This window comes from Hyperolius riggenbachi, chromosome 2 (genome assembly GCF_040937935.1).
Source record: "Hyperolius riggenbachi isolate aHypRig1 chromosome 2, aHypRig1.pri, whole genome shotgun sequence".
Lineage (NCBI taxonomy): Eukaryota > Metazoa > Chordata > Amphibia > Anura > Hyperoliidae > Hyperolius > Hyperolius riggenbachi.
The window spans coordinates 449,839,136-449,983,314 of NC_090647.1; the positions used below are offsets into that span (position 1 = coordinate 449,839,136).

General features: G+C 43.9%; 1 protein-coding gene across 1 annotated transcript; it reads left to right on the forward strand.

Moving 5' to 3' along the window:
- The first annotated feature begins 8,576 nt into the window (after positions 1 to 8,576).
- On the forward strand, positions 8,577 to 118,070 carry RNF43 (ring finger protein 43). Its single transcript, XM_068270045.1, has 10 exons — positions 8,577 to 9,154; positions 89,503 to 89,625; positions 92,298 to 92,372; positions 93,931 to 94,062; positions 94,217 to 94,318; positions 97,410 to 97,589; positions 98,145 to 98,247; positions 106,481 to 107,545; positions 114,139 to 114,375; positions 117,275 to 118,070. The coding sequence occupies exons 1-9, from the start codon at positions 8,846 to 8,848 to the stop codon at positions 114,183 to 114,185; spliced, it is 2,136 nt and encodes a 711-aa protein (XP_068126146.1). The 5' UTR covers positions 8,577 to 8,845; the 3' UTR covers positions 114,186 to 114,375; positions 117,275 to 118,070.
- Positions 118,071 to 144,179: the final 26,109 nt, after the last annotated feature.

A 144,179-nucleotide genomic window follows, 5' to 3' on the forward strand; every position in this document is an offset into this window, starting at 1 on the left:
AGTAGGGATCCCCCCGTTTATACATTACCCCCCCCCCCCCCCCGGATCCAGCGATCGCACAGCCCCGGTCTCTCTATGGGGAGGATCGGGTTTGCGCATGACGTCATGAGGAGCGGGCACAAAATAGCAAAACCTCCTGAGCGGCGTAATGCTCAGGAGGTTAAGGTCTTGGCAACAGTCTGTTGAACACATTTTAAATCTTCGATTGGAGAACATGGGCGTAAGAACTTTGGCCATTACTCTGACCTGACAGTCTCAACTGCCGTACTCCAGTCTGACAGTCTCACCTGCTGCACTCTGATCTGACAATCTTACCTGACGCACTCCGATCTGACAGTCTCACCTGCCGCACTCCGATCAGATAGTCTCACCTGCCGCACTCTGATCTGACAAGCTCACCTGCCGCAGTCTGATCTGACAGTCTCACCTGCCGCATTCCGATCTGACAGTCTCACCTGCCGCGCTCCGATCTGACAGTCTCACCTGCCGCGCTTCGATCTGACAGTCTCACCTGCCACGCTCCAATCTGACAGTCTCACCTACCGCGCTCCGATCTGACAGTCTCACCTGCCGCGCTCCGATCTGACAGTCTCACCTGCCGCGCTCCGATCTGACAGTCTCACCTGCCGCGCTCCGATCTGACAGTCTCACCTGCCGCTCTCCAATCTGACAGTCTCACCTGCCGCGCTCCGATCTGACAGTCTCACCTGCCGCACTCCGATTTGACAGTCTCACCTGCCGCGCTCTGATCTGACAGTCTCAACTGCAGCGCTCTGACCTGACAGTGTCACCTGCCGCACTCCGATCTGACAGTCTCACCTGCCCAACTTCAATCTGACAGTCTCACCTGCCGCACTCCAATCTGACAGTCTCACCTGCCACACTCCGATCTGACAGTCTCACCTGCCACACTCCGATCTGACAGTCCCACCTGCCACGCTCTGATCTGACAGTCCCACCTGTCGTGCTCCGATCTGACAGTCTCACCTGCCGCACTCCAATCTGACAGTCTCACCTGCCGCACTCCAATCTGACAGTCTCACCTGCCGCACTCCAATCCGACAGTCTCACCTGCCGCACTCCGATTTGACAGTCTCACCTGCCGCGCTCTGATCTGACAGTCTCAACTGCAGCGCTCTGACCTGACAGTGTCACCTGCCGCACTCTGATCTGACAGTCTCACCTGCCGCACTCTGATCTGACAGTCTCACCTGCCGCACTCTGATCTGACAGTCTCACCTGCCGCACTCCGATTTGACAGTCTCACCTGCCGAACTCTGATCTGACAGTGTCACCTGCCGCGCTCTGAAATGACAGTCTCACCTGCCGTACTCTGATCTGACAGTCTCACCTGCCGCACTCTGATCTGACAGTCTTACCTGCCGCACTCAGATCTGACAGTCTCACATGCCGCACTCTGATCTGACAGTCTCACCTGCCGCACTCTGATCTGACAGACTCACCTGCCGCACTTTGATCTGACAGTCTCACCTACCATGCTCTTATCTGACAATCTCACCTGATGCGCTCTGATCTCACAGTCTCACGTGCCACGCTCTGATTTTGTGAGATAAACTTCAGCTATACCCATGGTAAGTGGTAAATGATGTGGTGGGAAGAGTATTCTCCAGGAATATATTCGCTGGAGGGCTCCCTTGCTTGTAATTATGCCTGATCCGTGCATTAAGATCTCTTTTTATCTTATACCTTACTACAGGTAATTTCTATCCTCCCTCAAAAAGGTAGTAATTAAAACCTTCTCTAGATTCCACAGCCCTCTCCATCTACCATATTGTTTAATTTCACCCTTCACACAGACTACTGGAACGACATGTCCATGCAAAATGTTTGCTTGCCTGAAGTCTGGCTTTCACCTCAGCCATGCTACAGAAACAGCTCTTACCAAAGTGACAGCTAAACCAAAAGTCACTTATGCCATATCCATCCTTCATAGACAGTGCTCTGTATTTGACATGCTCTGCTCCTCCAGACTCTCCTCTCATCTTTAAAGGAATACTGTAGGGGGGTCAGAGGAAAATGAGTTGAACTTACCCGGGGCTTCTAATGATCCCCCGCAGACCTCCTGTGCCCGTGCAGCTAGTGTTGGGCGAACAGTGTTCGCCACTGTTCGGGTTCTGCAGAACATCACCCTTTTCGGGTGATGTTCGAGTTCGGCCGAACACCTGGTGGTGTTCGGCCAAACTGTTCGGGGTTCACCCGAACTGCGGAATGACTAGCCGAACAGGGCCGAACAGGGCCCCTGTTCGGCCGAACAGGGCCCTGTTTGGCCGAATACTGCCCCACTATGGGGTCGCAGGCATAAGGGGGGAGCATGCCCCGATCGCGGGGGGGGGCGGAAATTCCCCCCACCCCCTCCGCTAGCGCTCCCCCCTCTGCCCGCTTCCCCATACAAAAGTTTCAGGAAGTAGAACAGTACCGGTGGTACTAGTGGGTGGCTGGCAGTGGGCGGCACTGTGAAGTGAGTGATTGAGGAGGAGGAGTCCGGAGAGTGACGCGTTGAGGGAGGCCGGGCAGCGGGCGGTTCAGCAGTAGTACATAAGGGGGCATAAGGGAGGAGCGCTAGCGGAGGGGGGAATTTCCGACCCCCCCCCGCGATCGGGGCATGCTCCCCCCTTATGCCTGCGACCCCATAGGGCCCCCAAAAGCGGGATGTTCGGGGAGTTCGGGGTTCGGCCCGAACATGCCGAACATCGCGGCCATGTTCGGCGAACTTTCCCGAACCCGAACATCCAGGTGTTCGCCCAACACTACGTGCAGCCACTCACCGATGCTCCGGCCCCGCCTCCAATTCACTTCTGGAATTTCAGACTTTAAAGTCTGAAAACCACTGCGCCTGCGTTGCCATGTCCTCGCACCCACTGACGTCACCAGAGGTGTATAGCACAACCCCAGTATGGTCTGTGCCTGCGCAGTACGCTCCTGGTGACATCAGCGGGAGCAAGGACACAGCAACGCAGGCACAGTGGTTTTCAGACTTTAAAGTCTGAAATCCCAGACGTGAACTGGAGGCGGGGCCGGAGCATCGGTGAGTGGCTGCGCTGGCACAGGATGTTTGCGGGGGCCATTAGAAGCCCTGGTTAAGTTCAACTCATTTTCTCCCGACCCCCCTACAGTATTCCTTTAACCACTTGCCGACCGCACGCTTATACCGTGCGTCGGCAAAGTGGCAGCTGCAGGACCAGCGACGCAGTATTGCGTCGCCAGCTGCAGGCTGATTAATCAGGAAGCAGCCGCTCGTGCGAGTGGCTGCTTCCTGTCAATTCACGGCGGGGGGCTCCGTGAATAGCCTGCGGGCCGCCGATGGCGGCTCGCAGGCTAAATGTAAACACAAGCGGAAATAATCCGCTTTGTTTACATTGTACGGCGCTGCTGCGCAGCAGCGCCGTAAGGCAGATCGGCGATCCCCGGCCAATCAGCGGCCGGGGATCGCCGCCATGTGACAGGAGACAGCCTGTCACAGGCTGCACAGGACGGATAGCGTCCTGTGCAGCCCGGATCTCCAGGGGGGGCCATGTAGGAGAGGGAGGGGGAGGATTTTGCCGCGGAGGGGGGCTTTGAGGTGCCCCCCCCCCGCAACACCCGGCAGGCAGGAGCGATCAGACCCCCCCAGCACATCATCCCCCTAGTGGGGAAAAAAGGGGGCGATCTGGTCGCTCTGCCTGCACGCTGATCTGTGCTGGGGGCTGCAGAGCCCACCCAGCACAGATCAGCTAAAACAGCGCTGGTCCTTAAGGGGGGGTAAAGGGTGGGTCCTCAAGTGGTTAAATTGTACCTTAGATGACAAAAGCAAAAGGATTTATACCTACTTGGGACTTCTATCCTTTTGTACTTTGTCAGCTTGATCTGTGTCCATCCTGTCCCCTCAGTTTGCCCGCAGTCAGCTCTGGTAACTAATTTGCATGCACAGCCCTGGCGGTGCACATCCTTTGTCGATTTCCTGTGTCTGAGAGCGTTCTGTGCCTGCATGGTTATAAACCTTGGCTAACTGGGCAAGCACAGAATGCTTCTGGCTAAGGAAGTACAGCCAAGGAGGTGCATGTCTAGGGCTGTGCATGTGCAGTTGTCAGCCACTACCGGGGGTGACAGTGGGAGAACATAGGGGATTAGATGGACACCGATTGAGCTGACAGTGTACAGGGGCAATACAAACATGACCACTCGGCTGCCCTAGATCTTGTTGCAACCCTCAGCTCTCGTATCATCTATTCTATTGCCCTAAACCCAACCTTGGCAGACCACCCTCACAGGGGCAGGTTTAAGGAGCACCGGAGCCCTGGGACAAACCAAAGCGGGGGTCCCCTGCCCGAACACCTTAACCCCCCCCCCCCCCCATGGCCATTACCACTGTGCTCTCCGGGGCTCTTGCGTGTGAAGCTGCAGCAGTAATTACTCACCTGTCCCGGTGGGCGGGGGCTGCACAGTCCGAGCAGTCTAGCCACGCTGTCCTTCTCTATGACCTGACACGTGTTTACACATAACATGCGCTGGGTCATAGAGGAGGAGGACATCGTGGCTAGTCTGCCCGGACTGTGCAGCCCCCGCCCATCGTGACAGATGAGTAATTACTGCTGCAGCTTCACATGCAAGGGCCTCGGAGAGCGTTAATAGCCATGGGGGGAGGGGGGGTGTAAGTTGTTTGGGCAGGGGGCCACCAGGGAGCAGTGTAAGCAAGGGAAGCAGCATTTGTTAGGGTTGGTGGCATGGGGCCCCTAGGACAATTGCCCCCTTTGCCTCTATGGTAGCGCTGTCCCTGGTCCTCACTAGAGTCCTCCAAAAAGAGACTTTAGAATGCAAATGGAGGAAATCCTGCCTAAACCCTGACTATGTGGAATACAAGACCAAGTTGCTGACATTCCATACTGTCCTAGCTGTCAGCAAACAAAAATACTTTACTGGTCTGATTGGTGCCCAAGCCTCCGACCCACGTCACCTCTTTGCCACATTCAACTCGCTACTTAACCCCACCCCTCCCCCCAACCTCCACCCTCTCACCTGCTGATCTTTCAAACTCATCCAACTCCAATATTCGAAGGGAAATCTCTCTACTCTACTTCCCCTTCCCCTTCCCCCAACCTTCTCCACTCCACTACTAAAATTCTATTTCTGGCCTACAAATTCATGCACAGGACCTGCCCGACCTACATCATTGATCTTGTCCACAGGCACATAGTGGCCCACCCATCTCCAATCCATCAACAACATGCGCCTGTTTTCACTTCTCACTCCCACATTTTATTGCAAGATTTCATCAGGGCTGCCCCCACACTCTGGAACTCACTCTCACCAGCAATCAGACTCACCGCCACCTTTAACTTATTCAAACGAGCCCTCAAGACTCACCTTTTCATGCTCGCCTATTTCCCCGCATCAGTACCATAATAAGTTCTGCTGAGTACCATAATACCGTATGTTCTGTCTCAACAGATGCACCTAATGTGTCTCTACCCCTACCCTTAAGAGTGTAAGCCTCTGGTAGGGCCCTTTATCTTTGTGTTACAAATTGATCATGCATCCCCACTGTTGGGAACCCTGTCACAGACTAAAATCATCTTGATCTATTATAATACAATACAATAACATTTCTATAGCGCTTTTCTCCCATAGGACTCAAAGCGCTTAGGCTCTCTCTCATATTCAGTAGTTGGTAGTAGGATGAAGTATTCACACAACAAAAGTTATATTTCTGCAAATGCCAAACTGAACAGGTGGATTTTCAGTCTGGATTTAAACACGTCCAGGGATGGAGCTGTCCTGATCTGCTGAGGTAAGGAGTCCCAAAACATAGGAGCATCGTGACAGAAGGCTCTGGGACCAAACGTTTCCAAGTGGACTCTGGGTATAACTAGATTATTAGAACCTGTGGATCTGAGATTGCAGGGATTACTACGCAGCTGTAACATTTCTTTCGTGTATCCAGGGCCCAGATTATTTAGTGATTTGAATGTCAGTAGGCCAATCTTGAATAGGACCCTCCATTTTATAGTTAGCCAGTGAAGGGAGTGCAGGACTGGCGTTATGTGGCAGTGACGGGGTTGGTTGGTTAACAGTCTGGCAGCAGTATTCTGTATCAGCTCTAGGCGGTACAAGTCCTTTTTTGGAAGGCCAGTGTAGAGAACATTGCAGTAGTCCAGTTGGGAGGTAATGAAGGCATGAACTAAGGTTGGTAGATCTTCTGGGGGGATGAGGTGCTTGATTTTTGCAATGTTCTTCACGTGAAAATAGGATGATTTCACTACAGCAGAGTTGTAAGTTCTGAAGTTTAAATCCCCATTAATTAGAACTCCCAGGCTACGCTCATGATCAGAGCTGTGTAGATCCGTGCCTCCTATTCCCAGGGGTGAAGACTGCAAGTTGAGGTGTTTTATTGCCATGCGCTGCCCTCTGATCATAAGGACTTCAGTTTTGTCTGCATTTTGTTTCTAAAAGACATTTAGCCTGATTCATTAAAGTGAACCCGAGCCGATACTTCACATCTTGTGAAACATGCAAGGAGCAGCCGCAGGTAATTTAGGAGCACATGCAGAACTATTACACGTAGCGTGCAGCCCTGTATTTAGCTTGAGCTGGTGTCATTTAGGTTGCACTGCTATAGCAGCTCAGCTTAATGAATCAGGCTCATTGAACCCACATGATCCTGTTTTTTGTTCTTGTTCTGTGCTCCTTTTATGTCATACCTTGTATATTAACCCCATCTATCTATTGTACAGCGCTGTGTAATATGTTGGCGCTTAAACTGTAAATACAATAAATAATAATAAAAAGCTGGCCTCAGTTGACGAGTTGAAAAAGTACCTCCTTGGCTCCTCTATAAAAAGAAAAGCTAAAGTAGGGGTCAATATAATAAGGAACACAGTAACGGAAAAGGATTAAGGTGAAGTGGGTCCCTAGGCAAGCTAGCACTTTTTGCCCAGTGCTGATGGTCACCTGGCTTCTTTAGTTAGATTTGGTAAGTGACAGCATCCACCAGGCCCCTAGACTCTTTCCAGGCTCTAGACAGCTGCCTAGGATTGCCTTGTGGATGATCCGGCTCTGCACAGTAATGAAAAACAGTATGTTAGTGAGGGAGTATATAAAGAGCCCCATTATAGGGAGCACTATAATTGTGGGAGCTATAGAGACACTAACACTGGTTACTGTAGTAGGGAGTAATAAAGAGGAGGAACATGCTAAACAAGGAGATTGTTACATTACAAAAAGTTTTTAGCCACATCTTCTTTTACAGAGGAACTTTAGCGAAACGGAGGAAAAAAATAAATCAATGCATTGCAAAGTGAGAAATTAAAAAATACAGGAGAGATCAAAAAATGATTGATATTTGCCATGTAATTTGTTCATAGTTACTATGTAACTATGTTTGATCCACAATGAGCCCACACATCATCACCTTTACCACACCAGCTGCCATTATTTATAACCATACCCACTAACATTGCGATAGGCTAAATGGTTGTTGTGTTATAGACAGGGCCGCCATCAGAATTTTCTGGGCCCCATACTTGGCAAAACTACAGGGCCCCACTCACGCCAAATAACAATCTGATAGGCAGATTGTGTGGGTGCAGAGCCACGGTATGTGGGGTAGAGTCATTAGCAACTTGCCTGTCGCCCATAACTCCCTCCCACCTGCATTGTTGCGTGTTCACCAATCACGCAGCAGGGAAGAGGGAGATGACCACACAACTCCTGTTATGCCACAGTAGAATAATTGCCAGCAGAAGCTCAAGTGGCACTGCCACTGTTTGGGCCCCAGACCTTTCCTGGGCCCCATACTACTGTCCCTCTTGTACCCTCCTGATGGCTGCCCTGGTTATAGATATACATATGCACAGTGGGAGATACTGGTTGCTTGGCAGTTAGTAACAGCTGTTATTTCCCACAATGCAACAAGGTTCACAGACAGGAAACAGCCAGGACCTGGGTCCTAACATCACACTGTGGGAGGGTTTTCACAACAATATCAGCCATACATATCATTATCCCCCGCCCCTTGCTCTATTTGAGAAAACGTAAAGATTTTCATGGGAAAGGGGTATGATTATCAGCTACTGATTGGGATGAAGTACAATCACTGGTTACAGTTCTGTGTCACTTGTCAAAGAAGTACCCACTCCCTCCACTAATTCCCTGAGAATTATTTGAAGGTATTCTCCAGGGTGAAAAAGGTTAAGAGATACACAGAACTCATATTACACGCAAACAGAAAAAAAATATAAGTATATAAGTAGCTATCATGACATGAGAAATGAAATCACATTTCCAAAGTGACCATTCTATGACCTTAGCTAACTCCACTAAAGGGCAACGGCTTCACTGTGTCTGCAGAGCGGCATTCATTGTAAAGCTATACATAAGAAAAAATGATCCGTGTATTATGTGCTGGCTGACAAGCCCAGGCTCCCTGTACGAGCCACATGCAGAGATCAAACAGGAGCAGCGCGCAGGGTAGCTGCCATCTGTGGGCCGGGCTGCAGGGGGAGTCTGGGAGCCAGCAGGACCGCATTCTCTGACTGGGGAGGGGGAGGGGATTGCCTGCAGCTGCTCCACCCTCACTTTGTGTCAGCAGCAGGTAGAAGGCAGCACGGCAGCAGCAGTCAGTCCCGGGGGAAGGAGGGCTCAGTGTCCCGGGTAGGAAGCTGGCAGAGAGAGCAGAGTGTGCGCCGACGCTTCTCACGCTGGGATGATGGTATTGCTCGCCGTCTACAGAGGAGAGGCTGAGCCGCCCTGGATCTACTAGGCGAGGATAAGTGAATGAGAGGAGTCCCCGGGCAGCCTCTATAGCAGGAGCCGTGCATTGCCGAGTGTAGAGGGCCCGCCGCTGTGATGGATGGGGCTGCATGCGGTCCCCTGCCCTGGGGGTAGCGGCTGGGACTGGCAGGCTGCGCTATGGATGCTGCCTGCTGCTGGCTGCAGTATGAGTAGAGCCCGGCCGCAGCTGGCATCCCTCTGGCTGCTGCTCGTGGTCACTCTGCAGGCGAGGCCAGCGCTCACCGAGCCGCAGCGCCACCAGCGAGCCCTCATCAAGGTCTACCCACTGAAGACGGAGCTCTCGAAGATGGAGCCCTCAAACTTCACTGTGGAAGGGGACTTCGCTAAAGTGGCGGACGTAAGCCCCGCCGACGGCAGGTTGTTCCAGGTGAGTGTGACGAGGCCTGGCACTGCCCACATGTTCTTGCTTGTGACAGACGCAGAAGGGGCCCAGCTTGTACCTACCTGGTCAGGATGTCCTACTTGAGGTGCTAAGACGTGCCTGGTGCCTAGCCTCATGCTCTCTAGTGTGCCTAGCCTCATGCTCTCTAGTGTGCCTAGCCTCATGCTCTCTAGTGTAGCTAGCCTCCTGCTCTCTAGTGTAGCTAGCCTCCTGCTCTCTAGTGTAGCTAGCCTCCTGCTCTCTAGTGTGGCTAGCCTCCTGCTCTCTAGTGTGGCTAGCCTCCTGCTCTCTAGTGTGGCTAGCCTCCTGCTCTCTAGTGTGGCTAGCCTCCTGCTCTCTAGTGTGGCTAGCCTCCTGCTCTCTAGTGTGGCTAGCCTCCTGCTCTCTAGTGTGGCTAGCCTCCTGCTCTCTAGTGTGGCTAGCCTCCTGCTCTCTAGTGTGGCTAGCCTCCTGCTCTCTAGTGTGGCTCTCTAGTGTGGCTAGCCTCCTGCTCTCTAGTGTGGCTAGCCTCCCGCTCTCTAGTGTGGCTAGCCTCCCGCTCTCTAGTGTGGCTAGCCTCCCGCTCCCCACTGTGCCTGGTACAACCCCCCAAAAAAAGAAACACGCTCACATCATGCCCAGTGCCTAACCTTATCCCCCCCAATCTCCACTTTGTGCTGGTGCCTAATCTTACTCCCCAAAATCCTCATGGTGTCTAACCTTAACCTCCCCCTTCCTTGATGCCTAGTGCCAAATCTAACCTCCGCATTTCCTGCTAGTCAGTTACCTACACTTAACCTCTGGCCTTTCTTGCTGGGTGTCTAACATTAGCCACCCATCCACTCCTAATGCCAAACTTTTAAGCTGTGAACTCTTCTGCCACCCCAGGATCCTGACCTTAACTTCTTACCTGGTGCCTAACCTTAACCCCCACCTGATTTGCTTGCCTGGTGCCAAACAGTACATCAACACTCCTAGCTCCTAACCTAACTACCCCATTCTTGTCCCAGCCTGACATAATTTTTTTTCCCTGCTTGGTGCCTATATTCCTTCCTGTGGCCTAACTAACCTACGCACATCATCACCTGAAACCTCGCAGGTTACTCGATTTAGGACACCAAGGCACTATACTGCATGGGCTGCTCATCCTAGCTTTGTGTAGCCTACAAGTATCACCTTTTTCATGCAGATAATAGACAAGACTTGATAGTAAGCTAAAGTATTTAAAACACTTTTCAAAATCTTGGTTTTTCTCAAATATTGCATACTGTACGCAATAGACAAGCATTACTATAATGGGTAATAACTTTATTATGATACAGTTTGCCACTTTCTTTACTGGATAAAAATGAAAATACATCTTCAAAAGTTTTCCACCTAGTTGGGATAGAAATGATCAGTGCTGTGCAGCTTCTATCATCGTTTAAAAGATGCATTAAAATACATTGGTATTTGTACCCATTTGTTCTACTGATGGCATGATCATTCTAGCAAACTGTGATGAAGTGCAAAACATTTCTGTTTGAATTCTGTACTGAGGCTTGGAATACTGAATTATGCAGATCAGATGAATTAAATAGAATGGTAAATACTCTTACAAAGCATGGTTTTGTACCTTTTTTGGGGGGGGGGGATTTTATACTTAATGGATATGTGTTCCTTTTCAAGTTTTCATCACAAGAGGAACCACATTAATTGCATATATCACATGATGAAAGGTCATGCTAGGGGTAGGCTGTGTACATGATATATACGGTACCTATTCTTATAAATGCATGTATATATTTGAGGCTTCCTATAATTGAGAAAATAGAAAAAAAAAAAATATATATATATATATATATATATATATATATATATATATATATATATATATATATATATATATATATATATATATATATATATATATATATATATATATATATATATATATATATATATATATATATATATAATTTTTTTTTTTTTTTTTTTTTTTTTTTTTTTTTTAAGCATTGGTGTTTTGTAAAAGGAATTGTTGCATTGAACTTCGTAGTCTTGCTCGAGCTGTGTAGTCTCTCTCAGTTCAGTTGTTGGCGCCCTAGTTAACCATTATCTACGGTAATAATTTAGCGTGAGTGCACCAGACCTGCTGTACTAGGCAGTACACATCCAGGTGAGGTCGGTCACATGGCTGTAAATAGGTGCCGCTCAGTATAGCACACATTTATATGCTAATCCTTTTATGCATGGCAAATACTTCTCTTCTGAGAAATGTATTTGTAAATGCCAAATGTTTTCTTGAATACTACCAATCACAGCAGTGATTTTTGACCTCCTTTTCCTTGCAGGTTAGCTCGGTTTTGGTGTTCAGGCAACTGTTTTATATTTAGGAGTCATGGTGTGTATTCATAAACTGTTTTATAAAGCACAACTACATCCACCTAGCCACCAAGCTAACCTGCTCTGAAGTCTGTATGCAAGAACATCATTAGAAATGCCTTGTTGTCTTAATGCATGGTGATCCTGGGTCCCTGGTTTGAATCCCAGCCAGGGCACTATCTGTATGGAGTTTGTATGTCCACCCCATGTCTGTGTGGGTTTCCCCCAGGCACTCCAGTTTCCTACCACATTCCAAAAACATACAGATACATTGGCTTCCCCCTAAATTGGCCCTAGACTACAGTACATACACTACATGATACATATATAGGAATACGACTATGGTAAACATTAGATTGTGAGCCCCTTTGAAGGGACAGTAAAGTGACAAGACAATATATACTCTGTACAGCCCTGTGGAAGATGTTGGCGCTATATAAATACTAATAATAATCATGTGGACAGGAACTACAGTAACTGGCATAATTCATAATGCTAGTCCCTATCAGATGTATTTACTGGAATTTGTAGTGCAGAAAGGTTAAGCTTTTCCCTAGTTTTCCCACAGCCAGCCAGGCGCTAATGTAAAAGGTAGAGCAAGTCTATTGTTTACTTGAAGTCAAGATAGTGCAGCTATGTCCAGAGTAGTTACATAGCCCTATCTTGAACATTTATGAGAAGAAATCGATTAATACAACATGTAATCAAATGTACATAGATCTGAGGCATTGGTTGTTAATATTGTGAAAGTATGCATTGTATGGTTGTATGTACATGAAAAGACACCGCGCTTCTGCTGCTGGCAATTGTTAAACGCATTCGACAAATTCCAGTAATCTTTCACTCTGAGGTTTGTGGGTACCTTTTTAATTGCATGTAAAATGTTATGTAGTGTGCACACGTGGTAGAGTTCCTGGCACGCACTGCTAGTTGGAATTTGTTGCAGTAGTGGGCGATTATTTACGGTATGTCATGGGAAGTTGGCTGTGGTATGAGGAACAGGTAGGTTGCCTAGAATATAGATGTATTTTTATTATGTCATAAATATGCCTGCATACAAGAGCTGGGTAACTGCTCGTTAACCAGGTTGGCATCTTGCAGGTCTCAATGCCAAGGAAAATAGATTTACTTGCAGAGTAAGTCTTTCAAACGTGCATGTCCTACGTAGTTTCCAAAGCCATCATTATGAAAAGGTTTGTGTCATCCGAACATGTTTTAATTGTGTTTCAGAAATTGTCTTGGGTATTCCAGCTGTTGTAGCATATTTCCAGAAATCTGTGTAAGGGGAGGCTTTTAATGGATTTTTGTGGGGGCATTGTTTTCCATTATGGACTTTAAAGTGAAGGCGTTTCCACATTGTGGTGCAAGGAGTAATGGACTGTGGTGGACTGTAGCAACCAATTCAGTACTGTATAAGGTTTCCTGACTAAACCACAGATTTGAGTAGAGCATGTGTAATATAAGGTCCTGAGATGGCACTTGGAGTGGAGAAGACATTAGTTGGCACTGACAATAACAATGGATAATGGAGACAAACAAGATTGGCAAATTCTGAAGAAGGAACTTGAATGTCCACTTTCAATCTGAGCTCTAGCCTACAGTGGGATGCAAAAGTGTGGGCAACCTTTTTAATCGTCATGCTTTTCCTGTATAAATTTTTGGTTGTTACGATAAAAAAATGTAACTTAAATATATCATATAGGAGACACACACACACACACACAGTGATATTTTGCAATAAGAGAAGTCCTGGAGGGCACACCATCAAAACATCGGTCGGGTGCTTGACACTGGGACATAGGCTATGTCTCGAGCAAAACTGTAGTCAAATGTATCAGCACACCGGTTTTCCATAAATTCACGCTCTTTATTGAGCCATGCGTTACCACAAAAGGTATAAAGCCGACAATTGTTTCGGGGGCCACGCAGGGTCCCCCTTCTTCAAGGCGTGTAGTTACAGTGGTATTTGAGAAGTGAAATGAAGTTTATTGCATTTATAGACAGTGCAATAATAGTTTAAATAAAATTAGGCAGGTGCATAAATTTAGGCACCGTTGTCATTTTATTGATTCCAAAACCTTTAGAACTAATTATTGGAACTCAAATTGGCTTGGTATGCTCAGTGACCCCTGACCTACAGGTGAATCCAATTATGAGAGAGTATTTGAGGGTCAATTGTAAGGTTCCCTCCTATTTTAATTTTCTCTGAAGAGTAGCATCATGGGGGTCTCAAAACAACTCTCAAATTACCTGAAGACAAAGATTGTTCACCATCATGGTTTAGGGGAAGGATACAGAAAGCTGTCTCAGATATTTCAGCTGTCTGTTTCTACAGTTAGGAACAAGTTAAGGTTTAAAGTAGCACACCGAGAAAAATCTCGGATAGACAGAAGCGACGAATGGTTAGAACAGTCAGTCAACCCACAGACCAGCACCAAAGACCTACAACATCATCTTGCTGCAGACAGTCACTGTGCATCGTTCAACAATTCGGCGCACTTTACACAAGAAGATGCTGTATGTGAGAATGATGCAGAGGAAGCATTTTCTCTGCCCACAGCACAAACAGAGCTGCTTGAGGTATGCTAAAGCACATTTGGACAAGCCAGCTTCATTTTGGAATAAAAGTGCTGTGGACTGATGAAAATAAAATAAAGTTATTTGAGCATAACAAGGGGAGCTATGCATGGAGGAAAAAGAACACCGTATTCCAAGAAACACCTGCTACCTACAGTAAAATATGATGGTGGTTCCATCATGCTGTGGCGCTGTGTGTCCAGTGCAGGGACTTGACACATGTATTCCACTCAGTATTAGCAGATTCTGGAGACCAATGTCTTGGAATCAGAGACAAAGCTGAAACCCTAAACACTGCTCAAAATCCACTAAGGCATTCATGCAGAGGAACAAGTGCAATGTTCTGAAATGGCCATCTCAGTCCCCAGACCTTAATATAATTGAAAATCTGTGGTGTGAGTTAGAGAGCTGTCCATGCTCGGAAGCCATCACACATGAATGAACTAGTGATGTTTTGTAAAGAGGAATGATCCAAAATACCTTCAACCAGAATCCAGACTTTCATTGGAACCTACAGGAAGCATTTAAAGGCTGTACTTTTTACAAAAGGAGGATCTACTAAATATTGATTGCATTTCTTTTTTGTGGTGCCCAAATTTATGCACCTGCCTAATTTTGTTTAAATAATTATTGCACACGTTCTGTAAAGCCAATAAACTTAATTTCACTTCTCAAATCTCACTGTGTGTGTGTCCTATATGATTTATTTAACTGACTTTTTATCATAACCAACTATTTATACAGGAAAATCATAACAATTAACAAGGTTGCCCAAACTTTCGCATCCCACTGTAAGTAACAGCAATGCACTCAATCAATATTGTAAAGGATGAGGGTGGGAACTCAATGGTGGATGACCAAGGTAAGGCAGAGTTATTAAATGCTTTCTTTGCTTCTGTCTTCACAAAAGAAATTGCACTGTTGCAAACTACAGAGGCGGAAGAGTCTCAATCTTCTAACTGTAATATTAAATACTTAACGCAGGAAGAAGTGAAGGCAAGACTAAATACATTAAAAATAGACAAGGCACCTGGCCCGGATGGCATGCATCCTCGGGTCCTAAAGGAATTAAGTTCAGTTATAGATAAACCCCTTTATCTTATCTTTTGTGACTCTCTTGCAACTGGCAGAGTCCCAGTGGATTGGTGTACAGCCCACGTTTCCCATTATTTAAGAAGGGCAAAAAATCAGATCCAGGAAATTATAGACCTGTAAGCTTAACATCAGTTGTATGCAAACTATTTTGAGGGGTTACTAAGAGATACTATACATGACTTCATAGTAGAAAATAATCTTATTTCTCAGCATCAACATGGGTTTACTAAAGACAGGTCCTGTTTGACTAACATGCTCAGCTTTTATGAGGTAGTGAATGCTAATATGGATATTGGGAATGCTGTAGATGTGATATACTTGGACTTTGCAAAGGCCTTCGACACTGTTCCCCACAAAAGTCTGGTGCAAAAGTTGAGGATGCAAGGACTGGGAAAGAGTCTGTGTTCATGGATAGGGAACTGGCTAATGGACAGAAAACAGAGTTGTGGTCAATGGATCGTACTCAAAATGGGAGACTGTTAGTAGTGGGGTCCCACAGGGGTCTGTTCTGGGTCCAGTGTTCTTCAATTTATTTATTAATGACCTAGTAGATGCAGTAGTGAGCAATATTGCAATTTTTGCAGATGATACAAAATTGTGCAGAATCATCAACTCTCAGGAAGATAGTGTCATATTGCAACAGGATCTGGATAGGGTGGCTATATGGGCACATACATGGCAGATGAAATTCAATGTTGACAAATGTAAAGTCATGCATTTTGGACGTACTAATGGTCTAGCACCATACAAAATGGGATACAGTTGGGGACATAAAACTTGGAGAAGGACTTAGGAGTACTCATTGACAACAAGTTAAATAATCGTACTCAATGCCAAGCAGCTGCAGCTAAAGCTAACAAAATTTTGGGATGCACTAAAAGGGAAATAAAAACTCGAGATGCTAGCATAATATTGCCCCTGTTTAACTCTCTAGTAAGGCCACATCTGGAATATGGAATTCAGTTCTGGGCACCACATTACAAAAAAAGATATTGCAGTTTTAGAGCAGGTGCAGAGACGAGCAACAAAATTGATACGTGGGATGGAAGGTCTCACTTATCAAGAAAGGTTAGATAAACTGGGTTTATTTAGTCTAGAGAAAAGACACCTTAGAGGGGATCTAACATGTATAAATACATCAGAGGGCAATATAATAGCTTGGCGGATGAGCTTTTTGTCCCTAGGCCTTCTCAAAGGACTAGAGGACATGATCTGCGCATGGAGGAAAAACGTTTTAGCCATTTATTTAGGAAAGGGTTCTTTACAGTTAGAGTGATTAAGATGTGGAATGCATTGCCACAGGAAGTCGTTATGGTAAACTCTATACCTGCATTTAAAGGGGGCTTAGATGCTTTCCTTGCGTTGAAAGCCATCCATGGCTACAATTACTAGGTAATGCCTAATGATGTTGATCCATGGATTTTATCTGATTGCCATCTGGAGTCGGGAAGGAATTTTTTTCCCTTTAGGGGCTAATTGGACCATGCCTTGTAAGGGTTTTTTTGCCTTCCTCTGGATCAACAGGGATATGTGAGGGAGCAGGCTGGTGTTGTACTTTATACTGGTTGAACTCGATGGACGTATGTCTTTTTTCAACCAAAATAACTATGTAACTATGTAACTATGTAAAGTAGCCTATCAAACAAAACATGATTTTTGAAACCCCTGTCCAGTCCCCATCTTTATGAACACCCTTTTATCCTCCCCCCTTCCCAGCACTATTGAAATATATAAGAATAGAAGTGTTAAAAAGCAGGGTTGTGGAGTCAGTACAAAAATCATCCGACTCCCCATGATTCCACACGCTGACTCCTCTGTCAGGATTTTCTATCGGATTTAGGTCTGGAGACTGGCTTGGCCACTCCAGAACCTTGGTATGCTTCTAACCCAGCCACTCCTTGGTTATCCTAGCTGTGTGCTTTGTGTCATTGTCATGTTGGACGACCCAGCCATGACCCATCTTTAAAGGGAACCTTAAACGTGGGCCCAAAAAAACAATTCTTTCCCAAGCCTCCTGCAGCCGTCCTGTGCCCGCACGGTCCTTTGGTGCCCTCCGGTCTCCCTCCGCGGCTAAGTTTCGTTTTCGGCCGACTGCCAGTCGTCGTCCTGCAAAGCGTCCTCTTCTTCCGCATTCCCCGTCGTAAAGAGCCGTAAAGCACGTCCGCATGACGACTGGCAGTCGGACGAAAACAAAACTTATCCGCGGAGGGCACCGAAGGACCGGCGCGGGCATAGGACGGCTGCAGGAGACTTGGGAAAGCCCCAGGTAAGTGAATTGTTTTTTTGGGCCCACAGTCAAGGTTCCCTTTAATGCTCTGACTGACGGAAGAAAGTTGTTGCTCAAAATCTCATAATACATGGCCCCATTCATCCTTCCTTAATACAGTGCAGTCGCCCTTTCCCCTTTGCAGAAAAGCACCCTCAAAACATGGTTACCAACCCCATGTTTCACAGTAGGGATGGTGTTCTTAGGAGTGAAGTTTAGAACAAAATTATTTGGTCTCATCTGACCAGATGACTTTCTCCCATGCCTCCTCTGGATCATCCAGATGGTCATTGGAAGGGGAACCTTCCGTGCAATGCATGATGTGAAACCATGAAAGCGTAGTGCTCTATCGACAGTGACCTTTGAAAGTGTGGTCTCAGCTCTCTTCATATCATTGACCAGCTCCCCCCTTGTAGGTCTGGGCTGATTCCTCACTTTTCTTATCAGTGATACCCCACGAGGTGAGATCTTGCATGGAGCCGCAGTCCGAGGGATACTGACAGTCGCCTTTAGCCTCTTCCGTTTTCTAACGGTTGCTCCAACAGTTGATCTATTTTCACCAAGCTGCTTGGCAGTTGCCCTGTAGCCCTTTCCAGCCTTGTGGAGGTCCACAATTTTGTCCCTGGTGTCTTTTGACAGCTCTTTGGTCTTGCCCATGGTAGTAGTTGGGGTCTGACTGATTGTGGGGTGGACAGGTATCTTTAACCACTCTGCGACCGCCTAAAGCAGGATGGCGGCCGCAGAGTGACTCTCTCGTTCCTCAGTCATGTCATATAGCGTGACTAGAGCGAGATATGCAAGGAAAGTTCCCTGCACTGCACACAATGGGGCTCCATGTATTTAACAAAAAAACAAACAAATGTGTACAGCGTTGCGATCTATGAGCAGCGCTGTACAGGAGACAGCCTTGTCACTTAACTGTCCCTCCTAACGGCTCACAATCTATTCCGTATCATAGGCATATGCCGATGTATGTGTAATGTTGTGTATGGATCAGAGGCTAGGGCTAATTTGGGGGTGGGGAAATAAAAGTTTTGAAGTTTTTTGTTTTTTTTTGTTTTATCACATCAATTAAAAAAAAGAATAAAAAAAAAAAAAATATTGCAGCAGCAGTCAGAGACCACCAAAAGAAAGCTCTATTGGTAGGAAGAAAAGAAGGTCAAATTAATTTGGGTACTACGTTGTAAGACTTAGAGCCCATTTACACTTAATCAGTTGGTGTGCTTTAGTACGCGTTGGTACGAGTTTTTTTCCATAGCACTGCATTGTGAAAATTTTTCGGCTAAACGTTGTGTGAAAGCACATAGGAAAACATGGGCATTACTTTGAAAATCAGTTTTCTTTCAGTTTTAACTGAGAGCAACTGATTAAGTGTAAATGGGCCCTTAGGGTCCGTTTCCACTAGCCGCCATGCGCGGTGGCACTTCCTGGTATTCGGGTAAGCAGACGAATCCCAGAAGCCATGCCATGCACAGCTATGGGATTCGCTGCCTCCCACATGGAACGAATGGCAATGTCGAATCGCTAGAGCAAGCGATTCGACCGGCAGGACGCCATTATTTCCTTTGGCAGAGTTTCCCTGCGCTATTTGCCTGCGGGAAAACTGCGGATTTGGCCCAGTTTCCGCGCTAGTGGAAACAGGCCCTGAGCAATAAACCATTAAAGCTGTTAAGTACTGAATTGTAAAAGAAAATGGCCTGGTCACTAGGGGGGTATAAACATGTGGTCCTCAAGAGGTTAAAGACCTCAAACAGGTGCTACTAATTTAGATTAATGAGTGGAGTAAAGGACTTTTTAAAAGCCCTGACACACCGGAAAATGTTTTGTGGGTCGTTTTTTGTTTTTTAAAAAACCACCTTCATTGACTTACATTAAAGGGATGCTTAATTCAAAAATAAAAAATGATTTTTACTCACCTGGGGCATCCCTCAGCCCCCTGAAGCTGTATGGTGCCCTTGCAGCCTCGCTCCGATGCTCCTGTCCCCGCCGGCGGCTACTTCCGGGTTCGGCGTCAGCAGCCGACAGGCTGGGAACGTGAGTGATTCTCCGCGTTCCCAGCCGCTATATCGTATACGTTATAGCAGCATAAAGGGTGATATAGCGGCTGGGAACGCGGAGAATCACTCGCGTTCCCAGCCTGTCGGCTGCTGTCGCCGATCCCGGAAGTAGCCGCCGGCGGGGACAGGAGGATCGGAGCGGGGCTGCGAGGGCACCATACAGCTTCAGGGGGCTGAGGGATGCCCCAGGTGAGTAAAAATCCTTTTTTTATTTTTGACTTAAGTATCCCTTTAAAATCTCTGTAAAATAGCCACAATCACAATTTTATGAAAAATCGCAAATGCAATGATTTTGCCGCAATTGTACCACAATTTCAATGTACACCAATTGAGGCGTTTAAAAAAAAAAAAAATGAAAACTACCTGCAAAATGCATTTTGGTATGTCAGGGCCCTAACATGTCTTTGAGAGCCAGAATTCTTGCTGATTTCCAGGTGTTTAAATACTTATGTGCAGCAGTGCAATACAAATACATTCTTTAACAACCATACAATGCGATTTCCTGAATTTGTTAAATGCTGCCACTCACAGTGGGAATGCACCTACAATGTGAATTTCAGACCCCCTCCATGATCTCTAAGTGGGAGAACTTTCAAAATCACAGGGTGTTCAAATACTATGTTCCTCACTGTATATAACATAAAAGGCATTTCATCACTGCCAAAGCTTAGGACTTTTAACTTCCCTGGCGGTAAGCCTGTGCTGAGCACGGGCTATGCCGCCGGAAGGCACCACTCAGGCCCCGCTGGGCCGATTTGCATAATTTTTATTTTTTATTTTTTTTTGCTACACGCAGCTAGAACTTTGCTAGCTGCGTGTGCATGATGATCGCCGCCGCTATCCGTCGCGCAGCAGCCGCCCCCCCAGACCCCGTGCGCTGCCTGGCCAATCAGTGCCAGGCAGCGCTATGGGGTGGATCGGAGTCCCCTTTGGAGGGAAACGGGGGAAGCCCTCCAGGAACGGGCTGGGGGGATGCCGCTGAGTAGCGGCTATCATGTAGTGAGACCTTGAAGAATTTTTTTTTTTTTTTTAAATAGCTCTGCTGCCCCCTGGCGGATTTTGATAAACCGCCAGGAGGGTTAAAGCTCTATCAACCTCTTCACCCCACAGGTCACTTTACCCTTACGCTGGGTACACACTGAGATTTTCTGGCCGATTTACTGTCAGATCGATTATTTCCAACATGTCAGATTTGCTTTCTGAGCATTTTTCGATCGACTTCCTATTAAACTGAATGGGAATCGATCGGAAAATGCTCGGAAATCGATCGGAAAGCAAATCGGACATGTTGGAAATTGATCTGACAGTAAATATCTATCTCATAGTGTGTACCCAGCATTAGAGCCATTTTCACCTGTCATCGCGCCTTCCATTAATTTGGCCATAACTTTATCACTGCATATTTTTTTTTTTCTGACGCAAATCAGGCTTTTGTGGGCGATACTTGTTTTTGCCTATGAAATGCAAAGAAAATAAATTACTGAAAACAAGTAGATAAAATGAAAATACACACTCGGGGCCCTTTCCCACTAGCAATTGATAGCGTTTATGCTAAACGCTAGTGATTGCGATTCAGCAAAGTCCTAAATTTTCCCGGCGATTGCGATCGCAATTTTGCTATTCAATGCACTGAATAGCAAAATTGCGGCAAAAATCGCTCCGTGCTTTAGTAAAAAACGAATTGCAGTAATGGAAATAACCTACCACGATTCCTATGTTAATATGCAATCCGTAGCGATTTGCGATTCAGCATCGCAATCGCCGCTAGTGGAAAAGGGCCCTTTCTCCAATTCCATCCCCTATAGTTTTTAAATAAACAATGCTACTATAGATAAAACCCACACATTTTATTTGGCCATTTGTCCTGGCTATCACAACATTTAAATTCTGTTCCTAGTACAATGTATGGTGACAATATATTATTTGGAAAGAATGGTGTATTTTTTCTTTTACTAAAAAAGTGGAGTCCAAAGTGCTGGGCATACACAGCTCGTTTTATATTATCAATCGAGCCGCTGATGGCTCGATTGATAATATTCAACCTGTCCGATCACCGCGGCAGGTCGATACTGCGCTCGATCCCCGTGGGCGGTCAATGGCAGAAACAAAGTGCAGATAAGGAAGTGCCCGCTGGGATGAGCGGCAATCGATCCGCGCGGACGAGCGGTGACACGCCGGCATCGACCCGCTGGCTCGATACCGGTGCATAAACGTACCGTGTATTCCCACCATAAGGCAACACTATTATTATTTATTTATATAGCGCCGACCTATTACGCAGCGCTGTACAGAGTAGATTGTCTTGTCACTAACTGTCCCCCAGAGGGGCTCACAATCTAGTCCCTATCATAGTGATATGTCTAGGTATGTATCGTGTAGTGAATGTATCGTAGTCTAGGGCCAATTTAGGGGGAAGCCAATTAACTAATCTATGTTTTTGGGATGTGGGAGGAAACCGGAGTGCCTGGAGGAAACACACGGGGGAGAACATACAAACTCCTTGCAGATGATGACGTGGCATGGGATTCGGACTGGGGACCCAGCGCTGCAAGGCGAGATCGCTAACCACTACGCTGCCATGCTGCCCAATATTTATGGGAAGCGTTCAATCCTTTTTATTATTATTATTATTATTATTATTATTATTATTAATAATTAACATAGCTCCTGATTGGAGTCATGTTCATTCATTCCCAGGCACTTTGATTGGCTCAGGGAACATGATCCTGGGTAGGTGAGATGTTGGGGGTGCAGACAGTCCCCCTGAACACGTCAGACTCTAGGCAGGTGCTTCTTTACAAATGTTATTAATAGGATGATCAATAAGATGCAACTGTTTCATTGCATTCAAAATTCATTTAAATTATATGCAGCTTGAAATTGGACCAAATCAGAGTAGCATCCTATGTATATATTTTTTTTTTTGTTCTAGCTGCATAACATTTACATGACATGAGTGAAAGTAGAAATGATTTCCATCTCATTAATCATCCCTACTGCAACGTGTATACCTTGTGCCTGAGGTAGGGATTTGAGGTACTGGGAGTCGTTATTTGCAGAAAACAAATTTTGAAGGAACGTATGCTGAGCATACACTGCTCGCTTTTGCCGCTCAATTCTCCTGTTCGACTGTTTCGCTGCTCGATTCTGCAGTCAATTCTCTTATCTTCCGCTTGTTTTTCTTATCTTTTTCCATTCACTGCTATCAGGAATCGGGTGGCAAAACGATCAAGCGGGAGATCGGACATGTCAGAAATTATCTATCGAGCCATCTACAGTAAATGGCTCAAAAAGGAGCCATGTATGCCCAGCATTTTGCTGCAATAAGGGGAAGAGCAAGGATACATTACCACTATGAAAATGCAGATTGTCTGGCTATTGTAATAATAAGCAGCTGCTTTTTAATTACTGACCCACAGATGGAGATGAGATCTGCTAACTACCACTGGTTGCATGCTTGTTCTACCCATGTATCCTAGACACTGCTGAAGCAAGAAAAATATAAAGGTGGCAGCTTCTATACTTTACATCACTTGTTTCCTAACCACAAAGTTAGGTATGCAGTTCTGTTCTGTCTTCCTTTCTGTCCTGGAACATTGTGATAAATCATACCTACTGTACTTTCTTCTGAGAGGTGGTATGACTGAGGTGCCACTCCCTTTTTCTCCTGTGTGGTTTACAGGGTGGGTGGCCTTTGACCAATAGGCAGATTCACAAGTAGTGTGGGCGGGGTCCTGGCTGTTGGCCAACATTAGTTATTTGACTTGTATTGAAAAAGATCAAAGTTTCAGTATTTATGCACAACATGTGACACACTTATTGACTATATATGAACGGACGGGGTAGACCAGGAGAAAGGCTGTATGAAGGAGCCCTACATTAGCATTTACTGTATGTATGGATTACGTGACTAGGGGAGGTTTGCAAGCTTTGTATCAGGGGATAAATTAAAATCTGAGCATGATAAGTTATATTTAAATTTGAGCAAGACAACTAGATCTTTGTGAGCTGGATGCAGTGGAAGTTTGTCATGTGATTATTTCATAGATGCAGATTCCAATGTCTCTACACATGTTTACGCATGTGCACCGTTCTTCTTTTCTATTATTGACTACTAGGGATGATCAATGCGATGCAAATATTTCCAAGTTCATGCAAACTTGTAAATTCTGAAAACTGACAAATCAAATAATTTTAAACCTTGCTGAGACTTAATCGGACCATTTTCATGAACTTGGAAATATTTGCATCTCATTGGTCATGCCTATTTTGGCTACATTGATATCTTAATAAGGGCTGGTGCACACCGAGCGGCTTTTTCAGCGTTTCTGCAGCCGCTTGCGGCTGCGGATCCGCTTGGTCAATGTATCTCAATGGGGTGGTTCACACCAGAGCGGGAGGCGTTTTGCAGAAACTAATCCTCCCTGGGTGAGGCATTTTTTGGATTGCGGATGCGTTTCTGCCTCAATGTTAAGTATAGGAAAAAGGCAAACCTCTCTGAAAAACGCCTGTTCAGAGCGGTTTGCCAGGCGGTTTTGTTACAGAAGCTGTTCAGTAACAGCTTTACTGTAACAATATATGAAATCTACTACACCAAAACCGCTACACAAAACGCTAGCTGAAACGCTACAGAAAAAGAAGAAAAAGCGTTTCAAAATCTAACATTTTGCGGATCTGCTAGCGGGTTTTGGTGTGCACCAGGCCTAAAATGGTGATTTATAACTAGGGCTTGGGGTGTGTGTGTGTGTGTGTGTGTGTGTGTGTGTGTGTCCCAATACTATATTATTAGACCCTTGGATGTAAGATTTATGGACAATTTTGCATCCTACAATTCTACACATTTGAGGATTTGGACGTTTCATAAACTGAGGAAACACAGCCCGGTTTAAAACTGAGGTGGACAAATTAATATGGAATTCAGGAGTCAGTTGAATTGTCAGCCAGCTCCATTGTCAGACAGTTGTTTTGGTCTTCACACTCTGTATGGGCATTAAGATTGGGTAATATCGAGAAGTGTCTGTAGGCTGCTCCTTGCACTTCCTATATAGTAGTACTACTTGTTTTTAATCTATCAGGATAAGTTAAGTGCTTTGAATGGAATGTTTACTTTTTTTTCCCCCCGGTTTGTTTTATTAGCTTTAGTACTAAAAAGCCATTGTAAAGGAACTTAAAGAGAACCCGAGGTGGGAATTACTAATACTATTGGGGCACAGAGGCTGGTTGCGCACACTAAGACCAGCCTCTGTTGCCCCATCGTATGCCTCCATGTCCCCCCTGCTCGCCGCTATAGACCCCGCAGTGCTGGCGACACGCAGCGTGTCGCCAGCACAATGTTTACCTTAGCGCTGTCTGTCAGCGCCGCTCCCCCGCCTCCTCCGCATCGGCGCACCCGCCCGTGTCCCTTCCCTCCCGCTGATAGGAGGGAAGTGACGCGGGCGGGTAGCGGCGATGCGGAGGAGGCGGGGGAGCGGCGCTGACAGACAGCGCTAAGGTAAACATTGTGCTGGCGACACGCTGCGTGTCGCCAGCACTGCGGGGTCTATAGCGGCGAGCAGGGGGGACATGGAGGCATACGATGGGGCAACAGAGGCTGGTCTTAGTGTGCGCAACCAGCCTCTGTGCCCCAATAGTATTAGTAATTCCCACCTCGGGTTCTCTTTAAAAAAAATCAATAAAGTAATTTCACTAAGAAAGATCTGATATTGGTTAGAGCTTGATCTGTTTTGAATGGCAAGGTTTGTTAGTAAAAGAGCTTTGTTTTTGCTGCAATGTAGTAAAGATGGGGTACAGCAAGAGGTTTACATGTGTGCTCAGGCTGGCAGACTATCAATATTGCACTGCCAGAACAATCCAGTGGGGAATGTGTTGTGGTGTGTTACAGACTCCTACCACTCAATTTCAGTCCATTGTAGTAGAAATCCAGTTAAAAAAATGTTTGGTACACCTCTACCTTCTAGCAGTGTAATAAAAGGCCATATGGCAAGGTAAAAGATAATAAATATATATTTATTTATTTTGGCTAAGGTGCATTTTCAGTGTCCTGACACTCTATGTATAGTGTTTAAATCAGGGCTGTGGAGTCGGTCCAAAAATCCACCGACTCCGACTCCTCAGTTTAGGATTCCACCGACTCCGACTCCACGACTCCGACTCCTCTAATTTGCATATTACAATTTTGTTGATTAAAAGTATGTAACATGAAATTCGTCTCTTAACTGCCAACGCTTAGGAATTTTACAAGACAACTGAAGTGAGAAGGATATGTAGACTACTATATTTATTCCCTTTAGACTAAAACTAGTCCTTGGTAAGAGTACTTGTAAAAGGTACAAACCGGAACAAAGAACATCTATCAGGCCCTAGGCAATGTAACTGTGGGTACATGTAAGAATGATGTGCAGGTACTCTGCAGGGGAATGAGGAGATTGTAAACAGACAACACCTCTGTGTTCAATGTGTACAGCATTCTCAGTGGATTCCCTGCAGCTCTGTGGGGAGTGCAAATGTAGAGTATAGTACTACTGTGTAACAAAGTAAACCTGAGACAGATGAAATTAAAGTTTTATACATACCTGGGGCTTCCTCCAGCCGCCTTCAGGATAATCAGTCCCTCGTTGTCCTCCTCCACCACCTGGATCTTCTGCTATGAGTCCAGGTACTTGAGCCAGTCAGGCGTAGTGCGCATGCACACACTCCGCCGCCAGGAGCATACTACACCTGTGCAGCACTATTGCGCAGGTGCAGAATGTTCCTGGCTGTGGGAGCGGCATGCGGCCGGATAGCGCTGACTGGCTGAATTACCAGGACTCATAGCAGAAGATCCGGGTGGTGGAGGACAGCGAGGGACTGATTAGCCTGAAGGGGGCTGGAGGAAGCCCCAGGTATGTATAAAACTTTACTTTTCATCCGTCTCAGTTACCCTTTAATTTGTAGACACCTAACCAACATATCACATTATTTGATTTCATCAGGAAAGGGAGTGCATACATTTGCATAAATCATCATCAATGCAGAATTATTTCCATCTCGTTGACCATCTCTATTAGTGACACAGCTACACATCAGGCTTTATTCTTACAGCATAGATGTTATTTAGTATATATAAGAGATTCCTGTGTACACATCATATACAGTCACAATCAGATATGCATATCTGACCTTAAAAATACGAGGACTGCTTTATTGAAGCAGCACAAGTAACTAATTTTGATTGGTTTATTTCATTTTTGTGGACTAAGCACAGCTATTACTGTATATATACTGTATATATACATTATTTTTAATGACTATTATCTGAGAAATAGAACATTTTATCATATTTTCTATTTTAATTACAGTTACAAATTCATTAGGAGTCGGTGCATTTTTTCCCGACTCCGACTCCAGGCACCCAAAATTGCCCGACTCCACGACTCCGACTCCACAGCCCTGGTTTAAATTTACGGCCTTTTCCGAATGTGTATTGAGTCCATGAGAGAAAATCACTTTACAAATGTTTCATGTTTTGATGATGCTATATATGGTCCAGCTGAGTGGTTGATTTGTATTTTGGCCTGGTATGATTGCATGTCATTTGTATAGGCTTTTTTTTTATATTTGGGTTTGGTAATACTGAATGATGTATTTTGTGCTTTTATTAAAGCGGTATAAAACCCTGACATAATATTCAATATAAACATGTTTTCCTACTCTTTATATGCCATACGTTTATCATATTTGCTTTTGTGCATAAGTATTATTATTCACTTTGAAATGACAAGTTTCCTAAGTACACTTTTTTGCTCTGAGAGCTGCCTTTGCATTTTATTCATAACTGCTTTATTCATCTTCTAATGCAAGCAGAATGTTTTTTGATTGACTGTGTTCAGGAGAGTCTGCAGTGTCAGAAGTATTTACATTTTTCACTTGATACAATTAAGTAAACACAAGATAACATTATCTCCAGTTTGGATGCGTCCAGCTTTCTCTGCACTGAGCTTCTAAGTCCTGTGTTTAACCCTTTGAATGCTGGTCTTAGTACATAATATGCTGTAAATAATGTATTAGAGCAAAGAAGAAATGCTGGGTTTCATTCCGCTTTAAGTATTTTTTAGAGATAAGATTTTTAGAGGGCCTTGATACAAGAGCCACTGCGAACAGTAGAACCCTTTTATCATTCACCAAGTCTGGAGACTTTGCTTTTTGTAATGATAGACCTCTGTACTGCAGCAGCAAAATGTGCCATACTGCTTTATTTTCTGTTCTTGTCATTGTTTGTAAAATAATTTGCACAGTGTCAGAGTTTGACTTTAAAGGAAAATCTGATAGAACCAGTTAGGGTCCTTTCACACTGAATCCATTGCATTCTGTAGCAATGGACAGTATTGTGGTGTCACAATGGGATGCGATTATATTTCTCTCGTATGTTCACATTGGGTGTGGCGGGGCCCATTGGAATAAAGCAGACCGCGCTATGCTTTTATTGCACAAAGTGCGCATTTGCAGTGGCAGTGAAGCATACTTGCATTTTACTGTATGCTGCTTCACTGTATGGTTGTACTTTTCTGCACCATTTTGATGGCAACGCAAAGTGCAGTGTGAAAGGACTCTTTAAGGTGTGTATCGTTACAGAACACAACACAAGCATTGTACAAACACTTCTCACTGTAGCCAAGAAGTGAGTACTAATCAGTGGAGAGGTGTGGAGGGGCAGTGGGCAGTGCATGACTATCCAATGGACAGGGCAAGCAAAAAGACAATCCACTCATTGGTCCCTTTCTTTCAGAGATCCGGTATGCTAATGGCTAAATGACATTGGGAGCCAGTGCTGTCTTTGCCAAAAAATCTACTGTGTATACAATTGTCTGGCTACCTCAGTTAAGTTCCCTCTATCTTGTTTATTCTCGTACTTGAAAGTTGCATGATCGTTTTAAAGCTGTGAGACTGAACCTTTTCTAGTAAAAGGAGAATTAAACAGAATGTCTATGGATCTTACCAGCACAAGTTCCCAGTATTGCATTCCTTTCTGTGCCACATGTTTCCCAGTGCTGTGTGTTCCATCTGGTGAGCACCATCTTGTAAATGATAGTTAAAGCAACTCACACTTTTTCCTGCCTCTGTCTTGCTTCCCTTTGTGACATAAAGCACACTCAAAGTATGTATATATCAATTTGACCAGCCGGCCGAAGACAGATCTCACTTTTGGGGTGTGCGCGTAATACCTTTATGAATATTCCAACTGTAGCACTTCTGTCCCTTTGAGCCAGTGGCCAGGCTTGTCAATAAGTGTCCTTTCTGTAGTAGAATCTCGCTGCTCCTCCGTTCACCCCTGCCTCTATCAGTCATGAGCTAGCCACACTCTGTAGCTGCTCTGTGAAGGAGGCTGGGGCTGTGCTGGTGTAGTCTCCCCTGTGTAGCAAGCAGGGCTGTGGAGTTGGAGTCGGGACAATTTTGGGCACCCGGAGTCAGAGTTGGAGTCGGAGTCGTGGTTTCAGAAATTGAGGAGTGGGAGTCGGAGTCACATGATTTTTGTACAAAATCCACAGCCTTGTTAAGTATTAGACTAAAGAGTCGGAGTCTGAGCAATTTTGGGTACCCGGAGTCGGAGTCGTGGTTTCAGAAACTGAGGAGTCGGAAGATTTTTGTACCGACTCCACAGCCCTAGTAGCAAGGGCGTCTGTGATAGCACTGTGGCTAGATCAGCGGTGAGTGGAGCCTGCACTTTGTGGGCGCTCGTTTGCTGACTAGTGATGCTGGGAGGGAAGGATAGTTAGTAGTAGTTAGGGACACAGTCTGTGCGTGTAAGTTAGGTTATTGTAGCTAGTCGTTGAGATAGTGCCCTGAATTTTTCAATTAGAGGTACAAATAAAAATATATATATTAGAAATACAAAAATAACATGTAGAAGCTGAGTGATTAATACAGAAAATATTAGTGTGTGTACATATCATATTTATCTTCCAAAATTTAAAAAATGCAGTTGTATCCTTATTTGTTCTTGGTTAATGCCAATATGTGTAACTTTCAAATTGTGAAAAAACGTCAAAAAAGTGATACTTTAAGTCTGCCGACTATTTTGCAATAGTGTGTTTTTTTTGTTTTTTTTTTTGTTCGTTTTATTTTTTTTAAGTTTGCGTTTTTGTTTTTTGTATCGTCAAATATAGATGGGTACTTTTTCAAAGCATATTGCTGCAAAGCCAGGGGTTAAACCATCTTTCATTTCACTTTTCTTTTTGAAAGGAAACCCCTAGTGTAGACAGGCGAGAGACACATTTATGTGTAACTATGCAGTGGTTAAGCTGCAGACAGTTGTCTTGAGATAGGACAAGCAAATGATCACCCACTGATACTGGTTTTCTAAAAATCTTGCCATGTATCATTATGATTCAGACTATAGGATGAGGTCACCCCTTCCATTTTTAACATCTGGCTGGAAATGCTGCTGTGCCTAATTTGCAAAAGTGTTTGCAAACTGCACACGAGTGTTTGGCTTTTGTGTGCTATATAATCAGGCACCCCATTATATTTCATGTATGAAGTGCCATAGTAGAACCTATTTTACAAAAGCTGGATGACTTTATGATGTGTGTCAGTAATCTTTTATGCTGTCACAGACCGCAAGGCCGGTCTGGGGGCGGGTCAATCGATCAGCGTCAGAAATTCTCTCACACTGCCATTTTGCTCATCACGAAGCGTAAACCTGACTTCGCAATTTGATGAACTGACTAGCGGAGATGCATTCGGATGCCAAAGGATTCACCACACACAAACAATTCAAAGATCTGCCACCAAGCGGGTTACACAGCCCGCTACTGTAATTATGCTAATACTTCGAGAACGCTCTGTTAACCCTTTGCAGTATGCAGGAATCTGGGTCAGCTCTGACTATCTGATTCACGCATACGGGTTATAAATGTACACTTCTATTAAACACAGGGTAGCGGTTTCAGGAGAATGGGTACGATTGTGTATGTTCAGCAACAGGTCATAACCGCTAAACGATTTTTAAAACGTTTAACAAAAATGCATGACATACAGTTATATACACCAATTAACATATACACACAAAGCTTAAAAATAAAAGGGGTAAAATCAGAAAGTTCTTACTTTGGTTACGGCTGAGCAGTCCATTTGGAGGATGAAGAAAAAGAATCCATGAGCATTAAGAGTCTTTGGAAAAATGCATGCGTCGGTCCTTCTGTGGAACGCATGCTCAAAGCTTTTCTTTAGCAGATGAAATGATGAAAGACAAGGCGGGCTCTGCTGGCCCCAGATTTATACAATCTTAGAATTGGGGCTGGGTTACCTCCAAACTAGGTGGAGGGAAGGCGGGGTTATCACCTGGCAGCAAGGTTGCCACCCCCAGACTCAGAGCAAGAAAATGTAACATTTATTAATAATCTGTATGACTCCGCCCCAGAGTGGCGCATCGCAAATCCGAGGCTATATTCATAAGCGGCCTGCAACCCTGTATCAAGTGAGGCTACACATGCCTATTCCATCGCATTCGCTTATGCAGGTTGAATAAAGCAGTTTTCCTACTGATTCCTGACAGTTGGAAAATTGTAATTCGGTGAAATTACAGAACTGGTTTATGGGGTATCCGAAAATGTAATTTTTGCCTTTCTGTGACAAGCCTATTTTGAAAAACAAATACATTAAAGTTTCCTTTGTTTGATTGTATGATTTTGGTGGGGATTTCTTATCTGGCCAGTTCGATCTGGCTTGTGGGAGAGGTGTTGAGGTAGCGAATGGCTCTCCCCGGGAGGTCGAGCTACGTGTGAAATTCCTTGCTGACCTAACACAGGACATGGGGGAAGTTACTGTACTCTGCCTTTAACCACCCTGGCGGTATTGACGAGCTCAGCTCGTCCAGGAAAAACTTGCTGAAAGCGGTATTGACGAGCTGAGCTCGTCAATACCGCCAGGGAGATTTCTTGTTTCTCTTCCCCGCCGGCTGCACTTTTCCCTCATCAGAGGGATTCCCCAGGATGGCTGGATGCCTGCCAGCACGCTGTGGGTAGCGATCTGTGCTACACACAGCATACAGAACTAGCATCCAGCCACCCTGGGAATCCCTGTGCAGCCGGCGGGGCAGAGAATGTGTGGGGCTGTGCAGGGATTCCCCTTCTTTGTCGGCGGGTGGCTGGTGCGGGGATCCTCTCTGTGGGGGGGCCGGGGATCCCCGTACTGTGCATGCGGGGTGACCCTTTTGTGTGTGCGGGGGGGCGGGTATCCCCTTCTATGGGGCTGGTCTTGGCCGGTCGGGGACACCCCCTTCTGTGGTGGGGGGAAGGTGGGTGTCCCCATCTATGTGGGCTGTGGGTGGCCTCTCCCTCCTCTTCCCCATCCCTCCCTCTCTGTCCCCCGTCCCCCCCCCCCCCCCCCCGATCCCGTGTCTCCCCCCTGTAAGAAGCCCTGATCTACTCACCTGAGGGCTTTCTCCTGCGGCGGCCACGATGGACACCCTCCTCCTCCATCGCCGAAGTCCCGGTCTGTGTAATTACAGTACGCGGCTTGGTGACGTCACCAAGCTGCGTACTGTAATTACAGAGAACACGAGACTTCGCGATGGAGGAGGAGGGTGTCCATCGTGGCCGCCGCAGGAGAAAGCCCTCAGGTGAGTAGATCAGGGCTTCTTACAGGGGGGAGACACGGGATCGGGGGGGGGGGGACACGGGGGACAGAGAGGGAGGGATGGGGAAGAGGAGGGAGAGGCCACCCACAGCCCACATAGATGGGGACACCCACCTTCCCCCCACCACAGAAGGGGGTGTCCCCGACCGGCCAAGACCAGCCCCATAGAAGGGGATACCCGCCCCCCCCGCACACACAAAAGGGTCACCCCGCATGCACAGTACGGGGATCCCCGGCCCCCCGCACAGAGAGGATCCCCGCACCAGCCACCCGCCGGCAAAGAAGGGGAATCCCTGCACAGCCCCACACATTCTCTGCCCCGCCGGCTGCACAGGGATTCCCAGGGTGGCTGGATGCTAGTTCTGTATGCTGTGTGTAGTGGGGGGGACACAGGATCAGGGGTGAGAGGGGGGGCATGGAGGACAGAGAGGGAGGGATGGGGGAAGAGGAGGGAGAGGCCACCCACAGCCCGCATAGATGGGGACCCCCACCTCCCACCCACCACAGAAGGGGGTGTCCCCGACCCACCACGACTAGCCCCCATAGAAGGATGATACCTGCCCCCCCCCCCCCAATGCACACACAGAAGGGCCACCCACACGCACAGTATGGGGATTCCCCCCCCCCCCCCCACAGAGGGGATCCCCGCCGGCCACTACCAGCCAGCACAGAAGGGGAGCCCCCCCCCACAGAAGGGACACCCGGCCACAGTTAGGGGGCATCGGGGGCAATGGGGTTGGGGGGGGCAGAGGCACCCGCAAACCTAGCTCCCTATACATATGACTCCCTAGACCTGGCTGCACATCTGTCTCCTATACACCTGGCTGCACATCTGTCTCCTATACACCAGCAAACATCTTGCTCCCTATATACCTGGCAAAACATCTAGCTAACTACACCTGGCTGCACATCTGGCTAATACATCTGGCTATACATCTGGGTCTTATACTCACCATTGGCATGCTGATCCCTCGCCGCGTACCTCTGATAGCTTCTCCAGTGCCTTCTTCCATGTCCCTTGGCGGATTTTGCTTCTCCCTTGGCGATCACATGTCCCCCGTCGATCGGCGTTGATGGCACCAATGTCACACAGCATCATCAAAATCTCGCAGCAAACACTTTTTTTTTATTGAATTCAATACAATAACCTGTATTGAATTCAATATAAAAAAAATGATTGCAAAAAAAATTGGTTGAAAATTATTGGAAATTAATTGAACCACTTTTTGCACGGAAATCCTGGGGAAATAGAACGCCAGGGTGGTTAAGAGGAGAGGGAAAAGACATTTGCTTGTCATTTTTGAGTGAGAATGTCACGTCTACTGATGGCGCAATCGATGTGCGTCATCAGTGGGCGCGGTATGCAATTTTGTTCACCACATATACCACTGGGAAATTTATCAGAAGCGTTGGTTTTGACAGCAAGGGCTTGTTTGAGTGAAGATTGGGGCCGCGCACATCTTCAGGCACGAGTGTGTCCCTACTGCACCGGAACGTGTACAGGCAGGGCTGTGGAGTTGGTACAAAAATCATCTGACTCCTCAGTTTATGAATCCATGGACTCCCGACTCCAGGTACCCAAAATTACTCCGACTCTACAGTCTTGAATACAGCCATGCCTCCTCGGTTAACTGGAGTCACTCATGCACAGGCAGTACTGCTGCGTAGGCACGGCCATGACCACCAAGGTGCAGCACTATCTGCGCTCGTTCCAGAAGAGTATCGTGGGTGTGATGTTCCAGAGCATCGTGGCAAGTAGGACATGGGAAGCCTCTACAGGATCCAGGGTTGCAGTGCTTGCAAAGATCCATTGTTTCTAGTTCACTTTACTTGCTACAGTCAGGATTAGGTTAGCTACATTGGAGACTTTTGGTGGATGTTTTGTCTCTTGTGTGGTTTCATTATTGTGAGATTCAAAGTATTTGGACAAGTATAGCACTTGCATATTCAATTTATACTATCGATTGCATACCCTCTCACTTGAATCCAAAACCATTCTACAAGTCCACAATTAATATGCCAGCATTCTGTTCTCTGCAGATAGTGTTCAGAAACTGTGACCTTGACTTGTTTATAAATATGTTTGAAGCTGGGAATAAAACTGTTGTCTGGGTATATTAAATTCTCTCATTATTCCTACAAAAGCCTTCTGACAAGTCTAGCTTGTTCCCCAATCTCCTCATCCCTTTATCCTTCCTTCCATGTCAGGAACTTTTGGTGTTCTAGGCTTTGTGGAAACCCTGGACCATTCCACAATGGCTTGTACTGTGACAGGCAGCATGACAGTTGGCCATTTTTCAGAGTCTACCTCAACACAAACGGTGATCCTGATTATTCTTCTGGTGTGTGGATTGGATGCATAGATGTGTAGAGTCTCCAATGAAGACACTCTGCTGGGTGCTAATTTCAGATTATGATTAGAAAAAATGATGGACCCACTCTTCCAGTCTCTCATGTGTACCTCGCCTTCCCCAATATCCCTTAATATTATTATTATTATTATTATTATTAGAGGAAGAACATACTTTAATTTTGAAGGCACATTGACTGTCTCAATCCAGGGTTACGGCTATTATCAGATATTAGTAATGTAGGAAGAATGGTGATTCAGGCTTGTCACTAACCTGTTGTGCTGAAGGGTAATGCGATCCTGCTGCCCACATTTATGTGCTGCCTACTTCAAAGTGATGGGGTCTACACCACAAAAGACAGCAATGCTGGTGCCCGAACATCACTGGATTCCACTAATGAGAAGAAGTCCTAAAGCTATGTACGGGAGATCTGATCCCTGAAACAACTGTTCCTAAAATGCCATAAAGAAAAAAAATTAGGAGCAGAAGCTGTAGAGACATGTTGCGTGATTCCTAGTTGATTCGATTCCATAGAGATGAGGGGAAAGGACAAGCGAATGACACCCCAAAGGCAGGATCTACAAAAGGAGTTCCCACAGGAACAACAGTGGTCTCGGGACAGCGAACTGTCCTACTGGATTTCTGACAAGGAGCCCAGCGCCATTGGGATATACCTGTATACACTATAGATTTTGAGTAAAATCTGAAGTTTGTACTTGGCTTTTAGTCTGTATGGATAGGTGCACAGGTAATGCTTTTTAATTCACATAGATTGCTTTGAGGAATTTTGCTTTGTGGGTTTCATTAGCTTTAGAGCAGAACTACAATCAAAATGTGTCCTCCGCTACGAAAAGATCAGGTACACTATATATATATGTCCTAAGAAAAAATTATTTGAGTGCCTGAAAGGGTTAATGTGTTTAGTTTCAATTTCTGCAGGTAGCCTTATCAGTGTGCCAACTGAACCATGCAGATTATTTGCCATGTTATCCATGACTCATTTACAACCCAGGGAAATGGCCGTGCAGCTCTTAGAGATTGAACTGGATATTTTGTTGTACTGAATGTGACCAGAAGGGGAATGGTAATTTTTTTTTTTCTCACTGATGACATTATTTTGGGTCAAAGGCAGGTGGTGGTATAACTATATCCAGTTCGGCCTATCTGGACGAGCTTCCTCGTCCAGATAGGCACTGGTGCTACCGCCGGCTCGTGCGCACGATCGGGCGCGCTTCCGCTGCCCGCCGCTAGCCCCCCGATCAGTGAATGGGAATATAATTCCCATTCACCGATCTAACTTCCCCGCAGAAATACCGACGCTTTCTCTCCAGAGAGCGCGGTATTTCTGCCCCCAGGAAACAACTCCTCAGCATTTTAGTTCCTAGATGCGAGCTGGTTCGCATCTAGGACTTTTTTCACTGTGGCCATCTTGTGGCCAAATAGTAAACTGCACCCACATACATTTTTGATTAAAAAAAAACATTATTTTACATTTAAAATTAGCAGTTTCCCTCCCACACCAAAAATTACCCACATACACTTTTTTTATTAAAAAAAAAACAAAAATTAAAAAAAAAACAAAAAAAAACATAAATAGTTACCCAAGGGTCTGAACTTTTTAAATATGCATGTCAAGAGAATATGTTATTATATTATTTAAAATTATAAGCTTATAAATAGTGATGGACGCAAATTGAAAAAATGCACCTTTATTTCTAAATGAAATATCGGCACCATAAATTGTGATAGGGACATCGTTTAAATGGTGTAATAACCGGGACAGATGGGCCAATAAAATACATGCGTTTTAATTACGGTAGCGTATATTAATTTCAAACTATAATGGCCAAAAACTGAGAAATAATGAATTTTTTCCGTTTTTTTCTTATTCTTCCTGTTAAAATGCATTTACAGTAAAGTGGCTCTTAGCAAAATGTATCACCCACAGAAAGCCTAATTGGTGGCGGAAAAAACAAGCTATAGATCAATTCATTGTGATAAGTAGCAATAAAGTTATAGGCGAATGAATGGGAGGTGAACGTTGCTCGGATGCATGAGATTTTCGGCACTGCAGCGCTGAACCGGATATAGTCAATAAGGACCTGGTAGACAGGTTTTAATTGCATGTTATACCGGATTGTAGTAGTTGTAAAATGCCAGACTATTTTAAATTGACACAGAGTAAACTGAATCATTCACATTAGCCCCTGATCCAGTGAAGTTTAAAATTAGAATATTTTTTAAAGACTTAATGTTAGCAGTATATACGGTAAGCTTAGAAAAGCAGTTAGTGGAGGGAGGGGGGCATTGTAGCCCCAGTCGAGCTTCAACCATCAAGGCAGCAGTGCAACCACCAGGCACTAAAATGTTTTTATACATTCCTTTTAGTATTACTAAATTGGATAATATTGGTAGTAAAACATCTCTGTAAAATGTTTATGGTTTACATAAAAAGCTGCAGACTGCTTGATTTAGAAGTCTCGGGAATGGTGTGGTGTAAAATGGTTGCTTAACCATTACAGAGCTTTAGAAGTGAGAGTAAGTTCAGTAGAGACCACAACCCCCCCCCCCCCCCCCCCCCCCCCCTGTAACACAGCTGCATTGTAAGAGCCAAGTGCCAATGGGGTTAAAGTAAGGGCAGAACATTAGTAACTTATAAAACAGTTTAAAGTAAATAAAAATGTCACTACATGCCTAATAGGATTAATATTAGGCAACTCTTTGTAAAAAGTCCAAAGCATTTCTGGATCCCTGTACTCACCCCATCATAGAAAAACAACATTGTATTTTCTGAACCAGGAGTAAACATAGTCTTTGGAGGGCTCATTACTTTATTGCTGGAAGACTCAGGACTCTATGAATACATGGTTTAGAATATGTAACCGGTCGGTGTTCTGCGTGCAGCATCTGTGTTCACCTACACAGCATTGCAGGCTGTCCCTTTTTCATTTTCTGTTTTTAGGACAACACAAGAACTTTGTTCGCAACAAGTGTGACTGACTTCATCTTAAAGGACAGCTGAAGTGAGAGGGATATGGAGGCTGCCATATGTATTCCTTTTTAAACAATGCAGATTGCCTGACTGTCCTGCTGATCCTCTCCCTTTAATACTTTTAGCCATAGACCCTGAAAAGCATGCTGATCAGATGTTTGACTGGATTTGCCTCATGCTTGTTTCAGTTGTGTTATTCAGAATGATGCATGAAAGATCAGCAGGATGCCAAACAACTGGTATTGTTTAACCTTTTGAGGACCAGAGGTTTATACCAGGCCATTTTATTCAATTCGGCACTTCACAACTTTAACAGTCATACAACCCAAATTAATTTTACCTCCTTTTTTCTCACTAATAGGACTTTCTTTTCGTGGTATGTGATTGCTGCTATTTATCGTTTTTTTTTTTTTTCTTTTGTTTGTTTTTAATTAAAAAATTAAAAAAAATAAAACATACAGATAAGTTAATTGGCTTCCCCTTAAAGAAAATCTGTAACTAAAAAAAAGTTCCCCTGGGGGGTCCTCACCTCGGGTGGGGGAAGCCTCCGGATCCCATCGAGGCTTCCCCTGTCCTCCTGTGTCCCACGGCAGCATTAAAGCTCCCCAAACAGCGGGGATGTAAATATTTACCTTCCTGGATCCAGTATCTGCTCTCCACTCGGAGATAGGCAGAAATAGCCGATCGCTGTTGGTCCACTCTACTGCACAGGTGCAAGCCTTCTGCGCCTGCGTAGTAGAGCGGACCCGACAGAGATCGGCTACTTCCGAGCAGGTAGCCGCAACAGAGCCCCTGCTGCATCCAGAAAAAGTAAACATTGCAGCGAGACCGCCGTGGGACATAGGAGGATGGGGGATGCCTCGATAGGATCCAGAGGCTTCCTCCTCTCGAGGTGAGTAACCCCTGGGGGAACTTCTTTTTTCGTTAAGCCCATCTACACGATACGATTCTTTATACAATTCAATTATGATTCTATTTACGATCAAATAGTAGGTGAGAAAGTACTATCAAAATTTTTGTTGTTGTTTTTTTTTGTTTGTTTTTTTGGTTGGTGGTGATTTTAACCACTTCACCACTGAGGGGTTTTACCCCTTGAACACCAGAGCAATTTTCACCTTTCAACGCTCCTTCCATTAGTTCGTCTATAACTTTATTATTACTTATCACAATGAAATGAACTATCTTGTTTTTTTCGCCACCAATTAGGCTTCCTTTAGGTGGGACATTATGCCAAGAATTATTTTATTCTAAATGTGTTTTAATGGGAAAATAGGAAAAAATGTGGGAAAAAATTATTATTTTTCAGTTTTTGGCCATTATAGTTTTTAAATAATGCATGCTACTGTAATTAAAACCCATGAAATGTATTTGCCTATTTGTCCCGGTTATAAAACCGTTTAAATTATGTCCCTATCACAATGTTTGGCGCCAATATTTTATTTGGAAATAAAGGTGCATTTTTTTCAGTTTTGCATCCATCCCTAATTACAAGCCCGTAGTTTATAAAGTAACAGTGTTGTTTTTTTATTGTATTTTTTTTTTTTTTTTTTTTTTAAATTACCCAAAAAAAAATGGGGAGTGCGGGAGGTAATGAGTTAATTTATTGTGTAAAAGTAATGTAGTTGTATATGTAAAATGCTTTAGGGTGTAGTTTTACTATTTGGCCACAAGATGGCCACAGTGAGTTTCTTTACATGCGACCTGTAAGCGCCTGGAAGGACGCTTACAGGAAGCAGTACGAGGCTGGGAAAATCACAATGATCGCGCTGTTTCTCAAAGAAGCAGCAGATCATTGTGGGGGCTTAGATCAACGAACGGGGATGGATTTTCCCGTTCATTGATCTCCGGGCGAGCGGGCGGCAGTGTGCACGAGCGGCGGGAGCGCGGAAGGTACGGATTTCTCCTTCCCTTGTTTTTTTAGGGGGGGGGAGAAGGGACGGAGAAATTCGTACCGCGGGGGTAAAGTGGTTAAAGGGCATTTTATTGACAATTTTGAAAATATCACCTAAGGAAAAACTCAGGAGAAAAACTTAACTGTGTATGGTCCCAGGTGCACTTTTCGTAGTGGATTGGCTACCTGGCTCCTGAGATTTTTCCAATTCTGGCATGTATAACATGCTTTACTGACTACAATAAAGCTACGCACATATGCTAGCTTCAACTTGGCCAGGGCAGCCGACAGACTTAGGTAAAAATCATTAGCGAGGCCTGAGGAACCCCCAAGTACGTTCTGCCGCACGACTCACCCGTCGGGAACCACTTTGCTGTGTCGAGCCTCAGCCCTCCTTTAGATCAATAGCACTTTGCTAGCCTCTTTATAGTCTTAGGAGAAAACTTTTTGCCCAAGGGATTGCATGCAGTACCTGTGTATGAAGTTTAAAGCGGACCCAAACCAAACATTTTTTTTTAATTCAAAATATTTAGTTGCACCACTCTGACACATACACAGATAAACACTCCTTCAAGCCTATGAGCATTTCAGTGCATGCTTTTCACCCTTCTCTTTTCATAACTAGGGTTATACAGGTGGCAGCCATTACTTCTGAGCTTAGTAGGAGGTTTTAGATCATGGGTGTGTTTGTCATCATGTGTTTGAAATTTCACACAGGCTGAGATCACCTCCTCTGTGACATCATCAGTAGCAGGCTGTGTTTTGTTTATCTCCTCCACCAGTTTGCTGGAAAAATCCCGGCAATATGAAAGGAAGGGAGGGGTTCCTCCAATAAATGTAAAATATTTTATATTTGTCATCATGCAGCTGAAAAAAGGCTGCTATTTATTATAAGTTAGAAAATAGATTTTATTTCTGAAATCTTGTATTTTTAATTTGAGTCCACTTTAAGGCCACTGATGCCTTGCTAGAGCATGCTTTCTTCAAGTTGGCTAAATACTGTAAGTGCCAGCTCCGGGCTCTGCCAGGGTCTACTGCTGAACGGCGACAGAGGTGTAGTATCTGTAGGCCACAGAGCTGAAGAAGCTTCTTCACACTTTTGGTTTAAGTTGTTTTATCTGGTGGGGTTTTGGCTACCACATTTTATCAACTGGGATCATCAAAAACAATTTTCCAGTTTAGAATAAAATGGGGAAATTTTATATTGCTTTCTTTACCTAGGGACGTTTTCCAGGTCATTTTATAAGTGAGGGATGACCGCTGAAAGTTTCCTCTTTTATACAGTAGAATCTCTTTGTAGCTAAAGGGACCTGGCCAAGTAGTTTACAATATCAGAATGGGCAATACATTGTATATTTATACTGATGCATTTGCTGGGACCTGGGGACTGAGTTTACTATATCAGAGTTTATTATGAGAGTCTACTGTATTGTCAGTGGTGGCATGACTTTGTATTAGCAAGCTAGCTTTCACAGTTGCCACTCCTCATCCCTTTCTTCCAGCATGACTTTTATCTGCAATGTGGAAACGGAGAGAACATTCCTTACACGTCATTGGACAGGCTCCCTGAGAAATAACTGTGTCATGACAACGGCCACTTTTTACCGGCCTCCTATTCTGATGGCTTCTCACATTATTTGCAGCAGCAGTGCTGTCTCCTTTTCATCTTTGTTCTGCATTTGTTATTTACTGGTTACTGAATAAGCAACAAGTGTAAACAGTAAATCTGGGTCATTGCAGGACATCCTTCTGTGTCTTTGATCTCTGAAGAAATGCTTCTATGGCATATCCTTCACCCTCTGTGAGAGGATTATGTACTACTAGCAAGGTACACAGTTGCAGAGGACTGTTTACCGTTGTTGGATTTCCATAAACGCATAGTAACAAGCCAACAATTTGACTTGTAGTTATGAATGCTGCAGTGTTATTGGACAACCTAATGTTCTCTAGGCTAGAAGGATATGCTTTTTCTTGTATGTCGTTGACCCTTCGAGACCGATGGAACAGTAATGTTGAAATTGTGTTGTTTTTTTTTTTTTTGTTTTTTTTTTTTTACTTTAGTGAAAATCTGTTTAACCACTTCCCGACCGCCCACTACACAGGGGCGGCGGGGAAGTGGAGCCCTGCAGGACGGCCTCACCCACAGAGGCGGCGGTCCATTTAAGGGCATGGGCGGAGCGATCGCGTCATCCGTGACGCGATCCTCCGCCGGCGCCTGTCACCGCTCGCTCGCCGCAACATCCCGCCGGCTATACGGAAGCGCCGGCGGGATGTTAACCCCGCGATCGCCGCATACAAAGTGTATAATACACTTTGTAATGTTTACAAAGTGTATTATACAGGCTGCCTCCTGCCCTGGTGGTCCCAGTGTCCGAGGGACCACCAGGGCAGGCTGCAGCCACCCTAGTCTGCACCCAAGCACACTGATTTCTCCCCCCCCTGCCCCAGATCGCCCACAGCACCCATCAGACCCCCCCCCTGCCCACCCCCCAGACCCCTGTTTGCACCCAATCACCCCCCTAATCACCCATCAATCACTCCCTGTCACTATCTGTCAACGCTATTTTTTTTTTATCCCCCCCCCCCTGCTCCCTGCCCCCTCCTGATCACCCCCCACCCCTCAGATTCTCCCCAGACCCCCCCCCCCAGACCACCCCCCCCCTGTTTACTGTATGCATCTATCCCCCTGATCACCTGTCAATCACCTGTCAATCACCTGTCAATCACCCGTCAATCACCCATCAATCACCCGTCAATCACCCCCTGTCACTGCCACCCATCAATCAGCCCCTAACCTGCCCCTTGCGGGCAATCTGATCACCCCCCCCCACACCAATAGATCGCCCACAGATCCGACATCAGATCACCTCCCAAATCCATTGTTTACATCTATTCTCTCCTCTAAACACCCACTAATTACCCATCAATCACCCATCAATCACCCCCTATCACCACTTGTCACTTTTACCTATCAGATCAGACCCTAATCTGCCCCTTGCGGGCACCCAATCACCCGCCCACACGCTCAGATTGCCCTCTGACCCCCCCTTATCAATTCACCAGTGCATTAATTACATCTGTTCTTCCCTGTAATAACCCACTGATCACCTGTCAATCACCTGCCAATCACCTATCACCCATCAATCACCCCCTGTCACCCCCTGTCACTGCCACCCATCAATCAGCCCCTAACCTGCCCCTTGCGGGCAATCTGATCACCCACCCACACCATTAGATCGCCCGCAAACCCGCCGTCAGATTACCTCCCAAATGTATCGTTTACATCTGTTATCTTCTCTAAACACCCACTAATTACCCATCAATCACCCCCTATCACCACCTGTCACTGTTACCTATCAGATCAGACCCTAATCTGCCCCTTGCGGGCACCCAATCACCCGCCCACACGCTCAGATTGCCCTCAGACCCCCCCCCCCCTTATCAATTCGCCAGTGCATTAATTACATCTGTCCTTCCCTGTAATAACCCACTGATCACCTGTCAATCACCTGCCAATCACCTATCACCCATCAATCACCCCCTGTCACTGCCACCCAACAATCAGCCCCTAACCTGCCCCTTGCGGGCAATCTGATCACCCACCCACACCAATAGATCGCCCGCAGATCCGACATCAGATCACCACCCAAGCGCAGTGTTTCCATCTATTCTCTCCTCTAAACACCCACTAATTACCCATCAATCACCCATCAATCACTCCCTATCACCACCTGTCACTGTTACCTATCAGATCAGACCCTAATCTGCCCCTTGCGGGCACCCAATCGACCGCCTACACGCTCAGATTGCCCTCAGACCCCCCCTTATCAATTCGCCAGTGCAATATTTACATCTGTTCTCCCCTGTAATAACCCACTGATTACCTGTCAATCACCTATCAATCACCCATCAATCACCCCCTGTCACTGCCACCCATCAATCACCCGCTGTCACTGCCACCCAACAATCCGCCCCTAACCTGCCCCTTGCGGGCAAACTGATCACCCACCCACACCAATAGATCGCCCGCAGATCCGACATCAGATCACCACCCAAGCGCAGTGTTTCCATCTATTCTCTACCCTAAACACCCACTAATTACCCATCAATCACCCCCTGTCACTGCTACCTATCAGATTAGACCCCTATCTGCCCCTAGGGCACTCAATCACCCGCCCACACCCTCAGAATGCCCTCAGACCCCAGCCCTGATCACCTCGCCAGTGCATTGCTTGCATCCATTCCCCCCTCTAATCACACCTTGAGACACCCATCAATCACCTCCTGTCACCCCCTAGCACACCTACCCATCAGATCAGGCCCCAATTTGCCCCGTGTGGGCTCCTGATCACTCGGCCAAACCCTCAGACCCCCTTCCGATCACCTCCCCAGTGCATGGATTGCATCTATTTTCCCCTCTAACCACCCCCTGAGACACCCATCAATCACCTCCTGTCACCCCCCTAGCACTCCTATCCATCAGATCAGGCCCAATACAACCTGTCATCTAAAAGGCCACCCTGCTTATGACCGGTTCCACAAAATTCGCCCCCTCATAGACCACCTGTCATCAAAATTTGCAGATGCTTATACCCCTGAACAGTCATTTTGAGACATTTGGTTTCCAGACTACTCACGGTTTTGGGCCTGTAAAATGCCAGGGCGGTATAGGAACCCCACAAGTGACCCCATTTTAGAAAAAAAAGACACCCCAAGGTATTATGTTAGGTGTATGACGAGTTCATAGAAGATTACATTTTTTGTCAAAAGTTAGCGGAAATTAATTTTTATTGTTTTTTTTTCACAAAGTGTCATTTTTCACTAACTTGTGACAAAAAATAAAATCTTCTATGAACTCGCCATACACCTAACGGAATACCTTGGGGTGTCTTCTTTCTAAAATGGGGTCACTTGTGGGGTTCCTATACTGCCCTGGCATTTTAGGGGCCCTAAACCGCGAGGAGTAGTCTAGAAAACAAATGCTTCAAAATGACCTGTGAATAGGACGTTGGGCCCCTTAGCGCACCTAGGCTGCAAAAAAGTGTCACACATGTGGTACCGCCGTACTCAGGAAAAGTAGTATAATGTGTTTTGGGGTGTATTTTTACACATACCCATGCTGGGTGGGAGAAATTTCTATGTAAATGGACAATTGTGTGTAAAAAAATCAAACAATTGTCATTTACAGAGATATTTCTCCCACTTAGCATGGGTATGTGTAAAAATACACCCCAAAACGCATTATACTACTTCTCCTGAGTACAGCGGTACCACATGTGTGGCACTTTTTTACACCCTAAGTACGCTAAGGGGCCCAAAGTCCAATGAGTACCTTTAGGATTTCACAGGTCATTTTGCGACATTTGGTTTCAAGACTACTCCTCACGGTTTAGGGCCCCTAAAATGCCAGGGCAGTATAGGAACCCCACAAATGACCCCATTCTAGAAAGAAGACACCCAAAGGTATTCCGTACGGAGTATGGTGAGTTCATAGAAGATTTTATTTTTTGTCACAAGTTAGCGGAAAATGACACTTTGTGAAAAAAAACTATTAAAATCAATTTCCGCTAACTTGTGACAAAAAAATAAAAACTTCTATGAACTCACCATACTCCTAACGGAATACCTTGGGGTGTCTTCTTTCTAAAATGGGGTCATTAGTGGGGTTCCTATACTGCCCTGGCATTTTAGGGGCCCTAAACCGTGAGGAGTAGTCTTGAAACAAAAATGACCTGTGAAATCCTAAAGGTACTCATTGGACTTTGGGCCCCTTAGTGCAGTTAGGGTGCAAAAAAGTGCCACACATGTGGTATCGCCGTACTCGGGAGAAGTAGTACAATGTGTTTTGGGGTGTATTTTTACACATACCCATGCTGGGTGGGAGAAATACCTCTGTAAATGACAATCTTTTGATTTTTTTACACACAATTGTCCATTTACAGAGGTATTTCTCCCACCCAGCATGGGTATGTGTAAAAATACACCCCAAAACACATTGTACTACTTCTCCCGAGTATGGCGATACCACATGTGTGGCACTTTTTTGCACCCTAACTGCGCTAAAGGGCCCAAAGTCCAATGAGTACCTTTAGGATTTCACAGGTCATTTTGAGAAATTTCGTTTCAAGACTACTCCTCACGGTTTAGGGCCCCTAAAATGCCAGGGCAGTATAGGAACCCCACAAATGACCCCATTTTAGAAAGAAGACACCCCAAGGTATTCCGTTAGGAGTATGGTGAGTTCATAGAAGATTTTATTTTTTGTCAAAAGTTAGCGGAAATTGATTTTAATTGTGTTTTTTCACAAAGTGTCATTTTCCGCTGACTTGTGACAAAAAATAAAATCTTCTATGAACTCGCCATACTACTAACGGAATACCTTGGGGTGTCTTCTTTCTAAAATGGGGTCATTTGTGGGGTTCCTATACTGCCCTGGCATTTTAGGGGCCCTAAACCGTGAGGAGTAGTCTTGAAACGAAATTTCTCAAAATGACCTGTGAAATCCTAAAGGTACTCATTGGACTTTGGGCCCTTTAGCGCAGTTAGGGTGCAAAAAAGTGCCACACATGTGGTATCGCCGTACTCAGGAGAAGTAGTATAATGTGTTTTGTGGTGTATTTTTACACATACCCATGCTGAGTGGGAGAAATATCTCTGTAAATGGACAATTGTGTGTAAAAAAAATTAACAAATTGTCATTTACAGAGATATTTCTCCCACCCAGCATGGGTATGTGTAAAAATACACCCCAAAACACATTATACTACTTCTCCTGAGTACGGCAATACCACATGTGTGGCACTTTTTTGCAGCCTAACTGCGCTAAGGGGTCCAAAGTCCAATGAGCACCTTTAGGCTTTACAGGGGTGCTTACAATTTAGCACCCCCCAAAATGTCAGGACAGTAAACACACCCCACAAATGATCCCATTTTGGAAAGTAGACCCTTCAAGGTATTCAGAGAGGGGCATGGTGAGTCCGTGGCAGATTTCATTTTTTTTTGTCGCAAGTTAGAAGAAATGGAAACTTTTTTTTTTTTTTTTTTTTTTTTTTTTCTCACAAAGTGTAATTTTCCGCTTACTTGTGACAAAAAATATCTTCTATGAACTCACTATGCCTCTCAGTGAATACTTTGGGATGTCTTCTTTCCAAAATGGGGTCATTTGGGGGGTATTTATACTATCCTGGAATTCTAGCCCCTCATGAAACATGACGGGGTCAGAAAAGTCAGAGATGCTTGAAAATGGGAAAATTCACTTTTGGCACCATAGTTTGTAAACGCTATAACTTTTACCCAAACCAATAAATATACACTGAATGGGTTTTTTTTAATCAAAAACATGTTTGTCCACATTTTTCGCGCTGCATGTATACAGAAATTTTACTTTATTTGAAAAATGTCAGCACAGAAAGTTAAAAAAATCATTTTTTTGCCAAAATTCATGTCTTTTTTGATGAATATAATAAAAAGTAAAAATCGCAGGAGCAATCAAATAGCATCAAAAGAAAGCTTTATTAGTGACAAGAAAAGGAGCCAAAATTCATTTAGGTGGTAGGTTGTATGAGCGAGCAATAAACCGTGAAAGCTGCAGTGGTCTGAATGGAAAAAAAGTGGCCGGTCCTTAAGGGGTAGAAAGCCCTAGGTCCTCAAGTGGTTAACTTACTAATGTGTAGTTGTAGAAAGGAAAAAAAACACAAGTGATTGGTTGCCTTTCTTGGTGATTTTTAGCTGGAAGAGAGGCCATCCTGTGCATTGGTGACCTCAGTCTGGCAAACAGTTTCTTATTTACGGCTCAGAGATTGATTGGAGAGTAGTGATTGTTTTACCACCTTTCACTGATAAATTTCATCAGATATCTCTTCAAAAAATCAATGGAATTGCTTCCACTGCAAGTTTTATTCTACTTGGGGCTGAGCAATGCCATGCAGCTGACAAATCTCCACAGTCCTTCCCTGCATGTGATTGATGAAAATTACTAACTTTCCCAGTCAACTTCGATAGTTTAAATTAGGAGCTCAGCTGATTAATTATATTTATCTGTTTTGTTTTTTTGTTTTTTTTTTCAATTTACTGCATTTTCCAAATTGAACCTATAGGCTGGGTTCACATATGACATAGCGTGAAAGGCTGCGTTTTATATTAAATGCTTTTTTTTGTGTGCATTTTACTGCCTTTGCGATGCGCTTTGCGTGCATTTTAATGCGTTTGTTGTTCGTATGTACAAAACGCATATGCGTTTTCCATTCGATTTATATTTCCAGTTATGCAAATCACTAGGAAGACAACCGGAAGTGAAAATACAGTAAGAAACATTATTTTTGGGGAAAAAAAGCATGAAAAACTGCATACTATTACATTCCCATTGACCTTCATTATGTGCGTTTATGCAACGAACCCAGCGGTTTCCGCAACACTAGCGTTTCTGTTGTGTGCACCTAGCCATAATCTGTTAAAATAAAAATTAAATTGTTAAAGTGTAACTGTCGGGAATAAAATAAAAAATCAATTCTTTTTTTATCTGGTAAATAAGTAATAAGAATGCAATCCAAAAGTTAAAATCGCTATTACTTTACTTGTTGATAAATGATCATTCCCCAGTTTACCTGACTCTTATTTGGTATACAAAAAGGAAGTTGCAGGGCATGCTGGGTTGTCCTTTTTGCTTCTCTATTTCCCCTCAGACTTAACTAGTGCAGCCTGATTGGCTGAAGCCTCTTTCCCTCCTGTTTTCCCCTCCCACAACTCTGTTCCTCTCTGATTGGCCCAACATTTCTCATGCTGAGACTATATGCACTTTCTATAGCAAATCGGGCAGAGGAGAGTAGTGCAGGAAATTACATCAAGATTGGCTTCAAAATAGCCAAACTAAAATAAGAAGTGCTAAGGATTTTTTTTTTGTAGAAAAATCCCTTAAATCAAAACGTGGCCAGTGCAATACATGTTGTGTAAGTAGAACAAGTATTTATCTACTTATATATGTGGGGTTTTTTTTCTGAGATAGTATGGCTGACAGCTCCTCTTTAAGGTGGCGACTAATGATCCAATCTTTTTCAGCCAATTTTACCAAGTCTATGTAGTATACGGGTAAATTGAGTGAATCTATTAAATGGATAATTTAGGTAGTCCCTTATGTTGCATAGAAATTGTAAGATTGGATGAAAAAGATTGGATCATTAGTGGCCGCCATTATGATTGTGGGCCTTCATACTTTCCATAACCTCAAATGAATTTCTAAAGACTAGTACACCCTTTCAATTCTGATCGGCCAATCGCTGATCAATTTTACCACCTCTACGTAGTATAAAGGTTTACCTACACAATCTGCTTATGGTAGTCAATATCTGTTTGTCCTCATAATACCTGGAGGTGGTAACATTGGTCAGTTATTAGCCAATCATAATTGAAAGTGAGTACCAGGCTTTACATTGGCTCCTCCAGCATTGAGCTGAAGAGGTTTTTGGACCACTTGCCCTGGCAGCTTGTGTGCTAACCTCCCTTGTCTATGTTTGAAAGCAATAGATTTGTAATAGGGCCTCCTGCGTCTCTCTCTTTTCCTCCCCCTCTCTCTTTTCCTCCCCCTCTCTCTCTCCCCCTCTCTCCCTCTCTCTCTCTCTCTCTCTCTCTCCCCCTCCCCTTGGCCAAGGTGAGCTTGCATGCCTTTAGTGCTGATCGTTCACTGTATTGCATGTTCTGACTGAAGAAACTTTGTCAGTTGTTGGTCTTCATTATTGGAGCCCTGTTAGTTTTGCATTATACTTTGTTGTAGACTACAAAATCTCTGCAGCTGCTGGGATTTTCTCTGTGCTGCCAACTGTAGATTCAGAGACAATTGCTATGTTGGAAAAAGAAATGCCATGCTGTGAGAGTGAGGTATGTGTGTATAAACTATATATCCTGTGTGTGTGTGTGTGTGTGTGTGTGTGTGTGTGTGTGTGTGTGTGTGTGTGTGTGTGTGTGTGTGTGTGTGTGTATTTTGACTTGTAGTTATGAATACAGCACTGTAATATTAAGATATGTTTCCTCAGCATATCTTGTTACCTTTTTCTGGCTATTGTTCCATAGTATCATTGTAGAGTAGTCGGCGCTATCGACTTCAAAGTAAAGCAGAGACAAGTTCCACAGGTCTTGGAGCCTCATTTTACATAGCAGAGATAAATCACAGGTGCAGTCCTTTTTCTCACATCTTGTAATTAGTGTGTGATGTGATATGCCTGAGCTGTAAAATCACAGTGCACTGTATGACTCTTTCTTCTTTCTGCTCTCGCACAAAGACCCCCCCCCCCTTTTTTTCTCTCGAGATAAACAGGTTGTAAATGGGTGTATGTGGCAACAAGCCTGCTTTGTTTCACTGCAGGACCTCTGTTGTGCAGTTTTCTGTCGGCTAATCGGTAATCTTTTTATGTCCCTTATTTTTTTTATTTTTCATGAAAGACAAAGTTGATAGTGTTATCAGTGTCGTAAGAAAGTTGAATTACAGCCTGAAATTTATGCTAATTTTATAGCAGAACTGGGGCACAAGTGGTAACTTTCATTATGCTATCAATGTGTATGTACGGTGAGTACACCGCTCACATTTTTGTGCGTATTACAGTAGAATGCCTTTATAGTAAACGCCAAAGGACAGAAAAAGTAGTTTACTATATCAGAAATGGTCATACTCAAGCAGATAAAGTATACTGTAGTACTGTACCTTACTTCCAGTGGCGTAGCTAAGGAGCTGTGGGCCCCGATGCAAGTTTTACAATGGGCCCCCCTAAGCACTCTATACATAACAATGGATACGGCGCACCAAAACCTGCCAATGGCAACTACAGTGTCAGAGGTGCAAGGAGGGGATGGGGAACAGTTTGTTAATAATTACCACTATTCAAAGTATCTATAGAAGTAATTATTATGAGCACAGGACCAATAGAGAGCTAATACTGTAGATGAAGGTGGGCCCTTTGGGGCCCCTCTGGCCCAAGGGCCCCGATGCGGTCGCAACCTCTGCACCCCCTATTGCTACGCCCCTGCTTACTTTATTATTTATTTTTATGCCTCAGCAAGCGAGCACAGACAGTGTCTAAGCTCACAATTCACAGTGCTCAGTATGCAGGGATTTGCATGCGATGATCAAGCAACAGCTTGCACAGGAAGCAGCAAGTACAGTACTTATAGTGTGCTCCTCTCTCCACATTTTTGTGCAGCCTGGATGATACTGTAGTGTTGCAGCCATGCACAAGCAAGTCACAGATGATAGACAATTCCCCATGAATCTGGTAGCAGCTTACAGAGGAAGCTTAGGTCTCACTGGCTGGTGCTTTTGAGGTAATCCACTCAGGCACAAAGTAGTGTGCAGTTAACAAGCAGGGCACAAGTGGCTCCCAGCTCACCCACTGACCATGGCTCCTGGGTCTCCGACTGACTTATAACGCATGTACCCGCCCACATTCCACTATAGCCAGCTACAGAATACCGAAGGGGCCAGAAAACAGGTTTACAGTAACAGTTTTATTATATCAGTGTTAACTATACCAGGCATTACTCCCATATACTTATAATGGGGCTTGGCTGGGACCAGGGCACTTTGTTTACTATACTAGAATGTTTACTATGTTAGTTTATTATAACGAGAATATACTGTGTCTTTTCATGGGACAACACTGTGAATATGACATTTTGATACAATATCCTGGTCGATCGATTATTTCCGACATGTTCGATCAGTTTTGATGGATACAGCTGTCGCTTTTGCATACTTAACATGAGTAAATCAACGGCTGTATCGTTTGAGACCCGATCAAACATGTCGGAAATAATTGATCGAGCTCGGGATCGAGCGGGAAATCACGTGTGTACCCAGCATTAGGCTGGGTTCCTATGTGCAGTTGGACCACCAAAGGCCAGTGGGAGTGGATAGTATCCACTCTGATGGTCTGACATCCGGCTGGACCCCGGGGCAGATGTTTCAACTATGGGCTATATGGGAAGCACATCCAGCAGTGGCTGGATAGTGTAATGGTTAAGGGCTCTGCCTCTGACACAGGAGACCAGGGTTCGAATCTCTGCTCTGCCTGTTCAGTAAGCCAGTACCAATTCAGTAGACCTTAGGCAAGACTCCCTTACACTACTACTGCCTATAGAGTGCGTCCTAGTGGCTGCAGCTCTGGCGCTTTGAGTCCGCCAGGAGAAAAGCGCAATATAAATGTTGTTTGTCTTGTCTCTTCCATTAATCGCTGAGACCACAGAAATCAATGTGGTCCGCTTACCCTGACTGATCCACTGGATCCCTTGAAGACTGACAGGTGTGAGCAGGTCCTAGTTATAAAATGGGATCCCTTCACTGACAAAAAAAAAATATATTTCTATAGTTGGAACACAGCCTTGCAAACCCTATTTGCAAGTTTACAAAATTACACTTAACAAATTTCTGACTGACTCCTAATGTACATATAGCCTAAAGATGCTAATTAGTGTAACTTCCCCAACAAACAATCCCACATGGCTTAAGAGTGCACTTCAGTGATGATGCCAGATCTATAGCATACAGTTCATTTGTTATATCATTTCTCTTCCCAAGTACTGTAACCAGTATTGGTTTCTTTAACCTACACCAAATCCACAATTTTATGTCTGCTTCAAAATCAAGGGTCTCCATAGATCTTGGCAATTATGAAACCTGCATCTTTGAAATAACTTTTCAAGACTTTACAACTGCCTACTGGTTTGAGCGCCAGGTGAGGGGATGAGCTGGAAATACCAATTTGATTATAAATATGGTAAAACCATCTCAAAATCCACTAGCTTCCCTCGTACTATTAAACCCAATACAAATGTAGGATGAGGTGGTACACAACACCTGAGAACATTTGAGTGGGAAGTATGGGATAACGTGACTGTAGTTGTAGATGTGGTCTAGTGGTGAACGATTAACTGCACATTTGCTGGATGTGTGCATTCATCCAAACTTTTGGTCTGCAATTCAGTGTTTTTTTTTTTGTTTGTTTTTTTTTTTTCCTTCCCTCAGCGCAGGTCAGCCACTCACTTTAACTTTTTAAGTTGGGTTGGTAATGCATGTTTCAATCAATATAATATCTCTTTACTCGTTTGGTAATAGATTTTCTAATCATTACTGTATACTAATTAGTATCCCTTCTCTATTGCAAGAAAATGTATATGAATCTCCCAGTTGGCGACCTGTCTTGAGTGAGCATGGTGTTAGTTGAGAAAGAAAGCGTTTAGAGGTATAGTGATAACCTTTGTCGTTCCAAAAAATGTATTTATTTTAGATCTCAATTCTCTCCTTGTGTTTTTTTTTTTTTTGTTTTTTTTGTTTTTGTTTTGTGAATGATTTAATCAGGGCTGTGGAGTTGAGGAGTTGGAGCAATTTTGGGTACCTGGAGTCAGTCGGTGGTTTCAATAAACTGAGGAGATGGATGATTTCTGAACCAAATCCAGGGCCTTTGTAAAAATTAGACTAAGGAGTCAGAGCAATTTTGGGTACCCGGAGTCGGTGGTTTCATAAACGGAGAAGTTGGAGCCGGTTGATTTTCGTGCAGACACCAGAGTCCTGGATTAAATGTTATGGTTGTCTTCTCCTTTGTATTATATGTACATTAACAACTTAAAACCCAACCATTGAAGTGTGAATGCTCCCGCAACACTTTTCGACAAAATGGATGTTTATTAAACGTTCACTAATTAGTGCACAAAAAGAGGTTTTAAAACGTTCATTTTGCCTTAAAGGAAATCCGAAATAGTGTATACAGCGTTACTTACCTGGGGCTTCTTCTAGCCCCTAGAATTCTGTGTCTCTTGCTGCAGTTGCACTGTACTCCAGGGTCCCACTGCTAGCCCCATAGTGGATCGCTGGGCCGGCTGCTACTGTACATGTGTGGGTGCACATGCCTCGCTGCTGGGGCGCGTTATGCGCATGCACAAAATGCACTTGGCAGCAGGAGCATGATCGTGAAAGGCATGCACAGAAGCCACCTATCACTACGGGGCTGACAGTGGGACCCTGGAGAACAGCGGAACTGTGGAAAGGGACACACAGACTTCTAGGGGCTGGATGAAGCCGCAGCTAAGTAAAGCTGCATACACTTTGTTCACCTCTGACTTGCTTTAAATGAAGCCTCAGGCAGTCTATGCTACCCCCAGATCTACTTACCCGGGGCTTCCTCCAGGCCTTACAAGCTGACATGTCCCTCGTCGCAGCTCCGCTCACAGCCACCGGCCCGGGGTAAAGAGGCCGACCACTGTCAATCAGTCGCACATGGGGTGGGGTGTTCTGTGCAGGCACAGTAGTTATGCACCTGCACAGAACACTCCAGCCCTCGTGCGAGTGATTGACAGCAGCCAAAAGCATTAGAGGCAGATGATCAGCAACACAGCCAGGCAAGCTGGTACTGTTTAAAAGGAAATATAAATGGCTGCCTCCATATCCCACCCAGCTCAGGTGTCCTATAAGAGCGCTGATGTATTAAAGGGGTTCTTTAATGTTTGTTTGTTTTTAAGTTTCACTTACCTGGGACATCACGGTTTCCTAATTAGATCTGCCCTTATGGGATATTTTCTACTATGTATCATGTTTGATTCACCATTCTTTACTGCTACGTTCCATTGAAAAGCTTATACTCATGCATTGCTCACAGCTGGCACCCTGAAGCATGATGGGCTTTGTACAGTTGTGACATAATGATGTAGACAATAGTTATTGTACATGAAGTAGCTGGTTCCCTCAGGTGGTGCAGAGGGTTCGACACACCCATCTGCGAAACCATTGGGTCTTTATTACAATATCGCTTTGGTCATTGTATACGTATGCAACTTAATATTGAGGGATTGTTGGAGAGGTTTAGCTACTTACTGTTTTTATGATTGAGATGCTGTTTTGGTCTCTCTTACTCTCTAGATCATAAGTGTTTTTATAGTCTGTTTTCTCTGTGGACCTCTTTGATATTCAGTTACTTTTTTGAAATGGCATAGACTCGACTAAAAGTTCCAAAATGACGGATTTTCCTTCTAACTGAATAAATAAAAATCAGGGATGTTATGCTAGGTACACACGATACAATTTTCGGACAGGTTTACTGTCAGATCAATTATTTCCAACAGGTCCAATCTGATTTCTGATCGATTTTCCATTCACTTCTCTGGATAATCGATTGTAAATCAGATCTATCTGTTGGAAATAAGCGAGCTGACAGTAAATCTGTTAGAAAATTGTATAGTGTGTACCAAGCATTAGGGAATCTATTTGGAATTAAGTTTTTTCATGTTCATTAATGCCCTTCAAATCTGTTCAGAAGAGTATGAACTCCTTGCTTATCTAATGAGCAAGTATGTTAGGCTTTCCATACGTAATGTGTGAGACACTTCTTGCTCACTATAGAAACCAGTCAACTTCTTTCATTCTTATAACTGGGATGAGAACATTACATATAGATTGACTGGTTGCCACAGGCAGTTATTTGGAACATTTTAATATTTCTGGGCCTTTGTGACGATGCTTCCTTGGTGTACTGGGCAGAGACACAATTATTCCTGCATTGGGGTCAGAGCTGGGCCCCCGGGGGTCATTGGCTGGATAGTGGTTGCTGTCTCTATCCCTGTTGATACAACACTGTAAGATCTCATCGAGGACAAAAAGCAGCCAGCACCATAGTGAAACCTAGAAACCACCACTGCGGCTGCGATGGATGAGAACACTTCCTGTCCACTGCGTTATTTCTGTTTGTTTTCTTGCGGTAGGGTTGCTGTTGAAGAAAGTATTTTCAGAGCTCTCTGAAGACAAGACTCGCCTCAGGATAAAAAAGACTGAGAAAAATGTGCAGTTTATCAGGTGCTGTTTCATGCTACTGAATAGGAGAATTCTTAACACTTGTGGTATGCACATTTTATAGGGAAGCCTTAACAGATTTGACTTTTTTTCTTTTTTCTCCTTCTGTCGCCCTGCGTGAAGAAACCATAACAGCTAACACTTACAAGCGGCAAGGCAGGACATGACCTTTCTCTGCATTATCACACTCCTCTTATAATGGAAGGATAATATACTTCACAGGCACCGCAAATTTGCCTTCAAAACACGCCCTGGGAAGGATTTTTTTTTTCATTTTATTACAACTGGAACAAAAGAAATAGTTTTATAACTGTGCTACGTGCAGCTGCTGGCAGGAATGATAAAAGGGATGGTGTGGGGTGGAGGGGGGGGGGGGGGGGGTAGGAGGGAGTCTTGAGATAATTCCTCACTTCACAGCAGAGACCTGCAGAGTTTTGTTCAATGAACTGTATTCCGAGGTGAAGAATTGCTGAGAAGCTGAGCTATAGGAGCCACTTCCATGCAAACATGAGGGAAGGCATGTCGGGATATGCAACCACAGTGGAATTTCTGCTGTATGTACTTCTATGTTGCACACAGACAGGCTCGCCTGTGCCCATACAGCTGCATTTTTCTGCCTGAGTTGTTTTAAAAAGTTACTTTTTCACTCTTGCTACTTTTTGTATTTTTGTACACGTTCCTAGTTACATTTTACGCTCCATTAAAACTTGTTTGAAAATGCTAGCATTGTCAGCTTGTTTCTGTATTTTCTTTTAGGGCACCTGGAGAGTGTTCTGGAGGCAGCCATATACATTTCCTTTTAAATGGGCACTATGGCGAAAAATTGTAAAATTTTAAATGTGTAAACATAGACAAATAAGTTTTTTTTTTTTCCCAGAGTAAATTAAGCCATAAATTACTTTTCTCCTATGTTGCTGTCACAGTAGGAAGTAGAAATCTGACAGAAGAGACAGGTTTTGGACTAGTCCATCTCTTCATGGGGATTCTCAGCAAGGCTTTTATTCTTTATAAAGCTATTACCTAAAAAGGTTTTAAACAATGATGCTGGCCAGCTTCCCTGCTCCCTACACAGTTTTTGGCAGTTGGACAGAGCAACTGCCATTCACTAAGTGCTTTTGAAAATAATTAAATCCCTGAGAATCCCTTAGGGCTCTTTCACACCAGAGCCCTCTTTTGGCGTTTTAACACAAAGTCTATACTTTGCGTTAACCAAGGTAAAAGGAAAGTCCATAGACTTTCCTTTTACCTTTCACACCCGACGCTGCGTCTCGATGCGTTGCGGTACGACACATCCCGGCGCATTTTATCGTCGGGAATCAGCGCTTCCCCTTCGGGTAAATTAACTACTACCGCCGCTACTCAGCGTTGCACCGCAGATTCCGACGACACGCCGCAACGCCTGCAGGAGCCGTTCTGCACGTTTTGTGTATAACCGGCCTTATGAAGAGATAGACTAGTCCACAACCTGTCACTTCTATCAGATTTCTACTACCTACTGTAAGTGACAGCAACATAGGAGAAAAGTAATTTATGGCTCATTTTACGCTGGAAAAAACATACTACTTATTTGTATGTTTGCACATATTTTAAATTTTACAATTTTTTTTCGCCATAGTGCCCCTTTAAATAATACCAGTTGCCTGGCTTTCAGACATCAGTAGTGTCTGAATCACACACGTGAAACAAGCATGCAGCTATTCAAGTCAGACTTCAATCAGAACATCTGTTACGCATGCTTGTTACAGGGGTATGGCTATAAATATTGGGGCCCATTTGCACTACGTTTAAATATGCAGCGTTTCCCCGCATGTGAGCCAGACGGGGAAACTGTGCCTATTCAGACTAAAGGTTTGCCATCCAAATTGCATGCCATTGCTATTCAGACAGCATGCTGCAGTTTGCAATAGTAGGCATCTGAATCCCTATAGCCGATTCTGAAATGAAAGCAGCTTGGGGCCCAGTCCAATATAACCATATAGATAGCGGGGTACTATAGCACAGAAGACCACCCAGGAGCCCCTGTGATCGAGATGGGTTCCTGAATCAGTATATTCAAATTGGCTGCAGCCTAAAGTGCAACAATATGCAAATACATGCACAGATCTGCGGCAGTCACTTAAAACTATATAAATCCTTAGGCCTTTACTTCATATAGGGAATATAGTTCATAGGAGAGGGAAAAGTCCACCAGGAAAAAAACTTTCATCAGCGATATCCCTAAAGGCTGGAACACACGTGCAACTTTCTTCCGACCAACTGTTGTCCAAACTTGGTCTGTTTGGCACGTGTACGTGTAGCCAATAAGTAACTGATAACAGGCGGTTTGCCCGATCCAATCGGTGGTTCAACTCACTTGACGGTTGGGCTGATATCATGCAGTTGGATGTCATATGAAGGTGACCATTTAGTGCAGCCTGTTCCGCTTTCGTGTGCAGTATGTAAATGAGTTGGCCGTTTAGTTGGTTGGTGTGTGGAAATACAGGTCGTGTCAATAGGTTGTTGTGCGGTTGGTCATGTGCTTTTTTGTGTGTACGAGCCTTAATATTACAAAGGCAAGGCAAGGCAAGGCAAGGAAAAAAAAGAACTAGTGTACTTAAAGAGTAACTGTCAGGCTGCAGAAGCTAATTTAAACCTCTATTCTCCTGTGTTAAACAGTTTAGAAGGAAGCCAAAAAGCCATTAGTGAAGATAAAAATCTGTTACCTTTGATGTGTGCTTATCAGAAAAGCTGTTAGACCTAAGAGGACGCAAGCCGCATACTATACTGCAAAGCATTCTGGGGCCCTCCCCTCGGGTGCTAATGAGACGTTACAGCAGCTTGTAATCAGTCCAGCGCGTAGCACTGATAAATCTCCGGGCAGAGTACACTGCAGGAGTGAGCTATTGTTCCTAGCCACATGGCTCATTAATATTCACTGCACACTGTGTTATTCAGTACGAGCTTTTCTGTGATCAGGAAGCAGGCAGGACATGACGACACATTTGACAGAAAAACATGGAACCTGCCATGAGCTGTCAGGAGCATCAATCTCTGCATATACTATATAAAAATTCTGTGAAGTACAAACGTGGACAGTGAAATGCATACGTAATGTAAGTACAGCCAATCTTTAGCTACTGATATGTGTTTATTTTCTCTGAGACCTTATACCTAACAGCTCCTCTTTAATGTAATTAGTAAATGTAAAAATTGTAAAAAAAAAAAAAAAAAAAAAAAAAAATCTATGTATTAAGTGCGGTGTGTGTGTGTGTGTGTGTGTGTGTGTGTGTACCAGAGGCGATTGATGCTGCAGATTTGATACCTACCAGAGGCTTCCTCCAGCCCCATAAGCACGTCTGAGTCCCTCATCCTCCTCCCGCAGTCTGCCATTCGGCCGCAATCAACCTCAGAATGCGTAGAAGACCCCGACTGACAGGACTGAACCAGTTACCGGGGCTGATTGCGGCTGAACGGCAGACAGCGGGAGGACGGCGAGGGACTCGGATGTGCTTATGGGGCTGGAGGAAACCCCCGGGTAAGTATCAAATCTGCAGCATCAATAGTCTCTGGTTTCCTTTAAATACCCAGTTTAGCTAAATAATCTGAGCAAACTATGCAAAATCTGTCAATCCTGTTTGTGTACATAATTTGTGTAACGTGCATTCGCTGAGCACTCGGTTATGAATACTATACTAATAGAGCTTCCATTTGCTCTCAGAACAGCCTTGGTTCTTGGTGGAATGGCTTCTATAAGATGCTGGGAACGTTGCTTTGCTGTTGTGATCCGGGTTGATATGATTGCATCACACAGTTTCTGCAGATTTCATGCTTTCATGAGCTCATGCTTTCATGCTGCTGCCGCCAAATTCTGACTATGCCATCTACTAATTCCAGGAAATCGACAATTTCACGAATACTCAAACCAGCCTTTCAGGCACCAACAATTATGCTGCAGTCAAAATCGCTGTGATATGAATAATGGTGTCATGCTTGGGAGAATACAGCGGGTGCCTAGACTTCAGTGGATGGTGCCCCCTGTATTATATGTAAACATAAATTGTCAAGGTTTATACTTTATACACAAGAAGCTTAAAGAGACTCCGTAACAAAAATTGCATCCTGTTTTTTATCATCCTACAAGTTCCAAAAGCTATTCTAATGTGTTCTGGCTAACTGCAGCACTTTATACTATCACAGTGTCTGTAATAAATCAATGTATCTTTCCCCTGTCAGACTTGTCGGCCTGTGTCTGGAAGGCTGCCAAGTTCTTCAGTGTTGTGGTTCTGCTATGAACTCCCCCTTCCCGGCCCCTCTCTGCACACTGCCTGTGTGTTATTTAAATTAGAGCAGCTTCTCTCTTCTCTTTTACAAGCTGGATAAATCGTCCTCTGAGCTGGCTGGGCTTTCACATTCTGAGGAATTACAAACAAGGGCAAAGCTGTTTGCAGGAAGAAAAGAGCAGCCTGAAACTTCAGTGCATGAGAACAGGGGGAAAGAAACACACAAATGATCTCTTGAGATTCAAAAGGAATGCTGTATACAGCCTGCTTGTGTATGGATGTATTTTCTATGTGTGGACATACTGTACATCAACCTACTTCCTGTTTTGGTGGCCATTTTGTTTGTTTACAAACACACTTTTTAAAACTGTTTTTAACCACTTTTAATGCAGCGAGGAGCGGCAAAATTGTGACAGAGGGTAATAGGAGATGTCCCCTAACGCACTGGTATGTTTACTTTTGAGCGATTTTAACAATACAGATTCTCTTTAAATTCCTTACGTAAATTATAATTGTCTTGTGTGCCCTGCTGGCCTTAAAGGATACCAGAGCGGAAGCATATACTGAAATCGGGGGGGGATGTATTAGTTGCAGTCCGCATGCTCACTGCTCTCCCCGGTTCTCCTCTGGGCCGTGCGCACCTTTGCACTATTGCCTGATTCTGGTGACCTGGGCTGAGCCATGGTGGAGGATTTCGGTAATATAGGAGGGGGATTGGGGGAGCGGTGGGCATAGGGACTGCTCTTAATTCATGGTCCTCTTTTTAGTATATACCTCGTCTATGGTATTGAGGGGAAGCTGATGCTGCACCTGCACGAGGGTGCCGATAAGTGGAGTTTAGGGGGAGCCAATGGTGGTTCCCCTCTGCTGAGGCGGATGGGGGTGGGGGGGGGGTCTTTTTAAGATGCAGAGGCTTTTGCCTCCCGCCTACCACCCAGGGGCACTTTTTTCCTCCCTTCGGGTACTTATACACATGGCTGAGGCTGTACAGATATGTTGCCGGGCTGCAGTCCACTGACTTGTACTCTTCCTATGTGTTGGGGGAGGGGAGTGTATGGGCGAGTGGAACAGAGAGCTGACAGAGCAGCGCAGATGAGACCTGATGCAACATAAGTTAGAAGAATAATACCCTTGACCAATGCGGGTGGATCGACTGCTGTCGGGAGTTTGGGCCTGCTATACACACGCTGGATTCTCGGCAGAGGTGGTTGTTATGAGCAGCCTTAGCCAAGTTTCATCCAGTGTGTGTACGGAGTTTAAAGGACAAGGATAAGGATATTATTGTCAGATCTGACAGGATTAGCTGCATGCTTGTTTCAGGTGTGTGATGCAGACACTACTACAGCCAAAGAAATCAGCAGGGCTTCCAGGCAACTGGTATCATTTAAAAGGAAATAAATATGGCAGCCTCCATGTTCCTCTCACTTCAGTTGTCCTTTAACTCTTTCTGCCTTATTAGACTTGCAGGTGATGAGGTGGGTGAAAAGAGAGCTGTGTTACGCATTAAAGAACACTCGGCTATGAATGTAGAGATGCATTGCTGTGACTTGAGCCAAATGAAGCTATGAAAGCAGGAGGATTTCAGTCTTGCCCCTGAGAACAATACGGTCACTGGAGATACCCTTAGCGGTGTAACACCAGCGATATGTATAGCTACTACATGTGTCACAGGTACTGGTGTGAGGGCCCTTGTTTTGTGTGAGAAGTGTTCTGTGGGGTATGATGCAGTCCCGGCACTGAGGATGTGTGACTATAGTCATGTAGCCCGTCTCTGCATCCAGGAGATTTTGGCTTGCTTTAACTTCAGTCACTGTGCTGAGGCCTCAGTCAAGAAGGATGGAGAGTTTGAGTTATTTTCCATGCGTGGGTGTTGTTACATTACTTCACACATCCTAATTTCTCCACACGTATAACAGTGCAGTGGATAAAGCTGTATTACATCCAAATGCTTGCACTGATGGCCACTGCTTTTTTTTTATTTATATTACCATTCTTAATGAAAGATAACATCTCAATTTTTAATATACAATTTGTATTAGTTTTAAATGACCATAATATTTTTTTGACAAATTACTTCATCCAGCTGTTAACATAACTATGATATGTGCCTGTAGCCAGATTCATGTACATTTTGAAGGTGTGGCAGTGTTGTCAAATCTTTGCTTACATTTGCTTTTTTGCAAGTGGAAAATTCCCTGATCAAACCCCCCAAAGTGTGCTTTTAATGGTAGCCACACACTAGTCTATTTTCCCATTGGATTCCCGGAAGATTCAATCACTGGTAGACCCTGCCAGAAACATTTAGACCAGGGATCCCCAACCTTTTTTGGCCCGAGGATCGCTATCCATACCAAACTTTTCCCTTGGGTCCGGGGGGGGGGGGGGGGGGGGGGGTACTGGTGTTGGTGGCGTGGTGGGTTTCATGGGGGGGGGGGGGGGGGGGGTTGGTCGGGTGTGGCGAAGGCAGCCAAGTACAGGTGTAGGGTGTCTAGGTATAGTCTTCCCAGTATAGGGAGTATAGCTGCCCCAGTATAGGTACCTCCTCCCCCTATGGACGCCGCTCGTGATACCTTAGCTGGCAGCCGCTTCCTCTTTCATATTCCTCTGTCCACCCCTCTCCTCCATGCCAGTCTTTTCATTCACATCAGCGCGTCCCCGGCTGCTGTGAAAAAGCAGGAAGCGGCTTCCTGTAGCGGCGATATATCGCAGTTGCCAGGGGAACCGCTGTCCTGCTTGTTCACAGCAGCCAGGGGACGCGCTGCTGTGAATGAAAAGATGGGCATGGAGGAGAGGGGTGGACAGAGGAATATAAAAGAGGAATCGGCTGCCAGCTAACGTATCTCGAGCGGCGGGAGGGGGAGCAAGAGGCCCGCGGACTAGCAGGAGACCGCCCACGGACCAACAGTGGGCTGCAGCTCGGTGGTTGTGGACCCCTGATTTAGACTGTAAATGTATCAAAGTGATCGATCATACAAAATCTTGATTAAGCGGCAATAGCTTGACAGCTCGTAGTGTTGTAATGCATCAAGCCGTGCAATGCTGCTGTTCAATTGGTTTCACAATAGATTTTGTGCAGAAATCTATTGACAATCTATGCACAGTGTGTGGAATGAATAGCTCTTTCTGATCAGATTCAGATAGGAAAGGGACCTATCTTTTTGCCTCATTGTGTGGCAGTCTATAAATGTGTGGCCAAAAGTGTACCCAAGCTGAAGCTCTGGTGCAAAATCGCATACAGTATATTCACAGTAGTCCATGTCAATCAACACCACCACCTTTTTTAGATGGCAGTTATCTGAATGGAGTGGTGCTTTTGAAAGGGACGCAAAACGAAACCTACAGGAGGTGGGTGTGATTCCTACTGGCATTTTATTCATTAGGTCTTAACACTTCTGAATCCATTTTATATGAAAATGTCAACATAACAATGTATTTGTAATCCTGGTGAATCTTATCCAATAAATGGTATTGTCCCCATTCAAAACTCTTTGCTGTTAAAAATCTAGGAAACCATACATTTAGCTAGTAGAAGAGCTTGCACTCACTGGGTAAGCTGTCTGAAAGTCAACTTTGCACATCTTGATTAAAGTGCCGATTCAGAGCTGGATGAAAAGGGAGCTGCTGTTTTTGAGCTGTATAGTAAAGCAGAGTCGTCCCAGACATTTGTAATGAAATTGACTGCTCTGCAGTGACGTCTTGGCTTGCATGGGATGACAGCTTTTGTATTGTTTTTCCAGACTTTTGTGTTAGGTGGAGAGCCCACCAATGAAGCTGCTGCAAGACACAGGGTAGGCTAATTCTGGGGGAGAGCTACAGGATTGGCTGTGAGTGGTGGTCTGTAGAAAAGACAGTAAGAATGTTAAAATGTTGCAAGTATACTATGGAAGTGCACATATTAGCTTATCACTATACTGTAGGCGCTCTTAGTTTAGGTACTTTCGTGCAGTGGCAGGTGTAAGGATGACTGTCAGTTGCAATGCTGATGTCCCTATTTGTAGTTCTGAGGAGAGAGCAGGGAGTTGTTTGCAGAACAGTGTGTTACCTGCTCTCTTGCCCATGGTTTTTGTCTGGATCATGTGCTCCCTGTCTCTCTAGCAACTGATGCTGCATATTCTGCATGTACATTCAGGTGAAACTTAACAGCAGGAAGTGTCATTTTACAGAACTTATTTTATAGAACCCACTTGTTCTTTGACGGTTGTTTTATACAATTAAATGAATAAAAATGGTGTTCTCTTCAACTGTGTGGAGCTGAGACAGGAAGTGCCCAGTAAACCAACCCTACACGCTGTGGCATCCTGCTTTGCATGCAGTTGGTTAAAAGCTGGCCATACATCGTTTGTTTTTGTTTTTTTACTGGCAGATTCGATGGCTCTAATCAAATCTGCCTGTTATCTATGACGCACCAAGCAACATTCATTGGTATTTAAAAAAAAAAAAAGTAAAAAAAAAATTGCAATCTGATCAGATGGTAAATTTCAATCGTTTGGACACAGCAGAGGAGCGACAGTAAAGCGCGGCCTAGGCCTGAATGATTTTAGGAAGAAATTGAATTGAGCGATTTCTGTCAAAAATCACAATTTCGATTCACGATTTCCTTCAAATTAAGCATTGTTCCCTTTCTCTGTTTGCCTCTGTCTCCTTTGTGCCCCCTTTGTCTCTCCCTTGCCCCCTTTGTGTCTTTCTCTGTGCCCCTTTTGTCTCTCTGTGCCCCCTCTGTGTGTCTCTCTGTGCCCCCTATGTGTGTCTCTCCCTTGCCCCCTTTGTGTCTTTCTCTGTGCCCCTTTTGTCTCTCTGTGCCCGCCCTGTGCCCCCTCTGTGTGTCTCTGTGCCCCCTCTGTGTGTCTCTGTGCCCCCTATGTGTATCCTCTGTGGCCCCTCTGTCCCCCAAGCTGCCGCAGTGCTGGACATACCTTCCAGCACAGGCCAGTGATGCCCCTCTATCCACTTCGCCTCCTGAAGGCTCTAATGCACGGCATACTTCCTGTATGTTGTGTGACATACAGGAACCAGGAAGTATGCCGTGCACAAGAGTGGGCAGACGGCAAGAGAGGGTGGACAGCATTGGACTCATGTCAGAAGGCATGTCCAACACTGCCGATGCTGCGGGCCGCACCCCTGGGACTTAGTAAGTTTGAAGCCACTTCTTCAAACTTTCCCAATGTGGAAATGACATCACAGAAATTGTTGCTTTGACGATTCCAAAATTGTGATCTTGGTGATCGCCATTTCGGTTTAAATTCGATTTATCTTACAGGCCTAACACAGCCCATAGCGTTGCACTGTATTGGACAATGCAATGCTGCAGTTTGATAGATTTTCATCAGATTTCATGGTGTAAAAGCTGTAATGTGGCGTAAAAGCTAATGTCATGTCTATGCCAGTGCAGCAGTATAATTCAAGTGTCAGCGATCGACAGGCCCCAAATTACTTATCCCTCCGAGTTGCCACGAGAGTAGGAATAGTAATTAAGGCTGCCCAGAATTTGAGCGCCAGCAGGGTGAACTGTCATATGGCTAACCCTGCGCCAAAGTGACCAGGCGGCGATAATACATGTACGCGGGGAAGGGGGCAGCGAGCCTTCTCTGCTGCGTGTACATACTCGCTCACACACTGCTCGCCTTTCGCTGATCAACCCGTTCTTTCTTTGAAGGGGATAGGAGGGACAATAGTTCATGCAGAAGCAAGCAGCATCCCACAGGTAGGTAACTATGAGCATAATGGGTTTGTTTGTTGCTAATCAACATTGTTGCGCAGCTGTACAAATGCTAGATTCTCTGTGGAGACCAGGCTGGATGATTGAACTTGCAGAAGCTGCTTTTGCTTTTCCACCTAATCACCAGGAACTTGGTATAGGCTACAGTGTTGCCTTGGTAAAAAAGAGTGGCAAAATTGGGGTTGGACATTTAGTTGAAAGCTTCTGAACTGGCTGTGTGGTCCGAAAGTGTACATACAGGAATATGGTTATGTGTTGTGTTATTTAGTTATTAATGAGTCAAGGACTGTGGTTGAAGACAAACCACAGCAGATAGGTTTAGACAAGACGCTGCTGCAGCCCTTTATAGACCAAGTTTGAGTAGACTACTCCCATCTCTTCTACGGTGTATAAACAATCTAGTATATTTGCATTATTAGGAAGGGTCTACTTGAAATGTTTTGTTTTATTTTTTTTACAAAGCAAGATTTGTAAATTGGTATAGTGTCGCTGCACTTTGGCATTAGAAAGGTTTTGTATTTTGGCTTTGAATTATTGGGGTTGAAGTAATTTACTGGCATGTGTATTCAGAATGTAAAATGGTAAAACTACTACACCTAGAAAACCTTCCCTACTAGCATAATCCTCTATCAAAACATCTTTGAACATCTGAAGAAAGCAAAAGAGCAAGTGTGACTGTTGGGGAGGTTGTTGGAAACGTGTTCATACTTTCCCTGCCTTGTTCCTTGGACTAGCAAGTCTGGAAATTGCAGTTTGGGACATTGATCCAGAAACTCATCCCTGGCACATAAAACATACGGAAGCCATGAGATAAAAAGGGCTCCATTATGGGAGAAACAATGGAAGCTAAGAAGGGCAATTTCCACAGCTAAATCTGAACTAGTACTTGGAACGCTTCTCTGCGCTATGATTATATAAAGGTGATGAGAGCTTCTGCTGCATAAACTTTAAAAATACAGGCTTGAAAAAGTAAAATAAGTAGGTAAACTTCTTTCAAATGGGGGTTTTACTGTGTTGATGGAAGCTGTGTTCAGGTTTGTTGTACATTTTAAGTATGAATAGTCAGTCCATATAGTTTAAGTGAACCTGAAGTATAAGGTTTACCTTCTCATAATTGCAAACGTCCATTACATTTCTAATGGTCTCACATAAATCCTCGTATAAAAACATATTTTTCTTTTCCTGTGAAAAGTGGTTTTCCAGTGTTTGGGCCACTCCCCCATCTAGTAAAAGTGCCGTGGATTAAGATTAGGTGCAAGTGTAGCTAGCTGCGAGGGGGGGGGGGGGGGGGGGGGGGTTCTTCTTGCAGCAGAGTGTGCTCTCACTAGCTGATCTAGAGTGCTATGAAGGCACCATGGGGCTACCCACCAGAAGTTATTGCACATGGGGCTTGGGGAGTGAGTTTAATGAATAAGCCCGGCAAGTCATTTATAACGTTTTATTACAAGAGGATCCATAGTATGTGTAATTTTTTTCCGAATAGTCTTTAACTGGTTGTGCCTAAGACCCTATTAACCATACCGGTACAATACCCTACTGCTACTACTATTAACCATATGTGTGATGTGTGGATTTGACTTTGCATCCAGCAGATCACGAGGTCAGTGTTTAAAATGTATATCTCAGTATTTACCCACTGGTGCAATGTGACTCTTTCCAAATCGCAATTGCACTGCATTCAGATTTGTTTGAAGTCGATGAAAGAGTAAAATATTTTGCATACAAATTCTATTTCATGTGATTGCCAGTCAAATCAAGTTCAAAATGTAAGTTCATAATAAAACTAAACCTAACACAATTGCATGCAGAAAAATACAAAAATATTTCAAGAAACCGCATATTGCAAGAAACTGCATGATTATAGGAAAAATTAAATTTTTGTGACTAACAGGGTGAACTGGTCCCTGGCTCTTTTTGTCTACCTGACAGATTTGCCTAACCTGTCCAGCTATCCATATAGAGTACAACTGCAACCAACTTCAACTGACGTTTTGCCATTGTTGTGTGTTGGCAGCAGCAGTGAGTGTAGTGGAAATGTTTCAGACGCCAATATCTTCTGAAGGCTGCATTGTTCTGTTATTGCATACATTGTAGAAATTGTTTTTACACAACGAGGAAGCCATCTACACTTGGTAGAGGTCTCCTTGGAAGGTTGACATTTTGGAAATCTGCTTTAAGGCTCCATTCACACTTACAAACGCTAGTGATTTTGCTAGCGTTTTGCTCTGGCGATTTTTGGCTATTAATGCCAAAAGTCGCCATTCACACTTGAGGCGATTTTCCGCGATCGCGATTAGCGTTTCTGTAGCACAAAACTCGATCGCTGGAAAATTGCCTGAAAATGGTGCAGGATACAAATTTTGCAATTGCCCAAATGAGAACTGGCCCATAGGTTTCTATTGCACTAGCACTTTCAAAAGCGCTAGCGCTTGAGCGTTTTGCCGAAATTGCTGGCAAAACGCTCAGGTGTGAACGGGGCCTGACCTTGTCACGCCACAGGCTATTTTAACCTCACTGCCAAGAGACCTTTTCACCTTTCAGCCCTCCACCCATTCATTTGTCCATAAATTTATCTGTGCTTATCACACCTAAATTATCAATATGTTTATTTTTGCCACAAATTAGGCTTTTTGTGGGCGATACTTGTTACCAGTAGTTTTCCAATACATTTTACGGGGCAAACTAAAGTAAATACACTATTTCTCCAATTCCATCCCCTATAGTAAAGAAAAGTGCTACTGTAGATAAAACCAACACATTTTGCCTATTTGTCCCAGCTATCACAACATTTAAATTACAGTATGCTCCAAATACAATGTATGGCAACAATGTTGTATTTGGAATTGAAAGTGTATTTTTTTCTGGTTTGTGCCTTTCGTACCATATCAATAATTACAAGCCCTTATTAACAAAAAAAAACAGTAATATACCCTCATGACATACTGTACATATTAAAAAGCTGAGTCCCTAAAGTAACTATTTTCAAATTCTAACTTTATTTTTGTCCAAGTGTTTTCTGTGTGGTTACTATGGAGGGGGAGGGGTGGTTAAAAGGGATTAATAACTATTTTACAAAAAAAAAAAAAAAAATGGCCCAAAAAGTCAAAATCCTTCAATTGTATCCCAATCCCATTTGGATACAATTGAACTTTACCTCCCACAATCTCCTGGTCCTGGAATTTCCTAAAGGGGCCCATAAACCTAACGATTTTCCCGCCGAAATACGACCGTTTCGATCACAGTGATCGAAACGGCCGTGAAATCGCCGTGCACACCGCTGACAGAACGATGGATTTCCGTCCGAAATCCATCGTTCCTGTCTACTCCCGTCGATCCATCCGTGCGGAAGATTTTTCTCTGTTGCCGGCGGGTCGTGAGTGCGTCGATAGCGCCGTTCGAATGCCCGACGACGGACACAATACAGCGGGTATACATTACCTGCTTCACCGGCGCAAGTCCCCTGGTCCACCGCTGTCTCCTCCGCCTGGTCCCGGCATCTTACCTGCATCAGCTTCCGCATCCCGGCATAACTTCCTGTGTCACTGCAGTGACAGCGGAAGTACAAATAGAGGGCGCTCTATTTGAACTTCCCTGTCACTGGAGTGACAAAGTTTTATACGCGGACGCCAGCCGGGAGCCGATGCGGAGAAGATGCCGGGACCAGGCGGAGAAGAAGACAGAGGACCAGGGGACTCGCGCCAGCTGGAACAGGTAATGTATGCAGGGGGGGCGGCAGCAGCACAGATTGTGATCGGTTTCAGGCTGAAATCAATTCACAATCTGTTTGCAGTAAAGGTGGCCATACAATCCCTCTCTGATCAGATTTGATCAGGGAGGGATCTATCTTTTGGTCGAATCTGATGGCACCTTAAGTCTGGCTGACGACTGCAGTTCTGCTGAACCTTGCAGTTCCATGCCTATCTGGTGGATACAAACCCAGGGGAAAAAACGATACCTGCCGATGTTGGATCACTCTCTCTGCTCTATCACTGTGGCATAAACTACTTATGCTGTTACTGTAATAATACATGTGCAGCGGTCTGAATAGGTGAGAGATTTTGGTTATATATGTATTTCTTACTAAAGTTGCGGTTATACCGCAGGAAGTGCCTTCTTGTCTTCACTCTTTACCTTCTCTTGCATAGGTAACAGCAGGGTTCGTGTTAAAGCAAACCTGAACTGAAAATTTAAAGTCAAAATAAACATACACAGGTTATACTTACCTCCCAAATAGTCTACTCATCAATCTCTCTCTCTTCTCCTGCTTGTTTTTCCACTGTGATCAATGGAATTCCGCATCCTCTATTTTAAATATGGCAATGGCCCTGTTACAGCTTCCGGGTCAGCACACGTTTAAACTGTTAAGCCCAATCTACACGATACGATTCTTTGTCCGATTCGATTACGATTCTATTTACGATCCGATTAAATCCAACATGTCCGATCAGTATTCAATTTGATTCAATTCGATTTGCCATTGCAAAACAATAGCAAATTGAATCGAATCCCGATCGGACATGTCGGATTTAATCGGATCGTAAATAGAATCGTAATCGAATCGCACAAAGAATTGTATCGTGTAGATTAGGCTTAATATCGCCCACTTGAGCCATAGAGAAACATGGACATTACCTTGCACGTTAGTTGTCCTTTGAGCTATAACTGGCAGCAACTGATATATAACTAACAGCAACTGATATATTTAAGTTCTGACAAAATCTTGTCAGAACTGGAAGGGATCATTGTTAGAAGAAAATGGTGAGCTTCTGAGAGGAACTGAAGGTAAGTATGAGAGGTAAGTATGTAATATTCATCCTTTTTTTCGAGCCTTCATACAACTTGTTCTGCGTTTTAGGTTACGTTTATTGCACATAATTTTCCATGACCAGTGGTGATAAAACTACCTGTCCAAGTGGCCCTTGAGTTGTAGCAATACCAATCTTTATAGCTCCTGGGCTAGTGTTGTTCAGAGAACAAGTTTGTTTATCTTGAAATTTTGCCTCTCTGTATACCAGGTAATATTTGCAAATGTTGCCCTCCGATGAATGGCCACAATGTAAATGGCCAATTTGTTCACTTAGGTCGCTTTCACACTGTTGCTTTGCTTCAGACAATATAACCGCCCTGCTAACGCGATGCACTTTTGTAATGGCACTGCTCACATTAGCATGATGGTGAGATGGGTCAGTTGGCACTACTGCAATGCATGCAATGTGTTATCACACAACGCACATTAACGGTGGCAGTGAAGCATACTTTCTAAGTACTGCGTGCTTCACTGTATGCTTTGCACAGTAGGCATTATGTCCAATGCCACTTGTCCCCTCCGTTGCAGTCTGGGTTTTCCCTGAAACGTAACACAACTCCACAATGTGGTAGTAGCCTTTCACTCAAACTGAATTGAAGCAGAAGATTGTGCTCAATTCACTGGTTTGTAGATTATTTAGAGCAGCTGAGTTAGTTTTTACTTTGGAGTGAGTGGTGGCACCATGGTGGGTTCAGCAGTGATGAGGCCCTTACCTTGTTTATTCATGCTAACCAATGCCCAACCATCAATCTGAGGGCCCCATCAACAAAGGTTCAACACTCCTCCCCTCCTTCAGGCAGTCTGTTGCCAAGGCAGTGAAAACAAGAGGAAGAATTATTCTGCCACCAGTGACACGGGAGAGTAATTTTTTACTTTCCTCACTTCCTTTACAGTGAGCCCATCGAGGAGGACATATGAGGGTAGCATACAGCAGTCTTGTGTTGGATGTGGTGTCGAGTTTGAGTACCTGGGTCTGTGAAGTACATGAGACTTTCACCTTGAAATTCTGTCATTGGCACACGTTTCTATGCTTTCAGCATTTCTTCCATTGATCTATCAAGCTAGAAATTAGCAGCTAAACTACTGAAGCAAAATGATGCTTCTATTCAAGAAGTCTGTTTTTGGTTTGTTTTTGTTGCATCCACAAATCTTACAAAGGAATCTTTATGTTAATGTTCTTTGCCTACAGCACTTGGTCTAGTAGAGAAAGTAAAATATTAAAAAGCAAGTTTAGTAACAGCTTCCAGGGAGAGGAATCCTCCCTTTGCTGCTTTTGTGCGGTTGCCCATGCTCGCTCCTTTTATCAGCATGTTGGCTTCTGTGAGAATGTGCCACGGGTGTGTAAGAATTTGGGCTCGCAGCCAAGACACACAGTGCCTGCAATCGTTAACTCTGCTCTGCTAAGAGTTCAAACAGCACTAAAGGGGCCGACAGTTAATACAAGATGGAAAGAGAGAGGCAGGTCACTGCAGAGGGAACTGAAATCTCAGCACTCTGATCTCCTCTTGTCACATTTTCCTTTCTCTTTTTTATCTTGCTTGCTCTGTCTGTCTTTTTCTCCTTCACCCCCACCTGCTCTCCTCCTTCCTTATTTATTTTTTGTCTCTTGCAAGCTCAACTTAGCACTGTATCTGAAGTAACCACATAGTACTGTGATCTGTCATTTTAGTCTTCACTCTTTCTTTTTTTTTTTTTTTCCTTTGTATAGTAGATGTGGGGTAATGTGATTGTACAAAACGGAGGATCATATTCAAATTCTTCATTTGATTGCCCTCACACTACACAGTTGCTGGTATGTTTGTACGATCAGATTGCAATGCATGTGTCTATCTTAGCAGTCGGGCATGCTTTTAGTCCTTGGCATTAAGTACCTGTAGCTGATCAGGTCTGATCCAGAAGAAATCATCTTTTCTGAAAACACCATGGGTGTTTGAAAGCTGTGTTGCGTCAGTCATGATGCAATGCAATAGAAGGGTGCAGACTTCTGTGCTTCGTTCCCACAATTGCATGTTTGCTTCCTTTTTGTTGCATGGATTCAAGGGCAAAATTGTTTGGCTGTACAGAGTTTTTATTTTAAATATTTGGAGTCTACTCCATAGTCCAAAACGAGACACAGAATGTCATCAAACTTTTCTCTTGGTGCACTTAAAGCGTTTCAGCGCTGAAGCCACTTAGGGTGCGCACCACTGGTGACCAGGGAAGGGGGTGACAATCATTAGGAGGCCTTGCACAAAAACTTATTACTGTTTTACATACTGGCTTGAGCCTGGGATTTAAAACCTGGTGAAAGGCTCAAATTCCACATCAAAGGCAACAGCCTCACCCCTCAAACACATTCATGCATCAGATGACTTAGTTTTGTTTGGACTGGGTAACATTACAAAGTATTCCTGAGGTTTGGAATGGGGTATTTTCTGAAAATAATTCTTCAGAATCTTTTATTTTTAAGTATTGTCCACTGAATCTGAATGGTAGCGATTCTTTGGACTATTTTAGAATTCTAGTAAATCTTAAAAAATCCGGTACGTGGGTATTAGTAAGACTGGTGAAAATTTGGACAATCGTGGTGAGTACTGTATGGACAGTCTTTGCCATCACTATATAAGGGTGGTGTTTAGGATTAGGCAAAGGAAGTGGGTTGCTGGGAGTTGCATCATTGCAATTTTCCTCAGAATTTGAATCAGTAGGATCTCAGAGATGTTAATTGTTCATGGGCTGCATGATTTTCTTCTGTTACGTTATGGAAATGTAGACGATTAAATGGTGCCCACCTGCTTCCAGTATAGCTGGGGAGGGGGGGCACAGAGTGCCAGCAATGCTCAGTTTGGAAGCTTGAGGCAAACGGGAAAATTGCAGGACCAAAGCTTTTGAAGATGGGAGACTGAACTGGAGGCAGTGGGCCTTTTTTCCCCCCAAAAAAGTACCAAAATATTTTATACATTATAAGGTACTAAATATAGCTGATCACACTAAGGGCCCATTTCCACTGTTGCGGAAACGGGCGCGAATCCACAGTTTCCCCGCAGGCAAATCGCGGGGAAACTCTGCCATAGGGGATAACGGCGCCGCCGGCCGAATCGCTTGCAGTAGCGATTCGGCCGGAACCACCTACAGAATTCGCGGCGTAGGCTACGATTCCCATAGCCGTGCGGATTCGCCTGCGATCCCGCTCAGTGCCGGCGTGCGTCTACGAGACGCACGCCGCACTAGTGGAAACGGGCCCTTAGATTGCTTTGATTAGGTGCAAGTTCATAAGAAAGCTTCATCTTTGAGCACATTTATTGATAAACCAATTGACAACCATTTTTAAATTACAGTGGTTAAAGCTACTCTAGCCTTGTTTAGCCTTTACTCTAAGATTCTTGGGAAGTGTTAGGGTAAGAAGTGATCTCAGGAATGGTGCCGCCAACAGGTTTGATTGGCTGGAGCTGAAGGACCAGGCTTTATGGCCTCCCCTTTTTCCCCAGTAGAATAAAAGACTTTTGTCTGTTCCAGCAATGTCAAGCTGCCTGATCTTCCTGCGGTCAGGGATATTTGTTACTGCTCAACAGAATGGTCTAGGCTTCTGCTAAATGTACATGTTGGAATTTATGTTCCATTTATCTTCCCTCTGATTATGGAAAATTTTCTATAACCATAATCACTTCTTTGTATTATTCATTTTTAATTTTGGAATATTAAGGGAGTAGTGGCCTTTGCATGTTTTAATGGGCATACAAATGGAAAGGAGGAAACGTGGAGTTTTTTTTTTTTTTATTTGTTTTGTACAAATGCAAAACAAAGGAACAGTTCCAAACACACGCAGGTGTAGGAACTGAACAAGAACGCAAAAAACAAACAAGTCAGTCAACAACTATTGGAGCTTTGAAAGATCTGTTCCCATGTGTTATGCCTAGTACACATAATACAACTTTCTGTAAAGGGGCCCATACACCTATTTTCCCGCTGATATACTGCAGATTCGATCACTGCGATCGAATCTGCTGTGAAATTGTTGCGCAAACGCTGACCGAACGATCGATTTCCGTCCTAAATCGATCGTTTCTGTCAATCTGTCCTTGCGGAAGATTTCGCTCGATTGCCGGCAGGTCGGGAGTGCGTCGATAGCAGCGTTCGAATGTCCGACGACCGACGCTAGCGGCAATACATTACTTGCTCCGCTGGCGCGTGTCCCCGCTGTCACCGCTGCTCCTTCTCCGCAGGCTTCACTTCTTCCTGTCACGACAGGAAGTTTAAACAGCGGTGACAGTGGGGACACGCGCTGGCGGAGCAGGTAATGTATGCAGGGGGGAGGGGGGGCGGCGGCAGCTTAAGAGAGATGGTGAATTGATGTCATGCTGAAATCGATTCACAGAGAGGGATATATCTATTGGTCGATCTGATGGCAAATCAACCAGTGTATGTCCACCTTAAGATTTTATGTTAGATTTACCTGCCAGATAGATAATTTCCGACATGTTGGAAATTATCTATCTGCCTAGCAATTAAGCATTGTTCTACTCAGCGGGAGATAACCAGAAGTAAATGCACCAGGGATGACCAGTCTCTACCAGTACTTTACAGAAAATAATCTAAATACAGAAAATCTAACAGAAAAATGTTACAGAAAATTGTATGGTGTGTACTAGGCATTACGTATATAGAGGGGATTACCTGTGCTACAACTTAGGTTAGATGTTCCCCCAGGAGTTTATTGGGCAGTCCTGATCTCTTGCTGATTGATTGGGGGCTGCTGTAAAGAGACTACATTATCCACAGAGGTGGCAATTTAATAGCTGCTTTGGCTGAAAACCATCTAACGTGTGTACAAGGCTTTAGGTATGCTTAACCTTATGCAGCAATTTTCTCGGATGCTCATTTTAGTTTATTTTATTTTTATTTTTTCTTACTATATTTAGTATATTACACAGTGCTACCGTGTCAATCTGATGAATTCCCAGCAGCACATTTTACAATAGGTACAATAGTTGTGTGATTCAACTTTTAAACTTGCACTGAACCATTAAAACTGATTTTAGCTTCCAATTAAAAGCAACCAGTTTTCTACTAAAGGTCATTAGCAGGGAGTGGCCAGGAACCTAAACTGCACGTTAATGGAGAGTAATAAGGTACCTCTTCAGTATTGTATAATTATATAGAGTTGAATGTAGTTTTTGAAACTTTAAGCAGCTTTTCCAACTTCAAAGAAAATGGAAGGTGTTCTCTGGAGTCCTGCAGAATAGACAGCTGGAATAGCCTTCTCTGGAGTCCTGCAGAATAGACAGCTAGAATAGACTTCTCTGGAGTCCTGCAGAATAAACAGCTGGAATTGACTTCTCTGGAGTCCTGCAGAATAGACAGCTGGAATAGCCTTCTCTGGAGTCCTGCACAATAGACAGCTGGAATAGCCTTATCTGGAGTTCAGCAGAATAGACAGCTGGGATGGACTTCTCTGCGGTCCTGCTGAATAGACAGCTAGAATAGACTCCTCGCTGCTTGGAGAGCCATGGAGACAGATAAAGTTACGGTACCATTTGCAACTGCAGGATGAGAAGGCTGCACCTTGCATTCTCCCTGGTTTCCTTCTCTTGCCTCTTTCAGGATTTGGTATAGTTTTCACCACTGATTATAGTAGGTTATCAAATGGCTAAGGCTAAAGCAGCAAGGAGATTTAAAGAGTCACAGAACTGACCACAATAGTAGTAATGCTAGGTACACATCAAGCAACTTCCCGTCAATCAATGGGGCGAATCGATAATTGCCGACATGTCCGATCGGCTCAGAATCAATAACTGAATAGATTTTCAGATTACTACTGCACAAAATTGATCCCGTTATGGATATTAAGAGAAGATTGGACATGTCGGAAATTATCAAATTGACCCGCCGATCTGATAGGAAATCGCTTCGTGTGTACCAGACATACCCTACGGGTAGTAGAGGTAGCAAGAAAAACAAAGTTCGAGTTTTCAGGTCCACAATAATACAGTGATTACTCATACTGTAATTAAGTTACATTTTATAAACAAATATTACAAAATCATTAAATGTCCATGGTGATGTAAAATGGAGTCCATCTGATACGCACAACGTTGGCTGCACTGAGCAAGTACTGCCTTATGTCACGCCCTTTGAACGCTAATTGTGTGCCTGTGAAGAAGCGGCTCTTGTATAGACCGCTAATCTTGCATCAAGCCAATCAATGCATATCGATGTGACATATGGACTTTTATCGATTTTGTCATTTATTTATTAAATGCATTTAAAGAGACTCCAAGCAGTGCCTGTGGGTATGCCTTTATGCATACCCACAACTAATTCATTATATCCTCACACCTACCAGCATGATGTTTGTAATTATATCCCTCTGGGTTCCTTGTATTTCATTGCATTGTGCTGAATGGAGCTGCCAACACTGGGGAAAGTGTCGTCCTGTGCAATACAAGTAACTATGGAAAGATGCATACCATATTGAAGCTCTCTTTCTCCTCTTTCCAAAGACGGCAGCCGCGATTTTGATCGTGAAAATAGCGAAAACTAAAAGGCGTAGGGCAGTGGTTTATATATCGTTGGAAAGAGGAGAAAGAGAGCTTTAAAATGGTATGCATCTTTCCATAGTTACTGCACTGCTCAGAGTCCCTTTAAAAGTTACTTTTCATAATCACTGTAGTATTGATTTTGCACCCGAAAACCCTCATTTTCTTGTTTTTCTCTGTCTCCTTATTGTTTCTCTTGTTGTTTAATAAACTACAAGTGGTGGAAAATAGAGGGGCAAGGTACTTACAATCTGTGATAGAGGGATTAAGGTTATATGTTGTGTTAGGGATCATTATTATCTTGGCATATAGTATTATTCATTTGGACAGTATTCCATTTCTCTACTTTTTCTCCCTTATTTGGACATTATTATTAGTGATTTATACACAGTACCAGCATCTTTCCCGGCGCTCTACAACAGCATACAGAGTATAGCAATACAAAATAAACAATACAACTCTTAATACAAGACAAGAGTGGATAACGGCTAAAGCAGTGAACAAATTAACTACATATTTTTACACAGGTGGGAGGTATGTACACCCATTACACAGCATTGTGAGACAAAAGGGGAAGAGAGCCCTGGCCCAAAGGCCTTAAGGTGGCCACACACGATGCAATGAAATGATCCGATTTTACAGCAATTCGATAAAAACGAAAGTATCTCCCAAAAAAAATTAAACGTTTTTTTTTTTTCATTCGACTGAACAATCTGATTGGATTTCCCGTTTTTTTTTTTTCCCGATTTATATCGACCGGAATGCCAGATATTTCTCCAATTTTTTTAAAGAGTTTGTCAATTTATTAATATACACACCCTATCAATTTTCTCAGTTTCCAATCAGTTTTATCATAATTGGGGGAAAATTGAACGTAGGTGTGTGGTACATTGGTCATATTTTTGAAATGTTAGAAAAATGTATTGCAATTCTTAAATTGAACAGATAATTAAAAAAATTGTATGGGGTGTGGCCACCTTTAGACTAATATTCCATTTCTCTACTCTTTCTCTCTCTTATTTGGACAATATTCCATTTCCCTTCCTCCCTGCCCAGCAAGCACCTAACACACACTCATGCTCGCTTGCTCACTCACACGCTCTATCTCATTCTAATTTACCTATTTACAGTGTTTTAGCTCTCTCATTGGACTGCTTGTATTCTTGTTGCTTGAGTGCTCTAGTTGTAATTTCATTGAACAAGTCGTTAGTATGAGCAACTCCTGCTACGGTCTTGGTGCTTGGCTCCAGCGGCTCAGTAAACTGGTGTGTTACATGAAGATTTGTACTACATGGTGCTTTGGCTGGAAGCTCTATATGAGCTTGCTGCAGGAATTGTTTGTTACATAGTTTGGTTGAAAAAAGATATTTAGAAGTCCAACCTGAAATAAAATGAGCATTTGTTGTATTATTGAGTTAGTTGTATTGTGGTATTAAGTTTTGGGAATGCACTGCTGTCATATCGCTCTCTGCCTTTTACAGTCATCCCCTGGGCTGTCCTTGTTAGCAATAGATCTAATAGATCTTATGTGTCAGACAGGAAGAATTCAGCCCAGTCTTGTTGTAGACGGCACTTTTCTCTACCTAAAGTTACAAAATGCCCCGAGGGACAGTTGGGTATATCCAAAAAATACATCACTCAATTTTTTAATTTAAAATAATTGTTTCCTGTTTTACATTTAAGACTTGGAAGCTAGTAATGAACTTTTCCCCCTTTCTGTTAGGCTGTGTACACAAAGGAGGATCTGCGGGCAACTTTTCAGGCAATTCATCTTTCTGATTCATTTCCGTATTGGTAAACCATAGGACGGGAATGCCAACCCAGCAGACACGTGGATGTTGGCATTTTCACCTGATCTTTTATTCCCAGCAAGTTCTGCCAAGTTTTGGCTATGCCTATAGCCTTGTACACACGCTAGATGAAAATCGGCCGAGGTGGCCTAATGACTGGCCCTGCCGAAAATATAACGTGTGTACTGCAGTACCTGATGCTCCCCGAGCCTGTACTCCCTTTATCAACACTAATTAGAACATGCACTGCAGCATATAGCCATAAGAGACAATGGCATAAATTCAATCCATGTTACTATGAGATGAAGGCCTTGTTCGTATTCTACATTTTTCTGTGCACATTCCAGGAAAGCATATTGTATATCATAAGCAACAATATCAGAAGTGCATAGACTTCACTGTCTAACATTCCCACTTATACCCTGTGCAGTTTTGTGTGAACCCAGCGCTGTCCCATACAGTGAGTCAATCGAATAGGTTGGGGCTATAGATGACCTGCAGCTTCAATCAAAGTGATAAAATCAGCCAGAAATTGATCTGAAAAAGTAACGTAATTATCGGTACACCAGCAAATATTTTGAGTCTTCAATACTTATTGATTAGGGGCTGAGGCCAAGCTTGAGTTTCCTGCAGAAAGTTATCTGTTAAAACTAAATAGTAAAGCATAACGAAGTTGAGGGTCCCTTGCAAAGACTGTTGTCAGTTAAGAAATCCCAATAATGAGCATTCTTTATGGACATCCGTGTACAGTATGCTTAGTTACTGCAGAAAATGCCATCTGAAGTGGGATTGTAGGTATGAGCTTGTGGCTGAGGATGTGCTGCTCTTTGAGCATGGACATATCTAAAGACTACGTTTCAATGATTCCATTGCGTTAGCGCCTGTGTGAATTCAGTGCATAGAATTAGTTTGCGCTTTTACAGCAGTATGAAGACAAATAGACACAATAATGCCCACAGCATCCAGAAAGATAGTCAGGCATCTCTGGTTAGGCTTTTTTGTTTTTACACTTATATGGAAAGACATTAAATGCGGTAGAGCCCAATGATTAACATGAGCATTCAATTTTAATGCAGTTTTTATGCAGGGAAATTATAACAGCTTGTCGTGTGTGAGGCCTGGCTCCACCCACAGAACAGGGAAGCTTTCACTACATCCACACTGAATTTCAGTGGCCTCTTTCGTTGTTCTCATTAGACCCTGCTTAAAAAATAACAAACTGCTGTATGTAAACTCTGCTTTATGCAATCCATTGTATGTCTTCCATTGCTGGTGAGTGCGTTGCTCGTAGGATTGCCTCTCTTACTTTACTTCTGATGGTATTAGAATTCCCTGATGAAGAGAGCTGAGTGAAAGGAGCTTCACCTGCCCTGACCTGGAGCAGCCACATGGGTGGATAATCAGTGCAGAGCACAAAGCAGGGAGGAGAAGTCAGTGGCGAGCTGGAGCAGAGGAAGGGATGCAGCCTGCATTACCTGTGTGTGCTGCCACCGTAAGAACAAACCCCAGCAGCAGGTCATAGTCAGACTTCCCTGATTTGGGCAAATAAGCACCATTTGTCTATGCTGTAGTGAGCACCCTGACACCAAGATCATCAGGGCATATAGTCTCTATTCTGTTCCTTAACTAAGCATGAATGTTAATATAGCTGTGGTGCAATAGGCATGTCTTAATGGGAACCTAAACTGAGAGGGATATGGATGTTTCCTTTTAAAAAATACCAGTTGCCTGGCTTCCTGCTGATCTCTTTGGTTGTAGTAGAGTAGTGGCTGAATCACAACCTGAAACAAGCATACAGCTAATCCAGTCTGACTTCAGTCAGAGCACCTGATCTGCATGCTTGTTCAAGGGCTGTGGCAAAAAGACACAGGATCAGCAGGAGAGTCGGGCAACTGGTATCATTTTAAAAGGAAAAACCCATATCCTTCTCAGTTTAGGTTCCTTTTAATGTTCAATTGCTCTCTTTGTTCAACTTTGGTGCACGCCAAAGAGGCTGACTGTGATGAACATAGTGCACCGAGCGTTGTATCATTATGGGATTTCAGCTCGAGCAATAACCTTGGGGACTGGAGCTTTAATGGAGAATGAGGCAAAATGAACCTGTGAATTTTCGTTACATACATTGCTGTGGAGGATCTAGACGTCCTTGAATGCATTCAGGCTTTTGTCAAGGTGTCTTCATACTGAAACTCTGAGGGCTTTGATATACAAATAGATGATCCTGAGCAGGGCTGTGGAGTTGGCGTCAAAGGAGTCTGAGTAGTTTTGGGTTTCTGGAGTCTGCGATACCATAAACTGAGGAGGCAAAGCCAGAGTTGGAGTTGGATTATTTTTGTAATAACTCCACAGCCCTGATCCTGAGGAAAGTTATGCCTGGTCACATACTGGCTACCTTTAAGCATGGTTGGCTTGCTTGCTGGTGCTGTACTACAGGTATGTAGTACTATTTTTTTGGTTGGTACGGTGTTTTTGTTTTTTTTCCTTCTCTTGTTTTTGTCTGTGTATTCTCTCCTTTATTAGCTAATGTCAAATATTCGATGGTAGTATGCCAGAGCGCCTATAATCCAGGGAACAACGCAAGTATGAGATCTCTCTTGGTCACAGCCACGACCTATATGCTCACCCTCAGTGCAAAGAATACTCTCAGTAGACTTATAAAGTATATCTGCTTTATTCCAAAATACAGCCAACACAAAAGGGTGCCACCCCTAAAGGGATGGCGGAATGCCAAAATTAGTCGGGATGAGAGTGGGCAATGCTGCATTGACCTCAGCTGCAGGGCTGTAGTACCACATACTGCATTTCAAACTGTCCTCGCTCTAAGCCCAGTGGTCTCAGAGAGATCCAGCCTGTGCCTTCTCTCTACCAGGCTAACCAGTATGGATGATACAATCCCGGCAGCAGCCATACTACAGAACCTGAAACTGATTCACTGTACTTGGGGCTTCTCTCCATATGATCTAAATTTGAAGACCAGATTTTTTTTAGCTGCAAAAGCCAAGGGATGGCCTTTAACAAAATTACTCCAGCAGTGAAGTCGGAGTTTCTGGTCCGTTTCTAGGCATCTGTATTCTGGAGTGGGGATGACCAATGAGATGTAAACATTTCTGAGGTTGTGTAGGATTATGTACATTTGTATGCAAATGTATACAGCTTGAAAATGGACCAATCCATAGGAACCTTGGTGGAACTTGATTGGTCCATTTTTCAGCTGCATAAATTTGCATCTCATTGATAATCCCTACTCTGGAGTAAACAGAAGACAGTTTAGTCAAATCTTAACCGGCTGCAAATTTAAATGGAAAGACAATTTATAGTATTACATAAATAGCAAAACTTCTTCAGCTAGCATCTCTATATGGCAATTGAATGAATGAATTTCTCTTTAAAGCAAAATCAAACCAAGAACGTAGCATATATGAGACGGTTACCTATCTAGATATGCTTTGTAGTCGCTGAAAGACAGATGTGAATTGTATCTGTGAACCTGGAGTGATGTGACACAAGAGGAACCACTGTTTTCCGAGCATGATTGATGACCTCCCTACTCTTCTTATATAAATTCCATTTTACAGGTGTGTCATTCCTACTGTGTTTAACATTGTGTTTGACATATTTTCATGTTTCTTGTGCAATATTATAGTACACAAACTTATGGCAGTAGTTCATACGGGATGGTTTGAAAGTACTATGTTCATCACACAGGCTGAAACTGTCTCAACTTGCCCAGGAGCTTTCATTTACTTGACTTGAGAAATGGTGCTGGACTGTAGAGCAGATTTATTACTGCTTCTTTGTGCAAGTAGGGAAACCACCGTCACCAGTGTGCTTCTCATCCTGTGTGTGCCGTCACCAGTGTGCTGCTCATCCTGTGTGTGCCGTCACCAGTGTGCTGCTCATCCTGTGTGTGCCGTCACCAGTGTGCTGCTCATCCTGTGTGTGCCGTCACCAGTGTGCTGCTCATCCTGTGTGTGCCGTCACCAGTGTGCTGCTCATCCTGTGTGTGCCGTCACCAGTGTGCTGCTCATCCTGTGTGTGCCGTCACCAGTGTGCTGCTCATCCTGTGTGTGCCGTCACCAGTGTGCTGCTCATCCTGTGTGTGCCGTCACCAGTGTGCTGCTCATCCTGTGTGTGCCGTCACCAGTGTGCTGCTCATCCTGTGTGCCGTCACCAGTGTGCTGCTCATCCTGTGTGTGCCGTCACCAGTGTGCTGCTCATCCTGTGTGTGCCGTCACCAGTGTGCTGCTCATCCTGTGTGTGCCGTCACCAGTGTGCTGCTCATCCTGTGTGTGCCGTCACCAGTGTGCTTCTCATCCTGTGTGTGCCGTCACCAGTGTGCTTCTCATCCTGTGTGTGCCGTCACCAGTGTGCTTCTCATCCTGTGTGTGCCGTCACCAGTGTGCTTCTCATCCTGTGTGTGCCGTCACCAGTGTGCTTCTCATCCTGTGTGTGCCGTCACCAGTGTGCTTCTCATCCTGTGTGTGCCGTCACCAGTGTGCTTCTCATCCTGTGTGTGCCGTCACCAGTGTGCTTCTCATCCTGTGTGTGCCGTCACCAGTGTGCTTCTCATCCTGTGTGTGCCGTCACCAGTGTGCTTCTCATCCTGTGTGTGCCGTCACCAGTGTGCTTCTCATCCTGTGTGTGCCGTCACCAGTGTGCTTCTCATCCTGTGTGTGCCGTCACCAGTGTGCTTCTCATCCTGTGTGTGCCGTCACCAGTGTGCTTCTCATCCTGTGTGTGCCGTCACCAGTGTGCTTCTCATCCTGTGTGTGCCGTCACCAGTGTGCTGCTCATCCTGTGTGTGCCGTCACCAGTGTGCTGCTCATCCTGTGTGTGCCGTCACCAGTGTGCTGCTCATCCTGTGTGTGCCGTCACCAGTGTGCTGCTCATCCTGTGTGTGCCGTCACCAGTGTGCTGCTCATCCTGTGTGTGCCGTCACCAGTGTGCTGCTCATCCTGTGTGTGCCGTCACCAGTGTGCTGCTCATCCTGTGTGTGCGCCGTCACCAGTGTGCTGCTCATCCTGTGTGTGCCGTCACCAGTGTGCTGCTCATCCTGTGTGTGCCGTCAGCAGTGTGCTGCTCATCCTGTGTGTGCCGTCACCAGTGTGCTTCTAATCCTGTGTGTGCCGTCACCAGTGTGCTGCTCATCCTGTGTGTGCCGTCACCAGTGTGCTGCTCATCCTGTGTGTGCCGTCACCAGTGTGCTGCTCATCCTGTGTGTGCCGTCACCAGTGTGCTGCTCATCCTGTGTGTGCCGTCACCAGTGTGCTTCTCATCCTGCCATTACTTATTGGGAAAAAGAGCCAGGGATTATGGTAAAGAAGCTGTGCTTTGTTCAAGAGTGCATGTCTACAAACCTGTTCCCTGCCCATAGTCCTGGTCACAACTTGGCAAACCTCGCACACACGCCTGAGTTAAGTCAGCCGAGGCGGCCAATAATGAGCACCTCAGCCAATAGGTGTGTGTAAAGAGGGCCCTAACCATCGACAGCCACTCGGCAAGTTATCAGCCCGGCAGATCAACTTGGCCAAGCGGCGGCCGATTTGTTTGAAGCCGTCTTTCCCCCACCTGCTGCGTGGTGTTCACGCATGTGCCGCTACATTGTCCCTCTGCCCCATACACCACACACACACCAACTGAATGCATTTTCAGCGTAGGGGTGTACGCACCTTAAAACATTTTGAATTTCAAGTTGCCTGCAGCTGTACACCTCTCCATGCAGACTTAAAGAGAATCTGTAACATCAAAATGTCCCCTGGGGGGTACTCACCTCGGGTGTGGGAAGCCTCCGGATCCTAATGAGGCTTCCCACGCCGTCCTCCGTCCCTCGGGGTCTCGCTGCAGCCCTCCGTACAGCGGCGACGTAAATATTTACCTTCCTGGCTCCTGCGCAGGCACTCTGGTGGCTGTCGGCCCCGAAGTAGGCGGAAATACCCGATCGTCATCGGGTCTGCTTTACTGCACAGGCGCAAGTCTCCGGCGCCTGCGCAGTAGAGCGGACCCGACGGAGATTGGGTATTTCCATCTAGTTCGGAGCCGAAAGCAGCCACAGCGCCCCCGCTGGAGCCAGCCAAGGTAAATATTGAATTGACAGTCGGGTCTGTCGCTGGCTGTTCGGAGGGCTGCAGCAAGACCCCCGTGGGACAGAGGACGGCGTGGGAAGCCTCATTAGGATCCCGAGGCTTCCCCCACCCGAGGTGAGTACCCCCCAGGGGATCTTTTTGATGTTACAGAGTCTTTTTAAGACTTCACTGTTTCCTGTTAGTAGAGGTTAGGCCTTCCAATTGCTTACCATCTTCCTATGAGCTGGAGGTTGGGTCTTCTAGTTGCTCAGCATCTTCTTCCTATGAACTACAGAGTCCCACTTTTTTATGTAGAAACATGCAGGAATGCTGGGAAAAGAAATCTAGCACCTGTTCTACCTGCCAACTGGCTGGATCCAGAAGGGAGAGGAATTTGTACTGCAATTGCAAGCACATCTAACCAGTGTGACCACTTGTGCACTTTTATTCCATTTTTACATTGCCTGGTTGCTGTATTAGTTTGATTTGCATAGTTCTGGATTTAGTTGGGCTTATTACTGTGATCTCTGTTGCGTACATGAGCAGCATTGCTTTATAAGTACAGAAAATAAAATCTGTATTCCACAATCCACATCTGTCCTGTCAGACTAAATAGTGGTCTCCTGATTTGTACACAAGCATTCATGCTTGCTGGACTGAAGTAGACTCTGGTGCCAGTAGTGCTATTCTTATATTTCTATACACAGAGTCTTGTTTAGAATGTCTGGGGATATTCCTGTGCTTCCAATGAGTAACCCCTCAGCCTTGTTACTCGATACCATGTGTTTATTATAAACATTGTACTTTATGCTCTCTCTGTTTGCCCATCTACCACTCCTCTCCATTTTCATTTGTGAGTGAGCAAGGTTAATTGAAAGGCCGGACATGCGGTATGCTGGCTGGTATTTGTAGTAATCGTTGAAGATCCGGTTTCATCTCTTATATCACATGAACAATCATGTTTTCTAAAAGTTTGACAGATTTCATATCTCTTTATGCAAGATGTATTTAAATAAGAATGGACCAAATAGTCTGACATACGTTTTACTTTACTGAAATAACCAGAATGCAATTATCAGTTGCCCTTTTTTTAATTTTGTGTAAATGTGGATTTTAATTTGATCCTTTCTGGCAAACAACCCAGGGGTGCATTGAGAGCCCTTTGTGGTTTCTGATTATTTATTCCCGGTTCACACTGGCTCTAAACAAAAACGTCCGGCTGCGGATTGTACTGGATGTGAACGTAACCAGTGTTAACCTATGGATCTGTTCGCACTGGACTGTTTACATTAATATGTCCCGCACACTCCGCTGAACTGACCGCCATTTTCCAGACAGCAGAGCCCAGCGGAACTGAAACTGAAGCACTGCATTGGGGGTAATGAGAAACGGATCCTGAAAACACACTGGCTAAAAAAAAAAAACGGACCATTCTATCCAGAAAAAAATCTACTTGGTGATGGTGGTCTGTGGGGAAAAAGGGGAAAACAGACATGTTCGAACAGAAATTGGAGCCTTTTTCACAAATCAGTTTCCATGAAAGTGCCAGTGTGAACTGGCCCTTAATCACTTCACATCCAGACCTTTTCCCCCACTTATTGACCAAAGCAGTTTTGACAGTTTAGCTATGTCCTTATTTAATCAGAAATAACTTTATCCCTACTTAGGACACAGAAATGAAATACCAAACTAGGCTTTCATTGTGTGCCATTTTTTTTCCTCGAACAATTTTGTTTTCTATGAATTTTAATGGGAAAACAAAAAAAATAGAAAAAACATGTATTTCTCAGTTTTACCGATTCCAGTTTAAAAATAAAAAGTGCAACTGTAGATAAACACAAATTTTGTTTGGCTATTCTTACTGCTTATCACAAAACTTAGATTATGTTCCGGTCACAATTTATAGTGAAGATATTTGATTCTGAAATCATGCTAGTGTATTTTTCACTATGAAATGAGAAAATAAAAGTATTTTTAATAGTAAAAATCAATCTCCTTAGCTCAGGAAACATATATTCCCATTCACCAATTAGTGCTGCAAAAGATAGTGCCAGAAATGTGCACAGGAGCAAGCCTAATCCTGCACAGCACTGCTTCTGTACAAGTCAGTAGATCTACTGACTTGTGGCTTAGATGAAGTCACAGAGGACATATATCTACTGACTTGTGGATAAAGTGGTTAAACAATGGTGGATCTTTTGCATTGCAGAAGGATCTATATAGTGTTTGCATGTCTGTTTTGAGGTAGCCTGCAGGTATTCTACTGTCCAGTTTTTGCTAGTTGTCCATTTCCTATTTGTCCATTGCAGAATGGAGACAACAAATCATGTATTATTATTAGTTTGGTGATGTTTGGGTATATGGAATGGGAATCTTGGGTTTTTTTTTCCTTAGTTGTCTTAGAACTGGAAAAATGTTTCCTTTTTGTAAACTACAGCATATCTACAGTTTAAAGAAGAACCCTACAAGATGGTAAATTTTAGTAAAAATATTTACTGTACATTTGTAAAGCATGCATGTTGTTCATTGTCACCTGCAGAAATGTTTTATTATTTAAAGCAGTGCTGTCCAACTTTGCGGGCATGGAGGGCCATTTTTTTCCAGACCACATGGTGGAGGGCCATCATCTTTAGGTTCAAAATGAGAATGAAGTTTGTTGAGATGTGGCCAGCATTTGATTATGCCACAGTTCTTGTGCCATGTGACCAGTATCTTATATATCTGATCTCTGAGTGGAGGGAGCACAGAGCAGTGGTTTCTAGAGAACAGTTGATATAAAAACATCTTTGTGTGTGTATTAACTTATGGAGGAGTTACTATAATGATTACTAAACCATTGGTCCATTTTATTAGTTAAAATAAACTACCGTAATTATTATTAGGACATTACTTGATTCCTATTGTGCTCTTATACTGGGAATACACGGGCTGATTTTGCTGCTTGATTCTCATGCTTGATCGTTTCGATGCTCGACTCCGCAATCAATTCTCTTATCTTCCGCTCGTTTTTCTTATCTTTTTCCATTCACTTTAATCCGGAATCGAGTGGCAAAACGATCGGGCGAGAAATTGGACATGTCGGAAATTATCTATCGAGCCGTGTATTCCCAGCATTAAAGCCTGCTATCCATGATGCGATAGTGGCCTGATCTGGCAAACTATCAATTATTTCCCAAATGGAAACCTGTCAAGGAGTAACCATTGTTTCACAGCTTCACACAATTTATTCTGATTTTTGATGTGATCTGATCAAGAACAAGGTTTGAATTGCCACCTTCCGGTAGCTTGCAACCACTCCATACCAGAAAAGGCCAGGTGGCTCTCAATCCCCTGCCCACTCAGTTCACATAGCATGACCACCATTTTATTTGAGAAACTGTCCAAAATCAGTTGGGTGAAAGTTGATGACTTTGCGGGGTCGTTACAACATTGGCAGCTGAAATGAAAGTCATCAAATCTGCTGGAAATGGAGATGAACATATTTTTATATTCAAATTGAAAGTACCTGGAAATGTGATATTTGTTTAGTGCTCCACCCCCAGGTTCTACTGGCAAGCTCTATATTTGTGTAGTGAAATCTTGTTTTTGATGCAAAGTTGTAAAGAAAAAAATGCTGTACAGAAAACAATGCAGCCTAATTAGCATCAGGATAATTAACTATTGTAGTTTTAAGCCCCATCTACACGATACGATTCTTTGCGATTCAATTACGATTCTATTTACGATCCGATTAAATCCGACATGTCAGGATTTGATTCAATTCGATTTTTCATTGTTTTGCAATGGCAAATCGAATACCAATCGGACATGTGGGATATAATCGGATCATAAATAGAATCTTAATCGAATCGCACAAAGAATCGTATCGTGTAGATTGGGCTCTAGACTTTTCATAAACACAAGTGAATAAAACAGGTTAAAAAAACACCTTATGCATTTACTTTAAGGCTTCTTGCACACCAAGATGTTGCGTTAGGTGCCACGTTAAGGTCGCATAACGTGCACCTAACACAACGTATGGTGCTGCAAGAGCCGACGGTAGAGTGAGCCGCGTTAGGTGGCTCGATTCCTATAATGTCTCCCAGAGTGGCGCTGATTGGCCAGCGGGACCACGTGATGCGGAGCGAGAGACTCCGCATCACGTGGTCCCGCCGGCCAATCAGCGCCCGCCAGTGCAGTGAATATTAAGTAGCCATGTGCGTGGCTACTGTAGCTGGCTCTCCCCGCCTCCTCTCCACCCCCCACTGCGCATGTGCAAACAGTCTAACGCGGCTATAGCCGCTCCAACGCCGTAGCATGCTGCACTTTGCGGAGAACGTGCAGCGTTGCATGTAACGCAACGTGGGCTGTGTTACATTGCTGTGCGTTGGGGGAGCGTTACAGGCGCACTAACGTGCGCCTGTAACGTCTTGGTGTGTAAGCAGCCTAATGCTACGTACACACATGCGACAACGATCGTTCGTTGTCAACGACGAACGATCTTTTAATTGACGAAAGAACGACCGAAGTAAAGTTAGTTGTAAAAAGTATGTAACGATCACATCGTTAGAACGAACGTTACACCACGTAAAAGCACTTAATGCGCCTGCGCATAAAATTGTAAAGTTCCTTGGAGAAAAAGTGAAATGCGCATGTCCAGCCTGGTACGAACGATCGTTTCCAACGATGTGCCACTTTTGCTAACGATCGTCGGTGGTAAAAATCCGCCAAGACAGAACTTTGTTTTGTAGCGATTTGCCTCGTTCGTCGTTTGCCTTAATAGTCGTTGGTTCGTTTTTTGTAACGATCGTCGTTGGTAAAGATCGGGGAACGATCGTTACAAACGACTATAGTCGCATGTGTGTACGCACCTTAAGTGATGGGCTAAAATCACTCAAAATCGAAAGCTGTTTGGGGTTTTTTTTTAAATCTGATTGAATTTACTTTTTTTTTTTTTTTTTTCCTTCCTATATGTTTAATGGGAGTGCTGGGTTTTCTGATAAATTTTTATGAAAGTAAAATGGTGTAGTGTAGATCAATTTTTTTAATGCATAGATCCAAGCAAAAATGTATTGTAATTCTTGAATTGAAAAACAATGAAAAATTGTATTGGGTGTGGCCACCTATAGAGTCTGGTGTAAAATGCCTCTGCTTTGATGGGAAGTACAGTGCTAATCTGTGTGTCTTTCTTCCTGCAGTTTCACCCGCTGTCGCTGTGCAATGCCAGTGATGACGACGCACCAAAGTTTGCATTCATATCCATCGTCAAACTGGAGAGCCCCGACCGCTCGCCTCCGCCATGCTCATCCTTGGCAAACAAGGTAATTTACCACCGTTCATAAACCTGCAAGGATAGCCCTGTAATTCTCTCATGAGTCACTGAGTGCTTTGTGCAGATGCAATCAGGAATGTGCGCTACAAAACCAGCAAATAATTAACAGCACAATTATAAATCCATGTTAAGCCTCATCCACAGGAGTAAAGAGCGTGACACGTGTTCAGTCCACAATGTACAGTACTGTAACATGGGCATGAGGAATTGTCCAGCCAGAGGAGTGCTGCTGTACACCGGCCTGTGCCAGACATTACCTCCTCTCCAGCTGCTTGCAGCTTGCTTCTCATCCTACAGCTGGCTGCTGACCTCTGGCCCTGCACCTGAAGACTCCCAATTCAGGGGCGACATGGCTGGAAAAGCAATCTGTTTTCCCCTGACAACTGAGTGTCTAGCATGCCGCATTTTACCCTTTCATGTGCTGCACACTTAACATTTCCGTACAGCATTCAAATGCATTTTTCAGGAAATAATTCTCTTTGCTGAGATTTAACCAGCTAAGCATTTGTGTTTTAGCAACTGAAGACACTTGAAATTCTTTATAGTTTTACCTTTTTTACAAACTTAACAGGAATAGCCTTTTAATTGTATTATTTGTTCCATTTATATGTTTGTTTGTGTTCAAGTGTGATTTTCAGCTCTCCTTTGCTGTGTGGTGTTTGAGGTTTTTTTGGTCTGTGAGTAAAGGTTGGTTGCAGACTCACAGGCATTGTTTCCTGTTAGTCATCACGCTGGGACGTCTGTCACTTAAGATGGCCACTAACGGTCCAATTTCTAGCGAAAAATCGATTGAGCGATCAGAAATTCTGATCGGATTGGTTTTAAATAATCTCCATTGGTGGACACAATCGATTATGAACGAGTGAAAAAAATGTCGCCTGAATGAATTTTCGTCGAACCAAAATTTGGATTTTCTTATTGGTTGTGATAGGAAGCAAAGATTGGTTCGTTGATGGTGTAGTGAACGATGTATTACAATATTTCACTTCCGATCAGAATTTCTGATTGCTCTAACAATTTTTCGCTAAAAATTGGACCGTTAGTGGCCACCTTTAGTAAACGCACCTAAGACCTAATTAGTGGATCTGGCAGCACTTGTTAGTGCATGTAACCTGATGATTAGTAAATAAGTTCCTTGAAGCCACTGTCCAGCATTTTTTAAAAATCGTACGGTATACCACTCCCTTTTGCAGAAAAAAAAAAACCTCAAACAAAAAGAATAGCAGTGAAGATGTAGCCATTCTTGCAGTTTTTTTTTTTTTTGTTTAATTCCAGTAGTCCAATAACTACAGGCTGTCCAGTGGATCTTTGCAAGGACAGGAGCAGTGCCCTGCAACAACTTACACCATGTTCTGGAAAGGGGTTGGTCTATATTGCCACCTACCATCTTTCCTGCTAATGTCTACAGTAGGGGGCCCTGAATCTGGCCACCACTTTCCTTCCCTCTTTCAATGGCATCTAGGAGGGGGTGTGGCCATGCTTTTATTCACCCTTTTCCTACTTTTGTACTGTGGAGAGAGGTGTGACCTCCAGTAGGGAGGCCTGCTCAGTTAAATAAGGCCAGTTGGTTCGGTTTTTGTGTTCATTAGAAAATGCTCCTAATTTTGGCGTGGTGGAAACCGGAAAAAGTAATTGGTTAAGGGCGCATAAAATAGCGGTAGTGGAATATCGGTAACTTTACAGAAGTTCTACCACTTAATTGATATAGTGAAATATCTGTGATACTTGCCAAAATTTTACTATGAACTAACCCCCCCCCCCCCCCTCCCCATTTGGCAACTAATAGATACTGGTAATATAATTTGTTTATTTTACTATACTTCTAGGGATAAAGGAAACCTGTTATTATAGTTTCCAGAATTTAAATTGATTCTGAATTACTTAGGGCCCGTTTCCACTAGAGCGAATCCGCATGCGTTGTCCGCATGCGGATTCGCATAACCAATACAAGTGGATGGCCCTGTTTCCACTTGTCAGTTTTCTTCTGCGTTTTTCTGTGCAGGATTTTTCTGCACGGTAGGGCCTGCAGAATTCGCCTGCGTGTGGAATGCAGGCGAATCGCAGGCAATGTATTTAATAGGGAAATCGCATGCGTTTTTTGCATGCGTTTTTTTCCCACGATTTCGCGTGCGATTTCGCATTGGAAGTAATGTTAATTGACACAGGCAGTGACATGGTTAAAATCGCATATACCCTGCCTATGCGAAATCGCGGCAAAAAACGCATGCGGAATCGCATCCGCATGCGATTTCGTCAGCGGTGCTATGCAGCGATTCCGCACCGCACTAGTGGAAACGGGCCCTTATAGGAGAGAATCGTCTGCAAGGAAACACAGCTGGCCCAATTACTTTGAGGCTGCTCCAGCCTCTTGCATTTCCTACAACTTGTGTGCATTGTGCTGTTTTTCTTGCATGCAACTTTTTTCTTTCTTTTTTTTTTATAGCAGTTCAAAGTCCCTTTAAGCTTGTAATTGTGTGTATTACAGGTAGTTCAGTATAATATGACATGATGGACAGTTACATTTTTAGCAGTTTCATCTTTTTCAGAATGTGCTCTTAGCAAACTGGTCTTTCTGACTCCTTCATCTTTTGTACTGGGTTCTTTTGTTACACTCACTGCTACTGTATCTGCCCTGCAGTAATCTCATGGCTCTTGTTACAGGTGCGCCTTGCTGGGGAGAGGGGATCTCGCGCCATTCTGTTTGATATCACCGATGACGAGGGAGCTGCAGACCAGGTATACTTCTGGCCATGTAATCCAACTGTCAACAGTGGTTGGCATATTGGGGGAAGCAAACAAAATATACCACTAAAGCAAGCTGAAGATAAACAAATTACTGTGAGATTGTATAGATCTACAGCATCTCTTACTGATATTGATCCAATACTGGTCCAATGTAGTGCAAATCTACAAGATTATTATTGCTCATGTACCGCTTCTCTTGCGAGTGGTAAATGGCACTAAAGAACCATGCCATGCTAGTATTAAGCTCCATACACACGCTAGATGAAACTAGATGACCCCTTTTGCTGAGGATGCAGTGTGTGTACGCCGGCTCGCTGCCAGCGATCCAACCTGGCATGTCCCTGCGACCAAGAGCATTGTTCTACCCACTTACCCTGCCCGGCACGTGATGTCTCAAAAGCGCGGCTCTGCCGTCACCCCTGCAATACTCTTCCTGTTCATAGCAACAGAATACATCGCTAGCCTGCAGGTTAGTGGCGCGCCTGTCAGCCTTTGTCCTGCAATGTCTCCCTAGGGGTCAGGTTCTGATCCTCGCCGGGCAACACTGATTTTGTGTGTGTACAGGAGAGGTTAGGAGATGAAATGATTGCATTTATCCTCCAACTTCTAAAAATGACTTTTAGATATCCCATAGTTTTCTGGTGTTTAAAAACTTAAAGTAGATTGATTGATTTGGCTCAATGAAACAGTCTGTCCATTATCTCTGAGTGCTAAAATAAGTGAACTTTTGACCTTTTTATGTATTCCCTACTCTCTTGCTTTGTACACACCATGCAATTTCCTTTCAGATAGATTAATCAAATCAATAATTTCTGAAAGGTCCTATCTGATTTTTGATCGATTTCGTATAGAAGTGATCAGGAAATCAATCAGAAAAAGCATCGGAAATCAAATCAGACCTGTCAGAAATTATCGATTGAACCTCTCAATTGGGAAATTGCATGGAGTGTAGTAGGCATCAGATGCTCAGTTCTCTGCCAGTAAAGCTGTAATTCCTTACCAGTGAAGGAGGCTATATTCCGATTGGGTCCTGACTGAAAAAAAAAAACCGGTCAGTTGCATAGCTGAATATTAACTCAGGCAGAGAAAAAAAGAAAAGCATCACTGCATATTTATTGGTGTGCTTGGCACCGTACATACACATGTCTATCTCATCATCTCACATGTCATTTAAGCTTTCCTTTAAGGGCCCATTTCTACTTGTGCGTTTGCAGAATGCACGGTTTGTGCGTGTCTTTAATGCGTTTTTACACTTGTGTTTTGAAAATTTACAACCATTGAATGCAGTTTCCAAGTGGAATACAAAAAACTGCAGCATGTTGTGCATTTTTTTTCCACATTGCAACACATTAATTTGCATGAGAAAATCCTTACTTTATGCAAACAGGTCCACTGACTTTCATTACAATGTGTTTTAATGGGGTGTTGTGGAAATGTGCCCTTACTCTTCTAATGATCGATAACCACTCTCCTCCCGTTGGGTATTAATGTTAAATTGTTTAATGTTTTAAGCAAGCCATTTTTAGATTTTCCCTTCCTTGCCTTTTAGCTGCAGCAGCCAGAAGGATTGAGCCAACCCGTGGTACTGTTACGTGGCCAGGATGCCGAGCGGCTGATGAACCTTGTGCATAACAACACTGAGGCGATAGTGAAGATAGAGGTTCTGGAGCAGCCCAAGTGGGTGAGGCAGGATTTGTAACTGAGCTCATGCTGGGGGTGGCGGAGAGGAGATGCATGACTGGGACACGGTTGTGTTTACCAGGGGAAATAAAGAAAAAGTACCGCCTGTTTGCAGAAAGTCGCCTTATGCTTAGAACGTTTTCCTCTTTTCACAGTTTGACCACGACATCTGGATTCTGGTCACAGTGGTTGGCACAGTCTCTGTCATTGTGTTATACTCTATTATTAGACTTCGCTGCAAACAGCCCCAAGCACAGGTAAGGCCCTCAGTTCAAAACCAAACTGTTTATTCAGAGAAGAACTCTGTGCTTTCAATGGATTGGCTATTAAATAGAAATAATGTTTGCAATATATCCAATAAATAAATCCCTCCATAAGTTGAAGTGGATCTGTATGCAAATCTTGTGTAATAAGGAAAAACTGAGTTACTGGCAAATGATTGCTCAAAGTCTGACTTCAGTGTGGTTTTTCTTTGCCTTGAAATTACCTTGCGTATGTATGAAGTGAGTTGTAAATTGTGGTCATTGCTTTCTCCCACATTTAAGTGCTCCCACTCGCCAAGTGTCACTATGCCTAGTCATGTGATATCAGTAACTAGGTTACTGGCCATCAGTCATCACTGAAGATGCTCATACATCTAGCCATGTACAGTGGAGGAAAGAATTATTTGACCCCTCACTGATTTTGTAAGTTTGTCCAATGACAAAGAAATGAAAAGTCTCAGAACAGTATCATTTCAATGGTAGGTTTATTTTAACAGTGGCAGATAGCACATCAAAAGGAAAATTTAAAAAATAACCTTAAATAAAAGATAGCAACTGATTTGCATTTCATTGAGTGAAATGAGTTTTTGAACCCCTATCAACCATTAAGAGTTCTGGCTCCCACAGAGTGGTTAGACACTTCTACTCAATTAGTCACCCTCATTAAGGACACCTGTCTTAACTAGTCACCTGTATACAAGACACCTGTCCACAGAATCAATCAATCAAGCAGACTCCAAACTCTCCAACATGGGAAAGACCAAAGAGCTGTCTAAGGATGTCAGAGACAAAATTGTAGACCTGCACAAGGCTGGAATGGGCTACAAAACCATTAGCAAGAAGCTGGGAGAGCAGGTGACAACTGTTGGTGCGATTGTTCGAAAATGGAAGGAGCACAAAATGACCATCAATCGACCTCGCTCTGGGGCTCCACGCAAGATCTCACCTCGTGGGGTGTCAATGGTTCTGAGAAAGGTGAAAAGGCATCCTAGAACTACACGGGAGGAGTTAGTGAATGACCTCAAATTAGCAGGGACCACAGTCACCAAGAAAACCATTGGAAACACATTACACCGCAATGGATTAAAATCCTGCAGGGCTTGCAAGGTCCCCCTGCTCAAGAAGGCACATGTGCAGGCTCATCTGAAGTTTGCCAATGAACACCTGAATGATTCTGTGAGTGACTGGGAGAAGGTGCTGTGGTCTGATGAGACCAAAATAGAGCTCTTTGGCATTAACTCAACTCGCTGTGTTTGGAGGAAGAAAAATGCTGCCTATGACCCCCAAAACACCGTCCCCACCGTCAAGCATGGGGGTGGAAACATTTTGCTTTGGGGGTGTTTTTCTGCTAAGGGCACAGGACAACTTAACGGGAAAATGGACGGAGCCATGTATCGTGAAATCCTGAACGACAACCTCCTTCCCTCTGCCAGGAAACTGAAAATGGGTCGTGGATGGGTGTTCCAGCACGACAATGACCCAAAACATACAGCAAAGGCAACAAAGGAGTGGCTCAAGAAGAAGCACATTAAGGTCATGGAGTGGCCTAGTCAGTCTCCGGACCTTAATCCAATAGAAAACCAATGGAGGGAGCTCAAGCTCAGAGTTGCACAGAGACAGCCTCGAAACCTTAGGGATTTAGAGATGATCTGCAAAGTGGAGTGGACCAACATTCCTCCTAAAATGTGTGCTAACTTGGTCATCAATTACAAGAAACGTTTGACCTCTGTGCTTGCAAACAAGGGGTTTTCCACTAAGTATTAAGTCTTTTATTGTTAGAGGGTTCACAAACTTATTTCACTCAATGAAATGCAAATCAGTTGCTATCTTTTATTTAAGGTTATTTTTTCGATTTTCCTTTTGATGTGCTATCTGCCACTGTTAAAATAAACCTACCATTGAAGTGATACTGTTCTGAGACTTTTCATTTCTTTGTCATTGGACAAACTTACAAAATCAGTGAGGGGTCAAATAATTATTTCCTCCACTGTATGGGCTCTTCTGCTAATGCTAGGAATACACCATGAGATATTTTGGCAGATACATGGTTAGACAGTTGATTTCAGATTGGTCCGATCTTATTTTTGATCGTTTTTCTGATCGATTTTGTTAATGGAGATTGGATAGTAAATCTCCTGAAAAAACCTCATTGTGTATTCACATACGAGACAGGTCTCTCTCTGATCGTATCTGATCTGTTGGCTGTCCATACACCACAGGCCTATTTACCGATCGATTTCAGCATGAAATCTCGAATCAGCCTTGTGACACCGCCGCCTCCGCCGCTGTCTCCACAAATATTAGTGTGCCAGTGCATTGGAAATCTCACCTCCAGCTTCAGTGACTCCCGGTCTCATCATCTGCTGTCCTCTGTGCACTGGCGTCACGCATGCCCCACCACATGGTGCACATAGCATGTGGCATGTGTGTGACCGGGAGTCACTGCAGCTGAAGCATGTGAGACTTCCTGGGGGGCATCCAAGGGTCCGCTGCGTTTGACGGTCGTCGCGATATTACATGCTGTTACCACCATGCACCCAATCGACCACATCGCCCCAAGATATCATAAAATCATGGAAATAATTGTAGCAGCCAAATAGTGAAGTCAATAAGTGCAAATGCACATCAAGCAGAAATGAATCTCTTTAAATGTGCTATTGAGAGAGTATGTGGGCCACTAGTCTACCCTCACAAATCCAACTGTGACGTGACTGTAGGGAGAAAGGTGACTATTGCTGCTCCCTTCTCTGCCCAGCTGATGATGTGGCGCTCTGCCTACCTTCTCTGAATGGGCAGGTGGGTGGGGAGTCTCACCACTATTTGGGGGGCATTGGAGGAGCAGCATTTGACTTCTTGGGAACAGATCAAAATACTCTGCAGTCTGGTCAGATCTGGATTTTTACAGCGCGGTCTCCTGGCAAAATGGTACTACTTAGTGCAATTGAGATGGTGATTGAGAAGAGCATTAATAAGCTCTTTGGAGTGCAGATTGCTACAGCAATATGTGTGTCCGTATTCAGTACATAAATAAGCCAGATAAATCAGTACAGAAAGCCTGATAGTCATGCTCTACTTTTTCTTCCAGGACTCAGTACAGCAGCAGACTGCACTGGCCATAAGCCAGCTTGGTACAAGAAAATATCAGTCCCGAGGAACAAGAGATCAGCGTACAAAGTGTGCCAATGGTAGCCGAGCAGACACGGCGAGCACCAGCAGCTCCGTGCCGATGTGTGCCGTGTGTCTGGAGGAGTTCTCAGATGGACAGGTAACTTGCTAACCAACAAGCTTACTACTTTTCTTTTGGGCAGGCTTCCTTTAGCCTGCAGGTGTCGAGCTCCAGGCCTGGAGGGCCAGATCCATGGCAGTGTTTAGGATGGACTGAGAAAGAGAGGAATGCGTTTTACCTGATGAACCATACCTTTCCTGATTCAGACCCATCAATTCATTTGAGCTGTTTCAAAAATGCGAGGACCTCGGCCCTCGAAGGACCAGTTTGACACCCCTACTCTAGCCACTCGGGTATCAATCCACATCCCAAAAACTTGCTGTATAAGATTCCTATTCCTCCCCCCCCCCCCCTCCCCCCCCCCCCCCCCCCCAAAAAAAAAAATTGTCTCTAGACTGCAGTCGGGACATTAGGTTGTGAGCCCCTATGAAGGACAAGTATTACATGAATTGTTCAACAAACTCTGTAAATCTCAGATCTGTTAATGCATAACTAATAATCTTACTACACCAGTTTGCAGCAAACATGTACCACGTGAAAGTGTTTTGCAACAGTTATTGGCTGGTCTGTTAGTAAACAGTTCATCTTTTTCAGGACTTGCGGATTTTGCCCTGTTGCCATGAGTACCATCTGGAGTGTGTGGATCCCTGGCTGAGGCTGAATCACACCTGCCCCCTGTGTATGTTTGATATCCTTGGTAAGTGCACTTGTATTTCAGTATAACCACAATGCCGAAAGTAGTACCTTGCTAGCCAGTTTTTACCATTAGTTTAGTTTTGAAGGACAAGAAAAGTTAACTTTTTTTATGTTAGAGTACCTTTAGGCTACGGTCACACTTTCTAAAAATTGCAGGCATTTTCCATAACGCAAAAATGCACACCCTGCTTCCCAATGCACAATTGCAGTTCACTGGACACAATGTGCGGTTTTCCACAGAGGAGTAAAAAAGGGCAACACCGCTGCTTTCTATCTCACATGTGCGATTCCCTATTGCTCAACAGCTGGCTGCTAGCCAAGAATGCAGATTCGTATGTAGGAAAATGCTGCCGTTTTTCTGCAGCCTTCAAGTGTGACCTTTGCCCCAGAGATAGTATGGGTAACAATCCATCCATGGAATAATACAATGGCCTCAATTCACTAAGATCATGCTGGAGATAATAAGGCAAGAGAAAACTTACCTCCACACAGTGATGGAGTTATCTTACCTCTTCATTCCTTAACCACTTGAGGACCACAGTCTTTCTACCCCTTAAGGATCGGCCACTTTTTTTCCATTCAGACCACTGCAGCTTTCACGGTTTATTGCTCGCTCATACAACCTACCACCTAAATGAATTTTGGCTCCTTTTCTTGTCACTAATAAAGCTTTCTTTTGGTGCTATTTGATTGCTCCTGCGATTTTTACTTTTTATTATATTCATCAAAAAAGACATGAATTTTGGCAAAAAAATGATTTTTTTAACTTTCTGTGCTGACAATTTTCAAATAAAGTAAAATTTCTGTATACATGCAGCGCGAAAAATGTGGACAAACATGTTTTTGATAAAAAAAAAAAACATTCAGTGTATATTTATTGGTTTGGGTAAAAGTTATAGCGTTTACAAACTATGGTGCAAAAAGTGAATTTTGCCATTTTCAAGCATCTATGACTTTTCTGACCCCCTGTCATGTTTCATGAGGGGCTAGAATTCCAGGATAGTATAAATACCCCCCAAATGACCCCATTTTGGAAAGAAGACATCCCAAAGTATTCACTGAGAGGCATAGTGAGTTCATAGAAGATATTATTTTTTGTCACAAGTAAGCGGAAAATGACACTTTGTGACAAAAAAAAAGAAAAAAAAAAGAATCCATTTCTTCTAACTTGCGACAAAAAAAAATGAAATCTGCCACGGACTCACCATGCCCCTCTCTGAATACCTTGAAGTGTCTACTTTCCAAAATGGGGTCATTTGTGGGGTGTGTTTACTGTCCTCGCATTTTGGGGGGTGCTAATTTGTAAGCACCCCTGTAAAGCCTAAAGGTGCTCATTGGACTTTGGGCCCCTTAGCGCAGTTAGGCTGCAAAAAAGTGCCACACATGTGGTATTGCCGTACTCAAGAGAAGTAGTAGAATGTGTTTTGGGGTGTATTTTTACACATACCCATGCTGGGTGGGAGAAATATCTCTGTAAATGACAATTTTTTCTTTTTTTTTTACACACAATTGTCCATTTACAGAGTTATTTCTCCCACCCAGCATGGGTATGTGTAAAAATACACCCCAAAACACATTGTACTACTTCTCCCGAGTACGGCGATACCACATGTGTGGCACTTTTTTGCACCCTAACTGCGCTAAAGGGCCCAAAGTCCAATGAGTACCTTTAGGATTTCACAAGTCATTTTGCGGAATTTGATTTCCAGACTACTCCTCACGGTTTAGGGCCCCTAAAATGCCAGGGCAGTATAGGAACCCCACAAATGACCCCATTTTAGAAAGAAGACACCCCAAGGTATTCCGTTAGGAGTATGGTGAGTTCATAGAAGATTTTATTTTTTGTCAAAAGTTAGCGGAAATTGATTTTAATTGTGTTTTTTCACAAAGTGTCATTTTCCGCTAACTTGTGACAAAAAATTAAATCTTCTATGAACTCACCATACTCCTAACGGAATACCTTGAGGTATCTTCTTTCTAAAATGGGGTCATTTGTGGGGTTCCTATACTGCCCTGGCATTTTAGGGGCCCTAAACCGTGAGGAGTAGTCTGGAAATCAAATTCCGCAAAATGACCTGTGAAATCCTAAAGGTACTCATTGGACTTTGGGCCCTTTAGCGCAGTTAGGGTGCAAAAAAGTGCCACACATGTGGTATCGCCGTACTCGGGAGAAGTAGTACAATGTGTTTTGGGGTGTATTTTTACACATACCCATGCTGGGTGGGAGAAATAACTCTGTAAATGGACAATTGTGTGTAAAAAAAATGAAAAAATTGTCATTTACAGAGATATTTCTCCCACCCAGCATGGGTATGTGTAAAAATACACCCCAAAACACATTGTACTACTTCTCCCGAGTATGGCAATACCACATGTGTGGCACTTTTTTGCACCCTAACTGCGCTAAAGGGCCCAAAGTCCAATGAGTACCTTTAGGATTTCACAGGTCATTTTGCGAAATTTGATTTCCAGACTACTCCTCACGGTTTAGGGCCCCTAAAATGCCAGTTCAGTATAGGAACCCCACAAATGACCCCATTTTAGAAAGAAGACACCCCAAGGTATTCCGTTAGGAGTATGGTGAGTTCATAGAAGATTTTATTTTTTGTCAAAAGTTAGTGGAAAATGACACTTTGTGAAAAAAACAATAAAAATCAATTTTCCGCTAACTTTTGACAAAAAATAAAATCTTCTATGAACTCACCATACTCCTAACGGAATACCTTTGGGTGTCTTCTTTCTAGAATGGGGTCATTTGTGGGGTTACTATACTGCCCTGGCATTTTAGGGGCCCTAAACCGTGAGGAGTAGTCTTGAAACCAAATGTCGCAAAATGACCTGTGAAATCCTAAAGGTACTCATTGGACTTTGGGCCCCTTAGCGTACTTAGGGTGTAAAAAAGTGCCACACATGTGGTACCGCCGTACTCAGGAGAAGTAGTATAATGTGTTTTGGGGTGTATTTTTACACATACCCATGCTAAGTGGGAGAAATATCTCTGTAAATGACAATTGTTTGATTTGTTTTACACACAATTGACCATTTACATAGAAATTTCTCCCACCCAGCATGGGTATGTGTAAAAATACACCCCAAAACACATTATACTACTTTTCCTGAGTACGGCGGTACCACATGTGTGACACTTTTTTGCAGCCTAGGTGCGCTAAGGGGCCCAACGTCCTATTCACGGGTCATTTTGAGGCATTTGTTTTCTAGACTACTCCTCGCGGTTTAGGGCCCCTAAAATGCCAGGGCAGTATAGGAACCCCACAAGTGACCCCATTTTAGAAAGAAGACACCCCAAGGTATTCCGTTAGGTGTATGGCGAGTTCATAGAAGATTTTATTTTTTGTCACAAGTTAGTGAAAAATGACACTTTGTGAAAAAAACCCAATAAAAATCAATTTCCGCTAACTTTTGACAAAAAATAAAATCTTCTATGAACTCGTCATACACCTAACAGAATACCTTGGGGTGTCTTTTTTTCTAAAATGGGGTCACTTGTGGGGTTCCTATACCGCCCTGGCATTTTACGGGCCCAAAACCGTGAGTAGTCTGGAAACCAAATGTCTCAAAATGACTGTTCAGGGGTATAAGCATCTGCAAATTTTGATGACAGGTGGTCTATGAGGGGGCGAATTTTGTGGAACCGGTCATAAGCAGGGTGGCCTTTTAGATGACAGGTTGTATTGGGCCTGATCTGATGGATAGGAGTGCTAGGGGGGTGACAGGAGGTGATTGATGGGTGTCTCAGGGGGTGGTTAGAGGGGAAAATAGATGCAATCAATGCACTGGGGAGGTGATCGGAAGGGGGTCTGAGGGGGATCTGAGGGTTTGGCCGAGTGATCAGGAGCCCACACGGGGCAAATTAGGGCCTGATCTGATGGGTAGGTGTGCTAGGGGGTGACAGGAGGTGATTGATGGGTGTCTCAAGGTGTGATTAGAGGGGGGAATAGATGCAAGCAATGCACTGGCGAGGTGATCAGGGCTGGGGTCTGAGGGCATTCTGAGGGTGTGGGCGGGTGATTGAGTGCCCTAGGGGCAGATAGGGGTCTAATCTGATAGGTAGCAGTGACAGGGGGTGATTAATGGGTAATTAGTGGGTGTTTAGGGTAGAGAACAGATGTGAACACTGCACTTGGGAGGTGATCGGACGTCGGATCTGCGGGCGATCTATTGGTGTGGGTGGGTGATCAGATTGCCCGCAAGGGGCAGGTTAGGGGCTGATTGATGGGTGGCAGTGACAGCGGGTGATTGATGGGTGGCAGTGACAGGGGGTGATTGATGGGTGATTGATAGGTGATTGACAGGTGATCAGTGGGTTATTACAGGGAAGGACAGATGTAAATAATGCCCTGGCGAATTGATAAGGGGGGGTCTGAGGGCAATCTGAGCGTGTAGGTGGGTGATTGGGTGCCCGCAAGGGGCAGATTAGGGTCTGATCTGATGGGTAACAGTGACAGGTGGTGACAGGGGGTGATTGATGGGTAATTAGTGGGTGTTTAGAGGAGAGAATAGATGGAAACACTGCGCTTGGGTGGTGATCTGATGTCGGATCTGCGGGCGATCTATTGGTGTGGGTGGGTGATCAGTTTGCCCGCAAGGGGCAGGTTAGGGGCTGATTGATGGGTGGCAGTGACAGGGGTGATTGATGGGTGGCAGTGACAGGGGGTGATTGACAGGTGATTGACAGGTGATCAGTGGGTTATTACAGGGAAGGACAGATGTAAATAATGCCCTGGCGAATTGATAAGGGGGGGTCTGAGGGCAATCTGAGCGTGTAGGCGGGTGATTGGGTGCCCGCAAGGGGCAGATTAGGGTCTGATCTGATGGGTAACAGTGACAGGTGGTGATAGGGGGTGATTGATGGGTAATTAGTGGGTGTTTAGAGGAGAGAATAGATGGAAACACTGCGCTTGGGTGGTGATCTGATGTCGGATCTGCGGGCGAGCTATTGGTGTGGGTGGGTGATCAGTTTGCCCGCAAGGGCGGGTTAGGGGCTGATTGTTGGGTGGCAGTGACAGGGGGTGATTGATGGGTGATAGGTGATTGGCAGGTGATTGACAGGTGATCAGTGGGTTATTACAGGGAAGGACAGATGTAATTAATGCACTGGTGAATTGATAAGGGGGGGGGGGGGTCTGAGGGCAATCTGAGCGTGTGGGCGGGTGATTGGGTGCCCGCAAGGGGCAGCTTAGGGTCTGATCTGATAGGTAACAGTGACAGGTGGTGATAGGGGGTGATTGATGGGTGATTGATGGGTAATTAGTGGGTGTTTAGAGAAGATAACAGATGTAAACAATACATTTGGGAGGTAATCTGACGGCGGGTTTGCGGGCGATCTAATGGTGTGGGTGGGTGATCAGATTGCCCGCAAGGGGCAGGTTAGGGGCTGATTGATGGGTGGCAGTGACAGGGGGTGACAGGGGGTGATTGATGGGTGATAGGTGATTGGCAGGTGATTGACAGGTGATCAGTGGGTTATTACAGGGAAGAACAGATGTAATTAATGCACTGGCGAATTTATAAGGGGGGGTCAGAGGGCAATCTGAGCGTGTTGGCGGGTGATTGGGTGCCCGCAAGGGGCAGATTAGGGTCTGATCTGATAGGTAAAAGTGACAGGTGGTGATAGGGGGTGATTGATGGGTGATTGATGGGTAATTAGTGGGTGTTTAGAGGAGAGAATAGATGTAAACAATGGATTTGGGAGGTGATCTGATGTCGGATCTGCGGGCGATCTATTGGTGTGGGTGGGTGATCTATTGGTGTGGGTGGGTGATCAGATTGCCCGCAAGGGGCAGGTTAGGGGCTGATTGTTGGGTGGCAGTGACAGTGGGTGATTGATGGGTGATTGACGGGTGATTGACAGGTTATCAGGGAAGATAGATGCATACAGTACACAGGGGGGGGGGGTCTGGGGAGAATCTGAGGGGTGGGGGGGTGATCAGCAGGGGGCAGGGGGGGGGGGGGATAAAAAAAAAATAGCGTTGACAGATAGTGACAGGGAGTGATTGATGGGTTATTAGGGGGGTGATTGGGTGCAAACAGGGGTCTGGGGGTGGGCAGGGGGGGGTCTGAGGGGTGCTGTGGGCGATCAGTGGGCGGGGGGGGGGCAGATCAGTGTTTTTGGGTGCAGACTAGGGTGGCTGCAGCCTGCCCTGGTGGTCCCTCGGTCACTGGGATCACCAGGGCAGGAGGCAGCCTGTATAATACACTTTGTATACATTACAAAGTGTATTATACACTTTGTAGCGGCGATCGCGGGGTTAACATCCCGCCGGCGCTTCCGTATGGCCGGCGGGATGTTACGGCGGGTGGGCGGAGCCAGTTGCCGGGGGAAGCGCGCGTCATCAATGACGCGATCGCTCCCCCGGCATGCCTAAAGGACGCGCCGCCTGAAGGCGTATTGCGGTCCTTTAGGCGTCCACTTTGCCGCCGCCCATGGGCTGTGGGCGGTCGGCAAGTGGTTAAGTTACCTCCCCTGTAGTTATTTTCACACGCAGTTAATTAACAGCCTGTCTTTAACTCTGGAGTTATTTTAAGGATTGGAGAGTTAACTTAAAGACCAGGAGAGTTAACTTTAGGTTTGCCTGAGGTAAAATGTTTCCTGAATACTACATGCCTTATCACCATGGTAACAACTCTAGAAGAGTCATTAAAGACAGGAGATAAACTTAGTGAATTGAGGCCAATGGCCTCAATTCACTAAGATCATGCTGGAGATAATAAGGCAAGAGAAAACTTACCTCCACTAGTAAGAGAGTTATCTTATCTCTTCATTTCTTACGTTACCTCTTCTGTAGTTAATTTACTTCCTCTGTAGTTACCTCCTCTGTAGTTAAGTTACCTCCTCTGTAGTTATTTTCACATGCAGTTAATTAACAGCCTGTCTTTAACTCTGGAGTTATTTTAAGGATTAAAGAGTTAACTTAAAGACAGAAGAGTTAACTTTAGGTTTGCCTGATGTAAAATGTTTCCTGAATACTACATGCCTTATCACCATGGTAACAACTCTAGAAGAGTTATTAAAGACAGGAGATAAGCTTAGTGAATTGAGGCCAATGTCTTTCATTGCTCTTATTCAACAGCTGGTAGACGAGTGGTTTTATCCCTGATGCAACACAGCTGAACCTTGATTACATTGTGCTTTTCAGGATACAACATATAATAGTCAGCTGAGTTCGGTAAACCGCAAATGCACTTCAGCAGCAGCATGCAGCACAACGGTGGTATGAATGCAGTGTGTTTGTATGTTGAGATGTTTGCACCACTGTTCTGTACACAGGCCCTACAGTTATGAAACTTTTTGTCACTGCCAATGGTTATCCGGCTGCCAGAAATTCTAACTTCACACAGCTTTGTGGCAGCTGTTGCATTAACCTTGTATCAAGTCCCGTAGATGTTTTAGTCTAGTAAATCCATGTGAAGGTTGATGCTTGGTACACGATATAGTTTTTGTTTTTTCTTTATGTAGGCAATTCATAAAACATTTTTCTTTTCTTCTTCTTTTTTTTTTTTTTGCATAAAGATTCCTAAAATGGAGTTTTGAGAAAATTAACACAGTTCCGCACTCTTTATTTCAATCTCCGTGGCCTGTAGTAACCTGCTCACACCCAGTATGTCTAAAACATGCCTCCGTTATATTGACATGCACAAGGAGAGTGATTGGTCCACAAGCTGAAGCCACGCATTTCTTCTAGCGGACAGCCTGTCAATTGTGGCTTCACATTGATGTGTATTGCTTCTTTACAAAAAACAAAACACTTGTTTTTACAAAATAAACAAAACTTTGTGTAGTTAGTGTACAGGCACAATGCTATCCGCCATCGCTCGGCCGAGTTGATCCGGCTGGCGGATCGCTGTCTGGGCTGGGGTTGGGGACTGCTCTACACACGCCAGATAATCGGCATAGGCAGTCGTTATCGGCCATCTCAGCCGATTTTAATCTAGCTTGTGTAACAGGCCTTAAACAAAAGGCTGCAATTATTGGGGAAATAAGGAAGTGGGGATTCTCCATTTTGTAATGGTGAGGGCCAAACAGAAGCTTTCCTGAGATGACTCTAGAAAAAGGTATTTGGACTTACCTCTGGGTTGAATAAAGCAGAGGCTAAACAAAGGAAAAATATTTTAGCGCGTACACTTTGACACCTACACAATAGCGTTTGTATAGAAGGATGCACTGAATACGAAGGTTTATATTGCTTATATTTGGCTGCTCTTTCTTTCTGCAGAACTGAACACATCATCGCGTCCAGCTCCTGTCAGACGTCCTCCACAGCCACAGCTATGGAGACAGTACCCAGGCTCTGCTTTCCAGTATCCTCTGCAACCTCACACCACACACTTGGTATATCCTCCAATGAACAATAGGATGTTTCTGTCCCGGTCGCCTTATTTTATCGGCCCTGGACAACCATGGGAAACAACAGTGCCTCGCTCTCACCGTCGGCCAGCAGAGGGCACAAGGGACGTGGTAATCCCCCCACCCTCTCAGGTGTCCAGCGGATATTTACCTGATGACCCAGGTAGTGACAGCAGCTCCGGTCCATTTAATGGATCATCCAGCGAGAACTGTACAGATGTCAGTCTGCGTTGCTTACAAGGTTCTTCCTCCTCTTCTTGCCACAGCTCCCAGAGCAACCCAGGGGACTCTCCCCCTCCAGCACTTGCCCCCATTCTTCTACCTCAGAATGATCTTCCAGGATTCAACAACGTTGTGCCAACACAGAATTCCTATGCCAGTCATGTTCATTACCACCAGCATCGGCATCACCACTACAGAAGGCACCAACCCAGTGTTTCACACCCTCACAGAACCAAAAGGAGGCCTCGGCTATCCAGAGGGGAAACGAGGACAGATTTGGGATGTCACAGGGAGCACAGGACATCAAGTAGTGTTGAATCTAGATCTCTTTTAACACGCAAAGAGCCCAGGACCCCATCATCTAGGTCATGCCTAGATCCAAGGACTCATAAGGAGGCTTTGAGGCACAGCCAGTCCACACCACTATCTCCATCACCAGCACATGAGCCAAATGATCCTGAAGCCTCAACTTCTTTCAGGAGCCACAGGACTGAACCTCTAAGCAGAAGTCACCGAAAGAAAAGATCTTCTGCACCAGTGCAGCCACCTCCCTACACCACGCGCCATTTCTGTAGCAGTCATGGTGGGCAGTACTGTGAAAGGACTCAGGCCACGTGGGTAGAAGGTGCCAGGCATCCCCATACCAGAGTGAACACTCAAAGAGAAAACACAGCAATGATGCACTTGTATCACCCACCACACCATGACCAGGGTAAGTGATGGTTCTGGAAACTTAATGTTGAAGGAGGATTGTGGTGTTAAATTTATATATGGAGTCTGCCATATAGTAGTGTCTAAGTCACAACCCTGGCTAATCCAGTCAGATTTCAAGCAAGCACCTCATCTGCATGCTTGTACAAATTCCATGGCTACAACTATTAGAGACAAAGGGGAAGAGGGACAGTCAGCCAACTTGCATTGTTTAAAAGAAAATAAAAATGGCAGCCTCCATATCCCTCTCACCGTGGGTTACTTTTAAAGGCAGCAGCCCCACCCTCCTCAAGGCAGCAGATGCATACAACACTGATACTCTACACACTCCCGCAACCCAGCCCAACACTGTGACTTATGCTGCATACACACTTGAGATAAAAGTCTTTGGAAAAGGCAAGATCACAGACCAATTTTACCCCCTTCCATGTAGTATGAGAGCCATACCTTCACAGTCTATTCTGTGGAGCTGCACTCCCCATCAGATAAAATCTTTGCAAGATGCTGCACACAAAGATGCCCGTACACATTCAAAAGATCAGTATCCGCAAAAAGATCTCTTCCTGCAATAGATCCATTCCTGCAAAATGCATTCATAGTCTATGAGATCTGCAGATCATCATACACACCTTGTTTAACAGGCAATCATCTGCAGATCAGATCCACCAGGATGGATTTTCAGATCTGCAGATGATTGCCAGATATGCAGATGAAGCCTGTTAAACAAGGTGTGTATGAGGATCTGGAGATCTCATAGACTATGAATGCATTTTGCAGGAATGGATCTATTGCAGGAAGAGATCTTTTGCAGATAATCTTTTGAATGTGTATGGGCATCTTTGTGTGCAGCATCTTGCAAAGATTTTATCTGATGGGGAGTGCAGCTCCATAGAATAGACTGTGTAGAGTATGGCTCTCATACTACATGGAATGGGGTAAAATTGGTCTGTGATCTTGCCTTTTTCAAAGACTTTTATCTCAAGTGTGTATGCAGCATAAGACCATGTTTTGTGTGAGCCTCCAGCAGGCTAAACTGTACAGTTGGAGAGCACATTCCTGCTTGCTTGACAGACTTAGGCTTCAATTCATCAAGCATTACCGCATGCTGTAATGCTGAAAACCGCTGACTTTGCTGAGCACTTAAGAAAATGTTAATTCATCAAAGCTGTTACCACATGAAAAACTGACATTACAGAGCAATGAGATAAATTACCACCTTGTGAGGTGATTATCTCCACACATATCAGTAAGCAAATATGAATCAGTAACCCAGGAGTATACAGATTAGGCATACTCTGCAGGGTGTTTGCAGTTTTACTACAATACTTATGACTATGGGGTTGAAAATGCAAAGTTGCTAGTTGTAAAATCAACAAGCATGGCATTTGTAATGTCTCTGGGAAGTTGATCTAAGTTGTGGCAATTAGGTAAAATGTTAAAGACTGATGGACAGATTCGGAGCAGCAGAGGCAGTATAAAAAACAGTAAATATAAGAAATGTTTACATCTAAATGGATGTCGGGATGCCTTCTATTGTTAATTGCTCGTAGCAGGTTGCAACAACACAGAGACACTCCAAGCTGCTCTGCACTGCTCTGCTGTTATCAACAGCCTTTGATGAATTGAAGCCTAAGTTCGTCATGTAAGGAAGCCATAAGATGGAACGCAATTGCTTGCAACCATTATGATGATAATAATTCTCTAGTATAACAGGGAACTTTCTGTTCGGTGCTTAAAAGCTGTAAATAAGGACCTGAAAAGGAGAATTCAATATTAAAAAAAATGTAGTGCTTTGTTTAAAGTACATGTCCAGGGTTGCCAGTTAGAAAATAAATATCATAGAAACCATTTTGTTTCACATTGTAAAATTAAATGCATCTCCACTGCCTTAAAGGACAACTGAAGTGAGAGGCATATGGAGGCTGCTATATTTATTTCCTTTTAAACAATACCCAGTTGCCTGGTATCTTGCTGATCTATTTGGCTGCAGTAGTGTCTGAATCACCAGAAACAAGCATGTAGTTAATCTTGTCAGATCTGCCATTAATGTCAGAAACGCCTGATCTGCTGCGTGCTTGTTCAGGGTCTATGGCTAAAAGTATTAGAGGCAGAGGATCAGCAGAACAGCCAGGCAACTCGTATTGCTTAAAAGGAAATAAGTATGGCAGCCGCCATATACCTCTCACTTTAGCTGTCTAGTAAAACTGTGAAAGTGATCCTCCCTTAAAGCAGTGCACTTGCATAAGAGTGCTTTGCACATCGCAAGAACGCAAAGGGTGATTTTAGAGTTGCTGTGAGGGCCCTTTTTCACTACCGTGTGTTTTGCGATCTGATTCTGATCGTTAACTGATTGCAAAACGCAGGGTACAGTAAAACTAATGGTAATAGCAGTGCCCATTTCCATTAGTGTAAATCTATTGCATTGCGGTTTTGTTCCAAGCGCATTTGTTGATCTGCCATGTTTTGGATGCGATTTGAGCTCTTAATACGGAGTATAGTAGCTCAACCGCATTAATGCAAATTAGTTTAAAATTCTTTCGCGATCACATTTCATTGTGGAAAAAAGCCCTAAGGCACAACTGCCCAGCTTTAACCTTTTCCAGACCGCGCTAGTTGAAATCAGTCTTTTGTGACTGCTTATTTCTGACAGGACGTAGAATTCGGCATTCCCGCCGATCGTGCCACTCTGCATCCGCTACAGCTCACTCGCCCGATCTCATTGCCTCACATTGATCACAGGGTCAGGAGCCAATTAAATCGGCTCCTGCCTGGCTCACATAGCTCTGCTGTCGTAGAGACGGCAGAGTGGTTGAGCTGAGGCAACGGGACATCGAGAGTGGTGATTTAGTGCTGTGTGACGTTGGCGAGCCCGGTATTTGGTACCAGTGGTCTCTGGTCCTTAAGGGGCCAGAGACCACTGGTACTGAACTGGTTAAACCACCAGTTTCCAGTCTGATGTAAACAAGCAGTTCCATCACTAATTCTGCTCTTCACTTTACAATACGTACATCATCCTAGCAGTAAGGTTATTGTATTTATACTGCATCCACATTTGAAAGGAGCCCAGAGTCTCTTGGGGTGGCCCCGACTGAATTGCATGGAAAAAGTAAAATTTCTCTGATCTCTGCACAGTAAATCCCTTTCTTTAGTGGGTACGCTTTCCATGAATGTATTTTTTTTTTCCATGCGGTGCAGCAAGTAGGGTGTAAAACTATAATTATACTGCACCTGTCGTCTACATGTAAGGAAAGCAGCAATTTTGTTGGCAAAACCAATATTTATGTGACTGAAGCCTATCTATTAAGTAGGAGCAATGTGATATGACCACTTCCCTGTAAATGGATAGTTTTACATTCTGAGCATGGTTTCCTTCCCTCTGTGCAGAACGGTACATTAAGAATGTCGGCATACATGCTGCAAAGGTGCGCGCCATGCCAATCTGAACACGCAGGGCCCTGTTTATACACGGCATGCAAATGTCCACATTATAGATCATGCTGCATTACAAAAAGAAAACTTCTCAGATATCCCTAGGGAGGCCATTAAAGATACAATTGCTGAACGATAGTTTACGAAGGATTATTTGTATGAACGATTGGAAGTGATCAACAAAAAGGAAAACTAGAGCCTGCAATAGTGTAGTATGTTCGGTATAACAAATACACGTATTTGGTAGGTAGATAATACTCACAACAAGGGTTTACCACTACATAGGCAGGTGGAGAGATTAGACCTGACCACACTGATTTAAAGAGTAACTCCAGTGAAAATAATGTAATAAAAAAAGTGCTTCATTTTTACAATAATTATGTATAAATGATTTAGTCAGGGTTTGCCCATTGTAAAATCTTTCCTCTCCCCGATTTACATTCTGACATTTATAACATGGTGACATTTTTACTGTGGGCAGGTTATGTAGCTGCTGCTAGCTGTTTTGGCTGTTAGAGACAGCTGTAAACAGCAAATTCCTGTCTGTGAACCTTGTTACATTGTAACAAACTGCCAAAAGTACCGAGGTCCCAGAGCTTCTTGTGGGAGGGGTTTCAGCACAAAATCAGTCATACAGCGCCCCCTGATGGTCTGTTTGTGAAAAGCAATATATTTCTCATGTAAAAGTGGGTATCCGCTACTGATTGGGATAAAGTTAAATTCTTGGTTGGAGTTTCTCTTTAAGAAGTCGCTCTCTGTAGACAGGAAAGAAGTGGGGATATCGGCCCTCCACCAAGGCTGGACTAGACTAAACACTGGTAATAAGTACAGAGGAGCCAATACAAGAGTAAAATGAGCTAAAAGTCGTTAAAAGAAAGGCGGTAGTGGTGGACTTGCCTCCCCAATCATTAGACACTAACCTGTTGATTTTGATCAACATTTCTCTTTATTTGAATACTCCACAGTGCAGTGCTAGCACTGTTTGTTTGTTTGTTTGTTTGTTTTTACAGCTTTTAGGTTATTTTACACTTGTATTGGCGCCTCTGTACTCATTACCAGTGTTTTGGTCGGAAATTATCGTTTGGGACCACTAATGGACAAATATCTCCTAACCAATCCCATCAGATTGATGGGATCCAACCAAAAATCAGACCAATTTCATTAATCTGATTGGATTGGTTAGGAGACTTGTCCATTAGTGGTCCCAAATGATCATTTCCGTTTGTTCATATGAGTAACAGTTTATTAATGAAACGTTTAGCAAATTGTATCATTTGGAGCTACCTTTAGCCTGCAGCTAACCTTGCCTATATGTAAAGCACTGCACTAGCCATTTGCCAATCCCAGCACACTTGTCCCCCAGTGTGAAACAGCCCCACCTCCATGCTGTTGTCCCGCGAGCCCTGACCTTACATTAGCAGAAATCTCAGCAGCCTGCGATAAGGAAGGAGCTGTTCCATTTTGAAAACCTTACTACTTTTGTCTGTTGAGCCAATTCTCTGCCTTTTCTGTTTAAAGGACACCTGAAGTGGAGGCTGCCAAATGTATTTCCTTTTTAAATAATGCTAGTTGCCTAGCTATATTGCTGATCCTCTACTTCCTAATATTTTTGGCCATAGACCCTGAACAAGCATATGCAGATCAGGTGTTTCTGACAATGTCAGAAAAGATTAGCCACATGCTCGTTTCTGGTGTTACTCAGACACTACTGCAGCCAAATAGATCAGCAGGGCTGCCAGGCATCTAGTATTGTATAAAAGGAAATAAATATGGCAGCCTCCATAGTATACAGATTAGGCATAATCCGCAGGGTGAGTGTTTGTTGCAGTTTTACTACAATACTTATGACTACAATAACGAAGCCAGCAGATCAGCATAGCATAAAAGCCAGCCCTCTGAAGCAGCAAATGTCAGATCATTAATTGTCATTAGAGATGATCAATGACATGCAAATAATGTCTCCTTTCATTCAAATGTCATGTAAATGTTCTAAACTTGGACCAATAAAAATTGACAGGAAGTCATTCTGATTGGTCCAATTTAATACTGCCTATAACCTACATGAAATTTTAATGCAAGGAGAAATTTGTGTCTCATTGATCCTCTCTAATTGTCATGTTACGCCTTCCGTGGCTGTCACGCCCAGGCTTTAGTTCCACTACACGTCATGTCAACCAAGCAGAGGAGGTATTCAGTTACATGGTAATAATTCCAGCTTGCATGCAAATATAAAGCGACTTGTATGCAGCCAGGAATTGGACCAGTCAGATGCACTTCCTGCCAATTTGATTGGCCAAATTCCAAACTGTGTACAATTTGCATATTAGGCAAGATTATTAGGATCTCATTGACTGTCTCTGTGACCCAGAACAAGTTTATAGGTCAAGACGTCGCAGGCACCATGCCATGACTATTTTTGGTCAGTGACTTAAAGCGCACCTGGCATGATCAGTTAAGATTACTACTGAAAATGCAGGATATTTTTTCTTAGTTTGTTTGATGTTCTTGTGTCAAGACACTCTCATTGTCTTTGTACAGGCACGTGTAAATAAACTTGGGCAGGATGGGCAGAAAGCACTTTTTGCACAGCTATTGTTTGCTTAAAAAACAGTTTCTCCTGCTTGGCAAATCCCCAAAAAAATAAACGGGACATCGGGAGCCCGATCTGGTGTAGTAAGTTAGTGGGTCTTTGGACTAAAATATAGTCTGAGATCCTCTGGGTTGCTTGCATGAGCAACCACCAGAATAGCGTATGGGCAATGGCCGTCCTCACTTGGCCTTGATGTAGACAGTGGTTGTGGCTCCAGAACACAAGTTTCACAGACCGGAAACTGTCAGGATCTATGGTAGGTCCTGACATCACACTGTGGGTTTGGTTTCACCACAATATCAGCCATACAGACCTCCCTGATTATCTATTTGAGAAATGGTAAAGATTTCTCATGGGAAAGAGGGTATCAGCTTGTGGCTGGAATGTAGTCCAATCCTTCGTTACAGTTCCTCTTTTAAAAAAAAAAAAAAAGTCGCCTAATTTTAAGTTTTTCACTTAACCAATTCAGTTTATTAGTACAACAATGTTTCTGAGCTATAAGAATATTATTGTCCAGTTAAAATGTATGTTTTTGCCTTGTTGATTTTAATTGTGTTTGCACTCCTCTTCTGTAGGTACCGATACGGAAGGGATGGAAGCTGTATGTGAACACACAGTGTAAAGTCAGGCAGTACATCCACGTTTGGCACGATCCAACAGTACAGGCTGCAGTTGTGGGGATCCAATGTCCCCAGCACTTGCCTCCTAATCCAAACTTCCAGATCCTCCCTCAGCCTCCAAGGTCATTTTTCAGCCGTTTCATCTCTGCAGAGTCAGTGCAGCTGCTGAGCGAGTCCACAACATCTGTGCATGTGAGTCTACACTTCCGGCTTCTGAGCTTTGCTGAAAAATGTCCAGATCGTGTAGTTGATTCTCCAAGCGTATTAATTACACGCCACGTTGCTGTGCCAAGGGTTTAGTGGCTCGGAAAATCAGGGGAAGGTCAGATTAACCACACAAATCTGCTTTACAGAAAGGGCAGATAAATTGATGGTGAGATTCTCAGAACGCGCTGCTCTCTGTAGATGGTTTGGGGAGATGTTTTAATGGGGTTGAAATTTAGTGGATTTGGACAGCTTTGGAGTAACAGATGCTGTTCTCCTCCAAGCGGATGTGAATGAAGTAAGCATTTTCTCAGAAAATGTGTGACTGCCCAGCTGTTGAATTACAAACTACACCTGTGAATGAATAGAGCTGAATTTCTAGACACTGTGGCTAGTTTGGCTGTTAAATGTAAGAAGTATACTTTCTGATCATTCTTATATGTGATGACTTACAGTGCACTGCTAATACATGTGAATTTAAATTGTCATTGCGAAGACCCCTCTATTCAGTATCTGAGCATGTTATCTCATACTTCTAGAAACAATGCTACTTGCAGTTCAGAGCAGTTCTCTTAAAGCGGATCTGAACTCAGAACGTCCTCTGCTCTACAAGATACACAACAGCATAATAACCTTTACACAAAAAACATTACTTTGTTACAGCTGATACAAATCCTAAAAAAAAAAAAAAAACCTGCAGTGTCTTGCTCCTGATTTATGGAAGCAGATGTATTGTTATTGTGCTTTCAAATTAGCTTATTTGCCATCTCTGCCATGGCAGTCAGGTGATACGGGGGAGAGATCAAATAAAGATACAACTTGTGATTAGACACAAATGAGGGGGAATTAAACAGGGTAAACTCTCTAAATACATACAGGGTGCATGTCTCTATTTCCTTCTGTCCTGTGCTCAGGTTCACTTTAAAGGAATTCCGAGGTGACATAAGATAGTCATGTGTATGTACAGTGCTAATCATACAAATAACTAGGCTGTAATCCTTGTTTTTTCATTCTATGCCTGAAAGAGTTAACATTCAGGTATGCAAGTGAGTTTCTCTGCAGCTGGGGCAGAGTCAGTTGAGTCAGACTATAGTATAACTCACTGATAAGAATTTACAGCCAATAAAACTCTTCCATCAGAAAGAACAACTTCTGAGAGCAGGGAAGCAATAAGAAAAAAGTTCAATAGTTCATGGATTTTAGCTCTGGCTAGATTTAAACATAAAAGTATGTCTGAAAAAAGTTATATTTAAGAGTAGGGTGATAGATATTGTTTCTCATCAGTTTTTTCACCTCAGTATTCTTTAGGGTCTTTTTACACTGGTGCGCTGCAGTTGTGGTGAAACGCACCACAGCTGAAAAGTCACACTGCTTGTTATAAGCACATGACTTCCAGTGCACTTCCGGGATTGCTGTGGAAGTCGCAGGGTAACACTGCAGCTTGTGCATTCTGCAGTGACCGGAGCACTTTCATTGCATCGTGTTGGACCACAGGCAGTGTGTTATGTCTCACTGACTTTAAAGATCACTGTGGCTAACTGCAGCACCGGAGAATACCCTGACACCACTCGCCGCGCTAAGTGTAAAAGGGGTCTAAAATGTACCCATGATAATCAGTCCATCCTGGAATTAGCCCAGCATCTAGCAGTTGACTGATGGCATCTTCCAGCATTGTATGACAGTTATTGTAGTGGCCATTGTCTTGACAAATTACCCTAAAGGAGACCAATAAATGAAATCCATACATTTACATGAAATTACCATACGATTTGCATCAATTTTGAATTATTTGCATCCTATTTCTAAACCAGAGATCTAGGGCATGCTATACATTATGAAAACATATTCTATACTGATAAATGTACATATAGTGGCTTGCAAAAGTATTCAGCCCCCTTGAAGTTTTCCACATTTTCTCACATTACTGTCACAAACATGAATCAATTTTATTGGAATTCCACGTGAAATCTTGGAAGAAACCCTCTTGGCGTCTGCAAAAGACTTGAGACGGGGCAGATGTTCACCTTCTAGAAGGACAACGACCCTAAACATAAAGCCAGGGCAACAATGGAATGGTTTAAAACAAAACCTATCCATGTGTTAGAATGGCCCAGTCAAAGTCCAGATCTAAATCCAATCGAGAAACTGTGGCAAGATCTGAAAACTGCTGTTCACAAACGCTGTCCATCTAATCTGACTGAGCTGGAGCTGTTTTGCAAAGAAGAATGGGCAAGGATTTCAGTCTCTAGAAGTGCAAAGCTGGTAGAGACATACCCTAAAAGACTGGCAGCTGTATTTGCAACAAAAGGTGGTTCTACAAAGTATTGACTCAGGGGGCTGAATAATTACGCACACCCCACTTTGCAGTTATTGATTTGTAAAAAATGTTTGGAATTATGTTCATTCCACTTCTCACGTGTACACCACTTTGTATTGATCTTTCATGTGGAATTCCAATAAGATTGATTCATGTTTGTGGCAGTAATGCGGAAAACTTCAAGGGGGCCAAATACTTTTGCAAGCCACTGTAGGGCTAGCCATACACTATTCGATTTCTAGTTAAAAAGTTGATTATTTATGTGGTGTACTACTTTGCACCATAACACAGTCAACACTTCATCAGAAATGTCAGACTAAAATAATGATCACAATGCCACTAATGATAACATGGTGCTCAGTGCGTTACGCAGCAATGCAGGTGCAGCGCTGCCAGAGGTGCACACAGGTACAGTAGTGGGGTGGGTGGTAAAAGTTGATTCAAATTGCTAAGTACTCTGCATATGGATCGAACACATTTTACCATGTTGCCTATGTTTTTCATTCTGATCAATTGTCCCTTCTTCAAAAGAGTAAAGACCTTTTCTTTTCTTTTTTTACTTTGTTGCAGAAAATCCCTGTGATGTGTCTGAGAGCTCCTGTTTTTACATCTGTACAGTACCAAATACCCACTGAGTGCCTGAAGAGCTCTTTTCAGCCATGCCACCCACAGGAACCTCCACCTGCAAGCACATATATGCAGCCCCTCCATAGGAGACCATCAGCGTTCAAGAATATGTTGGAGGAAGACCTGACAATATAGCTCTGTGACTGTATTGTTAGATGTGTACATCACATCCTAGCTGGAGATCTTCAGATCATATCGTACTACTTGCCAAGGCTAAAGCATTCCATGGCCAACAAGAATCCAAAAACTTGCAGATCAATGGGCCAAGTACTAGTGGATTCAGCTGGCTCAGTCTAGCTCCCTTGCCAATACAAGATATATACTGTATACTATGCGACTCGCTGGATATTAGGTGTTAAGCCTACTGTAATTTGCACTTATCTTTGTAGATTGTTGACTCTTGCCGAGTTTGGCCTTACTCCCCAAGTGGGAGAAAATATTCTCTCTAACGGCGGCTACTGCTTTTGTAATCTGAAATTTACAAAAGGACTTTTGTCTCACAGGTACCTTTTTTTTTATATACTGCCGATGCAAACCAAGCACAGATCTATGAACTGAGGAAAGGACTTTGTTTTTTGTGCCTCTCAAACTGAAAAGAAAGATTGTAAGCTCTTGTGCCTCTTCATTGCCATGTACAGAATTGTATAATAAGATAAGCTTTGTATATTTGTAAAAGTATTATATTTATAAGAGAATTGTGGTTCTTCAAAGAACTAAATGAAGCTAATTTTCCTATGGATTTGTGTCTCGCTATTTATTTACTGCAGTGCTGTTGCTTTTTCTGTTTGTTTTAACAAAAGAACAGTTTATTTTGCATATATCTTATAAACTCGCGTATAAGTCTAATTTTTCAGCACAAAAAATGTGCTGAAAAGTCACCCCCTGGAACAGGTTTTGTTACTGGTAGAGGAGCATAAGGATGTTGCTCTAGTGATCCTGCTCTTGCCAGCTGGCTCCCTGCTGTTTCCATGCCCCCCATCCCCTGCAACATGGTGTGCAGAGTGAGCTGCTCAAGACTACCTGTGTCCCCTGGCTTGTTGACACCATCTAGTGGCATCTTGAGACACAACTATATTATCCTTCGGGCACATCTGGCTATTCGGGAGAAGGAATGACTTTTACTGGAGGCACATCTGGCAACTGGGGAGGGGGATTATACGGGAGTCAGTCACCTTTTCCTGGTTTCTGGCGGGAAAGTGGGTACCTCTGATTATACGTGGGTAGGCTTATATGGGAGTATATACAGTATTTACATGGTACAAACAGTAGACAGGCTTTGCCCATGTAATGATATACAGATGGACACATTGGCCTCAATTCACTAAGCTCATCTCCTGACTTTAAAGAAACACAGAGATGAGTCGTGGCCATTTTTTTTTACTTACCGGGGGCTTCCTCCATCCCCATAAGCATGGATGCATCCACATGTTTACTATAAGAGAAGTTTTATTATATCAGAGTTTACTATACCAAGTGTTGCTCCCATAGACTTATGGAGTTTGGGCCGGGACCTGGAGAGTTAGTTTAGTATACTCAAATGTTTACTATACCCGATTTTATTATGACATTATATTCTATAAATCAAGTTATAACTCCACATATGTAATCTTAGAACCTAATAATAATGCAATGAGACATCTATAGGCATGAGAAGGGTCAGAGAACCAGCTCAGCATTCAACATCAGCCATGTATGAAATACAAAACACATTACAGTAGAAACCCTTTATGGTATACTCCAAGGGAGCAGGAAAAGTTATTTACCATATTGCAAGCACATGGTTGGGACCTGAGGACTGAGTTTTCTGTATCCAGAGGTTTACTATATTAGTTTACTATAACGAGATCCTACTGCATCATGTACCAAGCCTCAATATGCTCCATAATGCCTGGTACACACATTGAGATTTTCTGGCAGATTTAGTCAGGTCAATTTCCGATCGATTTTCCATTTACTTCTATGGATCGGACATGTTGGAAATAATCGATCTGACAGTAAATCTGCCAGAAAATCTCATTGTGTACCAGGCGTGAGGTTTTACCTTTCCCTCCACTTATCCCAAACCAAATGGAATGTAGCCAGCCTGATTTTATGGGTATATCTATTTGTATATGTTTCTTTTCAGGGCAATCCCTCTATCCACTCTACCACACCATACCTCTAAGGTTGGAGGATTAGGGGATAACCTCTTAAGAGTAACTTTTTGCCTTGCTGCAAACAAGGCTTCTGATATAAAGGTTTTGGTTGTGGAATGGACATCTGCATCATGGGAAAACACCAAAAAGGCACAGCAGGTAGTCCCACGTAACTGGAGTCGCCATCTTGTGTAAATTGGACTACCTCTGTCCAATACTACTAAACTACAGGACTTTCCCATATTGTGTGTAAATGGAAGGAGGGGGGATAGAGCATTTATGGTAGAGGTCACTGGTCAATTGGGTTATACCTAGCGACCCGGGAGGGGGTCAAATACTCCTGGTGCACAATATAAAGTTTGCTGACTTTTTAGAACACAGTTGAAAGCTGTTTGACTCATTGTGGAAAGTAAAACATGCCAACAGAAGTGGATAGAAACTTGTGCTAAAGAAGCAAGGACATGTGTGGTTGGATTTGCTATCATCCAACTTCAGGCTAATTAAAGGTGGGGGTGGAATCGAGATGTAATGTAGAGGGCGGAATCAGCTGGAAGTGGGAGAAAGAGATTACCGGTATCTGAGGCATAAAGTCTGTAACTTGGGTATAGACAAATTATAAAACAGGAGCCACAAGGGAAATTTTAGGCGCTAGCTTCATTGAAAACCTTGTCAAAAGCCTCAAATGTTCTCAAACAGTTACCATTTTTAAGAAGCCTTAATGCAAACCTGAACTAAAAATAAACTTTAAAATATTTGTATGTGTAGTACTGTAATGTACAGCAATATTTTTATTTTCAGTTTAAGGACTTCATTTTCAAGACTTTGTAGTACGAAAATCTTTTTTTGCCAATAGCAAAATTACATCTTATAATGATATAGTTACATAGCTTGGTTGGAAACAGAAAAGAGTCCAAGTCCAAACAGAGGGAATAAAAATAAGGAAACTTTAGGTACCTTTCTCTCCTGCACCATCGCATATTCCAGATGATCCAGTTGTCATTAAGTATAGACCACTATACAGAAATACCATCAGATTACTACATAATACAGAAAAAGTGAAAATAACAAAAACTGTTTAATCAAGAGCAAAAGTGAAAAAGCACGCCAAATATCGGTAGTCAAATCATCCTAATTGTGGACCATGTAAATATTATAAAAGTCATTAAATACAGAACTCAAGGTTAATCTGTTGTAAAAGTTATGCAGAATCTTATTTCTGTCCAGGGCTGCCAGAGCCTCTCAAAAACTTGCATAGTGTCCCTTAATATTACATTGATTTTATCACATATCATAGTATTAATTTTCTGTAGCAGCAATGCCAATGATAGCTTCTAGTTGGGGAACTCCAACTACAGTATATTAGAGTTTTGGTTGGTGCAACCACGCATTGGATAAACTTATGTTGAGGGTTTTTCAACCTATTGAGTTTGTGGCCTAAGAGATGTATCACGGGATACTTAAGCAGTGGCAAATCCAAAACTTTTGGTCAGAAGAGTTGTTGACTTTAGCAGCTTTCCAGCACATCCACCAAATCTGGCAGACTGAAGCAGAACTGGAACTTGGCAGGATTTAATCTATGCACTTTGGAAGGAGTCGTCTATAGCCTTTGAAGCAGCCTAATCGAGGCCTCTAGACTTGAGCTTTGCATTCTACCTTTGGAAAGTGTATTTAAACATTGTGTCCATGTTTCTTCAAAAATACCTTTTTTATATGTCTTTCCCAATCAGACACATATTTAGGTCTACAATTGAGGGGTACATTATTTTGCATAAATTATAAAGGAGACCAGATGCCTTTCCAGGTAGGGTCATTGCAACAGATCTCCATCAAATTGCATCAGGCCTGTATGGCAGTGTTGCTAATAATAAATAGTGGGTTCTAATATTATGGAAGAACTGCAAGATTCAGAAAAATGGCGGAGGGATATTGTTTCCAAAATCCGTTCTGGTCCAACAGTTTACTCCTGTCCCATAATAATAACTGTTGAAAAGTAGTAATACCAGACATCTCCCACCACATAGAATACATTAGTTTGTGTGCCCGCTGGGAAAGCACGATTTGCAAATAATTTTGTAAGGGCTGATAATAAGACTCTTTAAGTAGAAACTAAACAGCAGCCATGACAGTCAGTTGTGAAATCTTCATTCAGCTGCAAAACAAACAGAGGTAAATGTCACTTTGAACTTTTCAACACTAAAATGCTATTAAAATTTTCTCAGCCAGATAAAAGGGGTTTTGGTTTCAATATTTTTATTGAACATTTTCAGTAATAAAGGTATCAGCCATCTCAACCTCTTCTGGATTTACTGTGGCCACCACCAGTTTACTACTTACTGTTACTTAATATGGCTAATAGACCCTTGCAAGAGACTTCATTATGATTTCTTTCTATTAAAAACGTTCTGGCAATTTCTAGCCAGATGAATTGGTGAGATATGGGCTTAGCCTGCAAAGAGCCTTATTTCCAGAATTTACACAACTGTTCCTAGCACAGATCAGGCATCATTACCCAAGGTAGCCATTAGCTTCATAGGTCAAAATATAGTAACTCTGTTTTGAACCTGTGTGTGGAGTTACTGTCTACGAGATGTTAGAAGATGTATATAACAGTTCTTGGAGAGAATACCACTATTCGCAGAAGGTGGAAGTCTTTGTTCTAGAGAAAAAGTGGCAAATTGCTTCAAAAACAACTCTAACCAACTGGATCAAACTGGCTATTGGAGAAGGTGGGTTCCAACCGCGTACGAGAGAGAACGGCGCCGGAGACTTGGGCGCAGGACACAGCCAGTATATGGCTGATCCTGCTGCCGCACAAGTCCGGGCCGTGTTAATTACTATTCCCCCTCCAGGCCGACATGGATAGTGGGGGAATGAAATAATTCGGCTTCCAGCAATCGCTGGAATCCGAATTATTGTTTTAAAAGCAACTTCAGGTCCGTCTTCTGACGGCGCTGAAGTTACTCCCTGTGCCTGCGATAGCCGTAGTTCCTATTACAGCCTATGGTGGCGCCGGCTGTGCCCAAGTCTCCAGCGCTGGATTTACCGTGTTCGTTCCAACCTCTTTTACATTGCACTCAACAATGGTAGCCTCGGCAACTCAAGTAACCTTTGAGAGATGGAGCACCACCATTCCTGAAGGCCTGATAGTGAAAAGAGGTTATGTATATGATTACCACGATAGCAAAAGACGTGTTCCTGCACTGTGGTGAATTCCATACTCTGACGTTGCTCAAACTAGAAAAAAGTTTTAATGGACAGCGAGGAGAGGGCCAGCGCATACTACAAAGGCTGCATCTGAAATGACCAACAGCTCACATGTGCTGCACCTATAATAAGCTATCTGCACACTTCACATTCAATTCAGATGCAAATCATATGAAAAAAAGTTTGTTTGCAAATGGGGTGCTGCAGTTAATAACCATTAAAATAACAAATACAGCATGTTTTAGTCATTCAAAGTTGCGAATCCGGCACTGGTCTTTCACTGGGTTTATCAGAATTAACCTTTAGAAATGGGACCTTTAACCTACCTGGCGGTCTATTAAAAACCGCCAGGGGGCAGTGCAGCCGTTTTTTTTGTAATTTTTTTTTAATCATGTAGCGAGCCTAGGGCTCGCTACATGATAGCCGCTGTGCAGCGGCAACCCCCTACCCTCTTCGATCAAATACCGTTCAAAGAATAGGATTTCCTGGAGGGACTTCCCCCGTTCTTCATTGCCTGAAGAAAGGAGGAATGGCCTCCTGAAACTAGTTGTATTTGTTACATTAATTAATCAGTTACTTCCAGCACGGGTCTCCTGTGCTTTCTTTCAGCCACTTCAGTGCTATTGCTCACCACCCAGCCACTGCTGTGGTGTATCTGAACAGAGCAGTGTGTAGATTGCTAACTTTTCAGGAAGGAGACTCTCCCTGCTAATGGATTGAGTCTCATACAGCCCACAGGTGCCTGCAGCTCTGGTGTTATAGCCAGTCCTGGGACACCAACGGCTACAAACCAGACAGCTGCTCCTGATATCCTGCTTCAAGCCACAGGATCCCTTTGGACAAAGAGCCTGCTTCTGACCTGGTCCCTGGTCTGAGAGGGACAAAAGCCTGCAAGCTGATAATACCCATAAGGGCATATCAGCCACCACATCAGGTGAGATCTGTCTAGGAGCGGCTGGTCTCCCTTTTATCATCAGTTTTCTGAGTGCACTCTTTTTGTGTTTTTTCCCCTACCCCATGTCCTTTATAGATTTCTCTGCCACTGCAAGTGGACCACACAGAGCAGCACCGACTTCCATCACCCAACACATCCTCTACATATAGAAGACTAATTTTATCCAGCTCGCTACCCCTGTTCTCATTTCACCACGGGGGTTATTTAAGTTTACCTATCTGTCCACTTTTAAAATGTGAAACCCAGTAGATAAATCGGAAGCTGTGGGTAAGACTGTTGCTTGACTTCTCATCACTGTGCTCCTCAGCTGCAAGGGGTTGCTCAGTACAGACTGAGCTCTCTGAGAAGATTTCAGCTTGCACCACCAGAAGTCGGTGACACAGGAAGTGGCTAGTGTGGGGCTCCTAACCTGGTATTTTAATAGTGATTTAGAAACCGCTAAATAAGGGGCTTCTCTACAGATGAAATTAAGCTTTACCACTGAGTCTCTGCACAGATCTAGGGGAAACTTTGTTTTGGCAGGTATCCGAACAGATAAAATAGTTTTTCCATGACACCGTAAAATGTATCCAGATTGCTTTCTTGTAGAGGAGTATGAGGGAGAGTGTGAATGGTGCATAGACAATGTACCAGTGTTAGAAATGCTTGCATAAGAATGCTCATTTTTCTTTTGCAGACTTTACAGAGCGTTAAATTGTCTTCAGGCTTGCTAGCACAGTGCTGTATTTGAACTTTCCAGATTCAATAGCATTCTTCAGGAACATTTTTTCTGCTCTTATCATAATACATAATCCTCCACAATTAACTGTTTGCCTATCTCTCTTTATCTCGTTTTAACTTAGGACTTTAAACCGGAGATTATGGTTTAACTAAGGTATCTGAGCACACATTACTCTGCACACTGTTTAGAGACTGTTCTTTTGATCTTAGCATTGGGGCTTTCAGAGCGTGTGCTGCGTGACCCCAAACCTTACAGGTTTTTTTTTTCCTCTTTCGTACTGTGGTAAGATCAATGTAGCAACTGTAAACTGCACTCATGATTTAATCACTTCTTTTTTCCCTTGAACATACAGTGAGTCTTTTAATTTTTTTCTGCAGCTGTGGTACAATCCTCTCTTTGTCAATTGTGGTTATTTTATTTTTTTAGTCATTCAAATCTGAGTTTTGAATTTGTCCTGAAAGGTCCAAGATGCTCCCCGCACCATTGGGCACTGATGGTGATACTCCTCCATCATAAAAAAAAAAAAGTCACAAGTCCTTTTGTCAATGTGACTAAACAATGTCTTTCCATTCTTCAAAAGCATTCTGTAAACCCAAAGCATGAAATTATCGCATTTCAGTGTCGTGTGTAAAGTATGTCCTTATGTCTGCACAGTGTAGGAGGTATTGTAATTAGTCTAGAGTAATCACCTGCATTAATGACCAGAAGGACACACCCAGCAGCCATTTTGCTCCTGCTAATCTCCAGTGTCTAGGCTGAAGGCTAGGCTCTGCAGATGCCACAAATGCAAGAAACTTTAAATATCTGCATACTTCCTTGCGAATGTATAGAGAAGTGGGGGCTTGCAGAAGTGGAATATCAGTGTAATAAAGAAGAAAAAGAAAAAACACTCTGCAGAGAGAGTGCATCTTTCAGATGATGGCCGCTACAGCTAACCACATTCTACAAACACACGTGGCCTGACTGTAACCCTGATCCTCTTGCTACAAGGCTTTTTCTATAACATTTGTCTGCAAATCAGAAATGTCAGATTCTATCATCTTATGTATATCATATACCTTGTGCTGATCGGTGATTTAGAGACCTTAAATGCCAGAAGGCAGACCGTACAGCCAGAAAATAATGATTTCTAGTTGGTAAAACAATAGTGGTATGTACTTTAACCCATTAGCAGCTACAAATAAAATTTTTCGTTTGTAGACTATAGTACTGTGCACTTTAAACCTCTGTCAGCATATCTAATTTGGCTGACTAGTGCAGCCAAACGAGCGGGCGGCAGGGACCAGTTATAGTTAACAGTTCTGGACGGCTTCTTCTCTTCCTGTACCAGCGGCTCTAAACGTCCCGTTCACATCCAATCACATAAAGTGACGTGATTGGGATCCAGAAGACTGTGTAAGTGTTACAGCGTCACCCGGTGGTGAAAAAGAGGTGATGGAAGAGACTCTTCCATCACTTCTCTTCCACAACTGAGTGGTGCTGTAGTGATGACAGTCTTCTGGATCCCGATCATGGTCATATAATGTGACCAGAACCGAGAAGACACTGATTACATCAACACCACAGTGGAGGAAGAAGAAGCCAATTCAGACAGGTATGTATGAGAGATCCCTGCCGCCACTTTACAATGCCGCCACATACCCTGCTGAGCCTGCCAGGCTGGGGGGAAGGCACACTTTCCCAGCTGTAGGAAAACGTCAGCCCTGCAGCCAAATAAAGTTTTACTTTATTTCACTGCTAATGGCTTTTAAAGCAAACCTGAAGGCTCTATAGTATCCATAGCCTTCCCTCTACATAGGTAAGTATCTAACCCACAACGAATTTCTTCTTGGTCACAAATCTGCCGATGAGTTCATTGTGATCGCAGCTGACAGCAGTAGATTACACCACGGCAGACTGACGTTGATAATATACAATTTGTGACCACAACATCCAACTTTATATGCTTCCCGGGGTGGAGGCGAGTGTGTTGATGTTAGCCATACTTCTCTCAGTGGCCACCTTGAAGAGAATTTTTGATGGGATCCATAATTCCCAGTCTTTCTGACCTAATGTGCATCCGTCAGTTCAGAGAACCCCGCACTGCATGCTGGTAGTTATCAACACAACAAGTGTTTTAATATTCCACCATTGTTTAATAAAATGCTTACATTTGTGTATTTGGGGAGGGGGGGGGGGGTGGCAGTTGCAGCCATTTTGGAACAATGAGAAGAGATAAAAGAGAAAGGTGTTCCCGGGAGAGGCTGAGGGGAGATTTTTTACGAACTAGTCCCTCGGGAGATTCCACACCCTTCACACTGACATTTCTTAGCGTAACAACCAATGATTTATACAGGAAAATCATGACGATTAACAACGTTGCCCAAACTTTCGCATTCCACTGTATTTGCTCAATCGTTAGAGCGATGCTACGGGGAAACGAACGCTGACATGCTGCTCTGGTGTAGCAGAGTAAGCGGTTTCTGACAGGTGGGGTAAGTAGGAGTAAAATATGCGTTGTTTAGAGATTCAGCATACCAACTCGCTAAATAATGCCAAGGCAGCTGTTCACATGCTAGATTCTGGGCCGAGATGCTGCCAAAGGACAATCTAGTGTGTGTAAGAGGCTTAATAATGGCCAAAACACCAAGGAAGTTGAAGAGGAACTGTAGTGAAATAAACGTAATAAATAAAATTGCTGCTTTTTTTTTTTTACAATATTCATTCATAAAATTTTTAGTCAGTGTTTGCCCATTATAAAGTCTTTTCTCACCTATTTACATTCTGAAATTTATCACAGGTGGCAACATCGTTAGTCCTGACAGGTTATCTCTGTGGAATGTTTGTTTGCCGAGAGTTCTATGCACAGAGGGAGATAGTACTTGCTTGGCAGTTGGAAAAAGCTGTTATTTTCTGCAAGGCATTGAGGTTCACTGACAGCAACCGACAGGGCACTGTGTGAGAGGAGTTTCACCACAATATCAGCCATCAGCATACAAAAATCCTCAATGATCTATTCAAGAAATGGTAAAGATTTCTCATGAGAAAGGGGTTATCGGCTACTTATTGGGATGAAGTTCAATCTTGGGATAAAATTCCTCTTAACCTCCTTAGCGGTAATCGCGAGTTCAGCTCGGGGTGGGAAAAAACATGCCAGGAGCGGTATCCCTGAGTTGAACTTGTGGTGGCCGTCGCAAGGTCTGTGCAGAGCAATGTGCGCAGCCTCCCGGGGGATCCTAACGTCAGCCACCATTCTTCTTCCTCTCCTCCGAGGCTCTGCTTCCCTCTGATGAGATCGCCGTCTGTCGTCATAATGACAGCCGGCAATCTCACTATAGGGTTACAGTGCCCCCCGGAGGACGGAGGGAAAACTGCAGTGCTGGATCCCAGGGAGGTGAGTGAGTGCTGGGCTGCTGCAGAACTCCCTAGCAGCGTGATTTTTTTTCCAGGTTCTAGGGCTCGTTCACACTAGAGGCGTTTTTGGCCTTTTCTTCAAGCGCAGGGGATTTTTAAAATCGCTCTCAAAACGCTTGTGACATGAATGTCGATGAGAAGATTCAAATCAGCGCGGTTTGTGCGCTGTGCGTTCAGCTAAGTGGGGCCTGGACCATTTTTGAGGTGATTTTGCTATACTGGAAGGTATAGGAAGAGCACTAAATGCTCACAAAATCGCTTTGTGGGGCGATTGCATTTTAAAGAATAAATACATTGGCTATCATTCATAAAGCATTTCCGCATGTGGAAATGCTTAAAGGATACCTCAACTGACATGTGACATGATGAGATAGACATGTGTATGTACAGTGCTTGGCACACAAATAACTATGCTGTGTTCCTTTTTTTCTTTCTCTGTCTGAAAGAGTTAAATATCAGGTATGTAAGTGGCTGACTCAGTCCTGACTCAGACAGGAAGTGACTACAGTGTGACCCTCCCTGATAAGAAATTCAGACTATAAAACACTTTCCTAGCAGAAAATGGCTTCTGAGAGCAAGAAAGAGATAAAAAGAGGAATTTCTTATCAGTGAGGGTCACACTGTAGTCACTTCCTGTCTGAGTCAGAACTGAGTCAGCCACTTACATACCTGATATTTAACTCTTTCAGACAGGGAAAGAAAAAAAAGGAACACAGCACAGTTATTTGTGTGCTAGGCACTGTACATACACATGTCTATCTCATTATGTCACATTTCAGTTCGGGTATCCTTTAAAACAGCTGACTTTACCGAACACTTAGCAACTGCTGCATTCATAAAGGCTCTTTCCGCATGAAAAGCTGACACTACCGAGCAGAGCGATAAATCACCGCCTTGTGCGGTGATTATCGTAAAAAAATGTAACAAAATGATAATTCATAAAGATTACCGCAAGCGGTGTGAGAATGGGAAATACCGCTCCCTCTGATGTGGCGATAACAATATTTAAAGGGGAACTGAAGTAAGAGGTATACGGAGGCTGCCATATTTATTTCCTTTTAATCAATACCAGTTGCCTGGCAGCCCTGCTGGTCTATTTCTCTGCAGTAGTATCTGAATAACACCAGAAACAAGCATGCAGCTAGTCTTGTCAGATCTGACTTTAAAGTCTGAAACACCTGATCTGCTGCATGCTTGTTCAGGGGCTATGGCTAATAGTATTAGAGGAAGAGGATCAGCAGGGCTGCCAGGCAACTGGTATTGCTTAAAAGGAAATAAACATGGCAACCTCCATATACCTCTCTCTTCAGCTCCCCTTTAAGTGAATGTAGAGACAGACCTCCCAGACAGCTGCAGTAGAGCGGAACACGGAGAAATGTATCAACTCCGCAGCTTCCTGTGCTTCCGCAAGCCTACCGACAGCCTAGTTCAGGGAATCTCCGCACTGCTATCGCAACTGGATACATTTTTATGCATGAGCAGCCAGAAGTCTAAAACACCGACAACGGTGTTTTCCCGCACAGATTCTCTTTACCGACAACAGGTTTATGAATGATAGCCATTGTATTTATTCTTTTCCGGGTCAAAGAGTTCACTTCGTCAGGGAGTGAATTAAAAAAACGCTCGGAAAAAGCGCTTAGAAAAACGATTTTCACAAAAAACAGAATGCTCCAAAAAACGCTAACGCGAGCGGAACGCAATGTGAACAAGACCTTAGGATCTAAAACATGCAAAAACATTGCACTGCTTTTAGACCCTAAAATCCGGAAAGAATCATAACGCCTAGGGGGTTAAAGAACACCAGCAGGAACAATGGCTAGGAGATGATGTCGCTGTGGATTCTTAGAGAGACCTACAGCTAGAATATCACTGGACACACTGATCCTTTAATAAAAATAGGAGGATTCATGTCAATTAGCAGCGTGACTCAAGTAAAATTGAATTCTGTGGGTCCTCCCTCTGGCACTATTTTAATATCATCTTGCACGCAATGTGCATTGCTAAAAGACTGGAAAGATTAGGTCTGTTTTATTAATGGCACATAGAGGGAAAGAGGCACCCAAGTAGGATAAAAACTTCTAAAAGCAGTTTAAAAGCGAAAAAGTAATGAGGTGTCTTACCTCAATGACGAAATCCTTGTAAACATACAAAAGATTTTTATTGAGCACAGGCAACGCGTTTCGCGGGTCCGAGCCCGCTTCCTCAGGCCAATACAAGTGCCAACAGACAAATACCAATCGGTATGGGGAGCCTCTCGTAGAGGTTTTTATCCTACTTGAGCCCAAGTAGAAGTTTTTATCCTACTTGGGCGCCTCTTTCCCTCTATGTGCATAGTATATACCCCCGCACAGACTTGGTGCGAGGGGCGGTGACAGAACACCCGTAGTGCCCTGGGTAGACGCCGGTCTCCTTTTTCTTCAAGAGAGCGACCACATCGAGGTCCATGTTGGACCACCCCGAGTGGAGCCGGGTTTGTGATCTCCACCTGCTTCTTGTAGTCGGTTTCCCTATGCAACCCTCCTTTGTGAGTAGTGAATTTACTTTCTTTTTCACACAACATTGATTTCTGACGCATTGCACTACTGGGCTCCCGTTTTTGTTTCCTGTATTTTTTCTGTAGGGTGTCAAGACACCCCCACATCTCCCGTTTTATTAATGGGTTGGTGATTTATTTCGAACGAAAAACATAATGTCATTATTAATTATGCTTAAATATTTTTTTTATTAGAAAATACTTTAGAACTTTCATTTTTTATTTTTATTTGCAAATAAACCTATTTAAATGAATCTACATGTACAGTAAGGTAAGGTTTACAGTTAAGTATGTGAAAAAAAAATCCAGAAACCGATATTAAGAGATCATAATAAAGAGAATTAAAGTGTTTGGCTAATAATGAATAGAGACTATGCATGCACTGTAGCAGTTTGATAATGACGCACATGCCACCTCTGCCACTGAGACGTCCACCACTCAATCTTCCACCTAGATTGCACTGTAACTGCTGATTTAGCTTTGGCACAAGATCATTCCAACTCTTCTGGGGACATGCAACATTTCACTTCTGTATTAGATGAATATTTAGGGAATTTCAGGACTTTAGTTTTACAGTTGTGGTAGACTAAACCCAGGTACACACTTGAATCTACTTTTGACCGACACAGATCTGGAGACGATCGCTTGGGCAGCAGTTTGTGGGCGAGGCTGTACAGACAAGGCACTAGCCAGCAGGTTGCGCTCGAGCAAGATGATCTGGTATGCCAGTTTTCTTGCCAACATATTGGGATTGCTGTGCACACACCAGATTCTCTTATCTTGGGTGGGCTTTAGTGGGTGCCTCGGTTGAGTTTAATCTAGAGTGTGTACGAACCTTTAGGTTTAGGCATTGGGGAAAGTGGGAGATAACGTTAGGCATAGTTTGGCTTTACAGGCTTACTGTCTGGGTACTCCAGAGGAGAAAAGTTTTTATCAAAAGGTTTTCAATTTTTATTAAAAAAAAAAAATGTATATGTATTCGTATAACCAGTGTGAGCAAGAACCCTGGCTATCTTCCCAGTGCTGAAAGTGACCCTGGCTTACAAATCACCCTTCTCCCACAGCAGTTGCTAGAGCTGTAGTTACCCCACTGTTGAGTGGACTTTCAGACTGTACCATCTACTGCATGCAGTAAAGCCTTGAGTTCCTTAACCACTTCTCGACCGCCGTATTGACAACTGGCGGCCGGGAAGTGGACCCCACAAGGACCGCCGTATTGACAAATGGCGGCGGTCCTTGTAGGGGCATGGGCGGAGCGATCGCGTCATCCGTGACGCGATCCTCCGCCGGCGCCTGTCTCCGCTCACCCGCCACAACATCCCGCCGGCCATACGGAAGCGCCGGCGGGATGTTAACCCGACGATCGCCGCATACAAAGTGTATAATACACTTTGTAATGTTTACAAAGTGTATTATACAGGCTGCCTCCTGCCCTGGTGGTCCCAGTGTCCGGGACCACCAGGGCAGGCTGCAGCCACCCTATGTCGCACCCAAGCACACTGATTTCTCCCCCCCTGCCCCAGATCGCCCACAGCACCCCTCAGACCCCCCCCCCTGCCCACCCCCCAGACCCCTGTTTGCACCCAATCACCCCCCTAATCACCCATCAATCACTCCCTGTCACTATCTGTCAACGCTATTTTTTTTATCCCCCCCCCTGCCCCCTCCTGATCACCCCCCCACCCTTCAGATTCTCCCCAGACCCTCCCCCCCCCCTGTGTACTGTATGCATCTATCCCCCCTGATCACCTGTCAATCACCTGTCAATCACCCATCAATCACCCCCTGTCACTGCCTCCCATCAATCAGCCCCTAACCTGCCCCTTGCGGGCAATCTGATCACCCACCCACATCAATAGATCGCCCGCAGATCCGACATCAGATCACTACCCAAGCGCAGTGTTTACATCTATTGTCTCCTCTAAACACCCACTAATTACCCATCAATCACCCCCTATCACCACCTGTCACTGTTACCCATCAGATCAGACCCTAATCTGCCCCTTGCGGGCACCCAATCACCCGCCTACACGCTCAGATTGCCCTCAGACCCCCCCTTATCAATTCGCCAGGGCATTATTTACATCTGTCCTTCCCTGTAATAACCCACTGATCACCCATCAATCACCCCCTGTCACTGCCACCCATCAATCACCCCCTGTCACTGCCACCCATCAATCAGCCCCTAACCTGCCCCTTGCGGGCAATCTGATCACCCACCCACACCAATAGATCGCCCGCAGATCCGACATCAGATCACCTCCCAAGTGCAGTGTTTACATCTGTTCTCTCCTCCAAACACCCACTAATTACACATCAATCACCCCCTGCCACTGCTACCAATCAGATTAGACCCCTATCTGCCCCTAGGGCACTCAATCACCCGCCCATACCCTCAGAACGCCCTCAGACCCCAGCCCTGATTACCTCGCCAGTGCATTGCTTGCATCTATTCCCCCCTCTAATCACACCTTGAGACACCCATCAATCACCTCCTGTCACCCCCTAGCACACCTACCCATCAGATCAGGCCATAATTTGCCCCGTGTGGGCTCCTGATCACTCGGCCAAACCCTCAGATCCCCCTCAGACCCCCTTCCGATCACCTCCCCAGTGCATTGATTGCATCTATTTTCCCCTCTAACCACCCCCTGAGACACCCATCAATCACCTCCTGTCACCTCCTAGCACTCCTATCCATCAGATCAGGCCCAATACAACCTATCATCTAAAAGGCCACCCTGCTTATGACCGGTTCCACAAAATTCGCCCCCTCATAGACCACCTGTCAACAAACTTTTCAGATGCTTATACCCCTGAACAGTCATTTTGAGACATTTGGTTTCCAGACTACTCACGGTTTTGGGCCCGTAAAATGCCAGGGCGGTATAGGAACCCCACAAGTGACCCCATTTTAGAAAAAAAGACACCCCAAGGTATTCTGTTAGGTGTATGATGAGTTCATAGAAGATTTTATTTTTTGTCAAAAGTTAGCAGAAATTGATTTTTATTGTTTTTTTTTCACAAAGTGTCATTTTTCACTAACTTGTGACAAAAAATAAAATCTTCTATGAACTCACCATACTCCTGACGGAATACCTTGGGGTGTCTTCTTTCTAAAATGGGGTCACTTGTGGGGTTCCTATACTGCCCTGGCATTTTAGGGGCCCTAAACCGTGAGGAGTAGTCTACAAAACAAATGCCTCAAAATGACCTGTGAATAGGACGTTGGGCCCCTTAGCACACCTAGGCTGCAAAAAAGTGTCACACATGTGGTATCGCCGTACTCAGGAGAAGTAGTATAATGTGTTTTGGGGTGTATTTTTACACATACCCTTGCTGGGTGGGAGAAATCTCTCTGTAAATGGACAATTGTGTGTAAAAAAAAATAAAAAAATTGTCATTTACAGAGAGATTTCTCCCACCCAGCATGGGTATGTGTAAAAATACACCACAAAACACATTATTCTACTTCTCCTGAGTACGGCAGTACCACGTGTGGCACTTTTTTACACCCTAAGTGCGCTAAGGGGCCCAAAGTCCAATGAGTACCTTTAGGATTTCACAGGTCATTTTGCGACATTGTTGGTTTCAAGACTACTCCTCACGGTTTAGGGCCCCTAAAATGCCAGGGCAGTATAGGAACCCCACAAATGACCCCATTCTAGAAAGAAGACACCCAAAGGTATTCCGTTAGGAGTATGGTGAGTTCATAGAAGATTTTATTTTTTGTCACAAGTTAGCGGAAAATGACACTTTGTGAAAAAAAAACAACTAAAATCGCTAACTTGTGACAAAAATAAAATCTTCTATGAACTCACCATACTCCTAACGGAATACCTTGGGGTGTCTTCTTTCTAAAATGGGGTCATTAGTGGGGTTCTTATACTGCCCTGGCATTTTAGGGGCCCTAAACCGTGAGGAGTAGTCTTGAAACAAAAATGACCTGTGAAATCCTAAAGGTACTCATTGGACTTTGGGCCCCTTAGCGCAGTTAGGGTGCAAAAAAGTGGCACACATGTGGTATCGCCGTACTTGGGAGAAGTAGTACAATGTGTTTTGGGGTGTATTTTTACACATACCCATGCTGGGTGGGAGAAATCTCTCTGTAAATGGACAATTGTGTGTAAAAAAAATCAAGAAATTGTCATTTACAGAGATATTTCTCACACCCAGCATGGGTATGTGTAAAAATACACCTCAAAACACATTGTACTACTTCTCCTGAGTACGGCAATACCACGTGTGGCACTTTTTTGCAGCCTAACTGCGCTAAGGGGTCCAAAGTCCAATGAGCACCTTTAGGCTTTACAGGGGTGCTTACAATTAGGCACCCCCCAAAATGCCAGGACAGTAAACACACCCCACAAATGACCCCATTTTGGAAAGTAGACACTTCAAGATATTCAGAGAGGGGCATGGTGAGTCCGTGGCAGATTTCATTTTTTTTTTTTTTGTCGCAAGTTAGAAGAAATGGAAACTTCTTTTTTTTTTTTTGTCACAAAGTGTCATTTTCCGCTTACTTGTGGCAAAAAATATGATCTTCTATGAACTCACTATGCCTCTCAGTGAATACTTTGGGATGTCTTCTTTCCAAAATGGGGTCATTTGGGGGGTATTTATACTATCCTGGAATTCTAGCCCCTCATGGAACATGACAGGGGGTCAGAAAAGTCATAGATGCTTGAAAATGGGAAAATTCACTTTTTGCACCATAGTTTGTAAATGCTATAACTTTTACCCAAACCAATAAATATAGGCTGAATGGGGTTTTTTTCATCAAAAACATGTTTGTCCACATTTTTCGCGCCGCATGTATACAGAAATTTTACTTTATTTGAAAAATGTCAGCACAGAAAGTTAAAAAAATCATTTTTTTGCCAAAATTCATGTCTTTTTTGATGAATATAATAAAAAGTAAAAATCGCAGCAGCAATCAAATAGCACCAAAAGCTTTATTAGTGACAAGAAAAGGAGATAAAATTCATTTAGGTGGTAGGTTGTATGAGCGAGCAATAAACTGTGAAAGCTGCAGTGGTCTGAATGGAAAAAAAAGTGCCTGGTCCTTAAGGGGGTTAAAGCCCACGGTCCTCAAGTGGTTAAAAAAAAAAAAAGCAATAACTGCACATATACCCTCTGGCTGGAGCTGGAATGTGGAACAAAACACAAAAGTAACCTGTTTCAATGGCAAATACAGCTTTTAGGATGTTATTGTCACTATGGCTGGTAAAGAGATACATAGCAACCTTTCGTGGTCAGGGTTACGAAGATGCCTTAAGCTAGATAGCTATAAAACTCTCCTGCCCAGCTGTAAGCTTTTACTCATAAAGTGACCCATGTTTTCTGATTCCCCTTTGTGCTGCTGAAGATACTTTTGCTGCCCTGGAGCAATCTAGATGTCAAATTACCTCAGATACAACAAATAGGAGATTAGCACAGATAGTGTGTAGGGATGAAATGTGTAATGTATCTGCTTGTGAAATAACATTCCGTCTATAGTGGTACAGTGATGCTGGTATGTGTCATAATATCTATTCCAGGATGAGCAACGTTTGTAGCTGTAAATAAGGGCTTGTGGTTGGCTTCCTTCTTATAGAGAAGGTGTGCCTCTATGTGTGGCTGTTTTTCAAAGGAGAACCACAGTGAAACACATTCTATGTTACATATAGTTTCATAGAATGTTCTCTCCGAATAGTAAACAAGCTGTGTGTTTTAACAACTTGTTAATATACAGGAAATAAAAAGTCTGAAGAAGGTTTATTAGGAGAAAGCTTACATTTTGTTTTCTTCTTAATTAAAAAATGGTATCATCCTAATTCAAAACTTCTTACTTTTACTGATCGCTAACACAGTACATACTCTACTGCTTCTATAGCTTGGTTGAAAAAAATCAGTTTATCAAGTCCAACCAGAAGAAAATAAAGTAAAAATTAGGTAAATTTCTGTCTTGCATCCTCACATATCTCAGTTAACCCAGAAGGAGGCAGAAAAAAACCCTTACAAGGCTTGGGCCAATTAACCTTTAAGGGGATAGAATTCCTTCCCGGCGTCAAGTGGTAGTCAGACTCCGAGGAAAACCCTGGATCAACTCTGCTGGGAATTACCTAGTGATTATAGCTGTGGATGTCCATCAATGCAAAAAAAAAAAGCATCTAAACCTCCTTTGAATGCAGATAAAGAATTTGCCATAACTACTTCCTGCATTCAAAAAATCCACAATTTAATCACTCCCACTTAAAGAACCACTTCCTAAATAGATGGCAAAACCTTTTTTCCTTCATACACAGATCATGTCCCTTTGTCCTTTGTACAAGCCTAGGAACAAAAAGCTTATCTGCCAAGCTTTGGTATTCCCCTCTGATGTATTTATGCACATCAATCAGGTCTCTCCTTAGGTGTCATTTTTCCAAGCTTAAATAAACCCAGTTTGTCCAACCTTACTTGGTAAGTGAGATTAATTTAGTTGCCAGTATTTGTACCTATTCCAAAGAAACAAATGTGTAAACCATTTTCAAGCTCCAACCCTGTCACTTTCGTTCTCATCATTCTTTGCCTCCACCTTCAGCCTTGTTTTCTACTATAATAATTGGAAATTTATTTTTCTGGAGCTTAAAGCCAATGGGTACCGGATTAAAAAAGAAAAAGTCAGATACTCACCTATAGAAAGAGGGAAGGCTCGGTCCTAATGAGCCTTCCCTCTCCTCTCCCGGTGCCCTCGGTGCTGCGCTGGCTCCCCCATTCGCGTCCGCCGCCGCAGGGACTTCGGAGGTCTTCGGGAGCACTCGGGCTTCCGAACATGGGCCGCTCCATACTACGTACGCGCGAGTGCGTCATAGAGGGCGCTCGCACATGCGTAGTATGGAGCGGCCGCGTCATCGGGAGCCCGAGTGCTCCCGAAGGCTTCCGAAAGCTCCCGAAGGCATGCGGAAGTGGCAGTATTTGACCGAACTGGTCGAATACTGCCACGGGGGATCCTGCGCGGGACCGGGCACCGGGAGAGTAGGGGGAAGGCTCATTAGGACCGAGCCTTCCCTCTCCTTAGGTGAGTATCTGACTTTTTCTTTTTTAATCTGGTAAACATTCACTTTAAGCCCTGGGTGGGCTTTGACCTCTTCCACAATTTGCCTCCATCCTTCTCTCTCTATTTCTCTATCTCACTCTTTTTCTCCATTCTCTTATCTCCATCTTGGCCAGGTCTGCTATTATGTCCTCCATTCATCTTGCCTCTTATTGTTTAGTATAGCCTTTCTTTCATATTTTTTAGGCATATTTCCTTCCTCTGTTCTCAACACATGTCCCAGCCACCTAATGTGCTGTGCTTTTAAATGCCTGATAATATTTTTTCCCTCTATTATTTCTTCTTGCTCATAGTTATAGAGATATCAACTTCTTTCCTTGGTCCAGTAATTCTTCTTAGTATCTTTCTTTCAAATAATCTTAAAAGCTTGCTCATCACTTTGTGTTAGAGTCCATGTTTTTGCTCCATATCACACCACTGGTCGCACTAGTGTCCTGTAGATTTAGATTTTGATGTTTCTTGCTATCAGCTTGTTTTTAAATAGGTTCATGTTGGCATAGTAAGCTCCATTGCCTGCTTGTATTCACTCTCTAATGGACTCATTTTATTTTCTATGTTTAGTAGTATTCCTAATTAGGTAAAGGCCTCAATTCACTAAGCAGTTTAGACTAGTCTACTGATGGTTTGGTGTAATGTTTTAGACCTGGTCTAAAACATTTGGTAATTAGGTCGGTAAAGCAGGGGAAATGTTCAAAAGATGCAATTCACAAAGGCAAACAAGGAGTAACCACGCTCACTTTTTCTGACAGAAATTAGACCAGCTGATTTCTGTCGGTCATAAGGTGGCCATACACTGGTCGATTTGCCATCAGATTCGACCAACAGATAGATCCCTCTCTGATCGAATCTGATCAGAGAGGGATCGTATGGCCACCTTTACTGCAAACAGATTGTGAATCAATTTCAGCCTGAAACCGATCACAATCTGTGGAACTGCTGCTGCTGCCGCCCCCTGCATACATTACCTGCTCCGGCCGGCGCGAGTCCCCTGGTCCCGGCTGTCTTCTTCTTCTCCGCTCCGGCTCCGCTCCTGCTACTGAACTTCCTGTCCAGGGGAAGTTTAAACAGTAGAGGGCACTCTACTGTTTAAACTTCCTGCCGGGACAGGAAGTTCTGTGTAGCTCTGGAGCCCGAAGCGGAGAAGAAGACCAGGGGACTCGCGCCGGCTGGAGCAGGTAATGTATTACCGTTGTATTGCGTCGGCCATCGGGCATTCGAACGCCGCTAACGACGGACTCCCGACCCGCCGGCGACCGAGAAAAATCTTCTGCACGGATGGGTCGACGGGAATCGACGGGAACGATCGATTTCGGACAGAAATCGATCGTTCTGTCAGCGGTGTGCGCGGCGATTTCACAGCCATTTCGGTCACTGTGATCGAAACGGCTGTATATCAGCAGGAAAATCGTTAGGTATATGGGCCCCTATAGCTACTCATTTGTGAATTGCATATTTTGATTATTTCCCCTGCTTTACTGACCTAATTACCAAATGTTTTAGACCAGATCTAAAAACAGGTCTAAAACATTTGGTAATTATTATTGGATTCCCTTTTGCTGCAACTGATTTACACCAAACCATCAGTAGACTAAAAACCGTCAGTAGACTAGTCTAAACTGCATAGTGAATTGAGGCCAATTTTGAAGACCCTTTCATATGTTCTTTCACCTACTACCAGATTTTGTGGGCTTTGTTTACATTGAGAATAAGGCATCCTGTGCTAGTTAGTTGTTCCATATATTTTCTGTAATGCTGATTAATTTCCAAGGTCAGGGTCACTATATCATCTGCATAAGCACAAATTTGACTGAACTTATTAAATTTTGTTCCATTCTGGACGATTTTCTGAATGACATTATGTAAAGCAAGATTGAATAACTGCAGACAGACCATCTTCTTGCTTCACTCCATTTGTGAATTCAGACCCTCTTCCCTTTTCATTGCCTATTTTTATTTTGTCCTTCGTACCATGCAAGGTCATTTGAGTTAGGTTTACTATTTTGGGGGGTATTTCAAATCTTTCAAGTATATCATATAATTGTTTCCTATTTACCCTGTCAAATGCCCTCCTAGAGTCCACAAATAGCATGTGTAGTTCCTGGTTATGCTCATAGGACTCCTCCATTATCTTCCTTATTGTGAATATTTGGTGAGTGGTGCTTTTATTTGGTCTGAAGCCTCCCTGGTACTCTCCTACAATCTTTTCTGCTTAATTAGTTTCAGATTTATTACTCCACACAACACCTTGTAAACCACATTTAAGGAGCATTATTTCACTCTAGTTTTCACATATGAGTGGGTTGCTTTTTTATATATTGGGCATATAATGTCTACAGTCCTGTCTTTTTGCATTTGTTCACTTTCCTATATTCTAAGGATGAGATTAAAAATGGAGTCAGTTGATTAATTCCTCTAGCTTTACTTGATTCAGCTCTAATATTATCTTCTGGAGTTTTGCTGTTTTACATTTTTCTTATAATGGAGTCTATATCTTGTCTGTTTGTTTTTTTCTATCAGCTATTTGTGCTTTTCTATTGTTTCCCCTGGTCCTGTTCTTACAGCTTGATGATTTATTTCTGCAAGGAGTTCTTTGAAATGTTCAGTCCATCTATTTAATATAACTTGTTCTTCTCCCAATTCTCTTCTGTAGTTTGTCTTTACGTCCCTTAAATCTTGGTTGGCATATTTTCCTTATTCTCTCTAAAGCCTTTCAAAAATGTCCTTGTTTCGTTTTGATTGTTTAGTTTCTCTATTTCTTCTATTTTACTTTGAGGGAATTCTTTCTTCTCTCTTTTACATATTTTGTTTGCGATTCTACTGTGTTCTTGGTACTTTTCATAGTTGCCTCTTGTTTCTCTCTGCAAAATTATTTCCCTTGCTTTATTCTGTCTTTCTATTGCTTAATATTCTACAGTCCCCATCAAATATTCAACAGTCTCCATCAAACCATCCGTTCCTTTTCCTTCTCACATCTCTTAGTCCTATTATTTCCTCTGCAGATTCCTTAATTGTTGTTTCTATTCTCTTCCACTTTCTACATCTTTTTGCCTTTCTGCAGCTTGGAGTTTAGTTTCTATTACTTTGCTGTATTCAGTTCTTCATTTTTTAGCTGCTCTATATCCCAGTTCTTTCTCTTTGTGCCTTTTTTCTGGGTATTCTGGACTATCTGGACTATATTAACCAAATAATAGTCTGAGTCACGATTGGGTCTTCTGCAGCTCCTAAAATCTATAATGGACGATGAGTTCCAGGCATTTACTAGTACATGATCTACCCCGGTTTCTGGCATTTTCCGAATTCCGAGATGTATTATTTTGTGAGGGAAACATGTACTCTTAATAATTAAGTTATTCCCACCGGGGTTCAAGCTATTTTGAAGAAGCGAAACAGCTGTCGGCCTGCTGATCTCCGCACCTCTTCATACCTTTTAACCTACTGCTGTATATGTGCATCTGGACTGTGATAAGTATAGAGTTTTTTATGCTGCCCATCGTTTTTTATGGATGTGTTTAATTAAAGATTGAGAAGTTTTATCTGACAAACGTGTTGCTCCTGGACTCTTGTTCCTATTTGTATGCTATACTATAATTCTTCTCATTACTGGATGTTGCACCATTTGAGATCATTGTGTTGGAGTCAGAGGCATTGGTTTGGAGTGCACACACTTTATTATCTTTTGGATGTGAATAAAGAAACGGGCAACGTTGAGGATCGTAGACTCAGTGGTCGGCCAAGGAAACAGAGCAGCAGATGAAAGACACATTAAGCTTATTACGCTTTGAAATCAGAAGATGTCCAGCAGTGCCATCCACTCTAAAATGTCAGAATCCAGTGGAAGCCAGGTACACCCATCTTCTGTCCAGAGAAGTCTGGCCAGAAGTGGTCTTCATGGAAGAGTTGCAGCCAAAAAGCCATAACTTCGACGTGAAAACAAGGCCAAGCGACTCAAGTATGCACGAAAACGTAGGAACTGGGGTGCAGAAAAATGGCAGCAAGTACCCTGGACTGATGAGCAGGGATGCTCATCCGGGGACGGGTACCCGGGTAAACCCGGGTATCCGACCATTTTTCCGCTATCCGGGTCGGATCCGGATACCTGGGCCACTATCCGGATAGCTCTATCCGGATAGCTAGCTGCATAATCCGGATACCCTCGGGTATCCGTCCAGATATCCGGATCCGGATAGTGTAACTAGTAAGGAGATGATTTCATACAGCCAATCAGAGGGCTCCCAGCAGAAGCCCTAGCAACCAATCACAGAGGGGAACCCTGGCCAGCCCCACCTGACCTCATTGAGCCAATCAGAGGCCTCCCAGCCTAAGTCCTGGCCCCCAATCACAGAAGGGAACCCTGGCCAGCTCCCCTGCATAGCAAGGAGGGCTGGCATGATGAGACAGATTGTCCTTGCTTGTGTGGCTGGCTGGTCACTGACAGACTTGCTCCAGTGCTGGCTTAGCAAGTGCTGTATACAGTGATAAACCTAAAGCTTTGAGTGCTAAACACCTTCACTACACTATTGTTCTATTGTGTTTTTAGCTAGCTAGCTTGTAATTGTTTTCTTTCATTCACTCAGTTAGGTCCTGTCTGTATCTGTGTAGGCCAGCAGGACAGTATAGGGAATAGGAGGATTACTGTGTTATTGTATTGTAGTTAGTACTGCAGTTAGTTGTTATGGCGGCGGCCTGGCAGGTACACACGGTGCGTTCCCGCACTCGATTTCCTGCTCGATTCCCGTCGACTCAATTATTTCCGACATGTCCGGTTTGCGTTTCGATGGATCGTTAGGTCTATTCGCATGTAAAGTATGCCAAATCGACCTAACAATCCATCGAAATGCAAATCGGACATGTCGGAAATAATCGAGTTGACGGGAATCGAGCGGGAAATCAAGTGCAGGAACGCACCGCGTGTACCCGCCAGGCCGCCACCATAACACAGTGTGCACTGTCTGTCCTCTACTCTGCGGTCTGTCACTCCGTGCTGATTTGATGTAAAGTCCAACCCCGATTTTATTAAAGTAAGAGTACCCCACATCATCTGGTGACATCATTACGTATAAGTTGTACTATGTCTGCTGGCACCGGCAGCTGGGGGAGGGGCAGCAAGGGCAAGAGGACAGGGAGCAACATTACAGCCACCCTCAGAAGGTCTGCCGTGTCAGTGTCGACCCTAGCGGGCAGCCTACCTTCAGTCAGCGAGCTTTTCGCTCCAGGCTCTGCGATTTAACTCAGGGCTGTTAGCCCAGGGAGTTTGAGGAGGATGTTCTGGGTTTTGAGGAGGGGGGGGGTATGATGTTGATGATGGGATGAAGGACCGTGACTACCATCCACAGGATGGGGATGTCAGCTCTGAGGAGGAGGAGGAGGATGCGTCGTTGGGTTTGGCACCGAGGATCAGTATTGCAGACAGTGGCCGTGGAATGCGGGACCCACCACATCCTTCTGCCGCTACCACCAGCCGCACCACTCAACCCCCAACCGCCACAGGGAGAAAAGCCGCAGCATCCCATTCAGGCCGCAGGAGAATCTTCACCTCCCCAATCTGGCCGCCACGGTGCCACAGGCCACTGCTGCTGATACCGCCACCTATATTCAACCCAAAACACAATTGCGGTGTCATTTTTTTGGAGGTGTCTGGGCTGAAAACTGTCATGTCCCAGTTGTGCGATTGGACTTTGGACACTATGTGGACTGCACGACCGCTGTCTGGAACCTAGTCCTGATGTTAATTGACAGCTTTTTTTTTTTTTTCATTTTATGTCCACCAAATAATTAATTAGTATTTCCCTTTAAAAAAACATGATGCTACATGCATCATTTACCCTAAAAACCATTTTAAAGCTATTTAAAGGGCACTTCCAGGTTTTCTATCCGGATACCCGAATAGGTCGGGTACCCGCAGGTAATTTGGTCGGATATCCGGATCGGATCCGGATATCCGCAAGGTCGGATCCGGATATCTGGGTACCCGGATCCGGGCGGGTAATAAAAAGCACTACCCGAGCATCCCTGCTGATGAGTCAAAATGTGAAATATTTGGCTATAGCAGAAGGCAGTTTGTGCGTCGAAGGGCTGGAGAGGGGTACAATAATGAGTGTCTGCAGGCAACAATTAATCATGGTGGAGGTTCCTTGAACGTTTGGGGCTGCATTTCTGCAAATGGAGTTGAAGATTTGGTCAGGATTAATGGTGTTCTAAATGCTGAGAAATACAGGTAGATACTTATCCATCATGCAATACCATCAGGGAGGCGTATCATTGGCCCCTAATGTATTCTTCAGCAGGACAACGACCCCTAACATACAGCCAAATTCATTAATAACTATCTTCAGTGTAAAGAAGAAGAAGATGTCTTGGACGTGATGGTATGACCCCCACAGAGCCCTGATCTCAACATCATTACCTGTGTCTGGAATTACATGAAGAGACAGGAGGATGTGAGGAAGCCTACATCCACAGAAGATATGTGGTTAATTCTCCAAGAAGTTTGGAACAACCTACCAGACGAGTTCCAAAAACTGTGTGCAAGTGTACCTAGAAGAATTGATGCGGTTGTGAAGGCAAAGGGTGGTCATACCAAATATTGATTTGATTTATATTCTTCATTCATTTACTGCATTTTGTTGATTGCGCCGCACTGTCACGCCGGCCGCCGTGATGACGCGAGGCGGCTGGCGCGATGAAGTCAGACGTGACGTGTGCGGAAGGGAGAGCCCGACACTCGGGCCAGTGTCGCCTGGAGCCAGCCCGGAAGCCGCTGGGCAGCCATCTCTGGGAGAATATCTGGGAGAAGAGCCAGGACGCCGTCATGGGACCTCCCAACCTACAC

Bases quoted from the DNA above. Each gene is read 5' to 3' on its own strand.
- RNF43 (XM_068270045.1), top strand. From the start codon at position 8,846: ATGGGGCTGCATGCGGTCCCCTGCCCTGGGGGTAGCGGCTGGGACTGG. The intron at 94,319-97,409 runs GTAAGGCCCTCA...TTTTTCTTCCAG, and splicing joins GCAAACAGCCCCAAGCACAG to GACTCAGTACAGCAGCAGAC. The intron at 97,590-98,144 runs GTAACTTGCTAA...CATCTTTTTCAG, and splicing joins AGGAGTTCTCAGATGGACAG to GACTTGCGGATTTTGCCCTG.